Source organism: Phyllostomus hastatus, unplaced genomic scaffold (assembly GCF_019186645.2).
Source record: "Phyllostomus hastatus isolate PE091 unplaced genomic scaffold, TTU_PhHast_1.1 phas_scaffold_501, whole genome shotgun sequence".
Taxonomy (NCBI): domain Eukaryota; kingdom Metazoa; phylum Chordata; class Mammalia; order Chiroptera; family Phyllostomidae; genus Phyllostomus; species Phyllostomus hastatus.
Genome location: NW_025334033.1, coordinates 68,559,678 through 68,698,392, shown reverse-complemented (window position 1 = coordinate 68,698,392; position 138,715 = coordinate 68,559,678). Strand labels below are relative to the sequence as shown.

At 59.0% G+C, this 138,715-nt stretch overlaps 1 protein-coding gene across 7 annotated transcripts; it reads left to right on the top strand.

The window, feature by feature from the left end:
• The first annotated feature begins 25,197 nt into the window (after positions 1-25,197).
• BCL11B (BAF chromatin remodeling complex subunit BCL11B) lies at positions 25,198-121,675 on the top strand. 7 transcript variants are annotated; one of them, XM_045823313.1, is made up of 5 exons: positions 25,198-25,221; positions 27,555-28,127; positions 41,374-41,742; positions 66,575-66,790; positions 114,768-121,675. In XM_045823313.1, exons 2-5 carry the CDS (start codon positions 28,070-28,072, stop codon positions 116,807-116,809), a joined length of 2,685 nt encoding a protein of 894 aa, XP_045679269.1. In that variant the 5' UTR covers positions 25,198-25,221; positions 27,555-28,069; the 3' UTR covers positions 116,810-121,675. The 7 variants fall into 7 exon arrangements, with proteins under 7 accessions (XP_045679269.1, XP_045679270.1, XP_045679274.1 ...); XM_045823314.1 differs by lacking the exon at positions 25,198-25,221 and having other exon boundaries at positions 27,018-28,127; positions 41,377-41,742; XM_045823315.1 differs by lacking the exon at positions 25,198-25,221 and having other exon boundaries at positions 27,019-28,127; positions 66,575-66,772.
• The last annotated feature ends 17,040 nt before the right edge of the window (positions 121,676-138,715 follow it).

The window sequence follows — 138,715 nt, the reverse complement described above, 5'->3', positions numbered from 1 at the left end:
TCCATCCCAACGACATTCCTGTGCACTCCAGAGCGGCCCTAGACAGGGGGCTGCTGGCCTCCTAGGTGCCGTGAGGACCCACCCGCTCAGCGCTCAGCCCTCAGCCGGAGCAGCCCGTGGGTGGGAGGCCGCCCTTGGCCTGACCGCAGACGCAGTGGCAAAGGGCCCGTGGCCCTGGGCGTGGGGGGCCTAGGCCAGTGCAGGCCCCTGAGGCTGCAGGTCTGTGTGGTGGGTTCTCACGGGGACCGGACAGCAAGCTGCACTGGCCTGTTGTGAGGATTGCGGTGGGCAACGACACCCGGCACTTACCGCGCGCCTGCCGGGGGCCGAGGGCTGTGCTGGGGACTGCCACTCACAGCTGTGCGCTCAGCACCTGCCCACGGGCCGTGTCTGTTCTCCTTTCCCGAGTGACCCTTATGGTCCAGTTCATGCTGCAAAGGATGCCCCCTGACAGCCCGCACCGTCCTCGGGCGGTGGAACCCTCCCCCGCCCTGGCCTGGCATGTGTGTGGAGGCTGCCCTGGCCTAGGAGAGATGCCGTGTGTCACCGGAAATCTTGGGGTTCTGAGGTCTGGGGTGGGAGGGGCCACCCGGAGCCTTCCAGCCTGCGGCACGCAGCAGTGAGGAGCCCCCGTCCCCGCCCCCTTTGCCCGATGGCCCGGCTCCCACTGTGACCAGCACAGCTGTCACTTCTGCAGCCAGGGGTGGACTCTGGGAGGTCATTTACAGACCCCGAGGGGGACATACGGTTGTCGTCGGTGCCTGTTTATGTGCCCTTCATGGCTCGTAAAGAGGTGGCACCAGCAAGGGCCACGATCCCCGGCCAACCTCCCCCGCGCGGTCTCCTTCTGCCTCTGTTTTATTGTCCACTCTTATCTCCCTCCCTGCCCACGCCCCGCCCTGCTGCGGCTCCCAAGACCACGACCTCCTCCAAACCGCTGCCGGCTTTTCCTGACCTTCTGCCCCGGGCACGGAAGGCAACTTTATTAGCTGGGCTGGTGAGGGCTTGGCTGGGGCCCCAGCCCGGGACGGCCTGAGAGGGGGAGCCCGCAGAGGGGGGGAGCTGCCGGCAGAGCAGGGCCTCAGGGCTGCCTGCTTCTCGGGGAGGAGGGACTGAGGGATCCGGCCCGGAATAGAGACGTCCTGTCCGCCTCCAGCCGTTCCCCTCTGCCCACCGCTCCCGCCCCGTGGGGGTGGCCATGGGGGCCGGGTCAGGTGCACTCACCCATGTCTGCCCCCCCCTGCACATGCAGGGACGACCTCTGATCAGACAGTGAGGGGACAGGCACCTCCACATCCCCGGGGACCATCAGCAACCCCCTAGGTCTCTCCATCTTTGCACCTTAACACGGATTCAGGGCTTGGCTCTGCGTCCACCCCTTCTCTCGCTGGGGACAAGGACAGTCGGCCATGGATGTGGGCAGCCCTCATTTTAGGAGGAAATAAGAGGACCTAGGATCGGTGACTCAGCGGGAAACCGCCTCTCACCTGCCCGGGGACTGAGCCTCAGTGTCTTCACCTGCCACACGGAGCCGTGACCCCCCCCCCCCCCCGGCCCCGCAACAGCTGCCCCGAGCGGGATCGGCCGTGTTTGCTGTGGGGTCTCTCCGTGGGCAGGCGAGTGGGAAGCAGACAGCGTGGGAACCGTGCGGACTTGGGGTCAGGTCTCGGTGTGGCCACCGGCCAAGTCCAAGTTCACCCCTGCACTCCAGCTTCCTGTTTGCACAGCGGGGGCGGGGGGGGGGCAGGTGTCAGGAGTTGGGAGAAGCACGGTCCGCCCTCGGTGGTGGCAGATGCTCAGCCCATGGCCGCCGCCGATGCCCTCATTTCCCGGGCGAGGCCCTGAGGCTCCGAGGCCCCGGGAGGACGGTCAGACAAACGGTGGGAGTGAGTCAGCCCGGCCTGCCTGACGCCCAGGAGCCCCGCTGCCCGCTCAGCCCCTTCCCCTCCTTGACTCAGTGGAGCCCACCCGCCCAGCCTCCCCGCCTCCCGCCGTGGGCCAGTGTCTGCCACAGGCTGGGGTGAGCAGCTAGCTGGTGGCATCCGCCCTCTTCCCCCAGACCTACGGCGACAAGCTAACAGCCATCACTCCACCACCAGCAAGGGCGAGACGCCGACGGGCCCCCAGGGACGGGTCTTGGGCACTTGTCCCCCAGCATTCGGACCGGCTCTGTGGGGTGCGGGTGCTGTGAGGGCGCGGCGGGGTGCAGGCGTGAGCTCCCTCCCTCCAGCCCCGGCTCCCTTGAGTCACTGCTCGGTGCCTGGCCCGTGTTTGCTCTGTCTGCCTGGGTTCCAGCCCTTTGGCCAGCGGAGGTTAAAGATTACTGCGGCTGACAATAAAAGTGCCCGCGGGCTGGCCTTTGACCGCCCATGAGGAGGCAGTGGCATCGCGCTCCGAACAACCGTCGCAACGGCGAAAGTGGCGAGGGCGTGGGCGCGGGGCACGCCCTCCCCGTATTAATATTAAGGGACAGTCGCTCCCACCTGGCAATCGGGCCAAGTTTCCCTTTTATCTGAAGCCGGGGCCACAATGGGGCATTGTTTCCCGTCTCAAAGGCCACCGTACGGCCCCAGAGTGGACCCAGACGGACTCCACCTGGCAGAGTAAACAGCCACCCGGACGTGGCCAGGGGCAGCGGGGCCGGGAGCTCGCTCTTTCCTCCTGGGAGAGAGCTCTGTCCTTCAAGGGAGTGTGGGGCCTGCAGACCTCCGGGCCTCGTTCGTCCCCCTTTCTGTGCCTCGGTTTCCTCACCCAGACCGCGGTGGTCCACTCACACGCCACCCTGCCGCCCCCCACGGCTGGGGAGCTGGCAAGGGAAGAACCCCCTTCTCAGAACCACGATATGCCAGCATCAAAAGACTCACGAAGAAATCTGAGGTCTCGAAACACGTGTGCCCCTTCACGGGTGCACTGGATGCGCGCAGCTGGCTGGCCGGCCAGTAGATCTCCCAGCTGCTGTCATTTCAAAGTAGCGACGAGTGGCAGTCACATTACAAGCTGCCGACGACACCCCAGTCTCGGATGCTGCCTGTTCCCCTGAGGCTTGCTTCTGGGGCCTCTCTGTTTTGTTTTGAACTTATTTTATTTTGAAATGATGGTAGACTCACCAGAAAGTGCAAAGGAGAATGGAGAGTCCCACTGACCCACCCCAGCCCCTCCAGCGGTGAGCCCGACGTAATCACCTGCGCTACCCAAACCGGGAAACCGCTGCGCACACGACGACGAACCAGCCCGGGCGTCTGACCTTGGCTTTCACTGGGATTTGCCCACGTGGGACTTTGTGTCCAGTGCTAAGGGGTTTCATCACACGTGTGGGTTCCCGTCACCGCCCACACAGTCGGGACGAAGAGCTCTTCCTCCGTGACACAGGAGCCACTCGTGCTGCCTGGCGACAGTCCTAGCGCCCGCCTTCCCTCGAGGTCCCCCAGCCCACCGATTCCAGCAGCGGCAGCGGACCGGCCCTGGGCACGGACCCGGCACTCCCCCGTGCTCAGGGAGCTTGGGTCACCCGAGGGCACTCAGCAGCAAACGCCACAACGGGTCTCACCTGCATCTGGTCACTGTCAGCTTGTTCTTCATTTCCATGCCTCTGGTTATATTTTGCTCACTTGTTTGTTTTGTTGTTTAGGTTCCACTTATACGTGAGGTCACATGGTATTTGTCTTTCACCCCCTGGCTTATTCCACTTAGCATCATGCTCTCCAGCTCCATCCATGCTGTCCCAAGGGTAGGGGAGCCTTCTTTCTCTCTGCTGCATAGAATTCCATTGTGTAAATGCACCACAGTTTATTGATCCACTAATTTACTGATGGGCACCTAGTCTGCTTCCAGCCCTTGGCTATTGTAAATTGTGCTGCTATGAGCATTGGGGTGCATAGGTTTATTGGATTGGTGTTTCAGGGTTTTTAGGGTACAACCCCAGCAGTGGACTTGCTGGGTCAAAAGGCAGTTCCATTTTCAGTTTTCTGAGGAAGTTCCAAGCAAGTTAACTGAAAAGCGAAACGCAGCACAGCAACAGTGCAGGTCACCAAAAACGAAGAACAGATTTTACGAGCAGGAGAGAAAAGACACATTGTGCACAAAGGAGGGACAGGCTTTCGGCCGACTTCTCAATGGAAACAATAGGATCCAGAAGACAGTGGAATGGTGTCGTCAATGCACTGAGGAACACTAATTGTCATCAGGGAATTCTGTACCCCGTTTAAATACCTTTTAACCATGGGTTTTAAATACAGGTTTTGAAGATGAGAAAAACTGGAACACTTGCCACTCACAGACCCTCACTAAAACAGCCCGAAAAGAAGTGGTTCCAGGTCAAAGGGGTGAGGTGCAGAAAGGAGCGGAGAACAGAGAAGGAGCTAAAATGTGCACAAAACGCCCCCGGCTGGTTCTCGTCACGTGGGTGGCGAGGCTGGTGCCGCCGCCAATGGTGAGCAAACCTGAAGGACGGTCACGTGGAAGGAGGGCGGGGTTAGTGGCAGAAAACTGCAGCTTTTTTTTTTTTAAAGGTTTTATTTATTTTCAGAGAGGGAAGGGAGGGGGAGAGAGAGAGAGAGAGAGAGAGAGAGAGAGAGAGAGAGAGAGAGAGAGAGAGACATCAATGTGCGGTTGCTGGGGGCCGTGGCCTGCAACCCAGGCATGTGCCCTGACTGGGAATCGAACCTGCGACACTTTGGTTCATAGCCCGCACTCAATCCGCTGAGCTATGCCAGCCAGGAGAAAACTGTAGCTTTGATCTTAAAGCTTCCATGTATCAGCTGAACGGGCCTGAGAAAGTTCCTTCAACTCCTTCATTTGGGAATATATGAGCTAGGGATAAAAATAGTGCTCACGGAGCTTTTGTGGGAAGTGAAACTACAAAACGCATATAAAAACTGATCACAGGCCCCTGGCTGGCGTAGCTCAGTGGATTGAGCGCGGGCTGCGAACCAAAGTATCGCAGGTTCAATTCCCAGTCAGGGCACATGCCTGGGTTGCAGGCCATGACCCCCAGCAACTGCACGTTGATATTTCTCTCTCTCTCTCTTTCTCTCTCCCTTCCCTCTCTAAAAATAAATAAATAAAAATCTTAAAAAAAGCAAACAAAAAAACTGATCATAGGGCTTGGTACATAGTTGAAACTTGGATCAAAATTTGAATTTCAACTTCTCAGAGTCTGGAAATAGAGGGGGGAAAGGTCGAGAAAGGTGGGCAGGGGGCCTGCCGCTTACGGGAATTAACCGCAAAAGCCACCACGCTCTGAGTGTCCACCCAGCACTGGGCACCAGGCCACGGCGTTTGTGCGGCTTCCTTGTTGAACCCTCACTGTATCCTTACGAAATGGCAGCATTTCTCGAGTATCTGACATCTGAAGCAGACGAGTTGTAACACTTTTCTTCCCCAGTGTAACAAAATTATTTTAAGTAGCAGTCATACGACAATCAGTAACTTTACTTCCCTGATGATTATTTAATTATAAAACAACAATGGAAAAAGCAACTGCCATGTTAAGTGTATTGGAATTCAGAAACCATTTCATTTACGAATTACGATTTTCACTTGTCAAACAGAAACGCGACGCCTCTCCGTCCGTGAGCTGGCCCAACTCCCAGTTGCGAGGAACTTACTTTCCAGACCAACACGTGTAGCTGAGTCCGTGTGCGTTGGGTGCAAAGCACTTAACTGGGAGTTCCTCGAATTAACTTCCATGTAGGATACAATACTCAATAAAGGGTAAGTAATAAAATGTGCTAATTTGAAACTTGCCTGCATGTTATTAAAACTCAAATGTAATAGCAGCAATTACTTAGAAGTTAGACCAACAAAAGATTTTTTTTTTTCCAGGAGGAGTATTTTATTACTAGCATTATTTAGAATGGCCAGTGCATGGTGTTAATAAACAGCAGATAAACATTTGGCTTTATTATAGTTTTAAGATTATCTAGAGACAACTCGTGCACACGGGGAGGCTGCTCTCGTGCGTGGGCTTGCCCTTGGCGTGCCTCCCCACACCGCGGACTTTGGTGTTCCCTTGGAGATCTTCGTCTCGGGTGGCGAGTTTGAATTTCACACTTACTATATTTTTGTGCTTCATCCAAAATTATCGATGTAATATTTGTCTTTCTACCCATCCATCTAAAATGGGTATGTGGCCCTGGCTGGCATAGCTCAGTGGATTGAGCGTGGGCTGCGAACCAGCTCTTCATTTCTGGGATAAACTCTGCTTGTTTATGACGTAGTATCATCTTTATACATTGCTAGAGTTGATTTTCTGATGTTTATTAGGAATTTTATACAATCTTAGGGATTTTGTACAATTTCTACAATTTTATACAATGAGGGATTTGGCTGATAGTGTCGTTTTCCTGTACCGTCCTTTTCTGATTTCGGCGCCAGGGCCTCAGAAGTAAACGAGGAAGCGTTTCTCCCTTCCCCATCTCTGGAAGAGTCTTGCAGGCTGGCATTATTCATCCCTCAAACGTCTGATAGAAATCACCGGCCGCTTTGGATTTGCCCGGGCATTTTTGTTTTGTGAGAGGGTTTTCAATGTACAAATTCGGGTTCTTTAATAGTCACTGGGCTCCTTGTTTTGTGTTTCTTTTTGCGTTATTTTTGGCAATTCGTGTCTTTCAAAAACTTGTTTCTTTCACCTCGGCTGTCGGATTCACAGCGTTTCGGTCAGGGTGTTTATGTCCGCCCCGTGAGGACCACTGATGCGGAGGCCCACGGGACCCGGCGGAGAACGTGGCTCCCTAACTGCGCACGGAGTGGTGTCCCAGTGGTAGCAGGGGGCAGCCCCGGTGGCAGGTCACACCCGGAGACTGAAGGATCAAGCCTCTCCCGGCCAGAGGCGGCCGAGTGGGCAGCACGCCCCCACGATCTCCTCCACGTCTGCGGCGCCCGTGGCCGTGTGCTCGCTCTCACGTGGGACCTGATCGTTATTTTCCTGATGATTCTAGCCAGAGCTTTATCAATTTTATGGATCATAGCAAGGACCAACTTTCAGTTTCATTTACTTTATTATGTGTTTTTCATGCTGTGGATTGCTGCGCTTTATTAATTCTTTGCTTCTGCTTAGTTTTATTTTGATTTTTTAAGCTTTGTTTTTTGTAGAGTAGCTTAAAGCTCAGATTTTAGGCCTTTTCTTTTTTATGCTGTAGGCATTTAGTGATCTTGCTAACTTCACATATTAATTTTAATAGTGCACCTGTGGATTACTTGAATTTTTACACATGTGGTTGGCTGAGAAAAATGACAGTTGTAGTTCATATATTTCAATTCTTATATCCTTTATTCACTTTCCGTTCCTTGTCGCACTGTCTGGGGTCTTCAGAGCAATGTTAATATAAACGGTGGTGGTAGGATCCTGGTCTTCTTTTCTGTATCAAGGGGAAAGGATAAGGATGATGATAACCATAGACTTTTAGATACGCTTTTCTTAAAATCAGAGGATGAAAGTTCATTTCTAAGAATTTTTTAAAATTAGGAAATGATGTTGAAGTTTGTAAAATGATAATATAATTTGCTGCATTCTGTGAAAATGTAGCGAGGCAAATTGGTCCATTTTCAAGCATTAAACCATCCCTGCATTTCTGAGACAAATTACCTTTGGTCGTGATATGTAAATCACTTGACTCGTTTTGCTTAAATTTTGGTTGGCATATTGGCATCTATCTTCATGAGTGGAAGGGACTTACAATTTTCCATTCTTGTTACGTCTTTAGCCAATTTTGACATCGAGGTTGTATTGGTCTCATAAAATTAGTTAGGAAATATTCCTTCTTTTTTATTTTCTGCGAAAGTTTGTGTAATGTTGGTGTAACTTCTCACTTAAATATTCGGTAGAACTCACCAGGAAAACCGTATGTGCCTGGGCATTGCTTTTTAAGACAATTTTAAGTCACGAAATAATGTTAAACACTTTATAGTCACATCCTTCATTTCTCCTCATGTCGGCTTGGAGAAGTGGCACGTTTCTGGAACGTTGGACATTTCATCTAAACATTCAAGTGCTTTGGAAAGCGGCGCTCAGGCCGAGTCCGTAAGATCCACACCGGTGCCCAGTGTTCGTCTCTAACTTGGCAATTTCTTCTCTGTTTCTGAACGTTCATCCGTCTTAATCGTTTTCTTCGAAGGAACAGGTTTCGTCTTTGCTCACTTTCTCTGTTACGTGTCTGCCGTCTTTCTCGCTCACATCTGCTCTTCCGTCTTCGCTGCATCCTGTGTTTGTCCTCCAAACCTTCGCCTTCAGGAAGGCCGCGCACGTCTCTCCAGCCACAGCTTTAGTTCTGTGTCCTGGTGATAGGTTTCACTTGGCTAGTATGTTATTAACATTTTTCTCATTTTCACTTCGATTTATTCTTGGCCAAGTGGTTATTAGAAGCGTTTTTGCTTCATCTCCGAGCCCTTGGAGATGCTCGGGTTCTCCTTGCGTCACTGATTTCTGGCTCAGCCCCCGTGGTCCCAACGGGGACCACAACGTCTGAGGGAGTTCAGTCTTTCTAAGTGTGGTTGAGGTTCACTTCATGGCCCAGCCTGCGGTCCTGGTGTCTTCAATGAAAAAAAGTTACCTGAGTTTTCTAGGTGTCCCCGCAGGCACGTCGGGCTCCGCGTGGGCTCTCCTGTCCTGACTGAAACCAGAACTCCACTGTAGCATCTGTGAGTCACTGTTTGATTGAACAAGATTAGTTCATGTTCCAGTGCTCTGTGCTATTAAAAAAAAATCCTGCAAAGCACATCCTTGTAACTGCTTTTCGGCTACTTTTGTGATGCTGTCAGAGTCAGGAGATGCTAGCACAGTGGTCGAGGGCGTGGGCTCTGAGGTAGGTGCCTGGGTTCACGTCCTGGTCCTTTATCTTGTTCAAAACACGTGTTTCTGGCCTCCGCCTGCGACCTCGTGAGCCGTGTCCAGTGATCGTCACGGTCCTGGCCAGGCGAGCACTGCTGCTCAGCATGGTGATGGCGCCCTGGCTCGGACTGGGAGAGCAAGGCAGTGATTACGAGTTTCTGAGACGGAGGGAGGAAGAGAGAGAGAGGAACGATGGAGATGAGGTCAACAAGGTCAAGGTCCCGGAGCCCAAACCTAAGACCACCGGGGCCACTGCGGGGTCTGACTTTCCATCGGAGTGACCGAGGGTTTTGAGCAGAACAATGTGATCTGACTTACGTTTCAGAAGGTCAGACTGCTGTTGAGAATAGGGGCAAGGGTGGGCAAAGGAAGGGCAGACGGGAGGCTCCTGGTGCAGGGAGGGGGCAGCGGAGGCGGGGGCAACTGGCCACACCTGGAAAGACGCCTACGTTAGAACCGATAGGCGGTGCTGACAGACTGGATGCGGGCCGTCGGGGGAAGGCAGGCCAGGGCTCTGGCCTGTGAGCCGTGGCCGCGTGCTGGGTTGGGGGAGCACGTGGCAGGGGCAGGCCTGGCGGGGAGAGTTCCGAAATCGGCTCCGGAGAGGTGGTGTTGGTTTAGGTCAGACTCGCAGCGAGGAGGTCGGGCAGGGGGCTGGGTGTCTGGGAGTAGAGTTTGGGGGCTGAGGATGCAAATTTGGGAGTCACTGGCATGTTGGTGGCATTTAAAGCCCCTGGAGAGGTTGATGTCGCCAAAGGGGAGAGAGCAAAATGAGCAGAGGTTCAAGGGGGGACCCTGGTCCCCTGCGTCCAGAGACGGAGGGGTGAGGGGAGGGCAGAGGTGGAGAGGGAGGAGCCAGCGGGACATGTGGCCTCCTCAAAGCCCGCCCAGGAGGAGGGCGGGCTCAGCGGGGGCCGTGGGCCGGGAGCAATGAGCGGTGGCCATGGAGGTCGCTGGGGTCCTTGCCCAGAGCAGCTGGGTGGAACTGGACAGCCAACGCTGAGTGGCTTCCAGGGGGAACGGGAGGACAGCGGTTCCTTGGAGGGTCAAGAGCTGGCCCTTGTCGGAGGAACGGGGTAGCCCCTGGAGGAGATGTGGGAAAAAGCTACGGCATGTTTTAATTCAAGCCGCTACCACGGTGGCTGTTTCGTCCAGGCCTAGGACGTGCCAGTACTTACGGTGGCACCTGGGGAACAGCCGGCAGCAGCGATGGCCCTGCGGAGATCTGTGCCCCGTGAAGGTTGGAGCCCAGGGCTGATGGGAGCCTGGCAGAGGGGCCCCCAGGGCGGTCTCCCCGGAGGAAGCGTGCCAGCTGAGCCTGGGGCAGCGGGGAAGTGACCTCCACCCCTGGGGAGTCCTCCAGGGTCTGCCCAGTCAGGGCCATCCTGCCTCATGGCTCCGCAGCGTCGCCGCGCTCATCTCCCGGGGACTCGCCTCCCTCTGCTTGGCGCTGGTCGCGTGGCTGGTCCTGTGGACGCGCATCACACACCTCCCGTTCCCGGACGCTCAGCCCGGGCCTCCGCCCACGTCCTCCGAGCGGTCCCCGGGGAGGCCGCCCTGACGTGTCACCTGCTCGCGTCTGCACCAAGGCCCGGCCCCTCGCTGGCCTCCTGCCCCCAGTCTCAGCCCCTCCAGCCGCCTCCACAGGCTGACTCCAGACGGTCCTGCTGGGCGGCCCACCTCTGCCTAGACCCCTTCAGGGTCAAGTTCAGTGAAGTCAGCCAGGCTGAGCTCCTTCCAGTCTGTCTTTCGCTCCCTCTCTCTCTCCCTTCTCTCCTTTCTCCTTCCCTCCTCTCTTTCTTCCTGCCCTTGCAATCATCCCCTCCCTCCCTTTCTTCTCTCTTTCTGTTTTTCCTTCCTTTTCCTTTTATTAAAAATACCATGAAACACTGTCTTGGATATACTTCTTTCCCTTAGCGGAGGTCATGCCGCGGGCTCAGTTCTGCATTCTGCTCGGCCAGCCCGGCGAGGAAGCCGGCTGCGAGGTAGCGCCTTCCTATCTGCGGCATCCGGCCGGTCTGCACGGTCGCACGGCCACTGCCCAGTCCTCGGGGCTCACTCCCGCCACCGCCGTCCTCTGACTCCCGGGTCTGAGCACCGACAGGGGAGCTTCCTGCGGGCGGGGGTGGCGGCACACCGGTGAGTGTCCGTGGTGTCCACCTGCATCTCCTCATGGTCCAGGAGAACCCCTCGGAGTGCGGCCTGTGGTGGCGGCCTCTGCAGCAGGGGCCAGACTCAAGGGTCCCAGAGCAGGGGGACAGAGCGGGTGTCACCGGAAGGAAGGGTGACAGAGGCAGACTTCCTGGACCAGGGCACCGAACGAGCAGTCACCGCTGGTCAGCTGCTGCAGCGACCGGGCCGGAGCCCCCGGGCAGAGGGACACGGTGTAAGGATGGAGGCCGTGGTGAGCGGGGCACCTGGTCCTCAGGGATCGCAGCGAGTGGCCATGGTGGCCGGCTGCGGAGGAGGCCGGGCTCTGGAGGCCCCCCCACTGGGCCTCAGCTTCCTCATCTGTGGCCTGACCCTCAGGGCCGCCCACTCCGAGTGTCCCTGCGGAACCGTGTCCACCCTGACCCGTCGCCACACGGGGCCCTGGCAGCCGGGAGTGTTTCTCTTGCCCGTGGTTGGCTGTTGGCTCGGCCTCACGACCCGTGAGAACAGGACAGAGGGGCAGGACAGACATTCCCCTGCTTGGCCTGGGGGCCGCGGGAGGCCCTTAGAGGACGGCCCCTCCCGACTGGGAGCCGGACGCACACCGGGGTGGACCTGGCCAGTACCGTCTACCGCCTGGACGTCCACTTCCCCGAGTCAGTCCCAGTTTCCATAGGACCCGGAGGCCTCCCTGGAGTGGACACCGTGTCCGAGGAGAGGGCCAGCCTCCCTGGCCTCACGCAGGCGTGCGTGGCAATGACACGGTGCAGAAGGAAAGAGCTGCCCCTTTCCTTCCGGGTGGCCTAGGGTTCCCAGCTGGCCCGCCGTCTCCCTGTCCCCCTGTCTCCCTGTCCCCCTGGGTGGCTGGCGGTCAGGAGCCTGTGCTGGGCCCAGTGGAGAGAAAGCCCTATGCTTTCTCAGCAGCTTGCTTGTCTTGTGGTGACTGACAGGCTGCGAAGGGATTTGGGGCTGTTTGGGGCACAGCCATGGGCCTGGGACTCGGGGCACCGAGGACGCCGCCCCCCCAACCCCGGCCCAGGAGCTCCCTTCGGTCAGGCACCTCCTCCCCTGGCCTCAGACCCCACCCCCCGGAGGTAGGGGGACGGCATGATCCCTCGGTCCCTCCCAGCTTCCAGGCTCCCGTCCCCAATCCATCCATCAAACACTATTTTGGGGGTTCTGGAGTGAAGCCTGGGTGTCTCCCATTATCCCGCCCGCCCACCGCACACCTTGCGGGGTTCAAAAGTCTCTTTTGATCGGCGTGTCAAGCGGACACGTTTCCGGACTGGGGGGGGAGCTCCGTGGGCGAGCCCCATCTTCCCAGGAGCTGCCCGGCCGCCCCCGAGCCCTGCAGGTCGGTGTGTTGCCGCCGGCGGTGGACGCGCGGCGAGCACCGGTGTCTCTGGGTTAAACCCGTTCTCCCTCGGTGCGACGGGGGCAGGCACAGGAGAGGCGCTCCGGGAAACTGGGGCGAGCGTGGGGAGCAGAGGGCGGCGGAACCCCGCGGGCGCAGAAGAAGGATGCGGAGCAAGTTATGTAACAGAGCAGGTGTCATCGCTGTCATGGAGCCATCCTCTCGCTGCCCGGGTGGACGGGTGAGGAAGTTTCCAGTGAAGACCCATTTACCCTTGTGGTCAAGACACAGTACCTGGGGGGCACACTGTCTGTGGGTACGGTGGCCGCCAGGCACGGGCACAGCCCTCCGACGGTCCAGGCGTGTGTCCACAGCTCCCAGCCTCCCTTGCAGTGAGGCTGCGTCACAGGACGAGCTCCGGCCAATGGGATGTGAGTGGAAGTGACTTGTGTCGCTGCGGGGCTGAGGCAGTTACGAGCCATGGTGACCCTTGGCCCTCTTTCCCCGCTGTGGCCCTGGAGGCTGTGGGGGGTGGTGAGAGGGTCAGGGGGGCTGCCCCCGAGCGATCGAGGTGCAGGACAGCAGGGAAACTCGTGCAAACCTCTACGGTCGGGTTGGGGACCAGTGGGGGCAGCAGGGCAGCCTGGCCTGTCCCGGCCGACGTGAGGATGGAGGAAAGAGAGGTGCCCACGCCGCCGGGAACCCCGACGTGGGATCTGAACTCTGCCAGGACTGGCTGGGCGGTGCTGGGCAAGCGGCGGGACTCGGTCTTCCCTCCTGTAAAATGGGCGCTAACACCCGAGCGACAGGGTGGGAGTGTGGAGGAGCGGACGCGGGACATCGGCCAGTGCCTGGCACCCAGGAGGGACGGTGGCAGATGGTGTCAGTTCTCGCCTGGCAGCCCAGCCCCATGACACCACTCCCTCTGGAGGGTCACCGGCTAACGGGGGGGACCGACTCCTGCTAGCCAAGTTACGTCACCTTGCCATCCACGAGTGCCTTTGGTCAGAGTGGCCGACGCCTGTGTCTGGGCGAGAAACCCAGCGCTTCTCAGAGTGCGACTTCCCCGTTGGCCCTCCCACGCTCCGGCCCCCAGGCAGCAGAGCCGTCCGGAGCGGGGAGCCCGTCCTGCCCTTTACCTGAGCTTTCTTAAGAGGGCACTTGGGGAACAGGGTAAAGGAGGGGCTTTCTGACCTTCTTTCTGCTGGAGTGGGGCTGGTGTGTCGCCTGAAGGGTTGCTGCACAGGTGTGTGTGTGTGGGGGGGCGTGCGCCTGTTCCACGCAAAATGCTTTCAGGACAGACCCAAGAGACCTGCCTTGTACCCAATCCCATTTTCTTTACCGCTGTCGCTGGCCACCACCGCTGCAGGCCAAGTAGTCAGGTGCTTGTTGCCTCTTGCATTTTACTCTGTTTATAAAACCCCAAAGTGAAAACGAAACCCGACCACAAACCGAGCTCACACCTCCAGCTCCGAGGAGCAGCGGCGTCCGCGGGGTGCTGGCGCGGCAGAGTCAATCTCACACCGGGGCTGAGCCTGTGCTTGCTCGGGGGGTGGGGGGCGCTCTGAGGGCCCCTCGAAGGCCCTGCAGCCCCCGGGTGGTTCCTCCGCCGAAGCGTGGCCTTCCCCAAGGCTGCGGTCGCCATTGGAGTTTGAAGGTTGGGTGAAGCCCAGCACCCGGTGGAGAGGTTGGCCTGGGTGTGTGGTGGGGGGGTGGCGGGGGCGGGGGGCGGGGTTCGGGATGGAAGCACGGACCTGTCATTGTCTTGGCCGTACGGCGTTCTAGCCCAGTTATCACTGCTCTTTGTGGGGGTGACAAGGAGGGCCGACAGTCCTCGTCCACGTCCTCTTTGCAGATAGGATGCTGGATTGTGGGGAGGGCCTGTCGCCCCCGAGCCCCCCAGCTCTGCTGCCCCGGGCCTCCCTCGCCACCGGGCACCCAGCAGGAGCACGTGGGAGTGTCCTAGGGCTGCCGTGGCGATGTCCCACCCACTGGGTGGCTTAACGCAAGACCTTCACTGCCTCTGGTCTCCTGGTTCCGGAGGCAGCAGCTCTGAGGTCAAGGTGTTGGCAGGGCCACACCCCTCTGCGGGCTCCTGGGGAGGGTCCTTCCCGGCCCCTCCCAGCGTCCGGGGCTGCTGGGCATTCTCGGTGTCCCTTGTCTCTGCGGACTGATGACCTTTCCCCCACGCGTCTCTCTCCTTTTCTTTTTTATTTGATTTTTAGAGAGAGGGGAAGGGAGGGAGAAAGAGAGGGAGAGAAACACCAATGTGCGGTTGCCTCTCACGTGGCCCCCACTGGGGACCTGACCAGAAACCCAGGCATGTGCCCTGACTGGGAATCGAACCAGCGACCCTTTGGTTCGCAGGCCAGTGATCCATCCACTGAGCCTCACCAGCCAGGGTGTGTCCTCTCCTTTTCTTGGAAGGACTCAAGTCCCATTGGATTAAGTCTACTCCTTCATCCGGTGTAACCTCACCTTAACTAATCACACCTGCCAGTACCCTGTTGGCAACTAGGTCACATCCACGGGGACAGGGGTCAGGACTCCAGCATGTTTTGGGGACACAATTCAACCCACAACAGAGCACAGTCTGTATTTACCGAGCGAACAATCAGCTGTTTGGGGAGCGGAGAGGCCGCTGGAGGTGAAGAGGGAGATGGGCAGATGTCGCGGGGCCGGGTGCTGCATGTCCCCAGCTCCTGCCGGCGTCTCCCCTCTGAGGGCCCCTCCACCCAGGTGGCACCCCGGGCTGGGCTCTGATGAGCCGGGGAAGTGAGAGACACGGTCCTCCCCCCCCAGGAGCACCGGGCCACGCAGGGAGCAAGGCCGTGACAACGAGCACGGTGATTCCTCGGGCTGGTAGGCGTCGATTTGGAACTCCAGGAGGAACCTGGGGAAGATGAGCAGAGCGAGATGAAAAAGAAAACTTTCTTTCTTTCTTTCTTTCTTTTTCTTTCTTTCTTTCTTTCTTTCTTTCTTTCTTTCTTTCTTTCTTTCTTTCTTTCTTTCTCTTTCTTTTTCTCTCTCTCCCTTCCTTCCCTCCCTCCCTCCCTCCATCCTTTCTTTCCTTCATTCTTTTTCCTTTCCTTTCCTTTCCTTTCCTTTCCTTTCCTTTCCCTTCCTTTTCTTTTCTTTCTTTTCTTTCTTTTTCTTTCATTTTATCCAAGGAGGCTCCCTGGACTAAGGAGTACTTCCCCTCTCGGCGCCCTCAGTGGGGTCAGGGTTTTCCCTGCAGGTGGCGGGGTGCGGGTGCCTGTGCGAGGTGCGCATCCCCGTGATGGCCCAGGGCGGGGAGCAGGCGCGGCTCCATCCTGGAGGCGGCGGCTCCAGGGGAGAGCGTCCTTCACAGGAAGAAGAGGAGCGGTCCCGGGAGCCGCCCGTGTCACCGAAGGCTCCCTGGTGAATACATAATTAGGCCTCTGTAATTACCAGTTTGGATCTGCCTAGGACACTAGGCCTCCCACCCCCTAATTTACCTTATAAATTTATTCTGCTAAAAAAGTCGAAAATGTCAGTCTTCTGTGAAAGCTGCATAAATGAATTATCTCCCCGCTGACAGAAGGTGGGAAGGAGGGGGGAGCTGCAAGGGGACATCCTCCACTGTGAGTGTCTAGAAGCACCCCCACTCAGTGAGCACCCAGCACACAGGTCGGGGCCCGCTTCCCGGGGCCAGTGCGGCGGGGAGGCCCGGGCTCTGCCGGGGCCGAGAGTCCCACTCGGGGTCCCCGGCAGGTGGGGAGAGGCGGCACTGAAGACCAGCCCCTTAGGGGGCTAGAAAGTCTTGCCTGGGGAATGTGCAGTTTGGGGTGGGGGAGGCCCCCAAACAGAAGGCAGGGAGGGAGAAAACAAGGCAGCTTCCTGTGAAATCAAGGGTCCCGTCCAACCTCATCCTGCGGTCCCCGGCACCCAGCACATGCCCTGCCTGGGCAGTGCCCTCCTGCGGCAGCATCTCCAGGCCAGACCCTGCCCCCCCCACCCCATCCCACCCCACCCCACCCCGCCCCGCCCCACCGCTGTTCTGCACAGCCCTGTGACTGCTCCCATGATTCTTTTTTTTTTAATATATGCATTTTTAATCCTCATCCAAGGATATGTCTATTAATTTTTTTTTGAGAGAGAGAGAGGGAAACATCAATCAGTTGCCACTCGCATGTACCTTCGCACCCTCACGGGGGATCGAACCTGCAGCCTGGGCCTGTGCCCTGACCAGGAAGGGAACCCGCCACCTGTTGGTGTCTCGGTACGACGCGCCAACCAACAGGGCCACCCTGCCAGGGCTCCCTCGATTCTCTGACAGAAGTATACAAACGTTGGGCAAGTCTTTTTTTTAAAAAAATATTTTATTTATTTATTTTTAGAGAGGGAAGGAAGAAAGAGAGAGAGAGAGAAACATCAATGTGCGGTTGCTGGGGACCATGGCCTGCAACCCAGGCATGTGCCCTGACTGGGAATCGAACCTGCAACACTTTGGTTCGCAGCCCGTGCTCAATCCACTGAGCTTCGCCAGCCAGGGCTCGGCAAGTCTTAAAAACACATTAGGAGGTTTGGGGAAGCAAGTTCTTCAAAAAGCCTCTGGGATCGCCGAACGCTGACACTCCATGGCCCTCATTTTGGCCTCTCCTCCCAGCCTTTTCTTCACGGGTGGTCTGTGGACGTGTGATGACCCTCCTGTCCCTGGCCCTCAGGGGACACCCGCCGAGTCACCGAGAGGCCCCCTCCCAGCCTTGTTCTGTGGGCTCGGCGTGTCCCGTGCCCCGTGCCGGCATGCAGACGCGGTGGGCCTGGGATTCGGGTCCCGCTGGCTCTTCCGTTGGTAACTAGTACGCGCCGCCCAGGGCAGCGGGGAGAAGGCAGGCTGTCGGCCGTCGGCCGTGAGCAGCTCGGGGCCCGGTGCTGCGCTGGAGCCTGCCGGCAGGTGGAGACCATGATGTCTTCCTGCGGGCATTCCCAGAGGTTAGGCTGGGCCCTGGCACATCGCTGGTGCTTCATCAAGATTAGTTAAACACGCCCTGGCTGGGGTGACTCAGTGGATTGAGCGCCAGCCTGTGAACCAAAGGGTCGCAGGTTCGATTCCCAGTGGGGGCACAGGCCTCGGTTGTGGGCCAGGCCCCCCACTAGGGGGTGCCCAAGAGACAACCACCCATTGAAGTTTCTTTCCCTCTCTTTCTCCCTCCCGTCCCCTGCCTCTAAAAATAAATAAATAAAATCTTTAAGAAAAGATCCGTTGAATACGGTCACAAATGAAACTGGGGGACAGGTACGCTGTTCAGACCTGAAAGGGAAGGGCTACTGTGTGCGCCTCGGATGGGAGTGGGGGTGAGTCTCCTCAGCCCCAGCCTAAGGCTTCCGGAATAACAGAAATAATGCCAGTGGTTTATTAAATGCCTGCTGTGTGCCAGGCCCGCGGCGGGGCTTTCTGACAATCAGATGTCATCCTCACGACGACCCGGGTGTGATGCAGGGGGACCTGGGACTCCAAGAAGGGGAGCCGCTCGCTCGAGGTCTCCTGGCTCCCGGCTCCCAGCGGCACCCACGGGGGTGTGTGCGTGTGCCCTGCCCTGCCACCCTCACAAGGGCACTGGAAGGACACACCCAAGTCAGGAAACAGACGGGCTTTGTACTCCGTAAGGGAGCGCACTGATTTCAGCTCTTTGTCTGTCCCCACCTGGAACCCGCAGACCTTCCGCCTCCTGCCTGCTGCCTCCTGCTGCACCGCATGCCGAGGCCTCTGCCCCGCCCGCTCCGGGAGGCACGGTCCCCAGGTCTCTCCGCCTTTTCTCCGTCCACCCGTGTCTCTGCGCCTCCGTTACTTGGTTTCAGAGTCCCGGCCGCATTCCCTGGATTTTGCTGTCCCGAACGGAAAAAAACCTCTTTGGTTAACTCTGCTTTAGACTTGGTTTCTCCTTCGGTTTTCTCCTCCCTCCTCTGTGTCGCGGTCTGGCACCAGCTTGGCCTCTGCTGCTCTAGCTGCATGTCCAGAGGGTCTCCAGCTGCCTGCTGCGGCCTCGGGGGGTGGAGGACGCTGAGTCTGGGGGAGACAGGGTGGTGGCTGTCCCCAGGCAGTTTTCAGCCCTGCCTCTCACCTCCTGGCCTTGGGCTTCTGGGCAGGAAGACCTTTCTCTTTCCGGGATTAGATAAGGTCAACCAGGTAATGACATCAGTCCATCTGTCTTTGACCTCGCAGGCCTTGAATGTCTTGGAGGAATTCTGCGGGCTGTGACGAGGACCTCTGCCCCACTCCTGTGTCCCTCATAGCCCTTGGGACAGGGCCAGGGGCCCACGGGTGGGCGGATTGTAACTGCTGAGGGCCTAGCACTGTGTCACGGACTTCTGGTCTACCTTGCACATTCCTCGGAGCGGGGACGGTGTGGCAAATTCAGGTTTGTCTGAACGAGGAACCTGGGTGCCAACCACCACACATGCCGCCATCTCTGGGCCCCAGGACCCCATGCCGTGCTCGGCACAGAGCGGGCGCCCCGTCCCTGTGCGCTGTTGAAAGAAGGAGACACGGCGATGCCAATGAAGTGACCGCTGCCTGCCGGGGACCGGGCCGGACGCCACGGCCCCTTCCCACGGCTGAGACGGTCAGCCCGCAGGTGATGTGAGCCCTGCCGGACAAGGGAGATGGAAGAGCCCCAGAAGTGAGCGCCCTCTTCCCCCCTCCCGGACCCCCCAGCCTGAGACGCCAGCTCTGAGCCCCTGGCTGCGCGAAGTGGCAGGATTTTGCTGCAGGGCAGGCAGAGAACTCCTGGCTGGTGGTGGCGGGGGGCGGGGGGGGGGGGAGCTGGGGTTGGCCTGGCTGTCGCTCCTGGCAGGCAGGGTTCAGGGGGTGGACGTCCCATCCAGACCAGCCTCCATTTTTCATTCAGAGATGACCCTTGATGGGTGCTGTGGTGGCAGCGGGGGCTGATGGCACGGCCTGGGAGCAAAGGCAGCCGCTGTGGTCCTTGTCACCTCCAGCCACTCGGTGGGAGCCCCACCGGCTCGAGAGGGGCGTTCAGGGGCCGTGCACGTCCGTGGCAGGTGTCGCCGTCAGAGGTCGGGCAGGGTGCCGGTGCAGCTGGGAACACGGCAGCTCGCGGCGGCGTTAATTAAAGGAGGACCCACGTGACCACGGCCCCGCTGGGTCGGCCATGTTCAAGCTCAGCGAGAGCTGCCCTTCAGGACCGCGGCGGGGAGCAGCCGCGTGGAACGACCCAGCGGATCGCGGGAGGAGCCGGCCTTTGCTGAGGGCTCCTGGGGGGGAAATCGCCACTCGGCATGAATATGCCAGCTTTGAGGGTCTCCCCGCACCCCTGCCCTGGGAGGCCGGGGCTGGCCTGCCTTTGCCCCTGACGTGGGAACCGTACCCCGTGGAGATCAAGGGGAGCATGGGAATAAGACAATTCAATCAACTCACAATAAAACATCCACAGCCTTTCATACTTTTTCGCTTTCTTTAACTCAATTTATTTTTCATTTTGTGGACAGAGATTTAGTCCGGGTATTAGTTTATGATTTTTTTGCTGAAGGAATTACTCAACACACACACATATAAAAAGGAAATATTATTTTTATCATTTATTTTGTGCCATGTATACCATAGGAGAAAAAAAACGGAGTGAAATCACTTCAGTACCGCTGTGTTTTTCATTACAAAGTTATTACATATAGAAATTACTCCAAATTATCTGAAATGAATGGAAATTATGAGGTTTAAATTCCCCAGGTTACTGCAGGCACAGCTCTGGAAATTTATTTTGTCATCTTGCTGAACATAATTGCTACAACAAAATTTCTTCCATTTTACAACTGCAGCATAACTTATTTATACCGGTATAGCCGTAATTTTACATCAATAAGTTGCATGGGAAGGAATACACAGGTGGTAATTGAAAACAATAATTTGTACCGAGGTCCAGGTGGAATGGTTGGCGGAGGAAAAGACTCCAGTTACCGTCGGCAACGGCTCTGTGTCGCTGTGGCCTGTTCCCATCCGGTTAGCCGACACCCTGCAAACCATCCAAACGCCTTCCATCACATCCCCAAGGCGGCCGGGGCAAGAGCCAGGGCTCGTCCGACTTCCCACCGCGGCCTGGGCATCCTGGTCCAGAAACCGAGGCCCTGGGCCCTGGGGTGGGGGTCGCGGGGGCCCGTGCACCTCTTTGCAGCCCCTGCGCTTCTGCTCTGGTGCCTTCCAGGTTGCCTCTGGGTCCGGGCGCGTTTGGGTGCCCAGAGCTAATTAAGGTGTTTGATAGATTTCAACTGGAGTATGAGTTCGTGCCAGAAACATCAACAATCCGATTCCCCGAACACAACGCCGCGTGTTGAATCCACTAATGCTGTACACATCACTGTGTTCCTTCCCAGCTGGAATGTGTGGTCTGGGTGCAATACCGAAACGGTCCCCGAACAGGCGTCCTCACTCTTCAGCTCTCTAATTGTTCCTGTTAAGCAGATACAAATAATGAAACTGCAGATGCCTGTGCTAAATCCCCACAGCTGATGAATCTACCCGTTGGAGTCCGGGATCCAAACTCAGACGGGAGAAAACACGGGCCGTAAATCTGCCCTGTTTAGGTCGCAGACCGTCCGTGGGAGGCAGGTCAGAGGTGGGCGTCTTTGCCCCTGGCCCGTGCTCCCTTTCAGGACGCACGTGGGAGGAAGAGCGGCAGGTAGCGAGAGAGGGGGAGAGACAGGCAAAGTAGCTCTGTTGCAAGTTCAACGGCAAGTGTTATTGCCACATCCATATTTTAGGAGCCATTGTTGTTTCAAAGGTCCCAAAGGCTTCAAATCACAGTGAAATCATTCTTTTTTTTTTTAAAAAGGGCCAGGTTCAACGAATCCACTGTGCCAGAATGCACAGCAAGCCAGCACCTCGGGTTTCCCTGGGTGGTATTAATTATCTTTTGTTGTAGCAAATTGTCTGCCTTGTAAATTGAGCCGAAAAGCGTGTCTTCAAGCGGAGGCAACGTTTTAATGCGTGCATCGTGGCACAACTTCTGTAACTTCCCCGGTCCTACAGATCCGCCGTGCCGTCTCCAGCACGCGCCCGCCGCTCAGACCGTGTGTGGCCACGGCGTGTCTGTCATCTTGCAGCCTTAGCCCCTGTCTGTTCGACAGAGGGCCCACCGCCGAAGTGTTTTCTGGGGGTACCAACTGCCTTCGTTGCGTTCACCCGAGAGCACACACGGCTGTTGCTAGAACTTCCGAACAACAGATGCGACCTCCCGGAACCCGTCCCTTTCCCAGCTCCGGAAGGCCTGGCCGGAGCAAGGTGCTGGCTGGTTTGTGTTTGTACTTTCCAGCGAGTGGCCCCTGGCAGCGTTCCCTGCAGCCACGCCTGTCGCAGCCTGCCGCCCTCCGGCCTCTCTCTCCTCTGTTCTTCCCTAAGCCAGTCTCCTCCGCCCCTGCCCGCCCCCGCAACTCCTCTCCACCGTTTCCTGGGTCGTTTTCAGAACCTGGGTTTGGAGGGGCGGGGGGGGGGGGCAGAGCTTGCAACTGAGTCAGATTCGTCTACAACTCCAGCGTAGCATTTACTGAAACTTTCTCCTTCTCAAACTGCTTAAGGATACAAACTAATTAATCCTCACAGTCTCATAAAACCCTTGTTAGAAGGTAGTCATTATTGCCTCCACCCCAACCTCTCCTCATTTCCTATCACCAGACACCTCCCGGCTGCTGCTGCGGCGGCTCTGACAGCCCGAGTCAGAACTGAAAATTCCCTCCTGGGTCTCAGCTCTTTCCCCAGACGAACGGTTGTCACTCCATCTCCCCTGCTTGCCTGGGCTTCCGGTAGGGGAGATGGATGGTCCCTGGACCCCCGAATTCAAACTGGGGTGTGTGTGTGTGTGTGTGTGTGTGTGTGTGTGTGTGTGTCTTGCACATTCAGTCTTGCAGTCCGGAGACTCGGTGACAAGAGGGAAAACAGCAGAGAAACCCTTTCTGTACATCTTGCCCCCGCGGCCGCCCCCGCGGCCGCCCCCACGCGCGCCCCCACGCGCACCCTGCAGCTGCTCCCGTGTCCCTGCGCGCCGAGGGTGGCACTTGCCGCAGTCACACCGTCCTCGCGAACGGTCTTTCTCCCAGGCCGACCAACTGCGTGATGCCAGTCCCTACCAAATTTGAATTGATGACTCAACTAAAGAATTAAAATTAGCAAGGCAAGAAAATTCCAAATGAGGTGAGAAAGCTGTGGAAATAGTCCCAGATCCCCTAGTACCGAGCCATTCAATATCATTTCTGATGACAGGACAGAGCTAGGAACATTCCATGTGGGTGTGAGTCTTTTTCATACGCGGAGAGCTGAGTTAAGTTTTCAAAAAAAATTTTTTTAAAAGAAAATAATACATGAATCAGGAGCAGTGTCTTGGGTTTTAACCCCTTGCGGGCTGCAGCTGTGAAGACAGCAGGCCATGGGTCCTCTTAGGTTTCCTAGGGCTTGTCCGTGCTCCACGCAGGTGACCAAGAGGCAGACGGACTAACCTGTCAAGCGCAAGTGTCACTGACAGACACACATAAGGTACCGATGGTGTCATGTGTGAATGAAGGCAGTGGTCGCTACGTTCAGTACCTGCAGAGAACCAGCCAAACAATTGTTCACAGGCAAGCGTTGTGGGCCCGCCTCTGCTCTAAGGTGGCGGAGCAACCCCCTGCCGCACCCCCCTCCCAATCCAGCAGGCAAGGCCTTCACGGACTGTCTCTGGCGCTCAGAAATTTGCAGTGATGTTCAGAAGCGACATGGAATAGTTCCAGGAGATATGCCAGGAAGCCCAAAAGACCTCTTCCGTCTTGTTATGCTTCTGGATGGGACGGCTCCTGGAGCTTCCAGAACTGGAGCAACGGCTCTCGGGACCCTCTTGGGGGCCTTATTCATGTGCACATAAATAGGGCTTGCTTAGTATCTCCACTGCGGTTTCCTCGAGAGTTACAACAAGTCAATCCACCAATCGGATCGATGCATTGTATTTATCTTCATCGTCTCGGTCAATGGCGTGTGTGGATCCCGAGGACCGGGCATCGTCCGCTCCTGCACTGGCCCTGCACCTGTGCACACGGAGGGCCTCGCCTCCTCGTCGCGCAGATTTTCTGCAGAAACGTCGGGAGCTCCCACGTCTTCTGACACACATCATCTTGCCTCTTTCCACATTTCTGTAAACACATAAAATGTAACAGCTCAGAAGGCAAAGAACACTGTAGAATCTCCTGAAGACTCCACCTCAGCGGAGAGTGAAGGATGAGAATTCTTCAAAGATTTTGAAATGAGAAGCGCAGTGGGGTGGGGGGGGTGGGTCCTGGGCCTGTGTCGTGGGCCCCCACCGCACGGCGTGTCCCAGGCAGCACACAGGGAATCAGCATCCACACGGGATTAATAAAAGCGCACCCTGATTTGATGAAAGGGCTTCTGATCCCTGAACTGCTCCTCTAAAAGAAATTTAAAGTGTCTGGGAATACGGGGCATCATCTGCTGGAATGCCTTGTGAAGCTGGAAAAAGGGGAGCAGGAAAATATTTGTCAGTTCAAAAGCTTTTTGATGTCTGCTGCCCGCCGCCCCCCCCCACCATCCCCGCAAAAATAGTGCAGAAAAAGTGCCCTTTCTTTCCCTGATTCCAGTCCGCACAGAGGCCCCTGCTGGGGGGCCAGCACACAGTAGGCCCGCTGCAGGGACGTGCTAGAGAAATGAGTGTGAAGTTGTGTCACACTGCGGACCACGGAGCACCTGCACTTTTTCCTTTATATTTTCACATGTGAAGCACCTGTGTCCCCTGGCTGCCTTACTGGGCATGGAGGGAATTTTATTCTACGCAAAGGCTCCGGAGACCAAGGGATGGGGTGTATGTGCACACACACGCGTGTGGCGACCTTCTCAGAAGGGTCCTGGATCCCCCGCCTGCCTGGGGTCCTGAGGAAGGCGCGTAGATCAGGCTGTGGCCGCAGCCCCCCCCCCCACCCTCTTCTCGCCCAGCCCGCCTGTTGTCTGGGCACCAAGAGAGTCGAGAAACATTAGTGTGTGGACCAGCTGCCTAAGCGGGGCGGGGTCTAGGGAGAGGTCAAGGTCGGCGGAGAGGCGGCTATTGATCCGGCTTGGAACGCGAGACAGGGAGAGCAGCAAGACTAAAGGGGGAGCTGTGAGACCAGACATTAACAGCTTTCTGCGCTAATGGTGCCCGTGCCAGACGGGCAGAGGGAAAAAAAGGAGACTGGAGCGGCAGCTGGGATTGCTTGCTGCCTGCGCCTGGCTGCCTCTCCGGAGAGAAAGAGGAGGAGGAGGAGGAGGAGGAGGAGGAGGGCGAAGGGGCCAGCCCTGGGCTGGGCAGGGCCAGGGCCGCCTCTCCCCGGCCGCCGCGAGGTGGAGCGCGCCGGCGGGCGGTGGCGTGTCCGGCCCTGCGCCGGCCGGCCCGCCCGCGCGTCCCTCTTCCCGCCGTCGGGGCAGCGCGGGGCCAATGAGGAAGCGCTCCTCTGTCTGTCGCGGCCCGTGCCGCCCCCTGCCCGCTACTTCCTGCCGGGGTGGGGCGGAGGGTGCCCCCTCCCCAGCCCTGGCTGCCCCGGCGCGCCGGAGGTGGCAGCTGCTGCCGGAGGCCCCCGAGCACCCCGCGCAGTCCGCGAAGGGGCCTCTTTCTTGAAGGGGGCTGCCGCGTTCCCTGCCCAAACTCACCCCCCTTCCTTGTTATCGACCCCCGGAGGGTGAGGGTCGGTGGTCGGGATTTCGGGCGGCGGGGCGCAGGCAGGCCCAGACGATTTGAGTCCAGACCCGCCCCCACGCGCTGTGTGACCTTGGGCAAAACGCTAACCCTCCCTGGACTTCACAACGCCAATTCTCAGAAAGAGAGCTAACTGCTTTCTCAAATTTAATAATTGGGCGAGTTGGGATGGCCGGTTTATGGTTTTCTTAAGAAGTTTATTGAAGGTGCGTGTGGGCATTTTTTCTTATTTAGGCCACTTTTCTGGAAAGATTTTCGTTGTGGGGCGGCATGCGAGGAGAAGGCGGTGCTTCCAGACTTTGGACCACGTGGAGGTGGGGTGTGGGTTGGGGGTGGTGAGCAGCTGCGTGTAGTCCCGGGGGAAGAGGTGGGGAATGCCGACTCGCCCTACCCCACCCCCCTCCACCCGCTGTGCGGGCGACCCTGCAGTCTATCTGAAATGCTACATGCTAGGGCACATTTTATTGTTATTATTGGGGGGGGCGGAGTCATTTGGGCAGGGAGCTCTTTCTGTCCTCGCTAATGGGCGCTGCGCGCTGTTAAGCTGTTAGTGTCGTCGCCCCACCTAAGACCTTGGGGGCGAACCCAAACCCGGTGTGCCCCCGAAGGAAGAGGCCCTGAGGGCGGCGGCGCGCCCGGAGGCGTCACAGCCCACCCCCTCGTTCGGTGAAGCCGCCCAGGCCGGGCCTGGGGGTGGGGTGGAGTGGGTGCAGCGAGGCTAGCCTGCCAAGCCCAGCCCGCAGCCAGGCCCCGACCCGCCCCGGCCTCCTCCCAGCCGGGACCAGAGGAACCCTGAGAAGGGAGAGCGCTCTAGCCGCGTGGTGGCCCAGCCCCGGGGATCAGGTCATCAAATAGACAGAACTGGCCGCGGCCTGGGCCGGGAAGGGGCCCGTCCACGCAGACCATGGCCTGACCTCGTCCCTGGGCCACGGTCAGGCCCCCGCCACTCATCCTGTCCTCACCGGCTGGAGACCGAACGGGTGACCAGGCAGTTGTGTCCTTCCCTCTCTGACCGGCGATTTCAAGTCTTGCCCTGGGCGGAGGAACTTGGGGGGAGGGGTCGTTTTTCCAGGTCGCAGTAATTGTCAGGGTGGGAGGGGATTGGGGGACCGGAGGATCTTCGGAGATCTGGCCGCTCCTACTTTTGGGTCAGCGTGTATAGGTTCCTCTCCCACGTGGAGCACCTCTACTCCGGTACCCCTACGCTTCCCACAGACCCTAAGAGGGTGGGGAAGTGTCTGACCCCGAGGAGTTACGGGGGGTGAGGGGGTGGGAGCGCACAGATCCCGGCGAACACGCCTTCCGGAATGGGACTCAGACAAGGTCTCACGTTCCTCCTCCCCCCAGCGTGCTCTTAATCCTCTTCCCTTGGTGTCTTTCATTTTGTCCACTGGGCTCTCCCAGCGTTTGTAGTATCGGGATTTGCAGGGAGACACTTTTTGGAAGTTTAACCCCATCCCCCAGTAAAACAAAAAGTAAAAACAACCAAGCTACTTTCCGCGGAGATAAAGCAGTTGACCATCTCCCCCAGTCGCGGTGCCCACCCCAACCCTCTCCCACAGCAACCCCTCCCTCGCCCCCCGCGGTCCCCCGCAAGTCCGAAAGACCTTTCGGTGGGCGGGTGGGGACTGGCGTAGATTCAACTTCCACACGCACCGCACTCCGCCCCCCTCCTCAGGGGGTCCTGTTCCCTGGAGGGGAGGAGGGACAAGAGGATTTTCTTTTATTTAAAAATGTCCTGCCCAGCGTCCTCCTCCCCCTTCAGCGCTGCCCGTGCACGCGGAGGAGAGTAGTGCACAAAACGCCGTTTGCACGTGTGGCCGGCCTGGACTGCGGGTGTGCGCACGGGCGAGTGTGTGTGTGGGTGTGTGTGCGCGCGCGCGCTCGGGAGAGTGTGTCTCTGTATGTGTGTGTGTGCTTTCTTGTTCTCTTACAGGGTACAATGTTAAAAAGCCACCGCTAGTCGCCCCCAGTGCTCCGACTCTCTGGGTCTTTTTGTCTCTCTAGTGCAGATTAAACGTCACGTCCGCACTTGAACTTGAATTTTATCCCATTGTACAGAGGCAGCCCCAGCCATAGAGAGACCGAGAGCTCCCAGAGAACCCGGACTCCGCCATCTTCACGTTGCAATCTATAGCTCCCAGTCCGCGCCCGCACCGACCCAGGCGCACTGGGCGAGCCGCCCCTCGGCCCAGCTCCCCCCGGGCCCGCGGCGCCAGGGGAGCGCTGGGGAGCGCTCGCGGGGACCCGGCAGCCTCTCCGGCCGGCGCCAGCCTGCCAGGTGAACTGGGAAGGAGCCGATCCTGGAGTCCCCCCAGAGCCTCGGAAGGGTCAGTCTCCGAGAAAAAAGCAGGCAGCCCGCAGAAAAACCAGAAACAAGCAAACCCGGGCAGTTTTACATTGCTTCGGTTTTTTTTGAGGGGGCGGGGTGAGGGGGTACGAGACAAGTCCCCAAGTTTTCTTTGCTTTCTTTTCTTTTCTTTTTCTTCTTTTATTTTTTATTTGTTTGCATTTTTTCCCTTTCCCCCTCTCCTGGTAGAAGTGCGCTTTCCACCTACCAGACCCTGAAAGAAACTGTCAGGAGCCGGTGCAAAATCCGGTTTAGTTCAAGAAGACATTTGGAAGTCCAGGAGGCCAAGCAGTTTGAAGAAGTGCAAAGGATTTTTTTTTTTTCATTCTAAAGAACATATTTTTAAAGAAACTGGCCAGTCTGCGGCAAGCAAGCAACAGCGGATTTTTTTTTTTTTTTGCCTCTTTCTCATATTTTAGATCGAGGGTTTTCTTTCCTTTTTATTATCTTTTTCTTTTTGCAAACAAAACAAAAAACAGCATAGAAGAAAGAGCAAAATAAAGAAGAAGAGGAGGAAGAGAGGGCAAGAGAGGAAGGGGGGAAAAAAAAGCCAAAACACCAACCCGGGCAGAGGAGGAGGCGCGGCGGCGGCGGCAGCGGCGGCGGCAGCGGCGGCGGCGGCGGCGGCAGCAGCTCGGACCCCCTCCGCCGGCTCCCCTCATCAGAGCAGCTCTCCGGGCGATGCCAGAATAGATGCCGGGGCAATGTCCCGCCGCAAACAGGGCAACCCGCAGCACTTGTCCCAGAGGGAGCTCATCACCCGTAAGTGTCTGCGGCGTGCGCGCGAGGGGCCGGAGGATGGGGCTCCGGACGCCCGGGGCTGGGGACACCGAGCCCGGCGCAGCCAGGCTGGGCGCCCCGGCGGCCCGCGAGCTCGCGGAAGCAGCGGCGTCGGCCCAGAGCCTGGTGGGGGACCCGGGGGGCCATAGGAAAGTTTCTTTGCAGCCCGGGGAGTCGGGGCGCTGCGCAGTCAGACGCGCCCCAGGCTCAGGGGCCTGCGGAGCGGGTGCTGGGCCGGGGAGGGGAGGCGCAGGCTGGAGGAGGTGTGTAGGTGCGCGCGGAGCCCGGCTGGACCCTAGCCCCTCCGAGCTGCGTGTGTGGCGGCGGCGGCGCTGGTGGCGGGGTTTGCAGAGGAGGGGGAGGGGGCTGGCGGAGAGGAGGGGGAGGGGGAGCCGGGAAGTGGGGAAAAGTTGGCGAGCGCGTGGGTCCGCGCGGACGGCGCGGGCGGAGGAGCGCGGGGTGCGCTCAGGGCTGGGGGAGACGCTGGTCGCTCGGCAGCCGTGGTCCCCGAGGCTCCCGGCCGCTGCACCAGGCCGGGCAGGGCTCCGGCCGCGCGGGTCCTGGGATTCCGCAGCCGCTTTTCTCGCCCCTCCTCTTGCTATTTGCGAAAGAATCCAGCTGCGCGGCTGTTTGCCGGGCTCTGGCAGAACCCCCCACCCCCCATCTCCCCACCTCCGCGGTCTCCTGGGATGATCTCTTCTTTCCCCCCACTCCAAAAAAAAAGGTGGGATTGGGGGCTGATGAAAAATCCTCGCCATGGCGGGGTGGGGGGGGAGGTTGTCAGCTAGGAGTGGGAAAAGAGGGATGTGCTTGTAAAATAGTAGTAAAAAAAAAAGAAGAAGAAGAAAAAAAAGGAGAGAGACCTATCCATTTCTTTCCCACCCTTCTTTCTCAGTATCTTTCATCTTCTGTATCTAAATAAACAAGGCAGGTCGCAGTGGAAATCCATGGGCTGAAACCGTGTGGGTTTCAAGCCGATGGCGGGGCGGGCGAAGTCAGGCAGAGGGGCAGAGAGTTGGGCTGACCCAGCGAAGGGAGAAAGCGGGCGCGGGCGCGGGCGCGGGCGGGCCAGGATCGGGGTTTGCCGCGGAGCTCGCCCCGGGTGCCTGCTCGGCTGCAGCCCCGGGAAGGTCGGCTCGCGGCGCCACCCGCTCGCCCGGCCCGCCGGCCGGCCGGTGCTTCGTGGCGCGCGAACATTTCCCCGCGGTCCTGGCTCCCGCGGCGCCTCGGTCGCTGTTGCTATTTTTTAAAGAAATTTTTATTGCGGTAGAAATAAAACATCCTCTGGGTGCCATCGAGACCGCGGGCAGGTTGTGTTGCTGCAGTCCTCCGGGCACCCCGGGCTGGGGCCGGGCTGGCCGAGCGGAGCTGGAGGGGACTGCGCGCCCAGCCGCCGCCGAGGACTGGCTGTGGGGCGGCCGAGAGCCGAATATTTATGTTATATTTTAAAAAAAATTTAAATAAATAAATAAATAAATATAGATATATATATATAAAGGGGTTCTCCCCTCCCCTGAAAACCCAGCATAGGAGCCATCTGCTCTGAGCAGTTGCTGCTGCCACCACTCCTTTGTTACAGCAGAGACCTTAGTAAGAATTTGTGGATTTATTATTTTTTGGGGGGGGAGGGGAATAGATATTAAAGTGGGGTTCGCCTTGGGAGAGGGATGCCTTTGGAGGGAGGGGTGAGGACTGCCTTTTTATTTTTCACCATGCCATCGTGAAAGGAGACCCGCTGGTTGAATTGAAAACGGAATGTTTTGCAACCAGCTCTGAGCCTGGTTTGACCCAGTCTTCTTTTTGGCCAGTTGACATTTGGTCCTTGACCAACAATCAATCGCTTATCCCCCTGACCCCCGCCCCCCCAGCCTTTAGATGGTGGCGTGGTTGTCAGAAGGTCTGTACTTGCAGATGCCTAATTTCTCCAGGAGGCAGTTTGCCCCACGTAGCTTCTGTATAATTGCAAGAGTTGTTTTTGAGGAGGGGGACGTTGGGGGCGGGGGGCGTCGGGGAAGGGGGAGTCGTCAGGGGTGCACTGCTAAGCTAGCAGCTTCGGAAAAGCAGCCAGGCGTGTTTGCAGTTGTGTGTCAGGGGGAAGAAGCAGGTAGGTTCCCTTGGCTTTTGCTCTCTCCTCTTCTGGCATTCCTGGGACCTCAGGAGAAAGCCCCGACCAGGAGAACTGGTGGCAGCTGGGTGTGTGTGGGGGGGCGAGGGGTGCCTGGTGCGCCATCCTTTCCAGTTTCATCTGTTCTGAGTCTTTCTCATCCTTGCTCCGGGTGCTGCTGGGGAAAGCCAGCGCCGAAGCAGTGGCAGGGGGAAGAGAGGCAAAGGGGAAGGGAGGTGGGGACAGGGAGGCAAGAGGGCAAAGGGTATCCCGCCTGCCTCTCAGGGCACAAGGAGCCCAGTGCACGTGCAGGGGTTGCAGCGGGGAGAGTGGTCCAACCAGTTTCCAGACAAGGCTATTTATTATCAAAAAGCAGCTGGCTTCTCTGTCTGTCCTGTGTCACCCGGGTGGTGGGAGGGCAGGCAGGGGAAAGGCAAGAACTGGGTGCCGGTTAGGCTGCGCGGCCTGCGGATGCACTCCTCCACGACGAGGTTGAAGGTGCTCTGGGGTCCTGGCCGGCGCCATGGGTGCCGTCAGAGCCCTCACCTGGGGCTCACATTTTAGATTTTAAATGTGGAAGAAACCACCTACAACTCCGTGCAGCTTCAGCTGGGCGGCAGCCCGCCGGCCTGGGGAGCAGCAGCCTCGGGTTCTTGGGGATGATGCAACCTTAGATAACTGATGGTCTGGGGAACACCAGGAGCACACACACGGCCTCGGCGATCTTGGGGTGGGGGAGTGGAAGGCCTCCTTGATGAGCAGGTTAAATGTACAGACAGGGCCAGGGAAGAGAGGAGGGAGGGATGGAAGAGTGTGGGAGACAGCTGGGGAGGAAAACCTGGGCTTCTGGTTTGTTTCAAATGTTTGACCCAGATGGATATGGCTTTTCAAATCGAAGGACAGACACAGCTATTAATAAAAACAAACAACAACACAGTGACACTGGTGAAGAGGGGAGGAAGGGGGACAGCGATGACCAGGCGGAGGGAAGGGCCGCAGGCCGGCTGTGCTGGGGCGCGTGGACAGGGGTGCGAACACCCGTTCCCGAGGGTGCTGAGGCTTTCGTAAGAGAGTGTGTCGGTGGTGAATAACACCACCCCGGCGAAGGTGATTTTTCGACAACCCACCAACAGGTTTCTTGGGAAGATGAGCAATTTTCCGTCTGAATTCACGGTTTTGCAAAACAACTAGAGACCTAAAATTTGACTCAGAAGTTAGGCTGTGTTAAGTCCATGGGCACCTTTAAATTAGATTTTGCCGTAGCTGGTAGCTGTATGTTTGGAAGACGGCAGGCTTGGCTCGCAAGGATCCCCACTCCCAGGGGAAGGTAGTATACCTCCAGTTGCCCACAGATCTTTCAAAATCGGGCCTCCAATAAATTTCATCAGATACAGGCCCCCTTTTTCTGGTAGTTGGCAGGGCTGGGGGTGAAGTTCGTCTCCCTTCTGCACAGAAGGAAACCCCATATCATTAGAAGTGTGATGTAAGTCAGCTGCTCCGATTCCACGGGAGAATAAAACACGCTCATCAGAGGTGTTATGCCAGGCTGGTTTTATTCATTTGTAATTCACACCTGAGAGAAGACAGCCGGGAGCACATTTTAACAACCCCCTAATATTTTTAAAGGGTATTCTTTGCCTCCCTGAAGATTACGTACTGTTGCAAATTTTCTTTTTATTTTATTTGTTTCTTTTTTGAGGGGGAGAGTTGGCTCTCTGCCTGTGCTCTGGCCCTGGTGATCTTTGGTCTTCAAAATACTTCCTCACAGGAGAGGAGTGGTTTCTCCAGGCTGGAGTGAACGCGGTGGCTTTGGGGAGCCTCCCCTTAGGCAACAGGGAGGCAGGCCAGGTCAGAGGGGGGGTGGGGCGCAGTGCTTTGCTGACCACCGTGCAGGACCCAATGGGTCCTCCTGACGGGAGCAACGGCCAACTCTGAGCGCATCTGACGGTGATCAGCGTTCTGTCTCCGTGAAGGTGGAGCAGGCAAAGCAGCCCCTTTGCAGACACCAGCTGCTGATGGCGGAGTGCATCGGTTCCCAGCGCCTTATCAGGATACAGCTCTTGGCGCTGGTTTTTCCCTTAGAACGCGGCATGCACCAGCCTTCCTTTTTTTTTTTTTCTTTTCATCTCCCTTCTCCATCGCTTTGCAATCGCTGTTGCTTGTTGTGATAAAAGACTTTCCAAAATAAACTTTCAGTTGCATTGGCTTCTGGTGGATGGCAAGCAAGCCTGACGAGCTGCGCTGCGCCGCGCCTGGCGCCACTTGGCAGCTAGGGGGCGCTCGGCGCCCGTGTCATGGCTCGGCGCCTCGGCTCCGAGAGGGGCTGGGACCGGCCTTCTGTCGGCAGCCCGGGCCCTTTGCGAGGCTGCAAAATGTCTTAAGTGCGAAGTTGTAATATTGATTTTCCTGCAGGGGTTTGAGCGGGGAGAAAATCAGAATATAAGCTTTCGAATCTGGTTTCAAGCTATCAGTATCGATGTATCAGATAGGCCCGTCCGCGGCAGATGGGGGCTTTTTTTCTTTCTCCTAAAGAAAAAATAAACAATTAAAACGGTTAGTTTTGAATGGCGTGTCGTGCTGCGCCCCCGCCCCTGATTAACCTGTGGCATTGACTTCCTGAAAATCCCTTCAGGTTGCCGAGGCATTCCTGACCCCGAGAGGGGGGCCTGGGAAGAGGTGCGTTACTCTGTCCCTTCCTGGGCTGCCGGTCACACAGTCAGGGGACAGCCGAGGGGATCGGAGCTTTGGGGAATCGTGTCCCTAAAACAGCTCGATGAATGGAAATCCTTTTAGCCCAGATTTTATGACCCTTGGGTTCCCAATTCCATGTATTAGGTAATGTTCCCACTGCACTAAGGGAAGCAGCCCCGTTTCCCCCAAAGATAGAAAATGCCAACTCTAATAACGTGTGAAACTTTGTTTGGGTGGAGGGTGTGCTTGCTAGCCCCGGCATTGCTGATACCTTTCACCCCGAACGGGGCTCCTGATGGATGGCTTTTAAAGAGGCTGTTTCTCCCCTGAACGTGCAGCCCGGGGCTGGGGGGAATACTACGTGTGCTCCTGAGCACAGGATTTCTGCATCGTTATTATGCCTTCTTCAAGTTCAAGGGATCTGGAGACAGCCCAGTTGACCCCGAGCCTTGGACTTGAGTTCAGTGGATGGGCAGGAGAAGTTCCTCTCCGACAGGGAAGCGTGCTCTCTCCGAACCTGAAAGGGAAATAAATTAGGTCAGACAAAAGCCGAGTGCGGTCCTCCGCCGCAGGAGCCTTCCCTCTCCAGCACAGAGGGCCGGCGTGCTATCTGATGGTTTCTCTCCTTCATTTAGCGTCTGAACCGAGCCCGTTGCCAGCGTGTCGCGGCAGCAGGCTCCTCTGACAGCTCTGAGATGAAGCAGCCCTGTCACCTGGCCGCCTCGGGCTGGGCAGTGGCCTCTGGCCTGCAGAGAACCTGTTAAACACATTTGCTGAAGAAATCCCCGATCCTGGGCTTTGGAACTTGGGGGAGTTTCACGAGCTGTAACTAAACACAGACCACAGATATGACAGAGCTTGAAAAAAAAATATGTGTCCATTGGGGGAGGGTAAAGATGAGGTTCTCGACCCTGGGGGGCTGTCTCCTGAGTCTCCTGTGGCTCAGGGAGGGACTCTCTGGTCCCGCCTTTAGCTGCAACTCTCCGAGGACGCTGGCTTCTAGGTTGAATGCTGTGTCACATTGGGGAGGACAAGGGAAAATAACTGCTCTTTGGGGACGGTGCCCTGCTCTGCACGGTCGAGTTCTTGATGCCGGCTGAGCCCCCTGCTCTGAGGGTGGTGGTAGCTGCAGGGACACCGGCATATTTTAGTGGGGAGAGGGCGCAGGAGAACACTGGGGATGAATGAGTGTCTGTCCTCCAGCTGCTCGGGGCATGGCATTGTCACTTGAGGCGTTCTTTATTTACTGGCGGTGGGGCCGGGAGTCCTGTGCGTTATGCGGCCGCCCCCCCCGACCCTGTAACCCCCCCAACTACTCCCCACTCCCACAAATCTCTCTTTCCCAGGGAGACAGACGTCACCGAAATCTGCTCCCCTCCTTCCCCTCCCCAGGACGAGCCGAGTGTTGACTGCCTCCTCTGAGCCGGAGTTCTCCCAAGGCGTGGATGGGAAGCGCCGAGACCAGGCTGTCTGGAGCCCCGGGAGAGCCGAGCCAGGGAGGGGGGCGAGGGGAACGGCGTCGTTTTTTACCGGCAGAAGTGACACCAGGTCGGAGGTTTGATTAACGGTGCCACCTTCACGGGGACTTTTCGGCCGGCCGGCATCTTGACATGTGCAAGTCTTTTGTGTAGTTGGTGAAATTCAAGAAAATCATTCGTTTTTTTTTTCCCCCTCCTTTTCTTTTCTTTTTCTGAGGCAGCCGGTAATCTGCTTGGGTGTTGCATTAGGCAGGCTGAGCTATTTCACTGTAATGAGAGCCCCGACCACACAAAATCAAGCAACTTCAAAGTTAAAACAAAAAAAAAATCCTCTGTTGTACATAACTTTTTCGTGACCCTCTTCCACTGAACTGCCGAAATACCAATCCGTTTGTTCGAGTTCTCAAGTGAGCTCTCGACTGAAGCGCTACGCAGAGAAAGCGGCTGCAGAAAGTCGAGGGCCGGGGCTGCCGTGATTTACGTGGGCTCCCGACACGGAGGTGCTGCCAAGGAGAAAGCAGTGGGGCCGCGTGTGAGCGTCGACCTTGGACGTGAGCTGGGAGGGGCAGCCCCAGCCCCGGGGTCTCCGCGTCTCCCTCAGAGGGTCCCCCTCTGCGGCGAGCTCGCAGCCCGGACCGAGGGGGCCCGTCTTTTCTCCTGCCCAGCACCTTCGAGAAAGCACAGCATTCGAGAAAACAAACCTCTTCGTTTGGCCGCCAAAATGTTTTTCTGTCGTCTCCTTAGGAGCCCCGCGGTGCCTCAGGAGACGGAAGGCGTGTGCGGGTTCACGGGGTCCTCTGACTGTGTTTGGGGGGATCTCTGTGCACCGTGACCGACCCTTTTAAAAAAACATGAAATGGACTCTCCTGTATCACACGTAGGCCGCTGCATTTATTGGCGTCATGGACGTGGCTTCTCTTTTTAGTAACCTTTTCGTGACTGGCGGGCGGGGTCTGTGGAGACACCTGGATGCCGTGTTCCTTGTTCTTTTGGTCCTTTTTCTGCTTTTGAGTGTGTGAGACCCGGCCTCCGGAGCCCAGCTTTGGGGGTTCTGGAGAGGCGTGTGTGGTGGGCGCAGCGGGGAGGTTGGACTCGGCCTGCGCAGCGAGGGGAGGTGTCTTCCAGGGGGCTGGTTTGGACCCGCTGGGGTGTCCTGGCACCAGGTGGTGGGGTGCAGGACCCTGTGTGTGTGTCTGGGGCTCGGCTTTGCATCTTGCCCTCGCCCACCTGGGCCCGCCCCTGGGCCGTGTGGCCAGGGCTCTTCCTGCACCCCAAACCTCTTGTCGGATCAGCAGTGCTGACTTGTGGAATGCAGGCCAGGTCCAGGCCTCCCCCACCGCGGCCCCCACCCCCAGGCCTGGCCAGCCAGACCCCTGGTCATTCTCCTGGGGCGGGAAACCCACGGGGCAGATAAGGTTGTGTACCGGAAGCCTCTCCGTCTTCTGCCTGGACCTCAGAGTCTTGAAAATTTCGTTTGGAGACTGATGCTGCGTGAGAGGGTGGTCCCTGCGTGCGCCGGTCTGGTCCCTCCAGTAATTTGAGGGCGGTAGGGAGGTGGTCTTTGGAGGGTCTGAGGGCGGCCTGGGGCCTGGAGCACTATCCCTGGGACACCTGGAAAAGGTGGACACCTCAGATCTCCTTGCAAGAGGGCAGGTGGCCAGGGGAGAGAGTCCATCTGTGCGACCTGTCCTGCTTCGGACCCGGCCCGGCTGTGCCCTCCCAGGGTCCAGTAACAGCCCTACGCCTTGCCGGCTGCAGGAATTTGGGGGGCAAGTGGGCTGAGGCCCGGACTGCAGCCCCCGCTCTGGGATGGGTCTGCACCCTCTGCGGCCCTGGGAGGACCCTCCGACCGTCGGCCTGGCTGGGCCCAGGGTCCCTCTACTCCGCCGGGCACTTCCTCACTCCCTGTGTCGGGAGAAGGCCCTCGGGCCCCTCGGGCCTCCCGGCGCCCACGGGTCCTGCCTGGATCAGCGTCTCCCCTGGGCTTCCATTCCTCCCCTCTCCCATCCCCCTCTCCCCACGGTGGCTGTTTTCTCTTGGATCCAGTAAATTAAAAATTGATGGCAGCGGAGCAAGTGTTGCGCTCTGGCGAGTGCGTGTGCCGGGTGTGTGCCGGCCCCCCCCCCGAGCCTTCCCCGGGAGGGGACGCGGCGGCCGTCCCCGCGCAGACCTCGGCGAGCGTGGCGTGGCCAGGACTCGTGTTCGCAGGAAGCAGGTGGCAGGTCCTCCATCGATGCAGGGCTCGGTGCGGGCATTCTCACGGCCGGCTCTTGTAAACACGCGTGCACACCACGACCGTGTCTGTGACGTTGGTGGCATACGATTTGAAGACCCTGGCACCCCTCCCCCACGTCCTTCCCTACTCCCAACCCCCCCCCCGCCCCCCAGCCACTGAAACAACAGCTCCGTGTATGTTTCTCCCGGACCCCATGGAAGGCGGAGATGGGGGTGGGAGTCACTGCAGGGTGCGGGGGCACGGGCTGTGTGCTCTGTGTGCAGCAGTGCTCTGGGGACAGCAGGTGGGGCCTCTTGGCTGGAATTCCCCGAGGGGCAGGTGCAGGGGCAGTTGTCAGAGATGGACCAGAGTGGGCGGGGCCCGGGGGGCCCTGCGTGCTAGGGGATCGCTGGCCAGGTAAGGCCCTGCTAAGCCTGCGCAACTGCCGGGGGCCCGGAGGCCGCCTGGCCGGGCCCGTGCTGACCATGCCTCCCCGTCTCTGGCCTCTGCCCACGCGCCTTCACAGGCCAGCGGAGGCCCGGGCGAGCGCGGCTTCGGGTGCAGCGCGTCCACGTGCACTTAACGGCAGCGTCCATTATTCCCCGAGAATCCTGATTTCATTGCTTCTAAAGGCACTCACCGGCTGGGAGGAGGCCCGGCGCTGCACATAAAATGTGGTTTTGTTGTAAAAAGAAAATGAACGTGTGTGCAAACACGGAATTGTCCGTGTCCTTCAGGGTGTAACATCTCAGGCTCGGGGACAAGGGGCCTGCACGCCCATTCCTGTTTCCTGTTCACGGGCCAAACATTGTAGCAATCTCTCCACCCCAGCAGCAGTATTTTCTAGGGCCACCTGGTGCAGGGGTGGGGGGGCGCTTGCGTCTGTCCTCTCTGGGAAAACCTCCCTCTTGCCTTCTTTTTGTGAGGCCCGAGTTCCCCGGACACAGCAGGGGGCGGGCGGGGGGGGCGGTGCAGGGCCCGGGGACTCGGAAGGCTGATTCTGTTTGCACGTAGCCTGTCTCTCTCCTGGGGCTGGCTCGTCTGTGGGTGGCAGTTGGGACCGCTCTGCCGGGCACGCGGAGCCTGGCTCTCTCTGAGGCTGTGCGAGGCTGTGCGGCTTGGTGCCCAGAGGGCAGAGGTGGGAGGCTTCTAGGAGGCCAGACGTGGCCTCGCCTTGCCCTTCCCTGAGCTTAGCCGAGTGGCTCTTCCCCCTTTTATTTCTCCCGTCAGCGATACGGTTCTCAGAAGGGACACACACACGCACACACACCCAGCTTGGTATCCGCCTGCCAGCGGAAATGAAACCACAGCCGACTTGGGGGGTGTCTCCCCGCGCCTGGGGTGTGAGCTTTGAAGGCTCAGCAAGCTGTCTTGGGCCCTCTGCTCTGACCCAAACGCTTGACAGTTTTGGAGGTTCAGGGTGCCTCTGCTGCCTGAACATGTCAGGGGTGCTGTTGCCGCCGTCCCGGGGAAGTGTCTCTTGCAGCAGGCCCCACACCCCGGGGTGGGGGAGGGAGAGGAAGCCCCATTCTTGGAGCTGGGCGAATGCCTTCTTCATCAGGAGTTTTACTTGCAACACTGAAAGTGGGGCCTGTGGGGAGAGTTTCTGGTGCGTGTTTCTTTCATGCCTCCTGGCTCCCTTTGGAGGCCGTGAGCTGGATCCGCGGGGGTCAGGGGGTGGAGACCCGAGTTCAGAGTGGCGCGGGCACACCGGCCCGCCCCTCCACCCAGGTGGGTTGGCCTTGAGGGCGCCGGAGGCGGAACCTGACCCACGGGCAGCACGGTGAACAGCGGTGTGAGATACTTTCAGACTCGGCTGCTGGGGCTTACTGGGCTGGTGGGCGAGCAAGGAAAGTGTGAAGGCAGGGGCTGTCCAGTCAAGGGAAGCCGACCAACTGTTACACACACACACACACACACACACAGATAAAAAATAAAAAAAACAGGGCGAGGAAGACAGAGCTGTGCAGAGTCCTCAGCAAAAGATGGAAGGGAGGGGAGGCCTGCTTGCAGACAGGCGCGTGGGACCTTGCTAATTTTCACCTTAGTCCGTGCCTCTTTGGAATTACCAAGTGAATTTGAAATTATGTAGCTTTACGGCCCCCAGCAGAGAGGAGCTCTGGGCCCTTCTAGAACTCCTGCACAGGAGGAGAGCCCAGGCTGAGGCCGGGAAAGTTCATGGAAAGCAAAGCAGCGCACAGGCAGCCACCGGAACCGAAGGTGAAATTAAACAACGGGAGACACCTCCCCGCCCGCCTGCCCTGCCCAGGGAAGGACGATGGGTCGGGGGCAGGGACCGCCCGCTGTCACCCTCGTTTCTTTGTATCCAGCGGCCTTATGGACCGGGGCAGCGTGCCCGGCCCGCCCAGGCTGCCCCCGGCTCTCAGCCCAGGGGTCTCGTCCACCCTCCCCGCCACCCAACTCGCCTGCTTCTTTCTTTCTTTTTTTTTTTCTTTTTTCTTCTTTTCAGAGCATTTCCTTTGTGCCTCTCTCTCTCTCTCTTTTTTAACAAAACAATATTTTGACACCCTCCTCCCATTTAGCAGAGTTCCTCCTCTAGAAATGACGCACAGTACGTCCTTGTATTTCTAAAGAATTGTTTTCACAGCCCTCCCCTCTGGCTCTGGAATTATGTATATGTAATTGGTAATTAAAGGTGTGAGCTTTTCAATATCAACAGTATTGCTCAATGTTAGATCGTTACAGGGAGGAGAGGCTCCGAAGAATCACCTTCCCCCCTGACCAACGGTTCACGGGAACCCGGTCCCCCCCAGAGCCGCCGTTTGGTGGGAGGGCTGCGGTCACATCCTAGCCAGAGCCAAGTGTCTCTGCGTAAAATAAATCGGCAGATTAATTAGGATGCGTTGTCTTCCGAGTCCTTTGCACGTGAACTCCGGTTTCCTCCCCGAGGGTGGCCAGCTCGGTGAGCACTGTGTCCGGAGCCTTCCGGGTCCTTCTGGCCGGAGGGAAGCTGACCGCGGGGCGTTTTTTAGTCTTCGTACGGCCACGTGGCGAACGTGCGTCTGCGTGTCACGCGTTGGAGGCTCTGCCTGCTCCTCTCCAGCCCCGAGCGGGGTCTCCGATGCTCACCCCTCTCCGCAGCGGCCCCTGCCCGTGGGCCCACACGCTCCCGGTTCCCGCGTGTGCTGTGTCGCGCGCCGGCCCGCCGCGGATCGGCCCCGCACTCGGACTCCCAGGCCCCGAGGAAGCCTGTGTCCGGAAAACTCAGAGCAGTGATTTATGTGTAGGATGAAAGATGCCACAGAATTTTTTCCTGAAATTATCTGTTCTTTGGCTCCGGCCCGCCAATAACTTCACTGCCACGGAATGTGTTTTTCTCCCTTCCCTGCCTTCCCCCAGTTCTTCTGTGGTTTCCACCACCCTCCCCGAAACACCAGGCCACTCAGGGTTTACCTGCCCCCTCGGGTCTCCGGCCTGCGCAGACCCCGACACACCGGCCGGCCGGCCGCCCCCCCCGCCGACATCTGCCCTCCGAGACCTCCTCCCCGGATTTGCCCGGACCCCGAGGGCAGAGGCGGCCTGCTCGTCCACCACCCCCCTGATTTATGACGCCCTCGCTGTTGCCCAGCCTTCCAGCTTCCCCCGAGGGGATCGCTGCTTTTCCAGGCATTTATGAGCTTCACAATACTTGGGTCCTCTGCCCCTTACACTGACAAGGAAGCGTATCGGGTGCCCAACAAATAGGAAAACGCACAACCCATTGAAACGGTGGTTTGTCCCCTGCCAAGAAATGCTCTGGAGTCCGAAGAATTTGTTTCCCTTTTCTTTTGAAGGGAGTGAGCGGGGAACAGGGCGGAGCGATGGAGGAGAGCTGGGAACCCTACGGAGCACGGGCGGGGGGGGGGGATGGGGGGGGTCTGACGGGGGGGGTGCAGGGTGGGACACGGGACAGCCAGCTGCCCCCTCAGCCTGCCCGCCCTTCCCCGAGCCGATTTTCCTCTCCCTGTTTCCTTTGGAGCCGTCCCTCACTTGTTGCTTTCTGAGCCTGTGGGTTCTTCCCGGAGGCCTGGCCCTCCGACGCCGCCCGGGTTTCCGTGTTCTCGTCTGGTGTGCAGCCAGGCCTCAGGTGGAGGAATGCACGCCGGCCACACGTGAACGGAGACGCCATGAATGAAAGGGGGAGCGCGGGGGTGGGGGGGCCCGGCGGGGCCAGACGCCTCTGGCTCCAGGTGCTTGGCCTTGACGGCCCATTGGCACCACCCAGGAGGCCGAAGCAAGGACCCGATCGAGGCCTGGATCCCAGGGCCGTTCGCTGGCCTGGGCACGGAATGTCTTCCTGGCTTCCAGGTGATTCTGAGGAGCTGCAGAGTGTGAGAGACGCACCTCCGGCTGCCAGCGCCGCGGCTGGGGTGGCCGCGGGGCCTGGGAAACCGGGGTGTGCGGTGTGCACGTGGCCTCACGTGTGTCCCTGTGCTCTGTGGGGGGAGGGGCGTTGGGAGAGAATGAACTAGGAAGCAGTAAGCCAGCACCGATGAAGCCCCGGCCTCGGGGGGCCGTGATGTTGCTCTTGGGGCCCCAGTGTGCCCACCTGTCGCCCGCCCGCGGGATGGTGAACCCCCTGCCTCCGGGGGTGCCGGGAGGACCCGGTGCACCCTGGCCCCCCGAGGCCGAGGGGGACCGCCTCGAGGTGGGGAAGGGTGGGAACGCACGATGGGTGCTTGCGACTGCCTAAGCCTGTCTCTGTCTTCTCTGCCCTCCCCTTGTCCTTTCTCTCTGCAGCAGAGGCTGACCATGTGGAAGCGGCCATCCTTGAGGAAGACGAGGGTCTGGACATAGAGGAGCCCAGCGGCCTGGGGCTGCTGGTGGGTGGCCCCGACCCTGACCTGCTCACCTGTGGACAGTGTCAGATGAACTTCCCTCTAGGGGACATCCTGGTTTTTATAGAGCACAAGAAGAAGCAGTGTGGCGGCAGCCTGGGTGCCTGCTATGACAAAGGCCTGGACAAGGGCAGCCCGCCGCCCTCCTCACGCTCCGAGCTCAGGAAAGTGTCCGAGCCGGTGGAGATCGGGATCCAGGTCACCCCCGACGAAGACGACCACCTGCTCTCACCCACGAAAGGCATTTGCCCCAAGCAGGAGAACCTTGCAGGTATGGAGCGCCGCCCTCGCCTGGCCGTGCCGGCGCCGTCTCCCGGGTTCCGTGCCTGCCTTCACCCCTCGCCGTGTCGGGGGGTCGTCCTCTGACTGGGGGTGTCGGTGTTGGGACAGCTCGGGAGCTGCCGGGGGGGGGCCTCTGGGCCACCCCTGGGCTCGCCCTTCCCGAGGCCCACCGTCCAGGGGACCTTCAGGAGGAGACAGGCCTGGGGTTCAGGGCGGCCTGACTGGCTGACGGTTGCTTTGCTTCTGGTTGTGGGGCTCTCGCTGCACAGGTGTGGCCTCGGGCACAGGTGGCCAGGAGTCAGTCAGCAAGGGGATCTGGAAGCGTGGTTGGCCCTCCGTCTGCTGGGCCTTGTGGCCTCGTCTGTGGCCTGGCTTTGGAACCAGATCGTCTTGGGTTGGAATCTGTTCTTTACACCTTGGCCTAGTCGGTTCCACCATCTGGGAGGTGACACCAGCGAGCCCTCTTCCGTGAGGGTTGTCGTGAGCTCGTGTCGGGACTGCGTGGGTGGTCCTGGCAAGGCACTTGTGAATGGTGCTCACCCCCTCCCTCTCCTCCCTCTGGTCTCGGTTTCCCATCTGTGCAAAGAGGCCCCTTCTGACACTGTCTTGTCCCTACGGGTAGGTCTGGGGAAGGGCTGCTGGGTGCTTACTGGACACTGTGCCCCTTCGGGAGGTTGGATGTTGCCCTTGGCACACCCACGTGGCTGGCCACCTGGACCACTGGCTCTTACTGCCTGCAGACTAGGTGCGGGGCCTGCGTCCTCCAGCCACTCTGCCCCCACAGCGGGTTTGCACTGGTCTCTGTCTCCAGGCCGTGGCCACGGCTGGCCAGACCCTCCGCCACGGAGCCCAGGCTCTCTGCACCCCAGGGTGCTTGCTTCTGGTTCGCCACACTGAGCCCAGGAGACCTGGTGGGCCCAGGAGGGTTCTGTTGGCCTGCATCCCCTGGAGCGACAGTCTGCCCTACAGCGAGACAGCAGTAGAGCACGTGCAGAGGAGGTTCGAATCCCAATGGCTGATTTCGGACGCGTGGCTGCTGGGCCCCTGCCTCAGTTTCCCCACCTGTTGGAGGGGAGCGGTCACGCTGGCAAGCCTGTGTGCGCATTACCGGAGCAGTGGCTTGGCGAACGCTTTGCCAGCGGAGCTTTTCTTGCGGGAGGCCCCCTCCGTGCCGCAGTGGGCAGACGGGCAGAGGCGGCCGGCGGCGGAGATGTGCGGATCTGTCTCCATTGTGTTTTAGACGCGGCGGCCAGCGGGGATGCTGGAGGGACTGAGGTTTCGTGCTCTCTGGAGGGTGACGCTGGCCAGCTGGGGTCCCCCACAGCCACGGGTGAGACGGACGGGTGTGTGCAGACACCCCCGGCGCCAGGAGGCAGTGGGCAGGGTGACCCCGCAAGCCCGGCTTCTCGGTAGCAGCCACACAGCAGCCCTGCGATTGTGGGCCTCGCTTTGCCCATCTGTGCAATGGGACCGACCAAAGCTGTCCTGTGGAGAGACCCGGGTGGTGGTTAACGGGGCCATTGGCCTCCTGGTGTGTGTCCCAGCGTGAGCGCTCGCACACTCCGCAGGTGCCAGGGGCGTTGGGAGAGGGGTCCCAGGCCGCAGGCGCGCACACCCTGGTTCCGAGGTGTGTGCAGGCCCGCCCGGCCCCTCCTCCTCGAAGGCTGCAGCCCTGGACGAGAAGGACGCTGCGTGCTTGGGGTCCCCGCCCTCCGATTCCTTCACTGGGCGCTCGAGGACTGTTCTCACCAGCGGGGTCAATGCCAGGGACCGCTCAGGGGTGGCTCTGCCCGAGAGGCGTGGGCCCCGACCCATGTCTTAGTGGGAAGGCTTTCTGCTGTCCCTTCCGGGGTCCCCATCTCCCAGGAGCAGCCCCCCGCCAGAGGCCGCAGCCCCCCGCCAGAGGCCGCAGCCCCCCAGGGGTGGGCTCGCTTAAGAAAGCCGGGGAACGTGGTCCCACCAAAGGCAAAGGTCGTCTCCACGGCGCCTTGCCCTCCCCCACCCCCACTCCCGTGGGTGGGGACGCCATAGCAGCTCCATCCAGGATTTCTGTTTCCTGTGCGGCCACAGGTACCCCAGCCCTTCTCTGTTCAGCAACAGGATGAACGGGTTTCTTCATTCTTGAAGAAATGTGTAAAAAGAGCCCCTTGAAGTCCAAAGAGATGCGTTTGTTCAAAGCGTCTTCGATGTTATTTCAATCAAAGGCACAAAACAGACCCCGCGCCGCGTCCGCGGAAGGTGACCGTCCCCTTCGCCGGCCGGCCGTGCCCTTCGCTCCCGGTCCCTGCCTTCCCCCCGTTCTCTCCCTCCTTCCGCACCAACTTTTTTTCTTTATTTAATACAAAGGAAAGATTAAAGAATAAAACTTCAGGGGCTCCAATGTATAAAGTCATTTAATAGGGTAGGAGCATTAATTATTTTAGCTTAATTGAATTCCGAGGGCTGCAGCGGCTGCATTTTTGCCGACGAGCCCTGTTTATTATTTCTCTGTGTAGATTAACAGTAAAGGAAACACAGATAACTTTCCGTTATTTATTGTAAAATAAATGTGTCAATTCATGTGTAAAGCAAGCTGCTCAAAGATAATGGAGTCTTTATATTTTAAGAGAGGGACGAGGAGTCGCAGGCGCTGTTCCGCAGGGGCTTCCGGAACCCCACGCAGCTGCGGGCGCTGCGGGCTCCGTGGACCGCGCCCCGGCCTCTGTGGGGCCCGCTGCCCGGCCGGCTCTGGCTGGCGGGGGATGCCCCAGCCCTTCCCTGCACCCCTGTCCCCGGGCCCGGCGGCTATTAATTCTTGGGACTCCATCTCTGGCTTGGCCCTCCGAGCTGAGGTGCCCACTGTGGCCGGGGGGGCCGTGCTTTTCCCAGAAGGCACTCTGCATGCTGTCCCCTCGCCGCCGGGTGTTTCTGCGCGCCAGGCTCCAGGAATGGGTGGGCCGGGCTGGCCTGCACACAGTTGGGGTCCCTTCCGCCCTTAGGGGCGTCCCCAGGGTGAGAACTGAGTTGGGATTCTGTCAGGGTTGGACCCCGTGTCGACCCCTTCCCCTGGGGCAGGATTCTGGAGATGGGATGAAGGGAGCAGTTACTGTTCCTTTTTTTTTTTTTTAATGATAGAGAAATAGGAGAAGAGAAGGAGGACGTTTCTGAAGCTTTGTCTCCTGAAGGGATTCATTCATTCGTTCTTTCGTTCATTCAGCACCGGCGCACCTGCGGCACCCCCACCCGGCCCTCGAGGGGTGACGGGCTGGGGGCATGTGGAAAGGTGGCCACCAGGGCTGCTGTTCTGTCCCTCATGCAGAACTTGACCATGGGGTGGGCAGGTGGTGCCCCTGCCCTTGGGGGGTGTAGCTACGGGCCCTGGCCCCGCCCCCCGAGCGTCCGTTGTGGGTGAGGAGGCGCCATGGAGACTGTGTCCCATCTGGGGACAGCGGGGCGGAGGGGTCAGAGGCGAGGGCCTCGGCCTAGAGGTCCGAGTCAGGCGCCCGCATCTGGTTCCGGTATGTGTTCACCGATGGGAGAGTTTCTCTGTGTCTTCAGATCCCTTCCTGTGGCCCCTCCCTGCCTCTGTGGGTTTTCCGATGGCCCTCAGGGTCTGTCCTTGGAGGGAGATGGCAGACCCTGGGGGGGGGCGCACCAGGGGCCTTCTGGGCTTTGCACTGAGCAGGAGTCTCTGAGCCGTCCTCTGGGATGGGCGTTCTCTGAGGAGGGGCGGGGAGACCGGGGCGCAGGGGTGTGGGGTTCGTGGCCTGCTGCGTGCAGGACCCAGCCCAGGGCTGCGCCCCCCTGCTGCCGGCCGGCCTCGGGTGGCGAGGCTCGACCTGTGGACCTGCAGTCCCTGCATCTGGGGACGAACCCAACAGCGGTGACTGTGACGTCACGTGGCGTGTGCTACAGGTGTGATCGCCCTCCCCTCCCCCCCAGCTCCGTCACTTCCTGAGGCTAGGGTGGGTCTCCCTGGACCTCGTCCCCGCCCTGTCAGCCCCCCATGTTTGGTCCCATTACTGTCCTATGGTGAAGCTCTCAAGGTGTGTCGCCTTGGGGAGGGGTCTCGGGGGTCAGAGCAGCGAGGGCTCGGGCCTTGGCCGGCCAGGGTGGACTTCCAGTGCCCACCCAGGCAAGGCACATCACTTTCCTGGGCCTCAGTTTCCATGTCTGCACCTCCTCCTCTGCGTTACGCCGGGTGGGAGCCCGGGGTCCAGTGGGAGGTAGACGGCAGAAGAGGGGCAGCTTCTAAAGAGCCAAGCGCAGGGCGGCCTGGACCCCCCCCTTGGTGGCACGAGGTGCTGGCTGTCCTTGGCGGGAACTGTGAAAATCTCCCTCGGTTCTCTTGCTCAGCCATCGTCTCCTGGAGCCTCCTTGGAACCCCCATTCTCTGGCCGCTGGAGGGGGGGGCTCTGGATCGCAGGTAATCCGTCCTTGGGTTCTCGCGTGTCGCCACCCCTTCCGTCACCAGGTAAAGCTATAACGGGAGGCATGAGCCATCAGCTGTCACTCAGAAGTTTGCCTCTTGCCTTTTCTTCCTCCTCCCCCCCAACCCCAAATGTCAGATTTCTGGAGAAGCGCAGGAGACAGGCAGCGGGTGATAGGAGGTGGCAGGTCCCCCTGGGGCTGGAGGTGGTAGGCAGCTCCCAGCTGCGACGGCCCCGCCCGCCTGGAAGTCTGCATCTGAGCCCCAAAGGTCGAGGGGTGTGCCTGGGGCGGCGGGCGGGTCCCACGACCCGCAGGGCACCACCGATGGCGCACTTGGTGTGGGGTGCCGGTGACCCGTGGCTGGACCAAAGGTTGGAGAAAGAAGGACTTCTCATCAGCTGAAGGACTCAGGCGCTGCTCTGAGAATGTTCATTTCAGACTTAAAAAATAAATACAGTAAATGTGAAATAAAAAAGAATATTAGCTCGGCCAGCGGCAGAAACGAAATAATTTGCTTGTGCTGGAAACGGGAGATAAACTCATTCGAAGGTTGTCTGGGAAAACTTGCATTTGATACATTTGGAGTTGTTATTTTCCCTCCAAATGAAGACTGGTTAAATCCGTGTGTGTCGTGGCACGGATTAGCTTTTTCTATTATTAACTTGTGACAGCTAATTATTAGCTCTGTCTACACCAAGGAGAGGTGGCGTGTTCCGAGGGAGGTGGCCCTGGGCTCAGGCTGGGGGGTGCCGGGGACTGCAGGGCTGACCCAGGAGCCTGGGCAGGGCTGATGGGTGGAGGGGAAGACGGGACCTGTCTGGGAACCCCCACTATGCTAGGGTTATCTGACTTTGAAATAGACAGCAACTTTGAAACAATACCTCTCTGACTCCACTTTGAAATAGACATTTCTAACCTTGCTTTAAACCGGGGTTCAGAGAGGTTAAGGGACTCGCCCAAGGTCACAGAGCAAAGTGGCATCAGACCCGGGTCTGCCTGGCTTTTGTGGGTCACCCTGGGTGTGGAGGCTTTTAGGGAGAGGCCAGCAGAGCTACTGGAGGCAGGCACTACCTCCGTACCCCTTCCAAGGGGGTCCTTGAAGCTGGTCCCAGGTGCGACCCCTGCCCGGGGGGCCAGGAGCCCTCAGGCTGTCTGCACTCTCCCTGGTGAAGGTGCGGGGTTGGGAGGGGCGGGAAGGAGAGCTCTAGAATGTGAACTCAGATGGACCTGGCTGGGATTTTGGTTTCGACAGTGACTTCCCTGACCTCCAGCTCTCCAAGTCTCCGTTTCCTATAAAGTGGAGACAACCTTCCTCCTCTTCCAGGCTTGTTTCTGAGGTTTGACGGAGACAGTGTGGGAGAGAACCAGGTCCCTGTGTGCTGTCGGCTGTTGTGGATGTAACAGAGAGGCGCCCGTGGGGTGCAAAGCGGGGTTCCAGCCTCCTGGCCTGGACGGGAAGGCTCTCGTGGCCAACCCTCCCGTCCTCCCCCGAGAACGGACTTGTCTGAGCCTGTGTCTCTGGTGCTGGCAGGCAGGGCTGAGCCCAGACCCAGCGCTGTTGCGTCAGGACAGGTGACCTTTGGCCACACCGGGCTGCCCAGCCCTGTGGCTGGGGACAAAGCATTTCCCCCTGCAGAGTTCCGGAGTCCTCACCTGTGAACGGGGCAGAAATGCCCGTCCTGCCTGCCGGCCTCCCAGGGGGGCGGTAGCCTGAAGCCGCGTGTGACCCGCGCAAACTCGGTCAGCTGCTCCGGAAGGGGGCTGTAATAGCACCGAGTGGCAGGGGAAAGTTTCGTTGAATGAAGACGAAGGCGAAAGGCACTGGCCAGCTAACGGGTCATCTTCGCCGTGGTCTTGCAGGTCGGGGCTGTCGGCCCTATGATTCGTGCAGGTGGTTCCTCGCTCCGGTGCAGGACGGAGAGGAAGGGAAGGAATCGAGCGAGAGAAAGGCACCTGGAACCTCACCAACGTCAGCCTGGTTCCCGTTATTATTATTAGGGATTTTATTTGACAGTAAATAGTTAGCAGTTGACTTAAGTTTTTTATTAGGCGTTTGACAGCTTTTTTTTTTTTTTTTTGCTTTGCTAATTTTCATGCCTGACTAACGCGTACCCACCAGCCCCGGAGTCTGCTGGGCACGTGCTCCCATCCCATCGGGAAGCCCGGCCGTCGCCCTTGTGCCCTTGGGTTCGTCTTTTCCCGGAGCAGACAGAGAGGTTGAGTTTTTCGTATTAGGGTTGTTGATCGAAACCATCCTCTTGGAGCTTCCTATGCGCCAGCCACTGTGTGGAGGGCTTTACAAACCCTAACGAGTTTAATCCTGCTAAGGTAACAACCCATGTGTCAACCCACTTTACAGAGCGGGAACCAGGGCAGAGACAGACATTAGGTTCCCTGCCCAAGGTCACACTGCCGGCGACTCGGGGTCCGGGGGTGCACTCCGCAGTCACACTCTTCTCTGCGGTGCGGCGGTGGCGACCCCTTCGTGTTTCATCGCAGGGTCCCACCCCCGGTCTCCGCCCCGCAAAGGAGGTAAACCAGACATTCCGCTTGTTTTATGGACAAGGAGACGGAGTCACAGGGGGGTTTAGGCACCTTGTCCCATCCCGCTGGGAGTGAGCCGCACGGCCGTGCCCGGAAACCAGGCTCCAGACATCCGGCCGGTGACCTCCAGAGAGTGGTGCTGGGTCTTCACGGGGTTCTTCCCTGGGTCACCTCCACGGGGCGTCGTGACCTTTTCGCTGTCACCACCACAGGCTCCCTCTCTGCTCACAGCCAGGCAGCGAGTGATTTCCTGTCTGAGGGTGCAACTCCGTGAGGGAAGCTGGGGACTAGCGGGCGGACAAAGAATCAGGACAGCGGACCTCCCCCTGCCCTCCCCGTACCCGTGGATGTCGTGCCGACTGCCGTCTGTGCCAGGCCTGCCTTGTTAGGAGCTGACTCCTGCTCAGTGCAGTCGGATTGGCAACAGGCACGTGGGCGTCGTGGGTGCATGGTGGGGGGCGGGTGATGTGGATTCGTGGACTCAGGCCCCAGACTCGGGAAGGCGGCCTCGCTCTGTGGCTGACACGCTGTGTGTGACCTTGAGCAGACACCCCCCCCCCGCCCCAGCTTCCTGAGCCGAAGAGGGAGAAGGGGGAACCCCTGCCAGGGGTTTCCGACAGCTGCAAGGGCCTAGCCGGGGGTGGGGGCTTCGGTTCCAGCTTCCCACCTGGACCCCCTTCCCGCCCAGCAGCCCCCACCCAGACCCGCCGGCGTCCCTCGTTTGTGGCACAGTGGGCGAGTGTTTTCTTGGGAGAAATCGGTGGCTGGAGATGAAAGCCATTATACTAGAGGGTAGACAGGGTCTCTCCCTGCTCCAACCCGTGCGGACTCCTCTGGGGGGGTGTCCGGGCACTGACTGAGGCCGAGTTCAGGCCCCGGGGCCCCGCGTGTGCCCGGGGCCTTCCCAGGCGCTGCCCCTAATGCTGGAGGTGGGCTTCGGTGTTTGACTTGTCAGGAGGGCCCCCCAGCTTGTGCAAGCCTCAGGCCCCACAGAATCTGGACCCAGCCTGGCGCCAGCGCTGCTAGGTGGCGGCCAGGGAGCTCAGGGGCAGGATGTCCGGCCTCCCTTATGGAGCCCGGGGAGCAGCTCTGCATGGCGGCCTGCTGTGGGTGTGGGGCTCAGGGCGCAGGGCCCAGGGTGGCGAGGCCTCTAGGCCTTGTATTCTCTCAGTGAGTTTCCTTGGGTCCCTCCGGGCTGGCCTGCTTTTGATGTGGAAGGAAGGAGGGGCTGTGCCGGCAGGGAGTAGGGGTGAGGGGAGGAGGGGGGTGAGAGGGGGCAGCCTGGGCGGGAGAGGGGAGACCCTTGCTGAGAGGCAGGTCTGGGAAAGCCGCTGCCCGCTGCCGCTCAGACAGCGCGGAGACGGGGGCTCTGGGGGGCTCTGGGCTGCTCTGGGCGGGAAAGAGCAGCCACACGGCCCCTCCTGGTGGGCAGAGGGCTGCAGCCGTGCGGGTGGGCCACAGAGGCAGTGGGAGCCGCCTGGCCCGGGGCCGCAGTGTGTGCTTGGGGCTGTTGACCCCCGGGGCCGAGTCCTGGGCCGGCTTCCGGAGCCTTTGGGCTGCAGGTGTGGACACAGCAGCCTTGGACAGGCAGATGGATGGAGACTCCAAGGTGCAAACAGGTGGGTGGGGCAGCGCCCACCCGAGATGAACCCACAATGCGGAGTCCTCGGCCTGCACCCCTAGGGCTGGACTGCCGTGGTGCTCGAGCGAGGGCAGCTGTCGGACCCCTCTGTGTCCAGAAAACACGGTGCCGCGTTCCTGACCTTGGGGGGCCAAGGGATCCCTGAACGCAGGGCAGAAAGCCCTGGCTTTGTCTCAAAGGCTTTTGGGGGCAGAGTATGGCATCTGGAGAGCCTACCACCCCCTAAACGGGATCCTAGGGGGGTCCTCCCTTGGGGCTGGGGGCCTGTCCAGTGCTCAGTGGGTTGTCTGAGTCTTCCTCTCCTTTAAGGAGAGACAGGACAGACCTTCGATGACCCCTTCCCGCCCCAGCAGCTGGCTGAATCGGCTGAGGTTGGTAGACCCCACAAAACCGAGTTCTTCAAGGAAGCCAAGTAGATTCTTTCCCTCTCCCACCGAGAGTTCAAAGCCCGCCAATTAAGCAACCTAAACAGTGTGGTCTTCTCCCTGCATCACTGACATCACTGGCTTGTAAAACTTTCCCTGAGAAGGAGAAGAAGTCTGTAATTTTCCTGACCTGGCCTTTGCTTTGGAGAGAAGGGGAAAGAGAGAACCATTTCCAGAAACAAGCGGGCAAACAAGGGGCATCCAGTGTCGCGGCCCCGCGGTCCCCAGCGCCGCGGTCCAGGACACGAAAAGCCACGTGCTGTGGAGACTCCAGACGGAGAGGCTGCCGCCGGCCTTGGGGCCTGGGTTGGCTCCTTCTAGGACTAGCAGGCTGGGGGGAGGGGCGGTGGACACCAACCTCCCTCCAGCTCGCAGCCTGACCCTGTCCTCCCGCTCCCACGAAACCACCTGCCTCACCGCTGCTGCAATTTCCCCGAGGGCTCCGGCGGTTGCAGCTTGCAAGACTCGTTTTGCCCCCGTCCGGATCTCCAGCGACCCCTCCCCCCGCCTGGCCCCCTCTACCTCCCTCGACCTTGCCCACCTCCTGCAAATTATCCCTTCCCCCCGCGGGAGGGGGCGGGGACAGAGCTCCTCCTGCCTTGCGGGCGGGAGACTTCAGGCTCCGCCCCCTGGGGGGTGCTCTAAGGTTGGGGTCCATTAGTCTCCCTTCACTAAGTAAGTCCAAGTCCAGGCGCACGATGGCCTTTTCTGAGGCGGGTGGAGCCGAGCTCCGGCGGGGGCTCAGGGTCGGCCCGCACGCAGCTCGCGGACCCTGCACGGGGAAGCGGCAGCCACTCTGGCAACGTAATGGTTGCGCCGGTCCGTGCTGCTGCCCGCCGGGTACCACCCGGGCCTTTGGGCGCGCCTGCCCGGCGCGGGGCAGCCGGCCTCGCCCGCCTGTGCCCCGGCCGCGAGGCTTTACGACCAGCAGCCACCTCCTTCCGGCTCCCCCGGCCCGGCCCGCCGCGCACGTTGATTGTGCCTTCCTGGGGCGGGAGGGCCGAGGGGGCTCCAGGTCCATGCATAATTCGGGGGCTTAATGGGCCAGCTGCCGGAGCGGGGCGGTGAGGGGCGGGCGGGGGCGCAGCTGACCCTGGCCGCGTCTGGCCTCTCCGGGAAGGCGCGCTCCTTTCTTCCTCCGGTGACAGCTCCCCTCCCCCTCTCGGCCGGGGTCCGAGGAAGGCGGGGGGCTGGCGAGTCGTAGGGTAAGCCTAGGGGAGGGGGCGTCCGTCGTGCTTCCGTGCAACTTTTGCTTTGAGGGGCAGGAGGCGTGCAGTGAATCGGACCCGCCCCAGGACCCAGCTCCCGAAGAAGCCGGGTGGGGAGCTGGAATGCAGGTTTCCTGGGAGCGCTCTGCTGCCCCTGAGTCTTTTTTTCCCTGAGTCCGGTCCCCTGGCGGCCCCCGCCCCGCTGCGGCCCGCGAGCTCGCCCCTGGCCCCGGGCCAGCCCCCTTCCCTGGCAGCGGGCGGAGATGGATGGAGGCGGAGACCCAAGGTCAAGGGCGGGGAGCCCGCCGTCCTGGGGCCCCTTTGTGCGCGCGGGGCCGCCCCTCCTCCACCCGCCGCCCTCTCCTCGGCTCGTGGGCGCGCACCCGGGCTAATGACGGCCTCAGGCCTGGGGAATGGCATCTCAGTGTCCTGAAAACCTGCCAGTGGCCCGCTCCCCGAAACTGCCGCGCGGGAGAGGGGCGGGGCTCCTTGCTGGGGTAGAGTTTCTGAGTCCTGGGGGCCCTGGGATCCCCCTTTCTCTTGCTGCCAAAGCACGGAAGGGTCCTCCCAGCTCACGTTGGCCCGACAGAGCCCGGCAGGTCTCAGGATCCAGGCGAGGCCCGGTTGGAACGAGCCTCAGAGATTTCCTTGTGCATCTAGTGTCCCTTGGGGCAACAGTCCAGTCCAGTCCAGAACGGGCTGTTTTGGAGTTCTCTCCACACTCCCTGCCTGTGGGAGAGGGAGCCCACTTTTCTAGAGGGAATTCCTGGGGCTGGGATTTTAAAACACTCAAGAACAAAAGTGTTTTCCCAATCGTGTGGGAATGGAACCCTCCACTTGAGTGGGATACAAAGCCTCGTGGAATTACAGGAAATTAATGTGGTCCTGCCTCCAGGCCCCCCTTCTTTTACAATGCTCTCCCTCCAGGAGAATTTGTATGCTAATGGTCATGTCGCTAAGAGTCTCTATTTTTGCCTCTTAAAAATTGGCCTCCAATTGTTTAAAGCACTGCAGCCCTTTACAGACCCACAAAAGCAGGGGCTGGACGCCCAGTGGATTTACCACAAAGCTCTGAAGGAAATGTTCAAACATTTCCCCAAAGCTGTTACTCTGGAAATAAAACTGTGTGCTGTTCGGCTGGAGGAGATTAAAGTTTACCTTCAGTGTGACAGCTCTTCTGGGCTGGAATTGGGACCATGTCTCTCGTTTTCATTATTCAGAAATTGGCTGCAACAAGAGTCAAGGTAATTTAAAAAAAAATATGCATGTACATATCTATCTGTGATTTGGGCCGACCAGATCATCACAGGGTGCTGCACCTTCTGTGTTCTCAGAAATGCAGTATTTTGTAATGGATGCCTTCGTGGCATTTCAAGTAAGAGTTGATCTTTAAAAAAAAAAACCAACAACAACAAAAAAACAACTCCCATTGAGTGAACCCGAACCTCGAGCAGCCTGCTTTTCTGTTGGAGGACTCTGAAGGTATTTGTCAATTTACTTTTCTGAAAGGCCCTGCGGAAAAGGTAACACATTCAGCACTTGGAAACTCGAAAAGCTGCTGGCACTCCCGGGCAGGAAGGTTTTCATATCTGCCTGAACTTGCTGGTGGGTGCCTCAGCCGTCCGTTCCCAGCAGCTCCAACAAGACAGAATCTGCCTTTGAGTGTCTGTGAGGACGGGCAGAGATCACAATCCAGCCGTCAGCACGGCCCGAGACTGAAAAGGCAGATGCTCGTGTGTGATTAATATTTACGTTACCGGATCCCTTTGGAGAAAGGGAGAGAAAACACTGGTCGTGTGAGTGTGCGAGGTGCCCTGTCCTAGGTCCCCGAAGTTCCCTGCTGTGGAAGGATGTCCGTTTTAGGGTTTTGGGAAACAAGGTGTGTTGGTGGGGTAATTGTTTATGTTTGGCCTGGAAGACAGGTAACCTGTGGTTGGCTGACTTAACGGCTATTACACAGGGGAGGAGGAGGAGGAGGCCTGAGACTTAGCTGTTTTCTTTCTCTTGATGATTCATCCGTGATAAAAATTACTGGTGATTTCTCTCTCTAGTTTTAGGTTAAGGCTGGGGGCAGAGTGGTGGGGGCCCCCTCCCCGCTTTTCTTGCTCCTGGAGAGGCACACCCCTTTGTGTCCCTGGGGGCAGGGTGGGCTGCCCTGGGGTGTGCTGTCCTGTGCTGTGACAAGTCCGCAGGGTACAGGTGACTTGCCTGGCTTTTGTTCGGGAGCCGTGTGCAGGAGATTTGCTTGGGAGTGGGGGATGTTGTCAGCTGGATTGTGTTGAAATAAATACCAGCGGCGTTGGTCGTCAGAGGGATCCCAGCCAGGAGGGCCTCCTCTGGAGGTGTGGGTAAGCATCCTCAGTGTTGTTGCCTTCAGAAATCTAGATGTCTTTATGGGATTCTCTAGAAGTGTGGCCTCTCAGAGCCCCGGGGACACCTTCGATCAGAATTTGTTGTTGCTGGGCCACGAGGGAGGGGCCCCCTCAGGGCTGAAGCACCGATTCCACATGTGGGCACGCACCGCCAGTCTCAAAGATGTCTGCTCCCGCACGGCCCAGGGCAGACCGGCTCGTAGATTCCTCGTCTGCCCAATGGGGATGTCCAGTCCGGGACACCCCTGCCGCCATCCAGGCGTGAGAACACGCCTTTCCCTAGGAGTGGAGTGACTGCTGATTCCAAAGACACAGAGTGGACTGTCATTGTTCAGTCCCCAGGGCGGGGTGACTGGTTTGTGAAGGACCAGGAATCACATGCTACATGTGTAGCGTGTCATGGTCAAGGTAAGGGGAAAAATTAGGGGATGGGGGGCGTGTAAGGGGGAGTCCTTGAATTTTCAATTTAGTGACCTAACACCAATAGGAAACCTGACTGTCCCATTCCCATTCACTTCAGGGGACTGCACCCCGGCGTCTTGCGTGGGGACCCCCATGGGATTCAGAAAGCTAACACAGCCTGGGTTTGCTGTTGCCCTGGAGCTGACTACACCAGAAAAGGTGTCTTTCCTGACATTTGGTGTCCGGCTCCAGAAAGACAGGACTTGGGCTGCGGGCACGCAGCAGACTTGGGTTAGGGAGGAATGCATACAGCAGGCAGCCTTTAAGTGCAGAGTCTTGCTTGTTGCAGGTGAGGAAGCAGCTTGGTACAGACCAGTGAGAAACCCCTTTGCTGCCACCTCTCGAAGCGAGCGGAAATGGGCATTTGTGCCCACAGAGCAAGCGCACAGCTGGCTGCTCTGAACCGGCCCCTTCGCTGGGAGAGTGAGAGGCCCCCAGTGCCCTGCTGGGGCCCCCCCGTCTTACTTGTGGTGGTTGTTTTCCTTTCGAAGAGGCTTGGGTTCTGTTTTCCCAGCAAATGCTGAGTGACCCGAATTGGAGTTTCAACAGGAATCCCGCTGGCAGGGCCCCCGAACCTGTGGTTTAGGCTCGCCACTTAGGACACACACATGCCTGCTCTGTGCATTTGGTTGGCTCACCCACCACAAGGCCAAGACCTCGGGCTTGAGTTTTGGGGTGGCAGTGGGGGAGTGTGGCCCTCTGCCTTTCCCCCAGGTGACCTGTGGGAGCCCTTGTTCCCCAGGATCAGAGCTGGAGTTGAGGGAGGGGTTGGCGAGACAGACCCCCATGGCCTTTGCTGGTGCAGGCTCGGAGCCAGAGGCTGGCTGGTGTTCCGTAATTGGATACAGATCTCAGTCAGTTCCGTGTGGGCATGCCGGGGTGGGCAGGGAGGGCAGACAGAGTCCTTCCTCTCCCCCAGGTCCAGTCTCAGAAGCTTGGCCCACCCCCCACAACCCCCGCCCCACCTGAGGGGCCCTGTGCCTGTCCCGGCCCCCGGCCCACACGGTTTGCAAAAAAGGGAAGGGAGGTGGGCGACAGGATCGCGCAGCGCCCATGTAAACACTGTTTGTATGAACTGGGTCTTCTCTCTTTTGTTAGTGGCAGCTCGTTAATTAACCAGCAGATTAGCGCTGCCTTCTTTGACACAGGCACACATTCGGGGGCAGAAGACTCTTGTTCTCCTAAAACTCCGGATGGAGCTGCTGCTCGGGAAGTCCTGGCCGTCCCTCCGCCTCTTCTCCAGGTGCCCGTGGTCCTCCCCGCTGCCCCTTCCCCTCCCCCCGCTCCCCAGCCGTCCCCTTCACCCGAGTGGGCGCCTCGTTGCGTGGAGGACAGACGCGCTCAGCACAGCTAAATAAATCATGTTTATGCTTGGCGTTCCTGGTAGTGAAGAATCTGTTGGCTGTTTTTACTTCCTTATTTCTCAGCATTTGCTTCCTACCTGTTTTTGAGCTCATGCCCAGAAATAGTAGTTTTGTCAAATGAGGGTATAATGCCAGCCAGCCTCTCTTGCTGCCAAGGAAGCTGCTGGATTTTGCAAAACAGAGTGACGTTTCTTCAGTGACACTGATGTTCCCCCCACCCCACCCCACCTCAAAGAAATTAGGATGTAGAATAAGGTTATGAAAATGCACACAGGGAAGAAAAAAAAATATCCCCGCCTCCCAGTCACCCCCAAGGCACAGGGACCGGTGGCGGGGGAGCGGGTCTGGAGACAGGTCTCACTTCTGTCTGCTGGCGGCAGCTCCAGGGCAGGGGGCGGCCGGCAGATCAGATCTGGAGATGGGGCTGCCTCTGCCTCGGCCGAGAGCTGACTCAGGCAGGGTCCTTCCTCTCAGGCCCAGGCCTCCTTTTCTCTGCCGCTTTGGCTGATGTGGTGCCAAGATTCGCCCCCCCCCCTTATTTCTGGTCAGTTTTGTGTCTGTTTAATTTCCGAGGAGGCCTCCTGAAACCGTGCGTGCGTGCCGGGTTCTTGCTCTGAGGTTACAGTCGGAGTGGAGCGTGGTCCCCGCCGGGGCTTGGAGCGCGCCGGGATCCGGCTCCGCGCGCATTGTTTGTGTAAAGAAAGCCGGGGAGGCGTCCCCACTGCTGCCTCTTTCTCCACCACGTCGTTTTGGGGTGCCTGAAAAGTCCCTGTCACGATGGGGTGCCGGGCAGAGAGTTGCAGCCCGAGAGAGCCTGCAGGCTAAGATTTATTTTTGGTAGGGAAGAAGTATTTATTTATTCCTTTACCTTCATTGTTTACGCTATTAACAGACGTCCCCATTTTCCTCCCCTTTGCCCACCTTGCCCCCCACCCCTTCCCTCGCCACCCCCTCCCTTCCCTCTGGCCGTCACCACCCTGTTGCCTGTGTCTATGGGTTATGCATATATGTTCCTTGGCTAATCCCTTCATAAAAATTTTTTTAATGGTTTCAAAAGCAAATAAATGCCAGGAGGCGAGGCTTATCTGGAGTCTTTGCAAAGGCTTCTGGAGTGAATTCAGTCTGAGGTCCGGCACATCTGTTTCAGAGACAGCCAAGGGGAAAAAAAAAATGACAGCCAACTCAAAGTCAGCGTGCTGTGATCCCCCCAGTTTCTAAGGGGACTGTTCTGCAGCAGAAATGCCGTTTCCACAGAGGACCCCGCTCCCGGTTTCTGTAATCACATTAAATAGCGGTATGAACCTCAGCTGCACGTAAACCTCCGTGGCGGCGGCGGCGGCGGCGGGAGCGTGGCTAGGCGGGATCGTGAGGAGCAGCGGTACTCCAGTTCACGTGCTAACCATCTTTATTAGATTAATCCCTCGAAGTGTTAATTTTTACAAATTTTGTGGCGCACGCGCTGGACGCCACCGTCGGTGCGTTAGGAGATGGAAATGGGTTTCACACCAGAAAATAAAGCAGGAAGGGACCTGTCAGGCTGCTCCCTGAGAGGAAGGTTTGTGATGTCAGGCGTCAAATGCTACCTGTGCTGAAAGGCAGGCTGACAATGTGTACGTTAAATGCCATCTGCATACAGAAAACTCGGTTGAGGGAACGACTTTGTTGGAAGTAATTACAGGCCTGTCCCGTGCTTTCGTGACATTTCAGGCTTGGCTTGGACACGTAAAGAGGCCGTAGAAAAAATTTTGTTCTTATGGGATGCAAAGCATTGAACTTCGGTAGTCTATGTGTCTGTTAGTAAAAGGTAAAAAGAAATGAAAAGGAAAAAATAAAGAATGAACAACAAAACCCAGGAGAGAGTTGGACTTTTACAAAAAAATTTATTATAGTAGGGGAGACCAATTGCCTGTAACTCTCGTAACTACGACTAAAAACCAAAACTGCATTTAAACTACAGCAGGGTCCTCTCTCCTGCCACTGATGTCTTTTTCTTCCTTTTTCTGGAACCCGCCTTCTTCCACTAACCACGTGGACCTTTTATTCCACCTACAAAAGGGAGGGCCCTAGGGGTTGCCGGTTCCCTTCCTGCCCAGGTACAACTTGACGGTCTGATGCTAAAAAAAGGGGGTGATGCCGACAGCCCTGACATCCCTCACTCCCCCTGCACCTGGGATTGCACCCCTTTTTCCTGGCTGCTCCCAGCCTGCGTCATCACAGTTACCTCCTTGCTGGGCACCCCATTCCTTGGAGTGGTTTTTCTTGGCCGGGCTGCGCTATTTTCATTCGGAGCGCTCCCGGATTCCCCGAGTTCAGACTTCCTCCTCCCGTGCGCCAGGTGGCTGAGCCAGAGCAGCGGCGGGGTCTGTGGGGACCACCGCTTCCTGAGCCCGCCCGCGTGTCAGCGTGATGTCTGAGGGGCCCCGATTTTCCACCAGTGTCTGTAGTCAGCGCGTGCAGGTGGTCGGTTGGTCGGTCCTCGGGTGTCAGGCACCGTGGGTGCTGCTGGGGAGGAAAAACGTGCGGTTGGATGCAGCGATCTCCTGTTGTATTTTGCTCATGTGACATGTGACTTCAGTCTTGACTAGGCCCCCCCTCAGCATGCACGTGTACACACACACACACACACACACACACAACACACACACAGAGCCACACACACAGAGCTACGGGGACATGGGACCGTGTCTGAGGGACGCCTGGCCGAGCTGGTCAGGGGAGTCTGGCCGTGACATGCCATCGGAAAGGGGCCACCGGTTCCTGACCCCAGGCCCCCAGCTCTTCACGCCTGGAACCCGAGTGGCTCATCTGGCTTCTTGTTCCAGCTGATGGGCTGCGCCGAGGGTCCAGGGGCGTGTCGTGAGCGTTCGAGGGGGGCGGCGTTGGTGGGTCCTGACGCACCCTGGGAGAAAACTGCCGGAGGAGCTCGGACGACGTGTTTTAGGGCGGGAGCTGCTGCAGGTGGAGGCAGGCCAGAAGGCCTGACTCAGGGAGAAGGGGCAGTTCCTCTGCTAGGTGTCGGCCTGCCGTTTTTGCTGGTGCCACGTAGAGACTCTGTCACCTCCAGCGTGTCCTCGGCCCCTGTCGACTCCTGGGGATGCGAGCAGACACTGCACGTCCACTTTGCTGATAGATGTGTGTGTGTCTGTGTGCACCTGCATATGCGTGATCTCTGTGTAGTAGGTGTGTAGGCCCACAGTTTCCTAACTAACGCGACACATGGTTTCACCTTCTGTTGTCCCCCCGGCCGGCCGGTTCTCGGATCAGGGACCCCAGTGCCTCGGGCCCTGCCTGCTGAGAGCGCCCCAGGGGACTCACGTCTGTTTCCTGCGTGGGTCCCGAAGCTGGGGCGCGCAGGCCTCAGCTCCCGGCTGGGGCCCGAGGCTTCTGCCGTGTGTTCCGGCAGCTCAGAGCGCTGCAGGGATTTCCCCGGGTGCCCAGCACCGGAGCGGCGTGGAAGCTTCCTGTTTTCCCCGTGGGTGCCCGCTGCGGGGGTCGGACTGGGCGGCTCCCTGCGTCGTGCGCAGAGGACGGTTGGGACACACCCTCCGTCCGCGGCGGGGCCTGCAGTGCCCTCTGCTACCCCCCTCACCCCGGGAAGGACCACCACCGGAGGGCTGGGCATTTGTGACGTAAGCTCACCGGTCCCTGGCTCGGGGCGCAGTAAGGGCACCTGCTGCCCCAGAGTAGCCCAGCGGCCCCCAGCGGCTTGCTTCTTGAGGAAGCTGGGGTTGGCAGCCTCTTGGACCTGGGGAAGGGCTTAACCAAGCTTGCTTCTAGTCGCCAGACGCAGCTGCTGGGGACGACGTTCCCTTCCCGGCCCTGGCGGAGGGGAAAACAGGTTTTGGTGGTGGTGTTGGGGGCACGGTCGTTGTGGGGCCTCGCCTCTCCCTTTCCCGGGGTGCATTACATGTGCCGTGTGCCGGGGAGCAGAAACAGTTGAGGCGGTGATTCACCAGCGCTGACAGATCTCCGCGTGCAGGAGGGAGGGGCCCGGAGGAGGGCAGGCAGGCCTGGGCTGCTGCGAGGGCTGTGCCTTTGGCTTCCTCTCGGTGGCCAGGCCTTCTGGAGGAGGCTGGCCCTGGGCGATGCCCCGTGGTCCACACAGGGCTGTGGGCGGCCCGTGGGGCCTCCGGACGGTCAGTGTGGAAGCCCAGAGATGTTCTTGGGGGCCCCTGGCAAGCCCACCTCTCCCTGCCCCTCCCTCCGTGCCCCCACCTGGAGTGGCCCTGTGGAAGCCCAGCCAGACCCAGCCGGTGAGCATGCGCACCAGCTCCCTCGCCTGCCTCAGAAGCCCGGCTCCCGGCCACCAGGAAGGGCTGTGTTGTCAGCAGGCAGTCTCGGCAAAGGCTGTGGATTCGAACTGCGTTTCCACGTCTCCTCTGTCTTCAGACACAGCTGTGCAAGCTCTGTGGGGCCCCACGGCTCCTTCCTGTTGATCCTCTTCTAAAGGACACTGACTCATGCACCCCCAAACCCCAGCCCATGGCAGCCAGGGCCCCAGAGACGGGTGATGGGCACCCGACTTAGAAAAGAGAATTTGGGGGTGGGGAGTGGAACTTGGGGAGCCCCACCTCCCCACAGAGGACTTCTGGGTCCCCCAAGCACGCTGGTGCTGCCAGCTGTGCCGTGGGCACGGCACTTACCCTCTGGGCTCGCAGGTTACACGTGACTTTCCGTGTTCACCAAGATGCTTGCTTGCATTCCCTTTCTGCTTTACTGTTCTGTATATTTTTTATAGTGAAATAAAAACAAGTTCCCGTTTTTGCTGGCTCCCAGACCTTGGTAGTTAAACACTAAGAAAAAGCCCTGAAATAATACCTGTGGATTGAAGGAATTTATTTTTTGAGTACCCCCCCCACACACACACATAGGACCCCTGTAGCTCTGAAATTGAGTAACAAAGAAGGTGCTTTAGAATCCTCTGTTCCCGCTGTCTTAGCCACACCCCTCTCTACCTGCCCCCGCCCCTCCCCCCCCAGCCCCCCCCCCCAAATGTTGGGTCAGGGCTGGGACCTGTCTGGTGAGTACCTAGGCTGTCTCATTTAAGGTGGCACTCCACTTCTTTCGAATAGGAAATTGCCAAAATGGATGTCACCGGCTGCTAATTAGACGCATTTTAACTGCGGGGTCGTTTTACCAGTTCAGACCGGGGCTGTGCGCCTCCGCGGGGAGCGTGCTGGAGCTGTTAAAACAGGAGCCTTCGGCCCTCGCAGACAGCGAGTGGAGCCGGCGGCTGGCGGAGATGCTTTCCCTGGGTGGCAGCTGGTCCCCACGTGGCCGGCCCTGCGAGGGCCAGGCCGGACCCCACACGGACGTCTGAGACCTTTCAGCGTCTCGGTGTGTTTTGACCGGGGCTCTAGTCCAGAGGAGGCACCGAGCCCTCCAGATTGGGGTCCCCCAAATCACACCCCTCCCCACGAAGGGGTCACCGTCCGTCACCCCTGCACCCCCCAGAAGCAACAAACGACAGGCCGGCCCTGAGTTTTTAAGCCGGAGCGGGCTCCCTTCCCTCTTCTCTCTCCAGCAAACCGGAAAAAGAGCCCCGATTTCCCGTTAGGTGGGGGGAGGTGGGCTGGAATCAGGATAATGGTCCTTAAATGCGAGCGATGCCTTTGACTTCCTGTGATCTCTCTCTCTCCCCCTCTCTCCCCGCCCCTAGCCCCTTAACACTGAGCATTTTCATCATCCTTAAGACCAAGTAGCTGGCAAAATATTTAAGCGATCTGAAAGAAATGTTTTTATTTGCCCACGTGCGAATTGGGTTATCTGCCTATCCTGTTTATGAAATTTGGGGCTGCCTTTGCTGCAGTCTGTTCGCCTCTCGAATCTTTCCCGGCCCCCATTTCCATATTTCTGCGTGCATGTTCTTTGTTAATCACTTGGCAAGCGCTTATTTGAATATTAAAAATTTCTTTAATCATCAAAGGCAGGAGCACAGCCTCATGAATATTCATATTTTCCCCCTCCTCATTACCCTGCAGTAAAAGCCAAACAGCCATCAATCGCCCTCATTACAGGCTCTGGCGTTTTGATTGGCTGCTGGCTGCCCAGAGCTTTTTATTTTTTTTATTTTTCCCCTTCTCCTATGAGCTGTCTTGTACCTGCCAACAACCAAAAAAAAAAAAAAATCAACAATGCAAGAATAAATTTCTCCGGTTGAAAAACAACTTTGCAAACTTGTCAAACAGTCCTGGTGGCTTGCCGCTGCCAGAGTGGCCACCAGCCCAACCTGCACCCCTAAAAAAAAATAAAGATGCAGGGAAAAGTGGGGGGGGCAGAAAAATTAAATAAATAAATAAAGAGGGAGAAACTTGAGCCTCGGCGATGAATATTTGTCAAGAGAGTTGACGTAAGTTTCATTTGCATAATGACTTTGTACTTCTGCATTAATAAAATTTGCATATGAAGCCATGTTAATTACTCCTGATCATGCTTTTTGCATTCATGCATAGTAATTTTCTCCGACTTGTGAGAATTAATGTCTTGGCGTGGGGGGAGGGGGGCTCGGGGATTGTCAGGTTTTCTTGCCAGTGGCCTCGCTCACAGGCGCTGGCTCCCTGTCTGTCTGTCGCCCTCCTGGATCTATGACTCATTTTTGCACTATCAGTAGGAGTTCTTGGCTTTAAAAAAATGTATCAATTGAAAGGCACCGGTAGGGAGAAAAATATACATCTGCACGGAGTATTCCAGCGCCGCTTTCCTGGCTGGGAGACTGTAACCCTCCCACGTGGGAGGGGACGCCCGAGGAGTCTGCGCTGGGAAAGAATCCCATCCCTCTGAAACCCAGGCTGGGGCTGTGCCAGGCGAGTTTTTGTGTCTGCCCGCCGGGGGGTGTGGGCGTGTTCGCTGGGGAAGTGCGCATGTGTGAGGAGTGGAGCCGGACCATCTGCAGGGCCCTCTGGAAGGGAACCGGGGTACAGACCCCCTCGGAAGGGATGCAGCGAAAATAGGACCTTACACCCTCACTGGGAGCTCAGGAAACATTCCGGGGGAGGTCTGGTGCTTGGGCTTTTTTGTACCTCGCTGTACGGGGGTGCTCAGGGGGAGATTCTGACCCTATGAGCAGCGTGGTGCTGGACATCCAGCCTCAGTTTCCTTACTTGTGAGGCGGGGGTGGGGGTCGTATCACCGACCTCCTAGGAAGGCTGCTGGGCTTAAACCAGGCGATACATGTATTCATTGTCTGTTTCTTTTTCCCTGACGAAAGTGAACTTCCATGGTAAGGAATCCAGCCAGCCAGGGGTTTACTCTTAAGCCACCTGGATCCCGGTAAAGCTGGAATGGCGTCTTGCGGTCCCCCGGCCGCATACCGCCACGCTCGTGCGTCTGTTCCCGTTTCAGAGGGAACCCGCCCAGAGAAAGTGTTTTCTGCAGGAATGCCCCGCAGGGTATGCATGCTTCATAGGGTGCCTTTCCGTGGGGGGGGAGGTAGGGAAAGTTCTAGAATGGAGAACACATGAGTGATGTGGTGAGTGTTGACTAGAAGCCTGGCTCTGGCCAGGCGTGTCCTGACCTCCCTTTGAAGCCAAGGCTCTGAGAAGGCGACGGTACCCTGGGTCACGGGGCCAGGAAGCGGCAGAGGAGAAATTCACACCCAGGCCTCTGACTCCGGGGGGAGCGGGGGGGGGGGGCCCCCCGCATCTGAGCTCCCAGCTTCCTCTGCGCCTGTCAGGCTCTCCCCACGGGGCCGCAGGCGCCCTGCCGAGTGTTCTGGGTTCCCTGGCTGCACTTTGCAAGGCCGACACCCCTCCCCTGAGGGGGAGCAGGGGCTGGGAGGCGGCCTGGGACAGGTGCTGAGGCCAGGGGCAGTCCTCACCTTGACCTTTAAAAAAACATCTCGATAAGGTTCACCGAACATATGATTCACCACTTCAGCTGTTTCAAGGTGTCCAGGCAGTGGTTCTGGGCACATTCACGGTGCTGGGCCGCCACCACCACTCTCCAATGCCAGAGCCTTGTCACCGCAGAAGAAACCCGCCCCCCCCACCCCCCGCCCCCCGGCCCAGGAGCCTTCTCAGTGCCCGCCCCTCCCTGCCCCTGCTCCGGCTCCGTCTGTCTCTGTGCACGGGCCTGCTCCGGACTCTTCCTACACATGCAGTCCTGCAGTAGGTGGCTTCTTGTAAATTCAGCACCTTGGACTTGGGTACTGGCTTCAGAAGAGGATTTCTGGAGTTCCAGAAGGTTCTGAAGCTGTTCCAGCCCAGAACCCCCCTCTGGACACCCCCGAGGGCCCCCTACGGGCAGTTTAGGAGTGGAAGCCCCTCAATCTTGCGGGCCCCTCCCCTGCCTCCACGGAGCCGGCCCCTGGAGCAGTGTCCTGGTGGGCTTCCGCAAGGTGAGAATTCCTAACGAGGTGTGGAAGCCCCTCCAGGGGTGCCCAGCCCCACCCCTCCCTGAACTGGAGGTGACTCTGCCTCCACAGATTCTGGCTTGAGCCCAGCCTCTCCAGAGGAGGGGGTGCTGCTGGACCTGCCCTGTGGCTCCTCCGACCTCGGAGACACAGGTTCTGCTCGATTCTGGCGTGGCCAGTGTCACCAGGCCCGGGGAGGGGCGCCTTTTGGTTTTCTCAGCCCTGGTACCTGTTGGTGGCTGGGTTGTGGCCTTACCCAGAATCTGGGAGTCCACCTGGACTTGCTCTGCTGCCACCTCTGATGGCTCCACTGAGCCCACAGACCCCCAGGCCCCCCTTGGTCACCCAGGGCCCTCCCTCTCAGGTTCCTGGGGTGCTCTGGTCACTCCACCCGGCTGCAGCTTCAGGTGGGAAGCAAGGCACATGCAGGCTTTGGAGACACAACTGGGTTCAAGTTCCACACCTCCCTGAGCCTCAGCCTCCCCACTGTGGAAAGGGGATGATCCGCCGTGCTGAGCGGGCCAGCTGCAATAGGCATTCTGCACAGTCACGGAAGATCCAGAGCCTTCCGTGGTCTGTAAGCAAGGCCTCCGTAGTGGACAGGGTCAAATGTGCAGTGTCCAGGGGGTTTCAGGTGGGGACTGGCCAGGGCAAACTTCCGGGAGGAGACAGGTGACGCTGGCCTCAAGTGCTGACCTTTCTCGGGGGCCTGCCTTCCATCTGGGGCACTGCTTTCTGCTCAGCTTCTGTGGCTGGACCTGCTCATGGGGTCCTTGGCCACATCCTTCCTGGGCCTTCGGTTCAGAAACATCTCAGGTCCTGGGCTTCGCCTAGTAGGAGGTCGCCCCAATGCCCCTAGTCCTGGGTCACCGAGGAAGAACCCCGGTTCTGAAGCCAGGCAGCCAGGGTTTGGGGGGCTGGCTGCGGGTGCACTGGTGCGCTGGTGCACTGGTGTGCGCAGCTTCCTGCCGCCGCGTCGTCAGTTTCCTGGCCTGGGCAATGGGTATGGGAAGCCCCACCCCGTGGCACAGTGGGTGGGGCTCACCCAAGGCGGACATGTGACTCCTGGCCCACAGTGGGTTCGCAGTGGCTCCTCTGGACGGGGGACCCCACGTGGGGCCGTGGGTCGGGCGGGCGCCCCACCCCCTTCAGGCCCGCGTGGGGCGCTGAGCGGCGTCGGGCGGCCTCCCTGGCAGCGCCGGCCCAGGGCCCAGCTGCCCGTGCTCTTGTTGATGTTTTCTTTTTGTCTCTCTGATGCTTCCCTGCTCAATTATTTACCCAGGGAATTTGGGCTTCTTCACTTGTGGTTTTGGCAAGGGCTTCACACAAATGTTTTGCCCTGGTGGTCTCTTAGCCGTTTAAGATAAACGGTCAAATCAAATGCAGGCTGTGCCGGGGAGCCGAGGCCAGGCAGGCCCCCAGCCCCGCGCCGCGGCCGTCAGACTGGGGGGAGGCATGAGGAGGGGTGCCGGGCAGTGCCTGAGGTTTTAGGGGGGGCGCCCGAAACCTTCCGACAGGCCTGGGGCCTGGGCTGCCGAGGAGGACCGCGGGCAGGAGAGAGGCACCGGCTGGCCCTTCGCCAGGCTGGAGGGTAACCAGGGCCCCGGTGCTCCGAAGCCGGCCGGAGGTGTCCCAGGCCTGTGCAAATAGCCCATCCGCACAGAGCAAACAGTGGTGTCCAAGAGTGTCCTGGAGGGGGGTGGCCTCCAGATTTTTGGGGACAGATGCCCGAGTGGAGCCTGCTCCACAACCCTTCAGAAGCCCCCCCCAGGGGGGCCCCTACCTGGGAGTGGGCCCCCTGACCGCTCCCTGCATCAGGCCCCCCGGGATGGGAGTCCGGCCCCAAGACAGCCCAACCTGGCAGCTGTGGAAGTGGCATCCCTCAGGCCCCTGCCTGTGCCCCGGTGGTCTTCCCTGTGGGGCCTGGCACCCCAGAGGGGCGGCCTGCAGCCCTCTGCCCCGGGCCCCTGTGCCGCACGCACCCTGAGCCCCGAGTTCCGTGCAGGGCCCGACTGACCAGACTTTTCTATTGTTTTTTCTCCAGGGCCGTGCAGGCCTGCCCAGCTGCCAGCGACGGCCCCCATAGCTGCCTCCTCCTCCCACCCTCACACATCCGTGATCACCTCACCTCTGCGCGCCCTGGGCGCTCTGCCGCCCTGCTTCCCCCTGCCCTGCTGCAGCGCGCGCCCGGTCTCGGGTGACGGGACTCAGGGTGAGGGGCACACGGAGGCTCCTTTTGGATGTCAGTGTCAGTTGTCAGGTAACAGACGCCGCGGTGGGCGGGGCGGGCTCCCGGGGGTGGCGGGGCAAGGTGGGGACTCAGGGGGCCGTGCAGCCCCTGCCCCGGAAGGCACTTCTCGGGGGGGGGCGCCAGGGGAAGCGGTGAAGGGTGCCAACGGAACTGCGCACCAGTGTCCTGGTCCCCACGGGTCGGGAGGTCCCCCCACGCCTCCACCCATTCTGAGCGTCTCCCAGAAGGAGCACCCCCCGCCCCCATCCTCCAAATTCCATCTCTTTGGGCTGTTTAGCTCAAGCTTAATTGGATAACGCTGAACATCTGAGGTTTTCTTCTGCCACCCGCCCCCCCACCAGACACGCCAGAAGATCCCGTGGTTGTCTGTGTGCATTGCTGAGCCGTCCCGTGCGCGGAGTTTCTTCTTTGTGACAATGTGTTGCCCATTAACTCTGAGGAAACAAAGTCACTCGGAAGGGCCTTTCGGGGGGCGGGCGTGAGACCTCGTGGGGTGTGCTGGGGGCTCGGGGCAGGGCCACGTGTTTCCCGAGGGGCTGATCACCCACCGTGTGCCTGGACGCCGGCTGGCGTGGCTGCCCATTTTACAGATGGGCACCCGGGGGTAGTGAGGCGACTCAACCTGTCCACCATCAATTACGTCCTCCCCCCACTCTGTCCCCAAATAGAACCCAAACCCCTGCTCCGGCCGGGAGCCCGTGGGACTCGTGGGCAGGGACCTCCCCTTCCGGCCTCTCCCGCCCAGGTTCTCAGCGTGGCCCGCTTGGTGCGGAGCGCATCCAGGCCCCCGCGAGGCCCGGGTGCTGACACGCCCTGGGCGGTGGTGAGCACCTGTGGCCTGGTGGCCGGGCAGGGGCCGCGTGAGGAGAGGGTGGGTACAGAGTGACGGCCCCCTGCAGGACGTCTTTTGACTTGGGCGGTGAAAGGAAAATGCTTTTTGATGATGGCACAGGGTCTGGGTGTAGCTGCAGCTCCTCCGGGGGAGGGTCCCTGTGGAGCCACAGCTCTGCCGAGGGCCGCGGGCAGTCCCGGCTCCGGGGTCCAGCGCTCGCAGGGCCTTGCTGCTCCTGGGGCAGCCTGCAGCCTTCAGCACGCTCCTGCGACCGAAGGCGACGTCACAGGTCCTGGGCTCACGCTTTGCGTGCACGAAGCAAAGATGACATCACATGGAGGGGTGTTGCAGAGCAGCAGGCCGGCCTGGCGTCCAGGGGGCCGAGGGCGCCTGCCCAGGCTCCGCGGGTCCGTGCGGTGATCCCTGCGTGCGGGGCGCCAGGGGCTGCCCGGTCTGGGCGGCTGCCCCGCTCTCCGGCTTCCTGTAATTAGTGCTGCAGCCCCACGTGGAGGGGTGCGCTCTCCTAGATCTGCCCAAGTGTTTATGGCTGGGCTCGGTCAAGTTCTGCGGCACAGAAACACGATCCCCCTGGCGCTCGGGGAGTGGCTTAACCCTCTGCTGGCGCTGGCTCTGCCTGGAAGCCGCTGCGCCGTGCAGGGGCTGTCCCTCCCCCATGTTGCGGATGGGGAGGTCAAGGCGCGGGCGGGGCGAGTGGCTGGACTGAGGTTGGGGACCCGGAATTTCTCATCAGGACGCCTCCTGACAAGGCCGCCCCTCCCACTGGGGCACGCGCCTCGGCCTCTGTCCAGGGGACGTTCCTCACACACCCGTGCCCAGCCACAGTGCCACCCACTTCCCTAGAGGGAGTGTGTATTGAGGGCCTACTGTGTGCTGCCTGTGCTTGGCGTTTTGTGTACCTCCTTGAGTTTAATCCTCACGGCCGTCTTAGGAGGGAGTTCACTCCCTACTTCACAGAGGAGAGAATGAGGCCCAGAGACTTTGAGGTCTCAGAACTCCATTCATTCATGCATTCATTCATTCATTCATTCATTCACTCATTCCTTCCCTCACTCATTCCCTCACTCATTCATTCACTCATTCACTCATTCATCACTCACTAATTCATTCATTCATTCATTCACTTATTCCTTCCCTCCCTCACTCACTCATTCACTCACTCACTCATTCACTCACTCATTCACTCATTCATTCACTCATTCATTCACTCACTCACTCACTCATTCACTCACTCACTCATTCACTCACTCACTCATTCACTCACTCACTCACTCACTCACTCATTCACTCACTCACTCACTCACTCACTCACCCATTCCTCCAGGACAAGCTGCTTCCTGGGCACCGAATTTGCAGACACTGCAACGGAGGCAGAGTTGGGCACACGGGCCCCTGCCCCGCTGCAGCCTGGTGGTGGCGGGAGGATCGGGGAGGGGGATGTGCACACCGTGAGGAGGACCCTTCGAGGGGTCAGAGGCGGGATTTGGTCCTGGGCTGCTCACCCAGCACCTGTTTCCTCTCTGACGTTGGCTCCTCTGGCTCGGAGGAGGCCTTTCTGGGCGCCCCGACTCGGCTCTGCAGCGCTCACGGCCCGAGAGCGGACCCCGAACCTGTTGGCAGGGTGGGGGTGTCTGCGCCTGGGGCCCCTGGAACCGCTCGTTCCGACCCAGCGCTCGGCCTCTGGCGCGCCCCACCGGTCCCCAGCACCGTCCCCTCGTCACGGGGTCCCCATTCCCCAGCCTGCATCAGGTCGTGCCCCCGTATCTTCCGATCGGTTTTAGTTCCGGAAACGCCCTGTTCCAGTGGTTTCGGTCCCTTGGTGGCTTCTGTCCCTGGCCCTGGACTCTCTCTGCTTAAGCGCGCTCAGTGCCTGTTTAATCAGTGGCCGGAGCGGGGTCCTCGCGTCCCCAGGAACCGGCGAGGAGGAAGCAGGCTTGGGTCCGGCTGGGAACTGCTGCTCCTGCTGTGTCTTGCTCCTCTCCGGGTCAGGACGCACCGGACCTGTCCCTTCAGATTAACACGGAAAACCCCGCGTCGCGGCGTCTGGGTCACGTTAACTGCATGCCGGGAACGCGCTCGTGGTGGTTCATAGGAGGATGTGACTTCGGCGGGGGAGGAGACCACACAGGTGTGTGTGCTGTGCGCCTCTCGGGCCGGCGGCACCCCAAACGGCCCCGCCTCCCGGGGCCCCGACCCCGACCTCCTGCCCACGGTCACGGCGGGAGAGGGCACTTCTCCGAGCCCTGCGCACCTGTTGCCCTTTGGGTCTGCTGAGATAACGGGCGGCCGAGCCCAGGCGCTCCTGGCCAAGGACGTTTCTTCCTGAGAAACTCCACGCAGGCGCTTCCCCAGGCCGCCTGCGGCCTCGAGGGGTTCGGGCTGTGGTCCTGGCCCTTCCTCTGCCTGGCTGGTGACCTTGAACAAGTCCTCTCCGCCTCTCTGGGCCTCGGTTTCCCCGTCTGTGAGAATATACGCATGTAACATACACACACACACGTACACATCTAGGTCTGTGATATGTATGTACACTTGAAAACGAGCCTCCTTGTATCGATCCCGAAGGGAAGCACAGCGGCCTGTTTCGAGGGCGGAGTTCCCGCGGCAGGGTGGGCGCGGGGCTTGGCTCGAGTCCCCAGGGCAGGGTTGGGGTGTGCAGAGGAGAGTTCGAAAACCCCTGGGCTTGGGCCCGAACCTGTCTCGGTTCTGAGGCTTCTGCGACCCAGAGCTGACATCCGCGCGCACCGGCCTCTGAGATAAAGTCTGCGGTGCCCTGTACAGAGCCGTGTGGCCTTGGGCAAGTCATTTCCCTCCCTCTGCCTCAGTGACCCCACCTGTAACCTAGAGGTCGCGCTCGTTGATGCTTCTGGGGATGGCGTGGAGGATCGAACGCGGTCCCGTGCCCAGTGCCGGGAACAGCGCCCCACGCTGAGCCCTGTAGACATCGCGACTCGTGCGGGACTGGCCCGGGGCTCACAGCTTCTCAGGGTCCGTGCGGGCTCTTACTTCAAGCTGGAGGAGGCCGGGTTTCCGTTCTGAAAGGCGTCGACCCTCTTGTCCGGCTCTGAGCCTGCTCCAGCATCGGGAGGGAGAAGAGGACTCAGGAGGCATGCCTGCGTGCCGAAAAGCTGCGAACAGTCATCAGCCCCGTTGATTCATACGCGAGCTCGGTGAAGTTCAGGGTCTCACGCAGGCACACACAGGACCTGCCTGCCTGAGCTGGGGGAAGGGGACGAGTTCGGGTTTAATAGGAGGAGTCGGTTGCCGTCGTGAGTACCCGCTGCAACCACAGGGCCGCCCTGTAAAGTTAAATTCCATTTACTTTTCTACTGGAAGTGTGCTTGCTGTGTTATTTAACCAGGCTGGGGTTTCTTGGCTTGGGCTAAGGGGACAATAAAGATAAAAGAATACCTGTAAGTAAATAGTAGGGTTCGACCGTAGAATCTATCGTTTTCTCCTCCTTCAATTATATCCCAGTGTTCGTCTTGTGTCGGTTTTTATAACCGGGGCCGTCCAGTGGGACGCCGTGGAGCAGACCACCCCGGCTGTGGAAGCTTGGTGCAATTAATACAGTCTGTCTGGAAAGTGGCCTTATTTCTGGAAGTTTTATGTTAATGATATGGTCTGTGCTTTGCACATTTCATACCAGCACAAGAAGCAAGCTGCAGTTTCGTTCTGGACTGGGTTTGATTAGCGCCGGAGGATCGGGGGGGCGGGGGGGGGAGCCGAGGGGCGCTGCGGGCCGGGCCGGGCCGGGCCGGGCTAGCAGCGCCCGCCACGCCCCCGCCGGTGCAGGGGCTCGGTGCTGCCCAGGGGTGCAGAGGCGCCCCGGTGGGGCGTGAGCGCCTCGTGGAGACTCTGGAGGAAGGGGTGAGTACGGGGCGAAGAGGACGAGAAGCGAGTGCGGGGGAGCGCACGTGGACTGTGGCAGCGCCCGGCGGGGGCGGGTGGGAGACACGCTCGTGCGCCTCCCCGCGTGAAGGCGTGTCTGTGGTTGGGTTGTGCCGGGCCCACTGGGGCCCAGGTCCACGGGGATTGGCCCACTGGAGAGAAAGGCTCTCGGGGGAGTTATTAAAAATTTAGAGTCATCTGCATGCCTTGGGAGGTCTGCATCACCAAAGGGGCCGGGGCCCCAGCAGATGCCACCCAGTGGGAGTTCTGCGCACCAGCCCCTGGGTTCTGCTCCCGTGTCTGACGGCTTCTGGGACCACGCCACCCTGCACCACCTGCCTTTAGGACCCGTAGCCCGAGAGAGCGCCGGGGGTCGCCGTGCAGAGCCGCCAGGCCCCGGGGTGCAGGGAGCCATTTCTCCAGGCTGGCGGAGGTGGCCCGGGGCTTCAGGGTGCGGGGGAACTCCAGAGAAGTCTCCCATCCTACCGAGCCTGGAAGCCACATCTCCGGCAGCAGCCACCCGCGGGGGCTGAAGTGGCTGGGCGGGAGAGGGGGTGGTGGGGGAGGAGTCGACGCCGCGCAGCGGGGAGGGGGCAGGGGCACCTACCCGCGTGACTGTCCTTCCATAAAAAGGGTCCCAGCAAGCCCAGACGAGACCCGCAGCCAAGCCAGACCCCACCCCACTCTGCGAGCCGCTCTGGAGGCAGAGCGAAATCAAAGAATTCTGTTCAAATTCATACAAGATGTTGCTGTTTTTTCTGCTCTGACAGGAGAGGCATTTGGAAGTGCAGTTTCTTTCTTTTTTTTTTTTCCTTTTTTTTTTTTATAGCTGTCTTAAAAAGGAGTTTGGCTGTTTAGCACAGCTGGCGCTCATTACATTATGCACTGGCAATAAAATAGCATGTGTAATTAATTTTTAATGCAGCCTGGGTGCAGCACTTTAAGGCAGTGAGTGGATGGGAATAACCAGCACTGGCCACCGGCACCAGAGGTCTCGGCGTGAGGCCGCCACGTCCTGCCACTCTGAAGGCCATGGGCACGCGGCGGGGGCAGCCGGTGCCCTGCGTGTGCAGCCGCGTGGCCCGGGGCCGGCTGCACCTCGGAGGCCTGAAGGCTCGAGTAAGCTTTAATGAGCCTGGGACCTGGGGTCCCCGAGGGATCATCTCACCCAGCCCCTTCATTATCTAGATGGGGAAACTGAGGCATAGAGCGGGGATGAGGCCGCGAGACCTGTGGCCAAACTGACCGGGAGCGCGTGCTCAGGCTCTGCCCGCGCGACCGCACTGCCCCACTGGAGTTCGCATGGAAGCCTGGACGAGGAAACTCGTCGTCTCGCTGGGGCCACGTGAAATGTGCACAGGGACCGGGCAGCAGTCCCCACGGTTAGCCTCTGGGACCCCCCGTTTCGCCGTCTGCAGTGGGAACGCACCTCCCAGCATCCTCGGCGTGAGCCGTGCTGCGGTCGCGCTGCCGCCCCATCTCTCCTCGGGGCTCTGCTGCCCGGGCCCCCGTCTGAACCGAGATGTCACTGTGGGCACGTCAGCGGGAGAGCCGCAGGCACAGCGGGGCACTCCAGAGATGGGGCCGTGCTTGGCTCCCGTTCTCAGGGGCCCGGGGTGTGACTGTGACCTTGGCCAGCCTCTTCCTGTCTTCAGGCCCCAGTGTCCTCACCTGTGACATGAGGACGCTGGCACTCCCTGCTGAGCACCCCGGCACCGGAGGGTCCGCGGATGGTTCCCCCAGCTGGGGGTGGCAGCAGCTGGTCCCTGCACGCACGCACCCACGCACGTGGGGTGGCAGAGGCAAAGGGCAGTGTGAGGGCAGCAGCGGAGAGGGAGCTGCTGCTGAAGAGCCTTGAGCATGGCGGCCTTGGCCGCCATCTCTGTGAAGGTCTCTTGCCAGGAGGTTTCCCTAGCATGAGCGGAAGGGGAGGAAGGCCCGGTGCCGTCACCGCTGCCGTGACTCGCTGCCGTGTTCTAAAGGGCCTGCTCTGTGCCAGCAGCATCCTAGGCCCCTCACGCACCTTGTCAGGCACCTCATATCCTCATAACACCCCTAAGCAGAGGTAGCCCCCCCCCCCCCGCCTTTTGCTCACAAGGATACTGGGCTCAGAGACGTCGACAATGTACCCGGCGTCACACAGCACCAAGTAGCGGAACTGAGGTTGGGACTCAGGCCTGGCTGGCCCTGGAGTCACGGTGGCAGCTCCCTCCTCCAGCTCCCCACTGGGCCGCACGGGGCTCTGATGCAGGCGACAGGAACGCCACCTGCGCTGGGGACCCAGGCCGTGTTGGGACCTGGGCTGGGGTTGGTCCCCGAGCTCTTCCTTCATTCGCTGGCCGTGCTGAGGCCCGATCATGCGCCAGACGCAGGGGCGCAGAAATGGGCTCCGTGGGTCCCTGACCTGGAGGAGCTCATGGTGGTGCCGGCTGCACAGCGAACGTGGGATGCACACCCGTGATGCTGCTCTCGGCTGAAGACACGTCGTAGGAAGGGCTGGGCTGATGGGAACCGGGGGGACCCGGGACGCGGAGGGGTTTCCCGCCGGGGAAGGCGAGGCTGGAGGTGGGGACAGACTTCGTCCAGTGCGGGGGTCAGTGACAGATGCGGGTGTCTCCTCAGAGGGGTCCTGCTGACCCGTCCAGCTTCCTCCGGCCCTGGGTGGCCCCCGAGGGGTCCCAGTTGTTAGTGACTGAAGGGGACACGGAGTAAATGGACCCTCAGGCCCCCCAGAGGGAAGTTGTGACGCTGAAGAAGAGGCCTGGGGCGTGGGGAAAGGTTTTCTCATCAGTCGCCCTCCAGTTGGGTTTCTGGGGTCTGGCCGGGAGGCGGGGCCTGGGCAGCTGGCCCCACTCCGGGCTCCAGCGGGTCCACACGTGTCCCTGCCGTGGTCACCGCAGCGCCGGGGCTGCCACGGCCCCGTAGGTGCCCCGGAGATGCCGGTGGGCAGCGGAGACCCAGAAGAGGTCGTGCTCACGTCTGGGAGCAGAAGGGACTCACAAAACGCCGCCCGAGCCTCTTCCTTTTTGAGCGCCCTCCCCGGGGAACCACGTCTCTCTGCTCGAGAGGGGCCCGCCGTCGCCGTCCTCACAAGGTCGGGGGGGCGGGGCTCGCTGTCGCTCCTGTGGCGGGGGAACAGCACGCACCTGTCTTTTCACACCTGCGGGCCGGGCCGGGCCGGGCGGGGCGGAGGGGCTGCACACTGTGTGTGCTTCACAATCAAACCCAAACAGTCCAAACCGTGAAATGCCGTTTATCCAAACGCAGTAGAGGCTGGCCGGCTTCATCCGAAGAGCAGGGGGAGAAAGCTCTGGCGGGCAGGGGGCCCGCGGGGCGGGGTTCCACGGGCAGCCGGCCTTCGCCCCTGAGGGGACCCGCCCACCCCTTCAGCCCCCTCCTGGGGTCAGCTGATAGTAAGCAAGGGTGGGGGGCTGGCGTGTGTGCTCAGTGGGGGTGGAAGCACGAACCACGATTTCGTGGTTCCTTCTTACACTTCTTTCTTACACTCGGCAATGGAGCCACCAGGTCCCGGTCAGGTTAGCATTTCTGTGGCCCCACTGTGCGTCAGACCCCTCTGCAGGGGCCTTTTCAGACGTGTAAGCTCCCCAGCAGCTTCTGCCTGAGGAAGGTGACCTTCTGTAGTTCACAGGTGAGGAGACTGAGACCAGAGAGGGGACTTGACTTGCCCGAAGTCACACAGCTTGTGGACGGCAGAGGCGGGCTTCGAACTCAGGTCTCCTTGGGACTGGGGGCCACAGCCTGCTCCTCCTCTCCTGTCCTCCTGGCGCCTGGCGGCCCTCCGGCTGGCCTACTGGACAAGCATGAGTGGCCACAGCCGGGAGAGCGGGGGCGGGGGAGGAGCTGACGGGGCTCCCAGACCTGGCCGACTGGCCGAGCCCAGCCCGGGGAAACGAGAAGGCCTGCCTTTGATGATTTCCGCAAAAGGGGTCCGAGGCCTGGGGCTTCTCCGAGGAGGCTGATGCAAACACGGGGTCCCTACCTGCAGAGGCGGGGGCAGGTGGATTCTCTTCATGAATCTGGATGCTTTTAAGTCATTGCCTTCGTTAATGAGAGGTGAGGGCCAGCCGGCGGGAGGAGGCCCTCTGGGCCGCGGGCGCGTTTGGCCAGTTCTTTCCCCGCGGGCTCGCTTTTCTCCCAGGTCCTGGCGCTTCATTAACGAACATCTGGTTTTGTCCTTGCTGTCGTGGTAGAAGCAGCCATTACTTGCGGGCCCACTGTGCGCCGAGGCCGCTGCGTACAGTGTCACCGCCACTGGTGCTCACGGCGGCCCGAGGGCATGCCCCCGGCACGGTTTCCTGGCTGTGGAAACTGGACGCACACTGAACCGACCGTGGTGACTGTTTTTAGGTGCGCCGTTCGGTGGCGTTGGGTGCGTTTGCCGTGTTCTGGTGCCGGCACCACCGTCCGCCGCCCCCAGAACTATTTGTCGTCACGAACTGAAACTCGGGCCCCAGTGACCGTTCACTCCGCCTGCCCACAACCCCCATTCTTCTCTCTGTCCCTATGAGTTCGGTCCCCACCCACAGGACCTCCCGGAGGCGGAGCCACACAGTGTTTGTCCTTCGTGTCTGGCTTATTCCCGTGCTCAGGGTCCACCCACCCTGCGGCAGGCGGGGGACTCCCTTCCTTTTCAAGGCCGCATCGTATTCCACCGGGTGGGTGGACCCCGTGTGGTCTGTGGGTTCGTCCCGTGATGGGTGCTGGGCCGCTTCCACCTTCTGGCCGTTGCAAATGACATTGCCATGACCACGGTGCCACGGTGCCACGGTGGACACACCGTGGTCCGAGGTCCTGCTTTCGGCTCTTTTGGGGGCACACCCAGAAGAGAAATGGCCGGGTTCTCGGCACTGCCATGGGCAGCTCCCCGGGGAGACGCCCACCCGCCCTCCGCAGCGGCCGCACCCTTTTCCATCCTCACCAGCCGCCCACCAGGGGCCCCGTTGGTCCACGCCCTCACCTGACCCTGGAGTTTGCCCTTGAGGATGCTGAGTCTCGGGGACGTGGACCACGATGGGCCCAAGCCCAGCGGTTGGTACACCTGGGGGCCTGGGACGGGGCGGCTCCTGGGGACTCCAGGCTGGGTGCCTGCAGCCGAGGTCCTGGGTGCCTCCTTTATTCGGTGCCTCTGTCTGAGGGTCCCTTCCCCGCGGTGGCCCTGTCTCCCAGGACGGCTGGTTTTCAGCCGTCAGCTCTCAACCTTTCGCTAGCGTGAGTGTTTGGCGGAGAAAATTCTGCAAGTGGACAAGTTTCACCTTCTTTTCTGCTGTGTCCCCAGGGCGTTGGTTGGTGTGGGTTTGGTTTAGCAGAAAGAGCCTCGTAGGTAGGGCGGGGAGGTAGGTAGGGTGGGGACGCCTGGGAACCAGGTGGAGCTGGCTGGTCTGGCGGCACGGCCCTGCCCCCCTCAGAGCCCCTGGGGGGGTTCCCCTTGTCGCCTGGGGCCCAGCATGCCGGCCTGCCTTCTCTGGCTGGACTGCGGGGGATGGGGGTGCCCTCTGTGTGTGCGGCTCTGATGGGGCACCGCGGGCTCCTCGTGGAGGGGGGACAGTGGCCTCGGGGCTCTGCTGAGGACGGTCTGGGGCTGGGATGGCTCTCTGCTGCCCTGCATCTGTCCCCTGGGGCTGCCCTAGCAAACGACCGCAGGGTGAGTAGCTTCAGACAACAGAAGTTTATCGTCTCAAGTCCCAGCTGAAGGTGCGGGCGGGGCTGCCCTTTTCCTGGGGTCCCTGTCCCCGCCTCTTCCAGCTTCCAGTGGCCCCAGGTAGTCCGGGGCTTGCGGCTGCTCTTCTCCAGTCTCTGCTTCGGAGTCCCTCTTCTCCTCTCCTGGACAATTAAAATCAAAGGACAGTTGTCGTGGGGGTTAGCAGCCCACCCAGATAATAATCCAGGCGGACCTCATCCCAGATTCTGAACTTAATCACACCTGCTGTGGCGCTTTTTCCGAAGAAGGTCACGGTCACAGGTTCTAGGCATTTGGTTACGGACGTTTGGTTTCGGGGGCCACCCTTCAGCCCATGCCGTGCCCCTTGCTGGATTGCCGGCCCCCGCAGGGCAGGGACCCCAGTTTGGTGCCCTCTGTGAACTCCCGAGGCCTGGGACCAGCGCCGGCATCTGTGGGCATGCCCCAGGTGTGTGCTGGGTCGAGCCTGGAGGTGGTCTGTCTCTGCGTGCCCCCCACCCCCAGGAATTCTGGGATGCTCAGATGCTGCCCCCTCTGGGGAACGCCCAGACCCCCACGGTCAGTGCGCCGTTATTCACAGAGAGTGGGGTGGCTTTGAACAGAAGTCTGCAATGGCGATCGTGAAGCAAAATTAGCAGAGTTGAGTAGGAGCTAAAAATAGCTGGACACATACTTGCCTATAATATAGTTTTTTTTTTTAAAGAAAATGTAATTATTTTTATGAACCGACTCTGAGAAGCCAGGAGTGTTTTTAGTTTGCATCTTCCGAGGTGTCGTGTCTCTTTTCGTGAAGAGAGCATGGGGCGCCGTGTCCCCGAGTCCGGCAGCCGAGCGAGGCCCGCGGAGCGGGGTCAGAGGGCAGGAGCCTGGTGCTGGGCTCCACCCTCGGAGCGTGGATCCGACGGGAGGACCGTCCACCAGCAGCCCGGCCACCCCGGTCAGGCGGCTGGCAGCATGGGGAGGACCGCGGCCGCTGCGGCTCAGGAGCCAGGAGGGTGGGGGTTCCCTCGGCGGAAGGTGGCCTGACCCGCTGCCCTGCTGCCCTGCTGCCCCGGCATCGGGCGGGTGGGGCCGGAGCAGACCTGTGCGGAGTGACCACCCGGATCTGAGGGGACACTCTCCAGGGCTTATTCGCTGGGAGCCCAGCGTCGCCTCCTATGGTTTTCTCCCCGGGGTTTCCCGTCGCCTCTGCCAGGGTCCTCGGGCGGCCACAGACCCCGTTGTTTGCGGAGGGCCTGTGTGTATGTGCATGTGTGGCGAGCACATGTGTTTGTGCATCTCTGCATGCATGTGCACTCGAACACATGTGCACACACGTGTAGGTGTGTGTACACATGGTGGGTGTGTATCCACATGGGTGCGCACACGTGAGCACACAACGGGTGCATAGATGAGTGTGCATGTGTGTACATGTGTGTGCATGCAGGTGTGCCTATGTGCGTGCAAACACATGTGTGTGCTGACGTGGGGGCGCCTTCAGCGCAGAGCGCCCCTGCCCTGCCTCCGTGTGTCCAAGGCAGGGGCGCTGTGACGGCTCTGCGCCCTGCTCTTGCTGCAGCACATGCTCGCAGCCGCGTTTCAGCGCCCGGGCCCCCTGGGGCCTTTGCGGGCGCTTCTCTCTCTGGGGACGGACTTGCCTTCCCAGTGCTTTCTAGGGGAGACCGTGTCCCCCCGCCCCACCCCTGCCTCATGGGCCTGTCCCGTGTGTCACCCCTGCCCCCAACCCCACTGGAATGTGCTGGCGAAGCCCCAGCTCCGGAAGCAGGCAGCTGGGTTCCAATCCCGGCTCTGATGTTGTTCATGAGCTCGTTGACCTTGGCAAGCGGCCTTGAGGCTGTGCGAGCCTCAGTTTCCCCGTCTGTGAATGAGGATGGCAGCACTGGAGCGGGACAGGCAGTGGGGCGCTTGGTGAAATGTGGGCTCCCTTCTGAACACGTCTCACCCCGACTCTGCGGGGGGAGGGCCCCGAGGCCCTCACGGGGCAGGTGCGGAACCCGCGGCCGTCTGGACTCAGAGCCCTGGGCTGCTTCATGGTGTGGGGGGACCTCCCCTGCCCACTGGGCTGCCCTCAGCAGCAGCTGGCGTGCGAGACGCGGCGAGGGGCGGCAGGTACCGCCGTCTCTGTGGCGGCGATGATGATGATTATTATTATTACTATTATTATTATTATTATTATTATCACCGCCATCATCACTGCCGTGTCCCTGGGCGCAGGTGTCCCAGCGTCTGTGTGGCTTTGCCTGTGGTGGCCAGGGGCTGCCCCGAGACACCTTGCTCTGCGGGCCCTTCTGGCCCTTGCGAGGATGGGGCGGGCACGGCGTTCTTACCTGGCACCCCCCCCGCCCATCCCTCCCTGCCTCGTCTTCCCTTCCCCGCTTGGGTTGGTGCCTGTTGGGGGCCTCCCAGAGTCCTTCCTTCTCGTGGAGATAATGAACACAGTATTTCCAGAACCGCCGCACTAACAGTCAAGTGCAAAGTGATGGTTTTCATTTGTTGTCCCCTCTCTCTCTCTCTCTCTCTCTCTCTCTCTCTCTCTCTTAATATGCATCTCTTTACGGAGGGATCGGCTGAAAGCAAACAGCTAATAACCTATGGATTTATGGAGCCAGCGCGAGCCGGCTTAATAAGCTTTTCTACCTGGAACCGGCGTCCTGCCCCTTTAAGCCGAAGTGCCGACTCGCTCGGTATTTTACAGTGCCTGGTTTCGTTTATGCTGGAGCCAGACTCACTATGTGAGAGCCGTCCACATGCTGGAATTAGTCTTAAGCTTGCTTCTGTGGCGTTGCCAAATTCCATGTTTGTGTTTTATTTAGAATTCTTTTCACGGCCAGCCGATTCTGTTCCGGCACACACAGGCGCTGTTGCGCCCCATGGAGAAAATAAGCAAGCTTGCGTTTTCTTTGGCAGGGGCCGCGGCCACAATAGACTGCGGTCTCCGAAACATTTTTTAAAAGCTATTTTAACCCATAACAGATGCATAAAGTCGGCCCAGGCATGCCAGTTTTCTTAGTTTTAATTAAAAAATAATTACGGTTTAATGGGATGTTAGTGACACATTGGGATGAATGGCGAGTGACATTATCTGCCACTTATAAATGAGCGCCTCTCCCTTGGCCGGAGCAGGGGTGGGGAGAGAGCTGGGGGAGGTGGACTGCATGTCTGTTCTCCCTTGCAGGGTGGGGGGGGGGCGAGGGTGCCAGGCGCCGGCCTGGGCACGGTGGGGTCCTGCGGAGGCCTGGGGGACACTGTGCAGCGCTCAGGGGGGGCATCTCGCAGTGGCCAGCCAGGTCACAGCTGCCGGAATGGGGCTGCGGTGTCCCGGAGCATCCTCCACGCCTCAGTGCACCATGGGAAACTCTCACCCACGGGGCTCCTGGGTGGCACGATGGCGGGATGACCCTGCCTGGATGCTGTGGCCTCAGGCCAGCACCTGCGCCTTGGCCCCCAGGACTCCCCCTCCCCTCCAGGAGCCGCCCATCAGCCAGACGCCCCAGGGACCGGAGGGGGACCGTGTTAGTAAAAGAGGGCACCGCCAAGAAAGCGGAAGGGGCAGAAAAGCGGTACCTGGCCAGGTCCTGCTGCTGGCGAGGAGTCTGCACCCGACACGCTCACCCTGGGCCCGTTTTCTGTGTAAAGCTTGACCCTCGCTGGGATTTGGAGTGGGGTGGGCTGGACCGGGGACTCAGGGCAGGGGTGTGGACCTGGCTCGCTGGCTGTGCCAGGAGGGAGGGGCCTAGTTTGGAAGGGGTGGGCCTGGAGCCTCTGCCATGTGTCACCATGGAGGTAAGGGGGTGGCAGCGACGGCTTGTCGTGACCCCTGAGCCCTGGTTCTGCCAGCCCCTCTGGGGTGAGGACTGGGCCTTGGGCAGAGTGGAGGAGCCCAGTGTCCTGGGGCTCAGCCCCCAGCCTCCTGCTGGGAGCCAGTTCTGCTCAGAGGCAGATGCTGTAGGGTTGGGGTGCTGAGGCCGTCCCTCCGGGAGGGGTGCTGGGCGCTACGTCACGCAGAGCCTTCGGGGGTCCGGAGGGCGGTGCCGGGCCCAGCTGCGCCCTTGGGCCCGTCATGTGGGTGGACGGCCTCACGTCCGGCCCGCACAGCACCCCTGCCCTGGGCCCTGCGCTGCCAGGTGGGCACGGCCCCCCCAAGCAGGGCCCCGGAGACCGGAGGGACTGGCCCCGGGCCACCCACTGAGTTAGGACCTGCCCTGCTGGCCTCAGACCCCACGCTTTGCCCCACCCCCCGACCACGCGCTCTGCCCAGGCCCGTGGACACCCCATCCTGGGGACCAGGGGCGGCGCGGGGGACCTCCGTCTTTCCCTCCGGGCTGGTGGTCCTCGCTGCTGTCGGGGCAGGAAGATGCGTGTTCCTTAGACAAGGTCTCCCTGAGCCCAGATTCCTCAGAAGTGAAAATTAGGCTCCTCTATTAAAACCATGAGTCACACCGGCCCAGATGAGAGCCGCCTTGGCGTTCCTCGAATTTTTGGAAGGGAAACATGGCATTCATGCTAATCCTCTCAATTATACCTTATTGCTGCGTAATCCACCGGGCGCTCCGCACGGCGGCCCTCTGCAGTCGGGCTCCTCTGGGGGCGCTCCGCAGGCGGGCGGCCTGGGAGGAGTGCACTCAGCGCTGCGCTCGCCTTTCCGAGGGCGCGCCTGGTCGGCCGAGCCCAGCTGGGCAGCGCCTCGGGGCCCCCTTCCTTCCCGGGGCTCCTCGGGCGCCCCACACCTGGCCTCGGGGGTCGAGTGGCGGCAGATGATTCATGTCCAGTAGAAAAGGTGCCGACTCTGTCTTCTCGTGTGAATGGGGAGCAGATGGGAGTGGGGTGGGGTGGGCTCCCACTCCGTGCCTGGCCTGGGCACAGAACCCCGGGTGCCCTCTTCCTTGGGGGGTTCCCCCTGCTTAGGCGAGGTCGCAGGCTGGCGAGGTGCTGTTCCCTCGGAGATCTGCTGTTACTGTAGCTGCCCCGGAAGCCTCCCGTGAGCCAGGCGGGGGCCATTCGGGGGGGTGTCATTGGAGGGAGGGGCGGACCCAGAGACTTCTGTTGGGAGACCCTGTGTCCTGCGTTGGGGGAAGGAAGCTGGGCAGGAGGGGGAGGCAGGGCAGCGTGGTGAGGCAGGTGAGGCAGGTGAGGCAGGGCCAGCCGCTTGGCTGTGGTGTGGGCACCTCACTTGGGGCCCACCGGCCTGGGCTGCGGGGGAGCTGACCTTTGGCCCCAGCGGCAGCTTGCAGAGGGCAGCGGGGGAGGGGCGCCCTCTGGGAAGCGAGTGTCTGCTCCGACCAGAGGAGACTGCGGGTCTGCGTCTTTAAGACACGTGAGGCTGGAGGCCCTGCCAGTCGCGGCTGCCTGACCAGCCTGGAGCCGGGGTGGGGCTCTCCTGCTTCGGATACGCCCCTGGGTTTGTGGGCGTGTCGCCTTTTGGGGGATCCCACTGTTCTTTCGTTCCTTATTCGGCAGGACGCTCCGGCCCGCCCAGCACTCAGGCGAACCCTTGGTTGGGGTGGGAGGGGCGGTGCCTGGGGACGGGGCCTGTGGGGGTGGGGGCGTGGGTGGGGGTCGCTCCGGGGACGTCTGCTCCCGGGACGGCGTGGGCCCTGGGTTCGGATCGCGTGCAGAGCGTGGTTTCCGATTCGGAACTGTCCGGTGGTTTTCGGGATGTGTGTGGAGGAGTGGGGGTGAGCAGGGGTTCAAGTTCATTCCCTTCTATGAAGTTGAAGTTTCCTCTTTTTACTCGGAGGAAAAAGCCCATGTGGGTGATGAGGCGTGCCGGCGGGACAGGCTGGGTTCCTCTGGTCCTTAAATCCCCTGGGGAGTAAAGGAGGGGTTAGCACGGAAGGACCCGCAGTGGGGGGCTCCGGAGGGCGGGCGGGGCTTGACGGCACCCCCCACCTGCTCGTGCCCTTCTGTCCGGGAGGACAGGTGTGGCCTTGGGGAGTGGGGGAGGCGGACCCGACTGTTGGGAAGGAGGTTGGGAAGGTGTGTGTGTGCATGAGTGTGCCCTGTGTGTGCACACACCTGCACACACGTTTGCACGTGTCCGTGGACACATCCACATGTGTGTGTGCCTGTGCACGACCAGTGTTCCCGCCCTCCGTTCCGAGGCCCAGGCTCCGTGGCCTGCTGCCCCGGGCTGCTTTGCGAGGAGCCAGGTCGCAGGCGCCCGGGACAGGGAGGGGGCGAGGCCCCCAAACGGCTCGGAATGCGTGAGCACAGGCTCGCTCGAGGACCCGGCCCTCACGTGCCCTGCACCCAGGGGCCGCCCCGATGCTACGTCAGAGGCAGAGCTGGGTGGGCAGGGGGCCCGCCGGGAGCCGCCAGGCCTGAGCCGGCCCGGCTCCGCCCCATCCTAACTGGGTGGCCGTGGCCCGTCACTCCATCTCAGAGCCCGGGTTCCTCGCTCCCTGGAAGAGGAGAACGGTGTGCCCCAGGTTCCAGCGTGTGCCGGGTGGCGAGTGCAGGGCCTGGCCCCCGGAAGGTCCCAGCAAAGGGATCAGCCAGTGCTGGTCTTGTTGACTGTCGTGGCTATCGTTGTCGGTGGGGGGGAGGGTGGGGGGGAGGCGTCCTCTGCACGGTGGCCCCAGGGTAGACCGTGGGAGTGGCTCTGTGTGCTGCTGCGTTCACCTGGGCCCAGCTCCTGGAGACGCCCTTGTCCCCGGGGGAAGCCCTGGCTCGGTCTCTCTGCAGGGCCACCTGGAGCCCCTGCCCTGCATGGCCTCCTGCCGTGGCCGGGCTCCCTCTCTCCCCCTCGAGTGGCCCTTCGGACCTCGCCAGAGACCCAGACCTCAGGACGATGGCGTCCTGAGGTCCTCGGGCGTGCGGTGCTCGGGCTCCTCCGGGAGCCGGTTTCCGCCGCAGAGCGGAGGGGCTGGAGCCCGCGCGGGGGCTGGGTGAGGAGAGATCTCTTCTCGGTTATGTCCCCCTGGAGAAAACCTTCCAGTAAACACACCTCGTAGTCAGGACGGACCGGAAAACTCGTGGCCTGGACTGCGGCTGATAAAGCCTAGAGCAGAGTGGAAATTCTGGGCCGATCTTCTTCCTCCCCTCCCTGGGTTGGAACGTTCTTGTGGACCGGTTATCCCAGCTTTCTTATTTCCTGCAATTCTTGCTCCACCTCTCTTGGCCTGTCTCTCCCCAAAGGAACGGGGAGCCGTTGTTCAGATGTGGGGTGGGCAGGCACCGGTGTAGCACGGGCACCTCTGCTGCTCCTTCCTGCGCCCGTGGCAGACAGCACTAGTCGATCCCAGTCCCTCTGCGCTCTATGCTCTGCGCCCAGGCCTGAGCGTCTCAGGTAGAGGCGCTCCCTGCTGACTGGTTGCACAGGCCCAGGAGCTGGAGTGTCGTCTCTACCCCGGCATGAGGTTCTCGCGAGGAAAGGGTGGCAGGGAGGGCACCACCTCGCGCTGTTCCCCTAGCCATCAAGGTGGGTGCCTGGGGGCTCGGGGATGGCTGGCCTGGTCCTTCAGCCCCGAGGCTCTCGCCTCCCCTGACCATCGCTCTGCAGGTCATGAGCTGCCCCGGCCTCACCCCGTGGCGTTACCCTGGCTTGGCTGCCTGCCGTGTGGGCCTGGTCACCCCAAGGCCGAGTTCTCCTGCTCGGCCGGGCCCCCAGGGACCGGAGTTCCTGGTGCCTGGTTGAGATCGCTGTGAGCGTCAAGGGTGGTGTGAGGTCTCGGCCGCCTGCTTCTCCTCTCTGCCGTCCGGGTGCCGCGGCAGCTCTGGGCTGGCGGCCCTCGCGCTGACCTTGTCCTGGCCCCGAGCTGGCCCGGGCTCGGCTTGTTCCGTCACGTGGCCTCCACGGTCTCCGTGGGTTTCCACCCCAGGGCCGCGGTCTGCTCGCCGGTCACCTGGGAATTCCCACTGATGTCCGTGGAGGCCGTGTGTTTTGATCAACAAGCAGGGGAGCTTGGGTCCAGCAGGACCGTGAGCTCCTCGGGGGGGGGGCGGGGGCGGGAGCTCGCCCCCTCCTGCGTCCTGCGTCCTCGTCCGGGCTCCTGGGGGCGGGATGGCCACTCCCACCTCACAGACGGGGAACCCGAGGCTCAGGAAGGTCAAGGTTCTCCTACGGAACCACACGGCCTGGAATTGGCAGAGGGAAGGCCGTGCCAGGTCCCCGAGGCCCCTGGCCCCGCTTTTCCTGTCTCCGGGCGTGGAGTGAAGCCCAGTGCCTCCGCCCTGGGCAGTGCGCAGAGCCCCGGCTGCGGCCCCTGTGTGCTGCCCGCCCCCCTGCAGCACGCCTGCCTCCCTCCCAAGCACCCTCTGTCCCCACATCCGTGCAGGCCATGAGCTGGCGGCGGCATGTGTGTCCATCTGCGTGTCCCCCGCTCCAGCCTGGACCTTGGCTGAGGCAGGGACCGAGTGTGGAGACCTCTGTTTCCCTGATGGGAGCGTCCTGCCTACCCCCGAGAAGGGGCCCCGTGGAGTCTGGCCGATGGGTGGGTGGGCACCGAGGTGACTCTCCCAGTGACTGTCCCGTCGCGCCAACCCTCTTGTGCCTCCGGACAGATGGCCCCCCACAGAGGCCCAGATGAATTCTGGGACAGAACGGGGGCAGCCAGAACTGGGAGGTTACGAGCCAAAGAGCACCGGGCCTCACTCCTCTCGTTGAGGGCGGCCATGCACTTGACTTTGCTTTCTCCGGTCTCCAGCGGAGGGGCAGCGGGATGGAGCTGCCCCTTTGTGACGGCAGTGTTCGGGAGGCCCAGGGGAAGCCAGGTGTCGGCATCGGCGCCTGCCCTCGGTCTGCGGGGCAACTGCCTGAGTAAATAACGCGGCGACGAGCAGGGCGGCAGCCTCGGTGGGGGCAGGTCCCTTGTGCACACCTGGAATGGGGACTCAGTGGAGCCCCCGGGCCCGTGTGTGGCCTGGCTGACACCTGGGCTTTTCTGTTCGGGGAGGGGATGGCCCACTCAAGTATGCTCAAGGTCAGACTGCAGGACGGAATGGCGAGGGCCTAGACCCTCTGGGTCCCAGGTGCCCCCCAGCCCCTGGGAAAGCCACTCCCCGCTGCTGCACACACGGCCCCGGGGGCCTCCACACGCAGCTCCCCGAGCTGCCTGGTGCGCCCCAGCACCCAGCCAGGCCGCCGTCTTCGCTTCCACTGACAACGTGCCCTTCGGAGCCGGGCCTGCGGTCTCACGTCCTCTGAGAGGCTGCTGCTGGGCCGTGCGTGTGAGGAGGCGGAGACTCGGGGCGTCCCTGTGACTCGCCCGGGGTCGCCCGGCCCATACGTGGCTCATTTGCAGGTGGAGCAGTGGGTGGGACACGGCTTGGCCAGGACCCCCGTGGCGGAGGGCTGGTCGTTACTGATCTCAGTTTCATGGGCTTGCTCCCGGGTACCTCTGCCCTTCGAAGCCCGGCTGGGCTCTGCCCAGAAAGTCCCTGGGCCTCTCTCTGGGCATCGGGGATCCTGTTTAGACCCAGCTCTCTGCCGCATCTCCAGGAAAAACTCCCTCGGGCGGCACTCGGCGAGCACCTGGGCCGAGCTGATCACGTGGTACCTGCTTGGGCGGAGCGGGAGGGCCCCCGGGGCACCGGTTGGACTTCGAGTGTGTCTCTGGGTCTTAGCACCCAGCGCAGGCCTCGGGGCCCAGGAGGGTCTGGGTGAGTGAGAGCTGTCTTTCCTGCCCACCAGCAGCAGGTGGGACGCTGGAAGTGACCAGAGTGAGTGTCCGAAGCCCACCCAGCTTCATGCTGGCATTCCCAGCCTACAGGACTCAGCTGGGGGGAGTTCTGATTGGACAGGAAGGAAGGGGGGGTGTGGTGGGAGGTGGGTCCTTGCTCCAGGGATGTTCTGAGAGTGGGGCCTGCAAGGGCTCATCAGATGTGTGCGGAGAGACCCCTGAGCTGCAGCGCCGCCCTGTCCCCAAGTTGTTCCTCTTCCTCCTTTATACCGTAACCGCTTCTGTAATAAAGGAGTCTGAAGCCTCTTACTTTAAGTAAACTGGTAACAGAAGCATTAAAATGACGGTGAAAGAATGGGAGCCATACAATGAAGGGATGGGAAAGGTTGTTCCAGGAACCTACACTGCAGTGGAGTGCAGAAGTTGGCGCTGAGCTTCCTGGTAGCCTTGGCAAAAAGGGAAATAGGGTGAATTCTGATTTGCTTATAAAAGAAAGAGTAATGGTTGAGCATAGATTTCTGCAAAAACCCCAAGCATGGGAGATTGCCTCTCATGGTTTTTTACATAAGACAGTGCCTTTATCTGAGGTGAAGGCCCAGACAGTCAATATTTCAGGCTCTGTGAGCTGAATGATTTCTTTGGCAACTACTTAGCTCTGCTGTTGCCAGATGAGAGCACACACGGGCAACGCACACCAAATGGGGGTGGCTGTTGTTTCCATAAAACCGAGTTTACAAGAGCAGGCATCCTGTCCATGCGCCCGCCATTGGCCGAGTTTTGAGATAAGGAATTGTGAATGTCACCCTGATGGGCCATCACGATATTAGCTCACAAAGCCACAGACGTCTTCTGTCGACCTTGGTGGCAGGTGAGGGTGGAGGGTCTGGTCCTTTCGTGCTGCACCCCGAGACCTCACTGTGCCTGTTTGTCCCTGGAGAGAGACGGGGAGTCTGGTCCAGGGGGCCACTGCCTTGGGTGTGGCCTCCCCACAGCTTCAGCCTTCAGGTGGGAAGACAGCGCCGGCCCCGCAGGCTCCCTTCCTGCCAGACATCCCCACTCGGGGCCGTCGTGCCTTGGGGGTTGACCTTCCTCCATCACCTTGTTCCTGCCAAGGGAGGGTGTTGGGAGCAAGGCCTCTGCGGCTCCGAGCAGGGTAAGAACCGACCTGCTCTTGGGAACTGATACATGTGTGCTGGCATTCCCTTTTAATTGTTGGAGGCAAAATAGGGGGATGAGAAATTGCGTGAAGTTTGCTCATCTTTTATTTTTTAATCTTTTTCTTTACTGACTCCTGACTCATTCCACAAGGACCGTGGAAGGGTGAGCCCGCAAAGGTGTGGGCCTGAGCTGCTTTCTCCTCCTCCTGATGCACGGGAGGCGGGCCTGGCAGGGGTGCAGGGCGCCCGTCTCCTTGCCTTAGCTGCCGGTGTCGCCACCGCCTTGCCCTGGGGCTGCAGAGAACGCACAGATGTCAGAAGTAGGGGCGTGCAGCCTTTGGGAGAACCCCCAGACTGGCTAAAGCCTGGGTCGGGGCACCACCGGAGTGGATGGGTTCTTTTGGGGTGTGCCTGGGTGCTTATGTCTAGGGTCTGGGGCACCTCCGGCCACACCACCATGAAGAAATGGACAAAAGCACCATCTCTGCCAACCCCAGAATTTTCTTGGCTGCCCAGGGCAGCCTTCCTGGTCCTCCGAGGACCTGATTTGTTTTCCTCCCCCTCCCCATCACTGTGGAAGGTCCTGTGGAAGGCCACCAGGTAACGGTCAAGTCGCTTTCCCTTTAAAAGGAATTTAACTGCAGGTGCACGTTCTGAACACCTGCCCATAGGTGACCTGGAGCCTGGCCCGCCTGTCCTGTCTCAGGTACCCCTGGAGGAGGCGGCGGCAGGTGCGGGGTCGCCGCACCAAGGGGGCTTCAGTGAAGGCCCCAGCCAAGCAGCTGTGTCTTCCTTCACCCATGTGGCCTCATTGTGGATGACGTCACTAATTTCTTTAGGCTTTTAACATGTTTGGGCAAGAAATGCACTGGTCCCGACAGTAAGGACACATTGAGCAAATGGGGTGAGCTGCTGTGGGGTCGCTGCTGGGCTCTGGCGGGACGTCTGTGGGCCAGTACCTGGGGGGCGGGGGTGCTGTGCCCCCTGCCCAGCACAGAGCAGGCCCAGGACCGCTGGGCAGCAGACCCGTTCGTGAAATCAAAGAACAAATAATATGTGGACGAATGAATGGGTGAATTGAATGATTTCCTCTAAGGCAGGGGCCCTTGTTTGGCAGGATCCCCACGGCGCCGGGCACATAGTAGGTGCTTAGGAAATGCTGCGTAACCAGTGAGCGCACAGAGCCCATTTTGGACCCACCTCTGGGAAATTAAAGCCATGGCGCAGCCTCTGTGTTCCGTCTGCCAGGGACATGCCGGTCAGTGTCCCTGCTGCCGAAAGGGTGTCTGCGGTTCTGCGTGTCACAGAGGTGCCCCGTGTCCCGAGGGTGCATGCGCCGTTCTGCCCGCAGAGGTGGGATTCCCAGGCAGGGGCCCGAGCCAGTTGGGGACCCTCGGGCTGGTGCAGCTCGCGTAGCCCGTTCTGCCCTTCAGGGCGCTGGGGGGGGGGGGAGAACGGGCCTGCTGGGCGGTGCCGCGGCCGCCGCCTTCCGCTCTGGGGCCGCAGAAGCGCGCTCTCGACTCTGAGCCTGCAGAGGTGGGAGCTGATAGAGACCCCATGGGCCACGGCCCGGCCTGGTGCCTGGACGGCTGGGCGCTCGGAAAAGCAGCTGCCGTTGGTCTTGTCCAGCCGGGCTGTGGCTGTTGGGCCGCTGAGGACAGGGCCACAGGGACCCCTCTCCAGTCTCCACGGACCTGGCTTCTCGGTGGTCGCCCCTGCCGCAGAGCGCCTGGGCTGGGAGGCCCCGGATTCTCGGTGGAGGGTGGGGGGCTTTCTGGCCGGACTCCCTCCCAGAACAGAGGCCCAGGCCCAGAGAAGGGAAGGGTCTTGTTGGGATCACTCCGCGGGGGTGGAGCTGAGTTAGACCCTGGGCCTGTGCCTCCCAGCTGCCTTGCTGTCCGCATATCATGAGCCGGCCTCCGAGGTGCTGTGGTCTAAACGGCCCCCCCCCCCCCAAATTTAGATGTTCAATCCTAACCCCCAAGGGGATGGCATTAAGAGGCGGGTCTTTGGGAAGGGATTAGGTTGTGCGGCTTAGTGCCCTCATAAAAGAGGCGCCGCAAAGCCCCCCGTGCTCCTCCGCCGTGTGAGGACGCAGTAAGAAGTCCGCGTCCGTGGGCGGGGAAGCGGGTCCTCCCCGGACACTGAACCTGCGGGCGGCTGCCTCTCGGACTCCCGGCCTCTGGACCTGGGAGGACGGGTCGTCGGTGAGACCCCAGTCTGCGGTGCTGTAAGAGCAGCCCGGACGGCCTGGGCTGGGGCTTCACGGGGAAGCTGCCGGGCCGTCCTCTGTTGCCCCAGATTACCGCCCGGTCCCTCCCGTGCTCAAAATGCCGCTGACTCAGTGAGCCAAGAAGTGGGGGGCCTTCCCTCTCCTGAAGTGGATCGGAAGAGAGCCCCCTTTTGCCCCCACCAGCGCCGGTGGTGCTTTTAGAAAAGCACAGTGTGTCCGACAGATGCTGGCGGCGCACACCTGTCGGTGCTTGGGACCCCCCTGGAGCCCTGCCCTGTTCTCGGCCCCTGGCCACAGAGGCACCGTCAGTCCTTGAAGGTCACCGGGGACCGTCAGGGGAGGCCAGGAGCTCCGGAAGGGGTTCTGAGCCCGGACGTGATGCAGACAAAGACATCCCCTGGTGTACAGAGGCTGGAGGGCCCGTAATGTTGGGGTGCCTAGGGGAGGGTGCAGAGAGGGTGGGGGGACCACGGGCAGCAGATGAGGTGAGCGCAGGCCTCAGGCTGCAGAGAAAGGGCCTGAGGTTTCCCAGGGGCAGCGTCGTCACGGGAGGCTGAGGGCTCCCCGCTGTGTGGCCTGGGTAAATCATGTCACCTCTCTGAGCCTCAGGTAGTCGTCCACGAACCAGAGGGAGCACCCCAGGGGGGTGACGGTGGTGGCGCTGTCTCGTCAGGTGGTCGCCAGGCTTAGCTCAGGGTCCGGATGGGAGCATGCCTAGTGCAGGGGAGGGTGTCCCTGCCCCCGTTTGCGCCCCCTCACCCCAAAAGTTGTCTCCAGCGTTTGATGCATTAACTGTATGTGACGCGGTAGCTACTGATGAGTTTTGGGCGGTGGGTGGTCAGCCTGTTGCCTTTATGACGTCTTGCTTTGGCTTCCTGGGACGGGCATCCCGGGCCAGAGGTGCTGTTCCTCCGTGGGGATATCTGCACAGGCTACTGGCCACTTCTCTCGGGAAACCGGGGGCCCTGTGGTGTAGATCCTGCCCTTAGGAAAAGGCGGGGGGCCCGGAAAGTTGGGGTGACGTATGTTCACTCTCCAGCCTGCCCTGATGCCCCCCCCACCCCGGGCCAGGCTGTGCCCACTCCCCGTGACCGCTAAGGCCGGCCTGGGAGGAAGAAGGCCGGAGTGCTGCCCGAGGCCCCCGCTGTGGCTGCTGGGCTCCGGCAGGCTGCTTTACCTTCCCTTTGTCTCACCTGACGGAGACTGGGGGCTGCTCTGTGCCGGGCCTGGGGGAGGGCCCCGGCCCCCCATGTGAGCCACACACAGGCCCTGCGGTCGGGGGGTGGCTCCCAGTCTGGGCCTCCCTGCTTCTGATTCCGTTCTGGGTTTGCCCAGCAGTGGCTGTGCCAGCCTCCTGCTCTGTGCCAGGGGCATACGGCCCTGGCGAGTGTGGCCTGGCCCCGGCGCCGGCATTTACAGGGGAGATCAGAGCCCTGGCTGGAGGGGGGCCATGTGAACACAGATGCCCCTCGCCCCAGGGTCATGGGCGAGGTGGCTTCCCTGGGCCTGGGCGGGGAATCCTTCTTTTGGGGGAGCAGACAAAGCGCCAAGGCCCCCAGAGAAGGTCGTGGTTGGAGGGCTTCCGGATGTGGGGCTCCCAGAACAGTGCCTCGAGTGGCCCGCTTGCCCCGGTGGCTGCTGTGGCCGGACCTCAGTCAGCACCCATGTTCCTGGCTCCGGCTGTGGTACCACCGGCCCTCCCGGGCTGGGCATCCTTCGCTGTGGGCTTTCTGAGCACGGACGACAAAGCTCCAAATAGGATTCCAGCCGGCCCCCCTCCCCTGCCCACCGGGCCCAGGCGTCAGGACCAGGGAAGTGGGTGGGCTCCGTTCCCCGGGACCTGCACCCCGGTAGCACCCCGGATTCCTCAAGCCCTCGAGGGCGGGCCTCGTGGAGCCTGGCTGCTTCCCGGTGCTGCGTGTTGATACGATCGTGAGCGGAGAAAAGGACCAGCCTCTCCATCGTGGTGGAGCCTGGCGCTGCAGAAGCGGAGGGACGGGGAAGTCAGGGGGAGCTCTTTCACAAGAAATCGACTCTCCTGTCTTGGGATTTGGGGGAAGAGAACAGGCGAGGGTTTTTTTTTTCCCTTCCCAGGCACTGTGTATTATTAAGACACTCTGTCTTATAAGGGATGTTGGATAATTAATCCTGTAGTGAGGCAATAGCAACAAGCCTTCGAATATATTTAAATAATGAGGAAACGCTCCTACATGGACCCGGGAAACCGTTGGGGGCGGTGGCATGGTGGAGGGAGCACCCGGATTTATTGCGATGTACTCCCCCCCCTCCAAGGATGGGCCTTTTGTGGGTGCCCCCCCACACGTGTGCTCACGCACACACGCACGCACACACACACAGAGCATTTAGCCAGAACCCCGCTAGGTCTTTTCCCTTTTCAGTGGAAAAGAATCAATTATGCCTCGTGGTCGCTTTCCAAAAACCACTTTTGACGGTGTGATTTTGTTTCAGTCGAGAGTGCTCCAGCCAGCCCCTCAGAAACAAGCCCAGGTTGGGGGGGGGCCCTCGTACCAAATATCCGGGCGCCTCGCAGGTCCTCGGCCATCGAGAATATTGACAGCAATCGCAGTTCCGCGGCTGCGGAAACTTCGCCTCTAATTGAACTGGGAAAGGTAAACCCAGATTCAGGGCTCTGCACGCTGTAATTGCAATAATTTAATTTAGCTATTTAACCTGTAATTCAGTGGTATTTATTAAGAAGCATGGGAGAAAATGAGGCCATTAGGAGCCAGAGATGAATACATTGAAGTGAAAATGAACACTTCTAACTGCCAGTTGACCTCCGGTTTGTAACCGTTTTTATTAGGCTGGTCACGGTAATTACCGGGACGTGAATCAGGGAGGAAAGCGAATAATTCCGTAATGAACATTTTTATTCATTATCTCGCGTTTTCAGGAAGCGGAAAAGCATCGCGCAGACGTATTGGCGACGTGCTCTTTCTGTTTGTTTTTTTTTTTTTTTTAATGATTATTGTTTGTGGACAATAGCCCCATGCAAAGCGTCGTGCCGTGGGGAGGGAGTTGGCGTCCAGGGCGCTGGGGAGAGGCCCAGGTGTGTGTCGTGGGCGCCGGGCGTGCTTCCGGGGTGCGCCCGCTGGACAGCTGTCCTGGATGCAGGCGGCCGTTGTCCCCTCGGCAGGGAGTGGCCAGGAGAGCCCCAGGCAGGCCGGCCGGCTCACCGCGGAGAGGTTTTCCCCAAATCATCCATTAGATGGGAAGCTTTCCCGTTGTGGGCTGACCGAGGGCGGGGTGAACCGCCCTACCAGGCGGGGGGTCGTCAGGGTGAGCGGTGAAGTGTTGCGGCGCTGGAGGGCGGGGCCACCGCACACACCCGGGGATTCTGCCGCCAGGGGTCCATCCCCAGGCCAACCACGGATCCGCGGAGGAACCCGTGCGCTCGTGCGCACGCCCACACCGTCCTCAGCCTCACGATGGCGGGAAGTGTGGGGGGCAAGCGGATTCCAGCAGGAGGAGCGCGGCTCAGCGGACAGGGTCCCGGTGTAGGATGGACTGTCGCAGAGCGATTAACAGGAAGATTCCGCGGCCTTCCTAGGGACGTGGGAAAATGCCCCCAGTCAGTACCCAGGGAGAAGGGCCAAACCAAAACTGTAGTAGACAGCAGGCGCTCCACGGGTAGGTGTCTGTGTGTGCGTCCACAGCAGGGGGCTGGCAGAAATCACCCCCACTCCAGTGCTAGTGACCTGGACGGTTTCTGTTTTCTTCATATCCTGGTGTGTGTCTGTAAAGTTTTCTGCAAGATACAAGTGTTCCTTTAAACATCAGAAGCCGCAGGAGTATTGATTTCAAAAGTTGTGACTCCTGCTGATTGGACGGAGAAGTCGCTAGCCAGGCCCCCTCCGGCGGGCTGTGCCAAGCCTGCGGTTTCCTCGGCCCCTCCTTAGCTTCCCAGAAAGGCCTTCAGCCCCGAGGTGGGCCAGGGGACCCGCGCCCAGAACGCCCCTGTCAGCCCCGCCGTGATGGATGGCCTCCCCACGCAGAAGGCCGGCCTCCTGGGCGTTCTGAGGCATTCTCTTTTTATTGGCTTTATTTCCACTCTCGGCTCGTTGGTCCAAACGGAGTCGGGGCTGGCACGGGGCCCTGATCCTCCTCCTCTGGGGCTGGGGGTCCGTGGTCCAGAAGGGTGGACACTTGTGGAGTCGATGGCCCAGCTTCTGCATCTGCCCCACCCCAGCCGTCCACCCCGTCTGTAGCTGTAGGACGGATTTCTGTTCGTGCAGCTAGAAGGAACAAGGGGTGTGTGTGTGTGTGTGTGTGTGTGTGTTGGTGTTGCCAGAAGAGCCTTATTAGCTACTCAGATGATATCCCCTCACCCACCACAGGGTCTCCCTCCCCGGGGGGCCCCTCCCTCACCTTCGGTGCCCACAGGGGCATCCTGGAGGCTTGCCTCCTGGAGAAAAAAAAAATCTTCTCTTTCCAGTTCTTCATTTTCCAACTTCACTCATTCTCTTTATTGAGTGCGCTGTGGTCCTTGGAGGGAAAGAGGCAAGGTGGCAGCCTGGCCCTGAACCCCGAGTGTCTGCACCCCGCTCTGCATACCGGCTGTGGCGGGCCGGCTCGGGGGGTGGGGGGCTCCCGAGGCCCCCGGTAAGGCCTGGCATGCTCCGGGCCCCCCTCTCCCTGTCCGCTCTCTGCTTGCGACCCACGGCCACCGTCTGCAGCCCTACACAGTGCCCCCCAACAAGATGACTGCTGGCAAAGGGCTCTGGTAGTTAGCCCAGGGAGGGTGTGGGCCAGGGGACCAGAGAGACTTCCCTTGACACCCCTCGGGTCAGCATCTGGGGCCCAGGTGTGCATCTGGATGGGGGAATAAAGTCCTCGAGGTCATGTATGGGAAACCTTTGGCCAGGGTCCTCACACGTAGTGGGCTCTTGGTCAAGGGTGTTTCTGCCGCCTCCAGCCCCAAGCCCCAAGCCCGGAGCCCGGATCACAGCTCAGTGAGGTGATCAGACCGCCCGCCCAGCCCCTGCCACTCAGCCCGGTCTCAGCTGTGAAAGCGCCTGGCGGGTGCCAAGTGCCCTGTGCGAGGGGCCTGCTCTCCAGGAGGCTGATGTGGCCTCGGGAGCGTCTTGAGTTTTCAGCACGGAACAGCGCGCGTGCCCTCGGCACCCAGAGCTTCCGCTTCCTTGAACCCGAGACCCTCTCGGCCCAGGTGCGTTTCCCAAGGGGCGGCGGCCCCCGCCGCACTTCTGCGGCTTTGGTCCCCTGGCCTCCTGGGAGCGCTGGTCCACACAGCTGCGGATGGCCAGTGGTCACGGGGGGTGGGCTGGTGCGGAGTCCGGGCCTTCCTGGAGGGGCTGTGGTCTGGGGCCTTCGGCTGCAGACCCGAGGGTGGCGGCGGGGGTGGTTGTGTGGACAGCGAGCCCCGGCCCTGCCATGCTGGCCGGCCGGTGTGGCCAGGGCAGAGAAGGGAGAACGCCGTGACGCTGAACGTCGTCACGGCGGGTGAGCAGCTAGGGTACCCCCCACCCCTTGTTTTTTTGATGGTCTAGAAGAGGGTGTCACAGCACCACTGCCGCTCAGTAGCCCCCAGGAGCGGGACGCGGCCGAGCGAGCTCCTGTGCAGGAACTCTGGAACCTTTCCTCAGCCTGGTTGCCTGGTTACAGGATCATCTGTCAACAGCTCCCGAGGAGGGGGCTTGGCTGGGAGGCGCGGGAGGGGGCGGTGGGAGATAGTGTCTGCTGTGGGGCACGCAGTGAGTACATTTGATCATATCTAATTCCCGTCTCTGCGAGGCCGGACAGCCCCACTGCCCAGCTGCCCTCTCGGAGCCCTGGACCGCTGGCGTTTTTCTGATGCATGAATGAAGACTGGGAAGTGGGCCAGCGCTTGGCTCATGGGCTTCTTCATCATTTATTAGCTTCTCGTTTTAATTGTTTCCCGACTTCTTTCCAGATATTTATCTAGGAAGAATTGTCAGTTCTCGCTGCGCCGTGCAGACGCGCGGGGCAGGCGCCTGATGCAGAATTGTAACGGCTCTTCTGGGTGGCCGGCGGGGGGGGCACTTCAGTGCCATCCAGCGGGTGCTGGTGGAGCGCCTACTGTGTGTTGGGTGGTGCGGTGGGGTGAAGGGCTGTGGGGGCAGGTGGGACAAGGCTCCCGCTCTGGGGAGAGGCCTGTCACCCCGGGGGTGAGGAGGGGGCGTGGGGCAGGCTGCCATCACATGGAAACTTACTTACATTCGCTTTGAGCCCAGACCCATCGGGGCTGTGGGCCCTGGATGGCTCTGGGCTGGGTGGCCTCAGGCAGGTTGCTTTGCCTCTCTGAGCCACGGATTCTCCCCCTGGAATCTGAGGTGAGGGGCCGAGCAGTGGCTAGCGAAGGCACGCTGAGGCCGTCAGCACGTGCTTGGCGAGGGCAGGCCGTTATCTCTCAGGGGCTGTGTTCCGGGGAAGTGTCCCGGGTGTCAGGGTGAGGGATGGTGGCGTGGGGGGAGAGAGGACAGGACACTGGGCTGGGAGCTGTAGGCTGTGGCGTGTCTTTTGCCTTCTGTGTACCGGTCTCATCAGTGACACGGGCGTACTGGGGGGATGTCTCTCTCCCTCTCCTTCCCTTCCAGAAGGAACACCGGGTCGCGGTGGGCCAGCTGCGTCGGTGCCTGTGGTGTGTTTGGTGGCAGGTGGCGGGGTGGGGAGAGGTGGCTCAGAAGGCTGGGTCAGGAACCACCAGGGCTTGGCTTTCTCAACATGTGCGTGACCCTGGGAAGACCTTTCTTCCTGCTGGCACCCTCGGTTTCCCCATCTGGTTCTGCGGGGGAGCTGGCGACCTTGCCTGTTGCCGGCCCTTTGCTTCACAGGTTGGGTGGCCTTAGGCAGAGGTGAGACCCCCAGCCGCAGGCTCCGCTCTGAACTGCGGGGACTGCTGGAGGGCGAAGCCGGCCCCACCGCTGGGAGCTGGCACGGCCCGTGGGCTTCCCCTGCGTTGTGGCTGTTGAGGGCGGTCGTCGTGGTTAAGACGTCAGGCTCCTGAGCAACATCAGCCGGGCCGGGGTCCCTGCTCCCTCACCTCACCCAGGCCCTTGGTTGGCCACACAAGTCCTTCCAAGCTCCCTTTCCTCCCCGAAAGGCTCAGAGACGTGAGCTTCCTGTCGGCGTCACCGGGCCGCCAGGGAACGTCACACTGAAGGACAGACTGGGAGAAGTGGAGCGCCTTGTGCCCAGGGCCCCGGCTGAGCAACACAAGTCAGTGCTCACTCATTGGGAGTGGACACTGGCGTGTCCGGCCCCTTGATTGGCGCAGGGAGCCGCGCGGCACGGTGTCCTGGGTGGCCCAGAGGACAGAAGGCCGGGGCGCCGGCCCTGCTCACCGGCCTCGGGCTGTCCCCGCTGGGCGGTGACTCCCGGAAGCCCAGCTCCTTGGCAGGCCCGTCCCACCAGAGCTGGGCAAGGGTTCGGAACCCGTGCGGCTCTGTGGGGTTCGGCCATTCTCGGTCACCTCTGCTGCAGGGGGGGGCAGCCTGCGGCCGGAGCACTTGCTTTGTGCTCAGGCCTGAAGGTCGGAGGGCAGCTGCGGAGGGTGGCCGCCCTGCCGCCGGCCCCGCGCTTCCCCGCTTGTGCTGCCTCTCCGTCCCGTTCGGGACAATTGTGGTGACGACCAGTGGCTTCGTGTAGGGGACATACACGTGTCGCGCAGATTTCCCTTTTTGGGGGGAGCTTGTTGAATTTACAATTTGTGGGGACACAGGGATCGGCAGAAACCGTCACAGACCACGGCCCCTCATTCCTGTCGACAGGCACCGGGGCCCCTAAAACAGCCGGATCTGCCCGGCGCACGGGATGGGTCGGAGGCGGCTGCCGGGAGAGGGGAGTAAAAAAGCGCTTATGTTTGTCCGTCTGCTCCCGAACACGAGGTTCAAACACCCATTTTAGACTTAGGGTTTTTAAAGACAGACCGGACCAATCCCTTCTGAAATTTGGCCGAAATGACTCCAAGCACCCTAAGCCCAGACCTGATTAAAAGGTGGTGCTATCAGCTTCTCCTGGTCCGCACCGGGGCTTCTGTGAACGGCGGGGTTTGGAAATGGGTGTGTCTGACTATTGTTTCTTCGCTCAGGGGCACTTCTGTTAGATTTGGGCTCCGTCATTGGTTTTATTTGTTTTTGTTGAAGGGAAACATTTTTACAGGAGAGAGCGGTGAGCGGATTGGGGGGGCGGGTAGCCCCGCAGCCGCCGGACCCTGAGTGCCCCCGAGTGCTGTGCCGAGTGGATGGTTATTATTCCCCCAGAAAACAATGTCCCGTTCTTTTTTTTTTTTTTTTTAAACTTGCTTTTACCACCCTGCCCTTGGCATCTGCGCCGGCATTGTGGACGAGCGGCCCGTGCTCTGACAGCGGGTTAAAGCGAGCACTCATTGAGAAGCATTCTCTCCTTAATTACATTTCCTTCTTCTGGAAGCTATTTTAATTTTTTTTTTATAATCACATGTTAATTGTGTATTAGCGGGGCCTTTCTGATTAGTTGAAAACATAATGAAACCTTTGTAAACAGCATGGAGAGAGGGAAGGAGGGATGTGTGAGGCAGGGCAGGGAGGACGAACTGTTCTGGGAGAGGCCGGAATAGCTGCATTTGTCCGTGCCGGGGCGGGGCGGACATCCTACCTGGAAGTCCCCACTTCTTTTTTTTTTGAGTGACAGCTTCCCTAATGGGGAGGGCGGGGCCACAGCTACTGATCAGTGAAGGAGAGAGGGGGGCTCGTGAGTGGTCCCTCTCCTTCGCCTCCCTCCTAGCTCCACCCTGCTGTCATTCATTCACTCGTTTACTTGTTCATTCAGCACCCACTCATTCACTCACTCACTCACTCACTCACTCATTCACTCACTCACTCACTCACTCACTCATTCTTTCATTCACTCACTCATTCACTCACTCATTCATTCACTCACTCACTCATTCACTCACTCACTCATTCACTCACTCACTCACTCTTTCATTCACTCACTCATTCTTTCACTCACTCACTCATTCATTCACTCACTCATTCTTTCACTCACTCACTCATTCATTCACTCATTCATTCATTCACTCACTCATTCTTTCACTCATTCATTCATTCATTCACTCACTCACTCACTCTTTCATTCACTCACTCATTCACTCACTCACTCACTCACTCATTCTTTCACTCACTCACTCATTCACTCACTCATTCACTCACTCATTCACTCACTCATTCTTTCACTCACTCACTCATTCATTCACTCACTCACTTATTCTTTCACTCACTCATTCACTCACTCATTCTTTCACTCACTCACTCACTCACTCACTCATCCTCCTTCTGACCAATCAGCGGCTTCCTGCATTGAGCCCTGCGGGAAGGAAGGTTCCTTACACACAGGCTGTAGCCCCTCGGAACAGGTGTTCACCCCATCTCTCAGAGCAGCTGAGCTCTCCCGTTCCTGCCCGGCCAAGGCTGGGAGTAGGAGAGTCGGATCTGTCAGCCCTGGGACCCAGCCCTGGGGTGGCTCTGCAGTCCTCCTGTCCTTCCCCCTGCAGACTTCAGCAGGTTCGGGCAGAAGGAGGGGAGGAGGGGCCCTTGGGGCCGGGCCTGCGAGTGTGTTGTGTGTGTGTGTGTGTGTGTGGGGGGGGGGTGGGTGTCAGGCAGGCAGGCGAGGTGAAAGCCCGCTGCTCTCCCCAGAATGTGCTGGCATTGTGTTATTTTTCGCCTTTCAAACAGCTTTCCTGAAAGCAGCACCCCCCCCCTCGTTTATGACCCCTGTTGAGGTGAGTGGGCACCCCGAAAGCCCTGCTCTGCTCAGCCCACCCCCGTGTACAGGGCTGGCCTGACCAGGACCTGCAGTTTCCAGGCTGTTGGGAGGGAAGCGTGGCCGGGGTGCTTGAAACGAAAGTGCTACCGTGTGCAGAGCGCCAGGTCCTCTGTGCGTGCTCCAGGGGCACGCCGCCAAGCCAAACATGCGCACCGGCCCGGCGGAGCCAGCCCGCTCCTGCAGATAGGGGAAAAACTGACTTTCTGATTTGGAGTGCTTCTACAGCTCGGAAGAGTCGCTCCAGCGATTGTTCTAAAAATATTCTGGAGAAGGCACGTTCTCAAAGGCCTCGGGATTCGGAGAGGTCCTTAATTGTGCTTTTTTATGTCATCTCCCCGGACCGTGTTCAAAAAAATGTTTACGCAGGCTTGCACGGTCATCCTCCCCGCCCCCTCCCCCCCCCCGCCTCCCCCCACGTAAGCGCTGCAGCAGCATTAAGGGTGGCTGGCGTACGCAGCAGAAATTGTGTTTTTATCTCTTCGGCTTCAGGAAGTATATTTGGGTTTTCGTCTCCTGCAGCCGTTGCTGCACGAGGTACACGTCTGAGCAGCCGAATGCAGGGCGGCTCCTGCCCTGCCTGCATGGGCGGCCGAGCCCAGGTCTGCAGGGAAGGCATCCTTCGGGGACTTGTTTTTGGGGTGGTGGGCTGGGGGAGGGGGCACGGCCCTGGCGAATGCTCCGCCTTGCTTGCCTGTTCAGGCTGGCACCCCTTGCATAAGGCACAGCTCCCTGGAGCTCCCCCAGCCCACAGCTCCAGGCAACACCGCAATGCAAACGATTTCTATAAGGAAGAAACGGACTGGGATTCCACAATTCGGTGATGGCCAAAAGTGGATGACGTATCTCGGTCCCGCTCCTCCCCGTATCTCGGTCCCGCTCCACCCCAGGTGTCCCTCTGCCTCCTCCCATTCTTGCTCTCTGCCTGACCCCCAGCTCCGAATTCCTCTCTTGCAGTCTGTCCTGCAGGTTCTAGTGGGGGTGCCCACCAGGGAGCCCAGCCTGGGGCAGCCCCAGCACCCCGTGACATTGGGGCTGCGTGGTTCTTTGTTGTGTGCCGACAGGAGTAGCTCTGCCTCTACCCACCAGATGCCAGCAGCAGCCCCTCCCAGCTGTGGCAGTCAGAGATGTTTTAGGATACAGCCCGAAGTCCCGGGGGGGGAGCAGGACAGCCCTCGGCTGAGAACCACGGGTGTGGCCCTCCCCCCCCAAGAACTTACCACCAGGAAAAGGCGTGGAGAATATGAACATTAGCCTCTATGTTTAGGTTGACGAATAACCAAAAAAACAAACAAACCCCAAACAACCCCCCCCCCAAAAAAAACCCAACAACCAAACAACAACAGAGTGGAATCAAAGGCCTTGGACATTGAGAATGAGTCTCCAGGGTTGAATTTTGCCCCCAAAGTGTGTTTTAAAAAGAAGTCGCGGGACCATCCGGGTCTGAGGGCTGACCAGGCGTGGCCCATGGAGGGTGGTGACCTGTCTCTCACAGTCGCGTCTGCCATGAGTCTGGATGGTCAGAGGGGGCTGTGGCCAGAATGGCACCTTCCACTAATTAAGTACTTTTCTCGAAAACATTTCCCGTGCTGAGCTTGCTTGTAAGATTTGCTAGAATGAGGTGACTGATGCTTTTGTTGATGAATGGACACTTTGGGGGCGTTTGCCAGTGTTTTTGGCCACGTGGACTGGGGCTTTCTCGGTTTTGTTGTCCCTCCCCCCTCCCTCCCACCCTCCGTCCCCCCCTCCCTTCCTTTCTTTTCCTTTTTCCTCCCTCTCTTTCTCTTCTCCTCCCTTAGAGATATTTTTATCCCCTTTTTGTTTTGTCCCTAGCCTGTCACCTGCAAGCGCCTCCTCTGGGTGACATGCCCTGTGACCACGTACTCGATTTACATTCTGTGGCTTTAAATGTTGCCTCGTTACTGGGGCACCAGCAGGGTCAGGTGACAAACCCATCTTCAAGAAATCTAGAACTGGGCGGTCAGTGGGTTTCGTGCTGGGCTTCCTGGGAACGCCGTGTGGCCCAGCGCGCGGGTGACAGCGTGAGAGTGATTTCCTGGTTTCTGCTAGCTCTCCTCCGCCCGCGGGCCAGCCGAGCCAGCCTGGAGGTGCTGCAGCCATTTGGAACCCCCAGCATTCGGCCTCCCCTGGGGCCGGGGCTTCTCGGCGGCGTCGGGTTCTCCGGCGCAAACCCCGCAGCGCCGTCCCGGGCGCCTCCCTGGTCCAGATCCCACGGTCCGTCTGGGCTGCAGCTCCCCAGCCCCCACTCTTCCTAGGGCTGTCCCCACCTCCTTTGTCACCAGCCCAGCCTCCCGCCACTCAGAGTCACAGCCCTCTGTTGCCCAGTGGGCAGTACCTTGAGACCCAGGTGGCGCAGTCTCTGGGGGCCATGGTCAGGAGCCACTGGGCCACCCAGCCACCACATTGGGCCCACCGGTGTTTGGAGAGGGGCCATGTTGGGAGCCCGGGTGTGATGCTCTCCCCACCACCTGGGTGTGTGTGTGTGTGTGCGCGTGTGCTGGCACATGCATGTACCCGTGCATGTGCACACGCTCCTTCACCCCTGCATTTTCGTGTGAACCTGGGCGGGGGTGCAGGGTGCTGGGTTTCTGTTTCCTGGAAGCTCCCGTGGCGGCTGGTACCTCTCTGAACGTTCTGATTTCCCAGTCGCGGGGCAGCCCGGCCGCGCGCCGGGCCCGGAAGCCCGGAGACGATGAGCCAGGCCTGGCGAGGGTGACCGTCTCCCGCCGCTGGCGGGCTGGAGGGAGCTGGCACGGCGGCGGAGGCTCGGCGCTGGTGCCGCAGGTTTTTCATATGGAAATGTGAAATAATGGGGTGATTAAATAGAGCTGTATATTAAAGTACATCTGACATTAGAATTACCATAATGTGCTGTAGCCCTAGGCTGAGTACTTTATTTGCCATCTGCGTAGGCCCCAAATCCCCCGGGGAAGCGCTAAAATATTCTGAATAAACTCAGCTCGAGTTCTTATTGAGAGTAAAATACCATTTGTGGCACGCTGTATTGATTCGTCTTAATTGTGGTGCAGAAAAGAACATTCCCTCGCTGATGACTTTTGTGCTCGGTGACAAGCTGGCTGGAGTCACTCTCGCGCTGCAGTTGGTTAACCTGGGCGGGCCGGGCGGGCGGGCACCTCCGCGCCGGGCAGGGGCTGTGCACCACTGCAGGCGGCACCGCTGGGCCCCCGCTGCCAGCCCCCTGCTCTCCTCCAGGGGGCGCCTTCGGGAGGACTGAGGGAATTCACGCTGTGTCCGCAGGCCCCTGCCCGCCTCTGGGCCTCCCGCCCTCCCCCCTCCGCTGACCTGCTGGGGTCGCCCTGGAGGGACCGTGGCCTCCGTCTCAGCCCTTCTTGGAGAGGTGTGCAATGGAATTTGAAGAAAACAAAACTGAAAAATGAAAAGGAAAAGGAAAAAAATCCCACCCGCCCCGGCAACCCCAAGCTGGGCTGGTTCCTGGTTAGTGGCGGTGGGAGCTGGGGGCGGTCCCCGCGGCCCTGGTGTGTGTGTGCTGGGTGGGGGGGGGGGGCAGTGCTGGTGCTGGTGCATTAAAGATAAATGAGTCATCGGTGGGAAAACACGCGGCGAACCAGACTGCGCTCCCCCCTTCGTGAGGTCCAGTTTTTACCCTGTAATTGCCTATCATTATACACAATTTAAATATTCAAACATGCTCCACAAAGCTTGGGCTAGCATGTTTTTATTACGAATTCAGAACAAGGGAATAACCTTTAACTTCAGAGACAAATGAGACAAATTTACAAGTGCACGTCTGCTGTTTTCTTGTGTTTTATCAATCCCCGCGGACCGGAACACTTTGGCTGCAATGCCGCTCAGAACAATATACATATATTACTACTTGTTTGTGGTGCGTCGGTAACGAGGCCCCTCTGCATTAGCAAACCTATATCACTCGGGCGGAGGCTCTCCATAACGTCAATTATCTCCTCGGAGCTAAACGCACACTCCATTAAAGCGAGATTTACCGCCCCTCCAGTGCGTCTTGGGGTGGAAGGTGGAGGTTCGCGTGGATTTCAGGGGAGGCGGGGGCGGGGGGGCAGGGTGGGGGGAGGCCTACCCGGGCGAGGGCCGCGGGAGGCGGACTTCCTGTGTCGGCGGAAGGCGCGGCCCGCGGCCTGCGGGAGGCGTGCACACGCATGCACACACATGCACACGCATGCACACACATGCACACGCGCAGGCCTCTCCCGGCTTGTCTCGCCTGTTCGTTTCTCCGTTCACTCTGTTTTCCCACCAAGGGTGAGGGCGGCTTGCTCTGTGCTTCCCTTTCAGGGTCTCTGCTCAATTCCTGTCCCCAGCGTCCTAGGAGCCTCTCAGAACCCCTCCCCCCGTCTGTGGCGGGGCTGAGGTGAGAGGAACCTCCAAAACAGCTCCCCGGCTCGCCCGCTAAAACCCCCCCGGGAAAGGGAGGCCCTGTTCAGGGAACATGGACATACAGCAGCTTCGGGGGGGGCTCCGACGGCGCGTGTGTCTGTTCCTGGGAGGACGGACCATTTCCAGCCAGCTGGGTGTCTTCTGCGAAGGGGGGCTCTGTCAAGATGGTCTGGAGATGTGGGCCTTGTTTTCCGAGAATGTCGCGTGTGTGCCGCCACACTTAAAGCCGCTCCGTGTGCCCTGCCCCTGGCTCCGGCGCCTCCGTGGCAAGCGCCGCCGTTCTCACCCTGCCCCCGGAGGCACCCCGCGGTCACCAGCGTCGCTGGGGTTCAGGGCTGGGGGCCTGTTTCCTGAGCCTGAACTGCACACCTGGTCTGACCACAGACGCGAGCGGTTGACGTCGAGACCGGGGAAACCTGGGGTGCATGGTGCCTGCAGCTGTACTTCAGTTTTACTGTGTCCCTGCTTCCTTAAGAACCTGGACCGCCCCGTTCCTGAAGGTGGCTTCCTAGGCGTTAGGATGAGAGGCTGGATGGAAATATTGCACTGCCGGTGTTTTGGAAGCTGCCTAGCAGGGTGGTGGTCCTCCTGGACGGGGTTTTCAGTTCCCTCCACGTGTTTTCTGGACCCTGGTTTCATTTCTTCAAGCCTCATGGGTCTGAAACCCTCTCCAAGGGTTCAGCTACATCCTCCTGTCGCACTGAGATTTTGTCTCACTGAACAGTGGGCTGCTCAAGTAGTCTTGCGTGTGGGCTTGAAAATGTTCATTGAAAAAGTCTCTTTTTTGGGTGCTAATTGGAATTCGATCTGTACACAGCTGAGTCTCTGCACATTTGCAGAGCCTCCTCTGACGAATCCCAACCCCCCTTGTCAACCCCACCTCCAGTTCCCTGTCCCCTCTGTGACTCCGGGACCCCACCTCCATGCCTCGGTTGCTGCAGGTTCCCCTGCCAGGCACGACCTCTCTCTGTGCGACAGACTCGTTCCTCCTGACCTCAGTTCCAGGGGCTCCTCCTGGAGAAATATTCCTGAGCCTCCCCGACAGTCGGTCTGTCCTTCCTCTGCGTCCTACACCACGAGGCACACCCTTGACTAGTGACCCAGTGGCCCGAGCCCTTGCTCGATGTCTGTGGGCGAATTAGCCTCTTGCCCTAGACCCTAGGCTCTGCGAGCGCAGACGCTCATTGCTGCGTCCCTGCGGACACCCCATGCACCTGTGTGGTCAAGGACGGAAGGGAGGAAGGAGCAAGTGGGGTCGAGAAGGTCCTTTCGCCTTTTGCAACGAGGGAGCAGGAGCTTCTGGCACGCCGGTGTCATGTGACCTTGGCTGCCGCCCTGGTTCACTTCCTGGAGTTCTTGGGAGGAGCATAAGCGCCCCGAGAGCGGGATGGGTTCTTCCCATTGGGACCCCTGGGAATGGGTGGGGGTGTACGTCTCATTGAAGTCTTGTAGGTGTGCACCTCTCTGTCTGTGTCCCCTATCCCCTCACTGGCCATGACCATCAGCAACCAGAACTTTCTCTTCTGTGCAGCTCAGAGGTCCTGGCACCTAAGGCTGGACCTCCCCCCCACCCCCCCACATTTCCTCCTCGATCTGGGCCGGGGCTGTCTTCTCCCCCGTGTCCGACGTGAACTCACCTCCACCTGCAGTGTCTCCTGCCTGCCTCCTGCCCAGGCACCCTGGTCACTCAGCAGATTCTGCTCTGCCTTAGAATCCTTTGTTTCTGCAGCTTAACACCGCCCCCCCCCAGCTCCTGACCCCCACCTGTGGCCCCTGGGGAGAGGGGACCCCAGCTGGCTGTCCCTCTGCTGCAGCTCGAGCACCTGGTCCTCGGTGACTGGGTGGGTGCGTGAGAGAGAGAGAGAACGAGAAAGGCCTGTTCCCGGAGCCCGTGGGACAGGAGTAGCTCTGCTTGGGTTCACTCCCTGCCAGAAAGGCCTTTTCTGCTGGAAGCAGGATTCCCGGGTGTTCTTGGACACCCCTGGCGGCCTGGGGGGTGTCTGGGTGCAAGGTCAGGGCTTTGACGAAGGCGAAAGGTCTCCCAGCCCGAGGTGGCTGCAGGCACCTAAAGCGCCAGCGAAGTTCACCAGTCACACGGACTGGGGCGGACGGACTGGGGCGGACGGACACCGGGGGGCCGCGCGAGGTTGCTCCACTGTGTGAGGCCCCTGTATCCTCGGCCCGGGGGCACAGGGCCAGGCTTGCAGCTGCCCTCCCTGGCCGGCTCGCTGGTGCTCCCAGTGCAACTGGAATAACTTGCCGCAGCTGGTTCAGGTCCCTCCCCAGGGCCCGCGGCGGCGGCGGCATTCGTGTCCCAGTGCAGGGGGAGGTCAGGCGTGTGTCTGGACTCAGCCGGGCCCTGGGCTCAGACCAGGCTGTGTGACCTTGGGCCCCTCGCTCGACTGTGATGAGGCTTAGTTTCCTTTTTTTTTTTTTTTACAAAATCTGGACGAACACCCATTTCCCAAAGTTGCTGTGAGTATCCACCTGAGAGGCCAACACTGGCACGAGCAGGTTGGACGTGAGTTGAACACACCAAAGTCAAGGGCAAAATAGACAGTCTGTGTAGTGATCCGTGTCCAGCAGCGTCCCCAGAATGCAGCGGGAGGAGAGGGGGTCCTACCCTGTCTGGGTCTAAGGAGGTGTGTCGCAGGTAGAGAAGGGAAGGCAGGTGCGCCAGGTTGGGCGGGCGATGGACGTGCGGAAGGGCCAGACCCGAGGAGACGACCAGGAAGGGAGTGGCCGCTGCGGAGGCGGGCAGCGAGGCGGGCTGGGTCCTGCGGGCTGAGTGCTAGGGGCCCGGCCGCTGCCGTCTGCCCTGTGATTGGGGAAGATCACTGGCGTGCTCGCCCCTCTCCCGAGGTGGCTTACAGGTGGGCAGGGGCAGCGGCGAAGTGTCTCGGTCTGTCCGGAGTCACCTGGATGCCGGCGGAGGTGGTCGGCACGCAGCCGTCGAGGGCTTGGTGTGCCGGGTGGGGCCTGTGCCGGGCGCGCCCGGGGAGCGGGGCTGCCTGCTGAGAGTGCCCGGCCGGAGCCAGCTGCGCCGGAGGGTGGACCGTGGAGCTGTGGGGGTTCACCCAGACCCGGGCAGACGTCCTGGTCCCGAGGGAGATGGCTCTTGTGGTGCGGGCCACGGGCCCAGACAGAACGCACTGTTCACGCAGGCCGCTGACACTTCCGCGGGCCGCGGGCCGGTGGCCCAAGTCACGGCGGCGGTGGACGAGGCTGGCTGGATCCCTGTCCTCCGGGAGCTTGGAATCCAGCCCGGACAATAAATTTTCACATAAATAACCCACGGCCCGTAATGTGGCCTCGAGCAACTCGCTCATGGTTTCCGAGCGTGCTTTATTGCTCCCGTGAACGGTCACGGTGTGTGGAGTCATCGTGCGGGTTCAAGAGGGTAATGCACGCGAGAGGCTGGCCTCAGGCGGGTCTGGACCCCCGAGTCCTGCCGACCCCCTGCGTTCCTCCTCCCAGCACCTTGAACTTCTCCCTGGCGGCACGCCTGCTTCTCGCTGACAGATGAGAGGGTCGTCACCAGGCGTCCCGTGCTCCCTGCTGGCATCCCCAGCTGCCAGCAGAGGACCCGGCGGGTCAAAGGTCCCCGGCCCCGGTGTGTTCCGTGAGTGGGGGAGGGGCAGGTGTGGTCCTTGCTCTGGGCGGGATGCAGGCTGCCACCTGGTTTATCCAGGCTGTGTGCCCTGGTCCCCCGTGTGCCCTGGGATCCGGGGCCGGCGAAGAGGCAGAGGCACACCCTACGTGGCGATGGCTATCTGGGGAGCAGGGCTGAAGAGGACTCTGAGTCTGGAGGGAGTGTGCGGGGATGGATTGGTAATGTCTGCCACCGGCACCGGTGGAGGGGCGTGGGCCCTGTCAGTCCAGGCCGGCTGGGCACTTCATCACCCGGGGACTGTTGTCACCAGTCGTGAGAGTGCTGCCCAGCCCCACCACCACCGGCACCGACACCCAGCGCAGGGCATCTGTTACTTGTCCACGAGACAGATGATCAGCACCATTTCTCCGCGTGATCGCCACCCTAGCCGACAGCAGCAGGTCGCCACAATTCAGGTAGCACGGGGGCCAGCAGCAAAGGTTAAACGCCAGGGCGCGCTCAGCTGCCCCCCGCCGCCCCCCCCCCCCCACCCCTGCCGCAGCCCTGCACGCCTTTCTCTCGGTCAGGCTTTCACGAGTCCAGCGTAACATTCAGGAGCTGAGCCGGCTGTGCAGCCTCCGGGAAATGATTGTCTCCTCCGCTCCTCGCCTTGCTCATCTGCGAAATGGTGCTGACGACAGCTCTGGCCCCAGGGGTTGTTGGGAGACTCCTGTGAGGTCAGGTGTGCCCAGCTGCGGGCTGGCTGGTGCTGGGGATTGAATAAGGGTTCCTTGTCCTGCTGCCGCTGGGATTCCCCGGTGCCGCCCGCCTCTCTCTGCGAGGCCGAGCTGTGGCGGACTGCACCCAGAGCCAGCAGCAGTGGTCAAAGATCTCCTGGACCTGTGTGTTCAAGAGTAACACAGACACCAACCTTCAAAGGCCCCCCCGGGGGGCCAGTTGACATGTTCTCTCTGGGATCCTGAAAGAGGGGACAGTTTCTTTAAACTTTCTAAGCAGGGGCCTAGACAACTAAGGGAGAATAGTGATAACACTTGTTCTCATTTTGGAAACGTGGAGACCAGCGATGTCAGCGGTCATCGATTCTGAGGAAGGCTGGTTGGGGGTGGTCAGAGAACCTGGCTCTTTCTTGGGACACTGGGCACCCTGAGGTGGGGGGAGGAGAAGGGGCCTGCCGCAGGGGACCCCGGGACCCTGCTTCCTGCTCCGGACCTGGCTGCCGGCTGTCTCGTGGCCCCTCCCCCAGGTGCTGAGTGGCGTGCTGCCACCTGCAGGACCGCTTGCTCCGTGGAAGGTCTCCCCTCCAGGAGCCGGGCCTGCGGGGGACCGGGTCAGGTCCCACCAGAGGACAGTGGGTGGATGCCCTTCTGTGGGACGATACACCAAGGGTGGCAGGAAAACCTCTCTCTCTCTCTGTCTCTCTCTGCCTCTCTCTGCCTCTGTCTCTCTCGGCTGTTTTCATTGTGAAACAGGCCCCGACAAGTGTGGAGGGAGTGACCCGTCCCTGGGTGGGGCTGCGTGCCGGTGGGTGGCCAGTGGAGCCCGGGGCCAGGAGCCCGACGAGGGGCGAGGCCCTTCCCGTGCTGGCTGGGGGACTCTGCGCTTGGTCGCCGGCCAGCGGGAGTGCAGTCCTTGCCCGGCCTCCCCCGGAGGCCCCGGGAGCAGCTGGCAACGGCCAGTGCACGAGGCGGCGCCAAAGCCACTGCGAAGCGCTGTGCACCCTGCGAGGCCAAAGCCTAGTGTCTATGGCCCAGAGTGGGGGGTCCTCGCTTCCACCTTCGGAGGGCAGGGGCTCCGTGCTCCCTTTTGGGCGGAGAGGAGCTGCCGTCCCGGCAGTGGGATGCCCGCCCACCAGTGCCCCCCACCCCCCGGCCTCTGGAGGAGCCCCGTTAATCTCGTGCTGTCGGTGACGGCTTTCAGACGGGGTAACGACACCTCCGCGGAGGGTGTGCTTTTTATCGGACATCCCTGGTGCCTTTATTGGCTCTAGGAGCGTTACCGGCATAATGAGGAGGGAATTGTTTAAATGCTCATGAAAGGAAAAAGCCAGTGTCCCAGCAGAGGCAGGGCGGCACCTCACTGGAGGGCTCCAGGGGTGCGTCCGCTCCCACGCGGCACAGTAAAAAGTGGCGTTGCCTTGGCGTTTGCGCGTGTCCGCTTCCCTGGGGCCTCCGATGCGTTAGGGGGGCTGCATTCGGGCTCCTCCAGGGTTTGCTCGCTGCCGGGGCCACGCAGGAAGCCAGCCCCAAAGCACCCCTATGCTCGGCGTGAGCCGGGCTGTGGAAAAGGAATCCCGCAGAGCCCAGACGGTAACGTCTGCGTGGCGACGTGCACCTTCACGGGGTGTGCCCACACCCGGGGTCGCACCTGGTCCCTCAGGTCTGTTGTACCCGTCCTACCAGTGAGGAGATCGCGGCTCAGAGAGCGTGGGGGCTCGTGGACTTCACTCCGCTGGGCATGGGGGGGTGGGCACCCACTCTGCCATCTCGCCCCTGGAGACTGCAGAGAGGGTTTTGAACTTGACAGAAACAACAAGGCCCCCCCCCCCCGCCCCCGTAGAGCCTGCAGGGCAGGGGTGTCCATCCTGTGGCCTGAGGGCGGCGCTCAGCCCAGGGTGGCCGTGCGTGTGGACCAACGCAAACTCGTGAGTTTACTTAAAGCACGGTGAGATGTTTCGGTGATGACGTGTCGCAATGTACTTGACGTGGGGCCCGAGACAGCTCCTCTTCTTTTGGTGTGGCCCAGAGGCAGCAGAAGGGTGACACCCCCGCAGCAAAGCAGACCTAGTAGGGGCTTCTGCCAGCTGCCATGGACAATGTCTGGGGAAGGGGGGGGGGAGGGAGGGAGGAAGGGAGGAGGGAGGGAGGGAGGGGCGGGTTCTGGCTCCGAGCCACCGGATCTGAGCCTGACCTAGTGCTCAACTGCAGCCGACATTTTCAGGTCTGGCGGCCGCGCTTCACGTTGCCAGGAAAGTTGCTTCACGACAACAGACCCGTCAGGCTGCAGCGTTAGCATCCTGTCCGGGGCCACCAGTGATGCCCTCCCCTCGTGGAGACCCCGTGTCCCCTGGGCGGGTGGCCCTGAGCTGCAGCACAGGGTGAGGCCAGGAGGCCTCTCGTCCCAGGCAGGGGCGGGGGCCCGCCCTCGGACCCTCGGACCCTCGGACCCTCGGAGGACCCAGGGTCTTCGGCTGCATGTACAAGTGGGCCGCCCGTGACGGTGCGTGCCATGAGTCTGAAACAGGGAGCGAGGGTTCGGGTGGAAATACGTTCCCAGGGGCTCTCTGAGACTTTCTGACGCTGCTCAGTTCTTGAAAGGGGGCAGCCCTGGTGCTCAAGGCTGCTTCTGGGCGACAGAGAACCATGACGACGCCGTGACACGGGAACGAGCCTTGCGTTAAAAAAAAAGAAGGGAGGCAGGGGGGAGAGGGAGTTGCTTGGAGAGGGCCTTCGAGGGCCTGGGAGGGCTTGTAAAAACCGGAAGCTGTCCGGTCCTGGGAGGGCCGGCACCCGCAGAGATGGTCGCCAGCACGAGGAGGGGAGCCCGGGAGCCTGGGCCGTTTCGGGGTACAGCAAAAGAAAGGGCTCCCCCTGGTACGGCGAGGGGCCCTGAGATCCGATGCGATGGAGAATCACGGGCAGGTGGCGTCCTCCCCAGGCCGCTCCCGGGTGCAGCGTTCCGAGTGTCTTCCCGTCTTTTTTTAAAACAAGAAGTGCAAACATCTGAGCTGCCGGGAGCATGTCGCTACAGGTTTCCCCGCGGCTGCCATTGTGAGTTTATTTTTAAAAAATGTTTTCATCGGCCGTTTTGGCGGCAGAGCAGCCTTCATCCCTGGCCTGCCTGTGAGTTCTGGATTTTCTTCTGCTCACCACATTCCTCACAGGCAGGAGAACTTTCTAGAAAACGTGTGGCCAGCAGGACAAGAAACAGGGAGCGCTCTGCAGACACCCAAGGAGATGGAGAGGGTGAAAGGAGAGACTGGGGTGGGGGGAGAGGGGGTCCCACGGAGAGGCAGGGAGCCCCAGAGCAGCTGGGTGCTGTGACTCGGCGCGCGAGGCCGAGATGAAGGGCGGAGAGGCACTCTTCGACCTATGACCTTGTGGGCAGCCCTTCATTTGCATTATTGGCTTCTGTGTCAGAAAGGGACTTGTATTTAAGTGCTTCTTATTTATCACTTATTTATCTCTCCTCGCTCGGGTTTGAGGGTGACTCGAACTGTGGCTGCTGGCCAGCTGTCCCACGTGCGAGACTGTCAGAGACGCAGGGCCCCGGTCCCCACGCACGGCTACCAACAAGCTGAGGACAGGAGACGGTGTGCACTTCCTCTGCTGGCTGAGGGATTTGCAGAGAGGGCTGCCGGCCGGCCTGGGCTGCTGGGGAAACGCAGGCTGCCCACAGACTTGGGAAGACAGCCCTCTGCCCTCCTGCCCTGCCCTAGTGCTTCCCCGGTGGGGCCAGTTCTCCTTGGGCCCCAGGTTAGAAACTGAATTACCCAGACACACTGGGGGAGGGACATTACCCAGGCGCCCTGGAGAAAGAAAATGGTGTCACTCAGAAGTTCTCCTTGAGCTGTTTTTTTTTTAACTATTCTTTTTTTTAGGATTTTTTGTTTATTTATTTTTAGAGAGGGGAAGGAGATAGAGAGAGAGAGAGAAACATCAGTGTGCGGTTGTTGGGGGTCGTGGCCTGCAACCCAGGCATGTGCCCTGACTGGGAATCGAACCTGCGACACTTTGGTTCGCAGCCCGCACTCAATCCACTGAGCTACGCCAGCCAGGGCTTCCTTGAGCTGTTTTTAAAAAGGTGGGGGGGCAGGCTGAACTTCAGAGTTCTTTTTCCCTTTCTGTCCTCCCTGCCCAGTGGTCTCCTCACCGCCAGACACACAGACGCAGCAGAGGAGACAGCGGTGAGATGACCCCGCGGGACAGCAGACCCGTGAGGCCTGCCCTCGGTGTCTGGAGGGGGTGGGCCGGCCCCGGTGGTTGTGTGGTCCGGGAGCATCGACACCCTGCCCCCCCGGACGCACGCTGCTTCCCTGGGACCTTGCTCGCGTCCCATGGTCCCCTGGCGGGGGAGGCCCTGGCCCCTTGGGAGTCACAGGCCTAACCGACCGGTGTGGAATTCACGTGCTCCCTGAGCCACCTGGTTTTCCTGCTGAGGGTGCAGCCCCCCCAAAATACAGTTCATGGGTGGAAAGCAAAATATAAGCCTCTGCACGGCGTTTCAGAAGTCCTTCAACGCCTGGGGAGAGGCGAGAGGAGGGGCTGTGCTCTGGGCTCAGCCCCCCGGAGCCCCCCCCCCCGCCCAGGAACTAGCACTGGTCGCGGTCACCAGGGAGTCTGTGGCTGCCACGCGCCGTCTGTGTTGGAACCTCCCCAGTGCAGGGGGGCTGGACGAAACCAGGGGGTTCTTCAAGGCTGCGGCTGCGATGTCTTGTTCCCTGTTCCTTCGTGGCCCGCGAGCAAATCCGAAGGCGGCGGGCAGGGCCTCCCGCGCCCGTCCTGTGTGTGGGAAGCGCCAGGAGAGGTTCGGGTGGGCGGGGCAGCCAGCTTCACCCGCAGGTCGAGGCGGGCAGCCGCGAGACGGGTTCTGGAGGACAATGACGGACAGGACCTTGGCGTTTGGCTCCGAGCCACCCGTGTCCGTGGTGGCTGGCCCCGGTGCCACCGGAGCCAGTATGTAACAAATCCGTACTCGCCACCATTCATCCTGACTGCCCCGTCAGACTGGACATTCTTTCATTCCGTTAACATCCTGGCAAGGGACTTCATGTAGGCCGGGGGGCCCCCCCTCGCCCCCCCTCCCTGGGGGTCTGAGGAGGCTGGATCCCCGACAGTGGTTAGGGTGCACGTGAGGCCGTGGCAGGGCAGCTGTCACACAGCAGCGACCTTCATAACAGGCCAAGTCCCCGCGGTCCCCGCACACCCGTGTTCAACTTGGACAGCGCTCTCTGCACCGATGCTGGTGCTTGCACCTCCGGCACTCCCTGGAGCTAACATCCCAGACGGTGCGGGGGTGTCGGTCGTTCCCCTTTGAAAGGTGTTTGGGAGGCGGTTCGGTTTGACCTGTGTCCTTAGAACGTCCTGGGATTGGATGTTACCGTCGGGGGTGCACGGATGCGGGGGGTGGGTCTGGGCCTGCCCGCAGGGGACATTGGGTACTGCCTGCAGAGATTTTTGGTCTTAGTGACTGGGGGTAGGGGTTGCTACTGGCTCCTGGGGGGCAGAGGCCAGGGATGCTGTGGGACACCCTACACAGGGCAGCTCCATGACAATGAATTACTGGGGTCTAACTGTCAGTCATGCTTGGTGGACACCCCAGCCCCAGCATTGCCGGGTGTGGCCTGGACTCTCCCCGACACAGTCCAAACTCGATGTCACTCCTGTTACCGGAACCAGGCATTCTCCCAAACACCTCTCATCTGGCTTCGGAGCTACTGGGAATAAGGACACCTTTTCTTCGAGGGGGACAAACCAAGGTCTACGGCATTAAAGTGCTGAGCTGAGGTCCCGTGGCAGGTCTGGGCTTTGCCCACATAACCCATGGAAGCCTGCAGGCAGCCGGAGCACGCACAGCGTGGCCGGAGGGTCTGCCACTCGGCACACAGGCCTGGGCCTTGCAGATCTGTGCTTTTGGGTCGGGGGTCCCGCAGTGCACATGCCCCGGGCTGCTTCTCACGCTCTCTTCTCTGCCTTTCTGTCCACGTGTCTCCCCAGGTAAAGATGAGCCTTCCAGCTACATTTGCACAACATGCAAGCAGCCCTTCAACAGCGCGTGGTTCCTGCTGCAGCACGCGCAGAACACGCACGGCTTCCGCATCTACCTGGAGCCCGGGCCGGCCAGCAGCTCCCTCACGCCGCGGCTCACCATCCCGCCGCCGCTGGGGCCCGAGGCCGTGGCCCAGTCCCCCCTCATGAATTTCCTGGGCGACAGCAACCCCTTCAACCTGCTGCGCATGACGGGCCCCATCCTGCGGGACCACCCGGGCTTTGGGGAGGGCCGCCTGCCCGGCACGCCGCCCCTCTTCAGCCCGCCGCCGCGCCACCACCTGGACCCGCACCGCCTCAGTGCCGAGGAGATGGGGCTTGTCGCCCAGCACCCCAGTGCCTTTGACCGAGTCATGCGCCTGAACCCCATGGCCATCGACTCGCCCGCCATGGACTTCTCAAGGCGGCTCCGCGAGCTGGCGGGCAACAGCTCCACGCCGCCGCCCGTGTCGCCAGGCCGAAGTAACCCTATGCACCGGCTCCTGAACCCCTTCCAGCCCAGCCCCAAGTCCCCCTTCCTGAGCACGCCCCCACTGCCGCCCATGCCCCCCGGCAGCACGCCGCCGCCCCAGCCGCCCGCCAAAAGCAAGTCGTGCGAGTTCTGCGGCAAGACCTTCAAGTTCCAGAGCAATCTCATCGTGCACCGGCGCAGCCACACCGGCGAGAAGCCCTACAAGTGCCAGCTGTGCGACCACGCGTGCTCGCAGGCGAGCAAGCTCAAGCGCCACATGAAGACGCACATGCACAAGGCCGGCTCGCTGACCGGCCGCTCCGACGACGGCCTCTCGGCCGCCAGCTCCCCGGAGCCGGGCACCAGCGAGCTGGCCGGCGAGGGGCTCAAGGCCGGCGGCGACTTCCGCCACCATGAGAGCGACCCGTCGTTGGGCCACGAGCCAGAGGAGGAGGACGAGGAGGAGGAGGAAGAGGAGGAGGAGCTGCTGCTGGAGAACGAGAGCCGGCCCGAGTCGAGCTTTAGCATGGACTCGGAGCTGAGCCGCAACCGCGAGAACGGCGGCGCGGGGGTGCCTGGGGTTCCAGGCGCGGCTGGAGTGGGCGCCGCGGCCAAGGCGCTGGCCGATGAGAAGGCACTGGTGCTGGGCAAGGTCATGGAGAACGTGGGCCTGGGCGCGCTGCCTCAGTACAGCGACCTGCTGGCCGACAAGCAGAAGCGCGGCGCCTTCCTGAAGCGTGCGGCAGGTGACACGGGTGACGACGATGATGCGGGTGGCTGCGGTGACGCGGGGCCGGGCGGCGCGGTCAACGGGCGTGGCGGAGGCTTTGCGCCAGGCGCCGAGCCCTTCCCGGGCCTCTTCCCGCGCAAGCCCGCGCCGCTGCCCAGCCCCGGGCTCAACAGCGCGGCCAAACGCATCAAAGTGGAGAAGGACCTGGAGCTGCCGCCCGCCGCGCTCATCCCGTCGGAGAACGTGTACTCACAGTGGCTGGTGGGCTACGCGGCGTCGCGGCACTTCATGAAGGACCCCTTCCTGGGCTTCACGGATGCGCGCCAGTCGCCCTTCGCCACGTCGTCCGAGCACTCGTCCGAGAACGGCAGCCTGCGCTTCTCCACGCCGCCCGGGGACCTGCTGGACGGCGGCCTTTCGGGCCGCAGTGGCACGGCCAGCGGCGGCAGCACGCCGCACCTGGGCGGCCCCGGCCCCGGGCGGCCGAGCTCCAAGGAGGGCCGCCGCAGCGACACGTGCGAGTACTGCGGCAAGGTGTTCAAGAACTGCAGCAACCTGACGGTGCACCGGCGGAGCCACACCGGCGAGCGGCCTTACAAGTGCGAGCTGTGCAACTACGCGTGCGCGCAGAGCAGCAAGCTCACGCGCCACATGAAGACGCACGGGCAGATCGGCAAGGAGGTGTACCGCTGCGACATCTGCCAGATGCCCTTCAGCGTCTACAGCACCCTGGAGAAACACATGAAAAAGTGGCACGGCGAGCACTTGCTGACTAACGACGTCAAGATCGAGCAGGCCGAAAGGAGCTAAGCGCGTGCGCGGGTGGGCGCCCCGCCCCTGTACAGTGGACCCGTTGCCAAGCGACAGAATGCTGACCTGACACTTGCCTCCGTGTCACCACCACCACTGAGCACCCCGCGTGTCCCCGGGGCTCAGGGGGAGGCGGCCCTCCAACCTAACCTGTGTCTGCGAAGTCCTATGGAAACCCGAGGGTTGTTAAGGCAGTCAGAATTGTGGAGCCTTTTAACTGTGCAATAATTTCTGTATTTATTGGGTTTTGTAATTTTTTTGGCATGTGCAGGTACTTTTTATTATTATTCTTTCTGTTGAAATTCCTTTAAAAGATTCTGTTGGGTATCCATCCCTTCTTCATTTTTTTTTTAAAACCCAGTAGTAGCCTGAGCAATGACTCGCAAGCAATGTAGAGGGAAGCATATCTTTTAAATTATAATTTTTTTGGGGGGGGCGCTGCTTTTTTGAAATTTAAGCTAAGCATGTGTAATTTCTTGTGAAGAAGCCAACACTTAAATGACTTTTAAAGTTGTTTACTTTTTTTAATTCCTCTTTTTTTGGTCCTGAAATGAAAAGTGGCATGCATTTTTTGGGGGGGTGGGGGGCGATGTACAGCGGATAACAATCTTTAAAGTTGTAGCACTTTGTTTCAGAATTGGAGTGGAGATGTAGCACTGATGATGTCCTGAGCGACAGAGGCCTTTTCTGTGTTGATTTCGACCTTTCCATGAGTGGACGGAGGGGAGCTTGGGGTGGTGGGGGAGGGGCCCGAAAACTCCGCACTGCCAGAAAAATAAGAGTTTTTGAGGGCTCCTCTTGAAAACGGCCCAGAAGATTCTAGGATTGTGCATTCCCAGCACACACGCTCCCCTTCTTGAAATGCGGGTTGGCCCCGGGACGCCATCTCGGCTGCTTTGCTGTGGAACAGGCTAAATACAATGGGCTGAGGGTACTTTTTTGGGGGGTAGATGGTGGTGGCCTGCAGTGACACAGAAAGGAAGAAACCAGAGGTGTTCTTTCAGGCTTCTTCTGGCTTGACAGCTTCTCTCTCTCTCTCTCCCCCTCTCCCCGCCCTCTCGCCTTCTCCCCCCTCCCTCTCCCTCCCTCTCCCTCCACCATGAACATCCCACGACTTTCGTTGCTACACATGATAATTGGCTGATCATTTCTCAAGCAGACAAGTGCCCTGATGGTGAACTGAGGGAGGCGAGTGCTCTCCTTTCACGCACACCGATGACATGGTAGGGACAGGGGGCGGGGAAAATCTTGCGAACTTCCACTCCCGTTTACCGGAAGAGCAGGGAAAGTTCCATCCGAAGGTGCCCAGCGCTACTTCCCGATTTTTTTTTTTTTCTTCTACCCCATTAGGTTGGAAGGTACTAAACATTGGACTGTTGAGATTAGACATTTGAATTCTGTTGACCCGCACTTTAAAGCTTTTGTTTGCGTTTAAATTAAATGGCTTCTAAACAAGAAATTGCAGCATATCCTTCTCTTCGGCCCAGAGGTGGGTTAAACTGTAAGGGACGGCTGAGATTGAGTGTCAGTGTTGCTAAGCGCGGCATTCCCAATACTGGCACTATAAAGAACCAGATGAAATAGTAACTTATTGGACAGTTTTTCTACTGCCGATCGATCTGATGTGAGTGCCTTGAAAACTGATCTTCCTATTTCAGTCTCTTGAGACAAATGCAAAACTCTTTTTTTTTTTTTTTGGAAATGAAAAGACTTTTTTTAAAAAGTAACACAAGAAAAAGTACATTCTCTAGACACAAACAAAGCCACATTTACTTTAAGTAAATTTTAGAATTCCTGGTTGAAGATAGAGGACATGAAAATGCCATAAGACCCAATCAAATGAAGAAACAGACCCAGCACAACCCTGGACATCCATTACTAGCTGAACGGCCCTCAGCCCCCTTCTGTTCGTGGGACTGCGCTGCTTAGAGGTGGAGTGGAGGTGATTTACTGCTGAATTAAAACTCAAGTGACACAAGTTACAAGTTGATATCGTTGAGTGAAAAACAAAACGACAAAAAAAAATTCAGGAACAATGGCTCATTTTTTTTTTCCTAAAGTTAAATTTAGTGCACTCTGTCTTAAAAATACGTTTACAGTATTGGATACATACAAGGGTAAAAAAAAATTGTGTGTATGTGTGTTGGAGAGATCTTTTTTTTTTTCAAAGTTTGCTTAATAGGTTATTACAAAATGCCACCGTGGCTGCGTGTATATTGTTTTCTTTTGGTGACGGGGTTTTAGTATATATTATATATATTAAAATTTCTTGATTACTGTAAAAGTGGACCAGTATTTGTAATAATCGAGAATGCCTGGGCATTTTACAAAACAAGAAAAAAAAACCTTTTCCTTTTCCTTGAAAATGTTGCAGTAAAATTTAAATGGTGGGTCTATAAATTTGTTCTTGTCACAGTAACTGTAAAGTCGGAGTTTTAGTAAATTTTTTTCTGCCTTGGGTGTTGAATTTTTATTTCAAAAAATGTATAGAAACTTGTATTTGGGGATTAAAAGGGGATTGCTACACCATGTAGAAAAAGTATGTAGAAAAAAGTGCTTAATATTGTTATTGCTTTGCAGAAAAAAAAAATCACATTTCTGACCTGTACTTATTTTTCTCTCCCCACCGCCCTCTGGAATGGATATATTGGTTGGTTCATATGATGTAGGCACTTGCTGTATTTTTACTGGAGCTTGTAATTTTTTAACTGTAAGCTTGTCCTTTTAAAGGGATTTAATGTACCTTTTTGTTAGTGAATTTGGAAATAAAAAGAAAAAAAAACAAAAACAAACAGGCTGCCATAATATATTTTTTTAATTTGGCAGGATAAAATATTGCAAAAAAAATTTGTATGTTAAGTCCTATTGTACAGGAGGAAAAGGGTTGTTTGACAACCTTTAAGGGAAAGAAACAGAAGGAAGCAGTGAAAAGCTTTGGTTCACCAGTCGTTTGAGTTGTACATATTTTTGACGGGATTGGCCTGTGCACAGGAATGTGGGGGCCGGGCCTCCCTCCGCACGCAGCCGGACCTTGCACCGGGGCTCCCCGGGGTGGCCACGGCAGACCGCATGGGAGCGCCCTGATTTGGGATGAGTGGAAATGTCAGTTTCCGTACAGGTGTCGGTGACGTCTCACAGAGCCCCGCTTGCTCTCACGGGCTGTCTGTGAGATGTCAGCCGCAGAGAGGGCCAGGGAGCCTCTTCCTTCTCCACTGTCCCTGCGGTGGCGGTCACTGCCACCGCCACCGCCACCGCCACCACTGCCACCTCTCCCGCCCTTAAGAGCAGAAAGAAATGCAAACTGAGCTTTCTTGAGCCCTTGACAAAACATTAAACAAACAAAGAATGTAACAAAAGGAGCTGGCCTATCACCTAGGCACAGGTGACCCCATCTGCTGCTGAGAGCAGCGCACATTGGATTGTGGGAGGGAGTCCCCTCGCCACCTGGACCTTTCACTCCACGGAGAGCGCTGGCCTGCGGTCTTTCTTACCTGCTCTGCTGCTTGCCTTCCCGAAACCCACGCTCCGTCCGTTTCCGAACGCCTAGGCCCCGGGGTGGATGCCGTGCCTTGCCGTCTCTCTCCTTCCTCATGTTTCCTCTCCATCCTCCAGCCTCTGTCGGTCCTGTATCTGTCCCTTTTCATTTAATTTATTTCCTGTCTCCCCTCCCTGTCCCTTCCCTATTTTTTTTTTTTTTTTGTAAAGCCAAGTAGCTTTAAGATGATAAAGTGGTAGTTTTTTTGGATGAGGGAATAATACATTAAAAAAATACCTATATCAGGAAGCCATTTTTTATTTCAGGAACTGTAAGGAATCATTATTTCAGGTTATGGAAGTCTAACCAAGCATCCTTTTGGGCAATTCTTGACCAAATGCAGAAACCTTTCTTCTGGGGGCTTCTCTGTTTCATAGGCTCTTTCCTCCTTGCCACTAACCTTTGCTCAGTGAGAAGAAGGGGGAGGGGGTGGGAGATAAAGCTAAGATGTCAGTTTCCTGCCCGCTTGACCCCAAGACCCATGGGCCACCCTGGTAAGGCACCCCGAGAGCCTCCAAGGGGACCCTCCTGTCGTTGTCAACACAGCCAGCTCCCACCTGCTCACACCACGTCCCCCGAATGCCAGGACTAAGCCATCCTAAAGCACAAAGATTGTGTCTCCGTCCACCGACGGCAGAGGGAAGAGCATTTTGCTTCTCTTTCTTGTGTCAAAAGCCAGCCCTCCAGCGGACGACCCGCGGGGGGAGGCCCCCAGCCTGGTGTCCACACTGCCACAGCTCTGTTCCGAGTTGCCCCCAGTGGGAACCTGCCACTTGCCAGGAGAGGGTCTTTCACGGGGAGAGGCGGAGGCTGAGCCGTAAGGAAAATGTGAAAAGGCGAGGAACTCAGCCCCCCCTCCTGGCCCCGAGGGACAGCCGGGCGAGGTCGCGTGGGACTCGGGCAGCCCCGGGCCTCCGGTGCTCTCCGGATCTCAGCGCCGCGCGGCCGAGTTCCGCTGCTTTCAGCTGTACTGGCGAGGCAAACTATTTTTATTACCTTTTCTATTCCTCATTGTATGAGCTTTTGTTGTTTACTTGGAGGTTCTGTCTTTTACTACAAGTTTGGAACTATTTATTATTGCTTGGTACTCGTGCTCTGTGGAAGAAACGGGCACTTTTTTAAAAAAAAATTGTGGATAAAACGTTGAGATGACGGGAGGTCATTTCAATATGGCTTAGTAAAATATTTATTGTTCTTTTATTCTCTGTACCAGATTTTGGGCCTCTTTTTCCCCTTAATGTCACGATGTTGAGTTCAGCATGTGTCTGCCATTTCATTTGTACGCTTGTTCAAAACCAAGTTTGTTCTGGTTTCAAGTTATAAAAAATAAATTGGACATTTAACTTGATCTCCGAACCTTGTCCTTTTCTGTGTCTTTCAAGGGTGGGGGAGGGACGGCTTATTTCCGAGGGTGAATTGGAGGTCTTTCTCCATTTTCCTCCTGACCCAAGCCCCCCTGCCCGCATCTGGGCAGATGGGAAAGAAAGGCGTGGGAGTGTGACAGGTTTCTTTATTTACTCCCGCCAACCAGCGTGAGTTAGAGCAGCGGTCCTCGGGCCTGGCTGGACCCTGGCATCACCTGGGAGCGTTGAAGAGCCTCAGCGCCCAGGCCTCACCCCAGCCCATTTTCTATCAGGACCTCTGGAGCTGGGATCCAGGCATCAGAGTTTTTGAAAGTGGTCCAGGTGGTTCCCACGCACAGCCGGGCTTGCGAACAAGTGGTTCAGAAGAAACCGCCGAGACTGACAGGTCTCGGGCTCACGTTGCGGGGACACCCAGTGAGCGCGCTGCACGAGGCATCCAGGGGTAGGCAGAGCCACGTGGCTCTGCGCCCTGAATCAGGGCCCCTCGGGTCTCCGGGGGTCTCGGAGCGAGGGTGCGGGGCCAGACAGCACCTCCGAGCACCGTGAGAGGTCCCAGATCACGCAGGAAGACTGCCTTCCCGCCCCGTGTGCCGGATCAGCGGTTTCCAGCCTTTATCACCGCGTGGCACACACAAACTGCAGTGATTACTAAAATTGGGTGGCTCGCCAAAAATATGTTTTTGCTGATCTGACCAAAAAACAGATATCATTTTGATTCACTCACACCTAGGACGGCTATTGTTGTGTTGGCTGTTGCCTTTTTTTTTCATTGGACCGTCTCAGGGAAAAGAGGTCCGTGCCCCTCACTAAACCATCGGGTGCGCATGTTTTAAAATGTCTTGCAGCACACCGGTTGAAAAGCGCTGTCGTGGCTGTTAATAGACGTAAGGAAATGTTCTTTAGGGGTAACCTCAGGGATCCAGAGGAGGAAGGAAGGTGTGGCGGAAGGAAATGGCCTCCCAGTGGGTGGTTCCCAGTTCCCGGGCTGGAGCCGCAGCCTGGCTGGAGGGGGAGGAAGGCGGCGCTCGGGGGGCGTCGGCCACGCAGGCGCACAGGTGCCTCGGGTTTCCTCCTCGGGGGCGAGCGAGCCCGCCGCTGAGTGCGGAGCGATCCAAGACCCCCGGGGTCCTGACGGCTCTTCTTGTGTTTCCCGCTCGGAAAGCACAGAGCGCCTTCCCCTCGAGTCGCCTGCCGCACGTTCACGGGGCGCCATCCAGCCATCAGTGAAGCGCCCCCAACTGGGCAGCCCGAGGGTCTCGGCCAGGAGACTGCACGCAAGACGCAAACCCCACACCCTGCTTGCAAGGCGTCTCGTGGGTTCTGCCAACAGAGATGATGGGTGAGACCATGTGGCATGTGCCCCCCTCTGTCCGGTCTTCACCCCGCTCTCCCGAGACCACGCCCGCCCACTGGAGGGAAGGTAGTGGGGTTTGAACTCCAGCTCCCGAAATGGAGTTGGTGCGGTTCAGGAGAGACCTGCCCCGTCCCAGGGGCTCACGGAGCAGGACTCCCCAGCGAGGAATTCTCTCCTTCTCCTCCGTAGGTCCTGGCCTCCAAGTCTCTCCCTGGGGGGCTTTAGAATGAGGTGTCTGTGTCTTTCCCCGCCCAGGAAACGGTGCAGACAGCAGAACCGAAAGGCCCCGTTGTCCTCTCCCCTCCGAGTACGAACCAGACCCGACCCTGCTTTGCTTCCGAGACCGGACGAGACCGGACGAGACCGGACGAGACCGGGTGCGGCAGGGCGCGGCGTCCAGGGTGGTGTGGCCGTGGCCGGCCCGTGGTGCTCTGGTCCGAATACGCAGAGACGCGCTCGTTTGGGGAACACCCTGCATCTTCGCGTTGGTGAGCAAACACCCAGACTGAGGGTCCCAGATTGCTGGGGCGAGTGTGGAAACACCAGGGAGTGCCTGTCATTCACACTTAGAGCCTGCCCCGTGACTTCAGGCCAGTCCTTCCCCGTGCTGGGCCTCCGTTTCCCCGTTTGTGTCACGGACAGGGGAGGTGATCGGGAAGGACTCCATCTGCCTTCTGGTAGTTGGGCCGCGGTGAGAGGGTCTGTCGCACGGGAGCAGATGACGAACTTCGGTGGGAGTGTTAACGTCAGAAATGTCCCCGTCCGGATTACAAACGTCAAGGGGAGGACGGGCCCTCGAACACACAGCCCCTATTGTTGCTGGGCGTCCCTCGGAGTCTGCAGCCGCCGCTCGCGTCACGTTCCCCGCCGCCTCCAGACGCCCGCAGCCCTGCGGGGGCAGCAGAGGCAGCCGCTGCCCTCCCCGCTCCTGAGCTGGAAGTTCAGCAATTAAAGCCAGAAAAACACCCCCTTCTGCTGCGGAGATAAAACCAGATGAATAGAACTTTTTAAATGTTAATGTGATGAAATGTGTAATGAAACTCATGTAACTTTCAAACCGGGGAGGATGGAAATTCTCGCGTGCAGGTGAAGTCTTGAGTCGTTAATTGCCCGCCCGGCATAACCTTCAAAACAATTTTACAGGATTCTCGCCGCAGACCATTTAGGGTGCTCTGAAGGTGTCAAAACAGGCTGAGCTCAGGGGCTTGCTTAATTCCCAAAGGGAAGGCTGAGCCGGGTGTCAGGCCCGGGCACACGGGCGCGTCTCGGGCCTGGCCTTGGCCCTCACAGAGCTCCTGGCTCAGCGAGAGCCGCGCACGGCAGGGAATGGACTGCGGGGGCGGGGGTGCGGGCAGTGAGAGGGCCCCGGGGTGTGGAGCAGCTCCGCAGCCGGGGAGAGGGATGATGGTCCGGGCAGTGCTGCTGCTCCCTGAGAGGGGAGTCGAGGTCCACTCGGGGGATGAGGGCAGGAGAGGGAGAGGCGGCCTCTCTCGCAGAGCGTGTGACGCGGGAAGGTGCGTGGACGTGGGACAAGCACAGTGAAGGTCATGGGGAAGCAGAATCCTGGAGTTGGGGGGACTCTTAAAAATCATCAAGTGCCGTTCCACCCAATTTAGGGTCCTCTCCTAAACCCTAATGCATAACATTTCCATCCATCCATCCATCCATCCATGTATCCATCCATCCATGTACCCATCCATGTATCCATCCATCCATCCATCCATCCATCCATGTACTCATCCATTCATTCATCCATCCATTCACCTATCTATCCATTCACACGTTGTTCGTTTAATAAGCATTTAGCAAAGGCCCATGCTCTGTCACAGACTCTGCTGACAGGTTACAGATCAATAAGACTCACCCCGCCTTGCAGGGGGTTGCCTCTCAGTGGGCAGTGAGGGACACGCATCCACATATTCAGTTCTTTGTCCCATTAACTACCCCGGAGTTCCTGCTGAGGGCCCCCCCCCCCCCCGACTCCTCGGCCTTGGAGCTTGTGCCCTGGGGTGACTCCCGAGGAGCTAGCTGGGGAGGCCGTCGGGGACCAGACGGCAGGGCTCTGTCCTTCCGATGGGAGCCAGGATCCAGCAGGAGGCGGGAGGAGACACTCACGTCCTTCCTCACAGGTTAGGAGGCCCAGTCCTCGCCCCATTGTGTCTGCCACTGTCCAAACTGTCTCTGTCCCTGTGGCTTAATCCTCACAGGCTGTAACAAAGATGTACTTGTGTTCCTGTGATCTTTTATAATTAAAAATGTAGAGCAAGGACTTGTCCAGTTTAGGGCACACCTCAGGGCGTGAACCCAGGGGTCCTGGTGAGAGGAAGCCAGTGGTCACTTCCCATGTCCCAACTCTGAAATATGGTGATGATGCCGGTGTGTCACTCATGGGGCAGGACACATGGAACTTTTTGGGGGGGCGGGGGTCAGGATGCACGGCAGGATGAAGTTTCCAAAGGGTGGGCCAGCCTTCCAGCAAAGCAAAGAGCTCCTCGCCCTCCTCCCCCACTTCCACGGACAAGCAGGCTCTAAGCACCGCCTCCTTGTCCTGTGTGCAGTGTGGAAGCCACTGTGAAGACCCAGGGAGTGAGGAAGAGAAAGGAAGACATGAAGAGGCAAACCCAGGGGACACTCCCAGATCCCAGCCACCGTCAGCACTCAGCATGGACCCAGCCCTTCCGCTTGTGTTTGGAGGTTCATCCTGACACTAGATTGTGTTATCACCCTCCATCAGCGGTCATTTCTGGGGCTGGCCACGACGAGAGCCGTCGTCACCTTGTCATTCTCTCAAACGGAAGAGCTGGTGAAGGCCTTTTCCGTTGTGTCGTCCGACACGCCCTGGGTGTCAGTTTCACGGGCTTCGTCCCATCAGTCCAAGTTCTCGCGTGTTTCGAGGGCTGTCACGGATCTGACTCTTCGGTGGTTTGTGATTTCAGATCGCGAGCTCACCCTTGTGGGTTCCCCCTCTGGGCGAGGCCGCTGAGTTCTGGTGATAAAAATGCCCTTCAGCCGTGGCTGGTGTGGCTCAGTGGCTTGAGCACTGGCCTGAGAACCAACGGGTCACTGGTCTGATTCCCAGTTGGGGCACATGCCTGCGTTGCGGGCCAGGTCCCCAGTGGGGGGCAAACAAGAGGCAACCAGAGGCAACCACACATGGATGTTTCTCTGCCCCTTTCTCCTTCCCTTCCCCTCTCTCTAAAAATAAATAATAAAATAAAATCTTAAAAAATAAATGCCCTTCAGAGCATGTTCATGGCTGCTTCTGTGGACCCAAGGGCTTCCGTTGTTCTAGAAAGGGAGTGTAGACCTGGACCGCACACGTGCTTGGCTCCAGGCAGGCCACGCTTCTGCAGCCCCTCAAAGTGCAGACTCTGTGCGTGGGGGCCCATTGCAGGCGCCCAGCCTCACATGCACGGATGTCGGACGCTAGTTCCCAGTGTCCCGCTCCGTCTGCGGGTCGGAAGCCGGGGGGCCGCGGAGGCTGTGTTCAGTACTCTGGCTTCCGTTTGTCTTGCTGTCGGGGGTTCCTTTGCTTTTGAGTTTAGACACACACACGCAGTATACACAACTATACGTTGACTTGGCCAAAAAGTTTGTTTGTTTTTTTCTGAACAATGGCTCTAGCAGTGCTTGGTTGTCTTTAACGTCATTAGAAACAATTGTGTTAGATTGTATTGTGACAGCTGTCATGTCGGTGTGCATTTAAAAAACTTATCAAAACTGGTGAATTTTTGTAGAGCCATTTTAACATTGAATGGAAGAAAATGTGCAAAATTTTCAGTGTATTGTGCTTTATTATTTCAAGAAAGGTAAAAATGCAACTGAAAAGCAAAAAAAGCTTTGCGCAGCGTACGGAGAAGGTGCTGTGACCGACCCCACGTGACAAAAGTGGTTTGTGAAGTTTTGTGCTGGAGATTTTTGCTGGACAATGCTCCACGGGGGGCAGACCAGCTGAAATCGATAGCAATCAAATCGAAACATCAATTGAGAGCAATCAACATTTTACTACCTGGATGATAAACAACATACTCAAAATATCCAAATCAATGAAATTATTGCTGAAAGTGAAAAATGTGTCTTTTATTTTATAGGAAAAACTAAAGAGACTTTTTAGCCAACCCAGTACCATGACTATACATATTACATAAATATGTACTATATATACTATAGAAATATATAAATGTATAGTATATAGTATACAAATTATACCACATAAATATATAACTATATGCAACTATATATTACTAGTTATACAGTTCTATATGTATACAACTATGTTGTTATATACACATATTTTTTATATATAGTTATATATGTGTGTGTGTATAGCAGTATAACAAGATAACAAGTGTTTGACATTTTATTTATCCGGAAATCTTATCCATGATTTCTGGGACTTAGCATTGGAAAATAAACGTCTCTCTTGATAAGTTAGTGTGCTTCGTCTTGTCGTTGAACCATGTAATCATGTAACTTGTTGCATTTCCCTTTTTGCCACAACTGCCAGGAAGCTCACTGTTAAATTTAATGTTCCATCATAGTATCCCCATTAGTTTGAGATTTTAAAAGAGGATTTCTCCTCTCTACTATTTTTGATTTTCTGTTTTGACAGCCTTATTGCATATGTGATCTTACTGTGAGCGCCCCAGTACTCTTTAGAAATGGCAGGGTAGAGAATTAGGTAGAGAGATGACTCCCTCCGCCCATGAAGCCATCCCTGGACACCCCGCCCACACCGCTCGGCTCTCTCCCGACTCCGCCGTGTCCGCCTCCGTGTCTAGGAGCAGTCGTGGCTGCCTTGCCGCGGCTCTGCTGTTGCCACATTGCACTGCCGAGAAAAGCTGTGCGATGTTCTTTACCTTCCTATAAACTTGGGAACTTGAGTGCAGTGAAGGCAATACGGCATTTAGAATTGGATGCACTTGAGGCTGAGCGGGAACCTCCGCTCCGCCTCTTCCCAGCTAAAGGCCCGACTCTGCAATCGCCACCCCCGGTTTGCGGGCCTGCAGCTCGGAGGGGTCTGCGCGCCGCAGAGCTGCTTCCGCCATCAAACCGGAAGATGCGGCAGACGAAGCCCCTGGGACGCGGAGGGTGCCCACCAGAGTTCCAGGTGAGATGTTAACGTTTCCTTTCCCACTGCGCTCCCAAGTTCCTGGGGAGCCCCTACCCCCGCCTGCTCGCCTCCTCGCTCCCTGCCTCCTGCCCCCGCCCGCCGCACACGGCGGCGCAGGGGACCCCGCAGCCTCTCACTTGCCTCCCCACGCTCGGTTGGACTTGGTTGGACTCGGTTGGACTCGGCGAGGCTCACTCCGCCCCCCCCACCCCCCCGCCGTGTGTGCGCCCCGGGGAGCCTCGCCTGGCACAGCCCGGAGACACCCACTTGGCACGGCCCTAAGCGCCTGGCAGCTGGGCAGGGGGTGGCTGGCATGTGTGGGGGGGGGCAGCTCTGGAGGTGGGGTGCTGATCCGGCCTGGTCTGCCCCTCACTCGAGGGTGGGGGGAGGTTTGGAAGGCCTGGCAGATGAGAGCGACTCAGGTCACATGGTCCCCTTCTGTCTTCGGATCTCTTTCTCTGGCTCCACCCTCTCTCTCCCTCCACTTTCGCTGTCCGTCTGTCTGTCTGTCTGAGTCTCCCTGGCCTCCCTCTCCACTCACTTTCCCCCTCTCTCCTTGCGTGCTTGTGTGGCCTTCACTGCCCCTGCCCCCCCTCCCCGACCCCGCTGCAGGCTTACGCCCAGCGCTGCCGCGAGCACCTCTCTGGGCAAAGACGCTGCTTCTCCCTGCCCAGCACCCACCCTGGGCCATTCTGGGGGCTTTAGGGGGCCGTGACCCCGCCCAGAGGCCTGCTGCCTGCGGGAGCGAGGCCCCCAGGACCCCTGAGGATGGGGAGCCCGGAGGCCTGCTTAGTCTGCGAGGTCCCGCACTCGCACTAGTACAAGGCCTGTCCACCCGCTTCCTACCTGCACATTCCCGGTCTCGCGGCTCGGAGGTTCCCAGGCGCTAGGTCTGGGGCGGGGCCTGGAATACGCTTTTCAGACACAAGTTCAGAGAAAGTCCGAGGCAGGGGTTTCCCGGGCCACACGCAGGATGCCTCATGCGGGTGGAAGGGTGCTCCCGTCCACGGCCCGCCTGTCCCCTGCTGCGTCTCTGTCACCTCCAGCCTCCGGCTCCTTGTCCACTCTCTTTCCCTGCGAGCTCGGGTGGACGGGCCTGCTCGGGTGGACGGGCCTGCCCCGGTGCATGACTCGGGGCGGGGAGGTATTCATGAGTGACGTGGGGGGTGTTCGTGAGGGACGCGGGGGGAGAGGTTCCGAAGAGCTAGTGACAGCTGTGTTCGGTAAAGCGCCAAGGGAATGATGGTGGCCCCCGGCCCACCTTATCTTCCCCCAGTGTCCCTCAGAGGACGTCCCCTGCCCCTGGGGACAACGCAAGCCCTTGCCCAAGCTGTCCCCTCCCCTGGGAATACCTGTCCCCTCTCGCCCAAACCACAGGGACCTGTTGTTCAGGGCCATCTCCTGCCCCACCTCCTGGACTTCCCGCACTCCAGACTGTGCGGGCGTTCTCACCCGTGGGCACGTTTGCCCTGACCCCATCCCTGTGGGTTTTGACAGGATGGTGGGGCCTCTGAGTGGGAGAGGGGGGGTGTCCCCGCTGTGCTCGGTGAGGGGACACAACTCTGGGGAGTCCGCAGCTCCCCCCGCACGGGCACTGTCAGGGCCGCATGGCAGGAAGGAGTTCCGTGCCAGAAACAAGAGCACCAGCTGCCTCGCACCTCTGTTGCCATGAAGCCTACCTTCTCCGAGCCCCCTTAGATTGTAGAACTTTGGGGGGCTCATCTCTTTAGCTACCACCTTCATTGCGGGTGTCTTGGCTTCAGCCCCAGAGGGGCTCTGAGGGCGGAGTCAGTCCCCTGGGTGGAATCCCGCTCATTCGCTTTATGCATGTGTGACCAGTCTGTGCCCCCACCCCCTCATCTGTGAACCCCACTCCGCACTTGCACTTGGCCTGCAGCGTCTGATTTAATCACCCCAGCCATGGAAGGGCAGCTGAATTGCGCAGAACCTCCCAGCATGTCCCCGGGGCTTCAGGAGCCTTGCCGGTCAGCACGCCAACTTTTCAGATGACGGGTCACCTCAGTTGTTCCAGCGACGGGCCTGCCTTGCTCATGCTTCCCCCTCTTTCTTTTTGGGTCCTGAGCTGCTGGGCCCTTCCCCAGCCACTGCGCCCGCCTAGCAGCCCGCCCCTTCCCCATCCTCCTTGGCTAGGCCTCAGCATTCCATGCACTTTTTCATCTTTTCCTTCCTCTCATGAGAGCAAAGTGCTTTAATTATTTGTTTATTTGTTTGTTTATATAGTCAGAGGTGCCAAGCATTTAGCAGTTACCAATGATCAATGGAACGTTTTGTAAACAGGTAATACATTTTGACTTCCAGTCAAGATGGCGGTGTAGGCAGACATGGCTTGTCTCTTTGCACGACCACATCAAAGTTACAACAAAAACATAGAACCGCCGTCACTCAGAACTGGCAGAAATCAAGTTGAGTGGAAGTCTGACAACTATGGAATTAAAGAAACCACATCCACCCAGACTGGTAGGAGGGGCGCAGATGTGGAACGGGCTGGTCCCACACCCACGTGTGGTGGATAAAAATTTGGGAGGGATAGCTCAGGAGCAAGGAGTCCCAGCCCCACACCAGGCCCCTCAGCCCAGGGTCCCAGTGCCAGGAAGGTAAGTCCCCACAACTTCTGGCTGCAAAAACCAGTAGAGACTGAGTCAGTGGAAGAAATTTCTGGAGCTCCAAGCAGTTCCTCTTAAAGAACTCACGCACAGACTCACCTACTCAGACTGATTCCCTCTGAGCTCCAGCACTGGGGTGGCAGCTTGAAAGGCACCAATGGCACACTGGTAGGAACTGACGTGTCTGGCATCAAGGTGAGCAGAGGCCATTGTCACTTTCCTAAACCCTCCCCCAACAGAGCCCGGGAGCCAGCAACCTGGTGCCATCTCTGAGACTCCGTCAACCTGGCCACCACTGTTTGACCCGCCTTGGAGATCCTCAGAGACTCTGCTCCAACCAGCCCACCCGAGCTGCTTTTCCATATGAACGGCTGGTCTTGGCTCATGCTGCACAACTTCCTAAATCCTCTCAGACAAGCAGCAGCTGGCCTCAGTGAGCCCCAGGCCCGGCACTAGCAGCAGCCAGCCTAGAATCACAGCTTGGTTTTGTCTGGGAATCTCCAAGCCCAGCACAAGTAGCAGCCACCTCAGATTGCCTTATAGCTCAGGCAGGATGGCCCTGGGCAAAACACAAGTGGGAGCTGACCTTGGCCTGCATTACCTGGGAAACCCCGGGGCAAGTGCATCTAGTGGACAGCTACAGACCACACTGGGGCACCACCGCCCCACTGCACAGCTGATCCTCCACAGAGGGCAGAGGGTGGTGCTTAGGGGCCACAGCCAGTCCTTGCAGCTGACTGGCCTGGGTAAATCCCTCCCATTGATCTGCCAACAGCAACCAAGGCTCAACTACAAAAGGAGGGTGTACTCAGCCCATACACAGGGTGCGTCTCAAGTACCCAGCTTGGGTGATAGGGGAGGCTGTGCCACTGGACCCTACAGGACATCTACTACATTAGGCCACGCTACCAAGGCATGGAGTCAAAGCAGCTCAACTAATACATAGAAACAAACACAGGGAGGCTGCCAAAATGAGGAGACAAAGGTGCATGGCCCAAGTGAAAGAAGAGATCAAAACTCCAGAAAAAGAGCTAAACAAAATGGGGATAGCCAACCTATCAGAGGCCGAGTTCAAATCACTGGTTATAAGGATGCTCAAGGAACTTAGGACCTCAGCAGCATAAAAAAGATCCAGTTAGAAATGAAGGATACATGAACTGAAATAAAGAACAATTTACAGGGAAACAACAGGAGAATAGATGAAGCTGAGAATCAAATCAATGATTTGGAACATGAGGAAGACAAAAACAACAACCAATCAGGAGAAGAAGTAAAAAGAACCCCCCAAATGAGGACAGTGTGAGTAGCCTCTGGGACAGCTTCAAGAAGTCCAATGTTCACATCACAGGGGTGCCAGAAGGAGAAGAGAAAGAGCAAGAAACTGGAAATCTATGTGAAAAAATAATGAAAGAAAACTTCCCTCATTTGATGGAGGAAATAGACACGCAAGTCCAGGAAGTACAGAGAGTTCCAAACAAGATGGATGCAAAGAGGCCCACTCCACGACACATCATAACTTAAATGCCAAAGGTTAACGATAAAGAAAGAATCTTAAAAGCAGCAAGAGAAAAAGAAGTTAGTTGCCTACAGGGAAGTCCCCGTAAGACTGTCAGATGATTTCTTAAAAGAAACTTTGCAGGCTAGCAAGGACTGGCAAGAAATATTCAAAGTCATGAAAAACAAGGACCTACAGCCAAGACTGCTCCACCCAGCGAAGCTATCATGTAGAATAGAAGGGCAGATAAAGAGCTTCCCAGTCAAGAAAAATCTGAAAGAGTTTGTCATCACAAAGCCATTATTATACGAAATGTTAGAGAGACTTATTTAAGAAAAAGAAGATCAAAACTATGAACAATAAAATGGCAAAAAGTATGTATCTATCAACGATTGAGTCTAAAAAATAAACTACACAAACCAGAAGAGCAGAGACAGAATCACAGATACAGAGAGCTTTTGGATGGTTGCCAAAGGGGGGGGAGTGGGGGGATGGGTGAACAGGTGAGGGGATCAGGAAGTACAAATAGTTGCAGAGCAGCCACGGGGATGTGAAGTACAGTGTGGGGAACGGGGCAGCCAAAGAACTTACACGCACGACCCATGGACATGAACAACGGTGGGGGGATTGCCTGAGGGAGTGGGGGGTGCTGGGTGGAGGGGGGTGAAGTGGGAAACACTGGGACAACTGTAACAGCATAATCAATGAAATATATTTAAACATAAATTTCAGCAGCAATTTGCCTATGAATTATAACCTTTCGATGATGTATTTGATTCCCCCCAGAAGCCGAACTTCTTTGTCACCCAACTTTGATTCATATTTTAATTTTTTTAAAAGCAAGTGGCCTGGATAACACGTTGCCATGTCGAGCTGATTGCAAATGCTGTTTGGGCTGCAGCCAGTGGTTTTAATTTATGCCGTCGGAGATGCCCGGGGAGCCCCCGCCGCCCGCTTGGCTCACAGCTGCAGTCCACACCTCTCTGCCCCTGACGTTTTATTCTCCATAGTTTTCTTAACGTTAGATGGATTTTTTGTTCAAGGAATCGTACATCATGTATGCCAGCGCCTTCTAATGATGCACCTTCACCCGAAGACAAAGCCAGTCGGTGGTGCTCCCTTCGGGCCTGGGGGTTGCAGCGGGTCCTCTTCCTGTGGAGAAGGTTCTGGACCCTGAGACCCGCCCCCCCCTGCCGCCCCCAGCCCCGCGCCCCCCATATGCACACTGGGGCATTCCTTGTGTTAATCACCTCAGGACAGGACGGTGGCTCAGAAGCAATCATCTTTGTTTGTTAACACACCCTAGCGGTGCCGCGGCGCCCCATAAATAAAACATCACTGACATTACAATGTCATGTTCGCCGGGACTCCAGCCCCTCGGAGGGGCTCCAGGAGAAGGGGGAGATGTCCCTCGGCAGTGGGTTCTACTGCGGCGCGGGCCCGCGGTCAGGATCCCTTCTCGTTGGCAGTCCCCTCACGCCCGCCAGGCCTGGCGGCGTCCGCAGTCCCTGGTGGTCCGAGGCTGGGAAGGCCGGCACGAGGCTGGCTGTTCCCCTTCTAGGTTAAAAGAGGCTTGTTGGTACATGGTCGTATTTTCAGCTGCTGGGAAGGGGCCCGAGTGGACGCACAGGGTGCCAGGCTACGATCAGGAATTTAGCAGGCGTGACTGCGGGAGTATCAGAAGTGACCCTCAGATAGTCGTGCGTTTCTTTACTCCTGCCAGTGCTTGGTTCTGCACACACACACACACACACGCACGCACACACACACAAATAAGAAAAAAAAAGATGGCTGATAAGAAATACATTTACTAAATGAGAACAATATAAATAATAAGATTAGGACCAATGTTGATGTGAACAGAAGAACGAAAACATCCAAGGCACAAGGTTCTAATGACTGATTTGCAAATTTGGCTCTGAGCTTCCTGGCAGTCAAAGAGAAAAGGGAAACAATGAGTGTCATCATCAGGGTGGAAAGAACCACAGTGTTGCTTCAGGGCAAGCGGGGCGTTTCTGACGTTGAGTCTGGAAGCAGTTTCTGCAGTGCACCCTCCTATGGAGTTGTGTTCCTCAGTGGGTGGCCCCTGTGGGGGGTCAGAGGCTCCTGCAGACTTGCAGACTGAGCGAGAACGCACATTCCAAGTCCAGCTCCTAGTAGTGCGTGACGCACAATCTTACTTATTTTTCTTTTGTATGACTGATGTCTATTTCATATTGAATACTCATCGAGTTATTCAAAATTACCAAGCATACCTCCCATCAGTGACATCTGATGCTTTCCTGGAGTTAACTAAGGACTTCATTTCAACATTCTGCCAGGAAGTCTGTCTTCCCGACCAGACTGCAAACTTCCTGCAGATCGGAGGTGTAGGTGAAGGGTTGGGACTTCCTGAACATCAGGTAAGGACACTCTGCTGTCAGTGCATGATGCATATGGTCTTGAATTAATGTGAGTCTCAGAGGTTCCTAGCTTCCTAGTGGTAAGTGTATTGGTAGAATAGCTTTTAGGTTTTAATCTTGTTAACCTTTTATTTTCTTGGTAATTGCTTGGAAAATGGGAGGGGTCAGGTAAGGAACTGCAAACTCTTTGGCTCCACCTGTGTGGGCCGCAGACAATAGGGTGGGATTCCCGGATGGGAGGGACCACTGAGATAGCCCTCGATGGCATTCCCACGGCACCGGAACTCAGGAGGTGGGTAGGATAATCCCAGTGCCCAAGCTTCTAATAACATCACTTTAAACTCCATGTAGCAAAGCTAATAGAAATAAACAGAGAACCAGACAAACCCACGATAGCAGTCGGGGAGCACAACAGTCCCGCCTTGCCACTTGGTCGAGCAAACAGACAGAAAATGAGAAGAAGACGCGGGAGACTCCGCGTCCCCCCGCACTGTCAGCTCCCGCGGCCCGAGTGGCGTTTGCAGAGCACCCCCAGCGGCACAAGCAAAACGCACACCCTTCCTAAGGGCAGGGGAACCTTCGCCACGACAGACCATATTTTGGCCTGTGAAAACAAGTCTTAATAAATCAGTGGTTGGAAAATCACAAAAACATGTTCTCTGACCACAGCCGAATGAAGCCAGAAATCAATAACAAAAGAGATCTGGGAACTTCCCAAAAATAGTTGGAAAGTCAACATCACACTTTTTAATGATTCATGCATCAAAGAAGTCATCACAAGGAGAACTGAAAAAAACATTTTGAAATGAACGGGCGATGTAAACAAGATACTGAAAGTTTGTGGGGGAGAACTGAAGCTGTGCTCCAGGAGAGATTTGCAGAGCTAAACCGGTACGTAGACAAGACCTCAAAATCAGGATACACGATCTTTTGCTTAAGGAAATTAGAAAAAACAGAGCAAAGTGAACCCAAAATAATAATGAAAAGAATAATAAAGACAGAGTAGCAAGCATCAAAATAGAAAAACGGGAAAACAATAGAGAATTAGTAATAAAGCCAAAGTCCAGTGTTTTGAAAGATGAATAAAACTGGCAAGTTTCTGGCTGAACCGATGGAGAAAAAAAGAGAGAAAACTGAAATTACTGGTATCAAGGGTGAAAGGCAGGCCATCACCACAAGGCTGACCAACATGAAGATGATACTAAGGCAATGCTGCTGACACCTTTATGCCAAGAAATGCCGCAGTTTACATGAAATGGACACGTTCCTCGAAATAAACTGCCAAAGCTCACTCAAGAAAAAAAATGGACTGCCTGTATAGCTCTATGTCTACGAAAGAAATTGCATTTTAAAAATAGTTAAAAGCTTCCCCACAAAAATCAAACAAATGAAAAACTCTCCAGGCCCAGCGGGCTTCTCTGGAGAATTCTAGCAACTATTTAAGAAAGAAATGTATTATTGGTATACTAACTCTTTCTGCGAATAGGAGGAAGGAATAGTGTAACTTATGAGGCCATCATGACCCTGATATCTGAACCACACAAAATATATTCTCTTTTTTTTGTGGTAGGAGGTAAGGGTTGGAGGTTTTTCTTTTTTTGTTTGTTTGCTTTTTGCATTTGGATATATAGTTGTTGTTACAAGAAAAGAACACTACAGATTAATATTCCTCTCAGATGTAAACCCTTAACAAAATTTTAGCCAATGAATTCAATAACATATAAAATAATAATACATTATGATCAAGTGAGTTCCAGTCTAGAAATTGAAAAAAATCAATTGATGTAATTGATCACATTAGCAGACTAAAAAGAGAAATTAGAGGATCACCTCAGTAGAGGCAGGAAATGTATCTGACAAAAATTCAATACCCAGTAATGATAAAAATCCTAGCAAATTAGTTACAAAAAGAGACTTCCTAAATTCACAAAAGCGTACAGCGGATGTCACACTTAAATGGTGGAAACCTGAGAGCTTTCCCCTTAGATCAGCACCCGGGCAATGATGCCCGCATTTTCCACACCTGCCCGTTGGTATATGTGCGGTCCTGGACGATGCCATAAGGCAGGAAAAGGAAATGAAAGGGATAACAATCAGAAAGGAAGCAGTGAAATTCTCCAGACATTATCTTCTATACAGAAAACTCTGAAGAACTGGCAAAAGAGCTAGGAGATCCGATACTTAGTTTAGTGAGGCTGCAGGATACAGGGTCCGTATGCAACAATGAACTACATAACAGCTGCATAATATCTATGTAGATATTATCTATGTATGACATTATCATACTATCTATGTTGATATTTCTACATAATGTCAATGAATAACTCATTTAAATGTTGAAAAGCAATATTATTTACAATTACCAAAGAAAGATTTAAAGGATAAATTGAGTAAAATATGTGTGCGTGTGTACCAGACACTATGAAACATTGCCGAGAGAAATTAAGGAAAATTCAAATAAATGAAGAGGTGCACTTCATCCTATTTTTCAGGTCACCAGACTCAATATTAAGCCTCCCTGCATTAATCGATGTTTTCAAAGACGTCTTCACTGAAACCCCAGCAGGATTTCTAAAAATGAAAACTGATAAGCCGATTACCCTTCAGTCCCTTTCAAAGTCCTCTCCATGCGACGCACCACACCCACCGAGAGACTTTGTTCCACTCTTACAATGGTTTTTGAGCTCGTCAATTTGGGTGCCTTTTAGTGCTTCTGCTGTTTGTTTTTATCTTTGTTTGTTTGTTTCATCTTTTCCACGGTGGCAAAACATTTCCCTTTGAGGACTTTTTTCATCCAGGGAAACAAAAAAGTCACTCAAGGAGAGATCGGGTGACTAGGGACAGTGGGGCCGGGGAGTCACACTGTTTTTGGTCGAAAACCACTGAACACTCAGGTGGTGTACACGGGCAGGTGTGCTCTGTCAACCACCCATCGTGAAATGGGCAGATATGTTGAAAGAGTCTTAAAAATTCCCTGAAGCCAAACCCAGCCTCTCACAACAACACCAGCTGGTGCACTGATACAGATGGGCCCCTGGAACACTCACCTGGTGGGAGAAGCCTGTCCTACAAGGGGCCCACCCTCCAGAAGATAATCCCAGGTTTTTTGGGCTACGCCCTGTACATCCCTCCTAGCATACAGAGGGCGGGGCACTGAGGGCACTGCTGAGGCCAGGACGTGGGAGGTAGGAACATTCAAGTGAGTCAGGCTGAACTGTAAGATCACGGGGCCAAGGACACAGCCAGAAGCTCATTAGAAATGCAAATTCTCGGGCTCCACCTGGACCTACAGAACCCGAGTCTGGGGTGGAGCCCAGGAATCTGCATTTGGTGACCCCCCAGGTGATCTGACACATGCTAAACGGGGAGGTTCCGGTGTAGAACGTTAGGGAGGAAGTGACCGCGCCCGCTGAAGACAGGTCCTGAAGCAGCGCCTTGAATGGGTCTCAGTGCTGGGGCCTCAGTCAGACCTAAGTTCCGGGAAGCTGGCGATGGCCGGGCCAGCCAGACCTGAGCCCAGGGTGGCTCGGGCCCCTGGGAAGAGGCATAGGAGGGGGGTGATTGTGTAGGTCCCAGCGCAGGGACCTGGACCTGGAGACTGGCAGCCTGTCCCCGCGGGAGTTGGGGGAACCAGGTTCCGGCTCCCTGGGAGATGGGCAGGGAGCTGCGGAGCCGTCCCCCCGAGTCCACGTGCCAGCAAGCATTTCTCAGGACTGATAACCAGCATTCACACCCATGTGTGCGTGCGGACTTGTCTCTGACGTGTGCAGGTACTGCTGGTACGGGAAAAACAGGAACTCGGGACAGAGGTTCCGGAGTCCTCTGTGTGCTGCTCCAGCCAGCGCAAGCGCGCGGAGAAAGCAGGCGTTACTGGTGGGGCTCTGTGACATGTTCCTGGGTCTGGGGGACCAGGGCCCCTGGAGGTCCCCGTGCCGCAGCGACGTGGGGCCCTCCCTGGCCCAGCTCTCAGGCTCCGGGCCGCTCCCGCATCTCTGTGACGCTGTCGGTCAGGGTCAGGT

What these genes read in the sequence shown, in the direction of transcription:
- BCL11B (XM_045823313.1), top strand. Translation starts at nt 28,070, where the DNA reads ATGTCCCGCCGCAAACAGGGCAACCCGCAGCACTTGTCCCAGAGGGAG. An exon ending in CCAGAGGGAGCTCATCACCC is followed by an intron (nt 28,128 to 41,373) that starts GTAAGTGTCTGC and finishes TTCTCTCTGCAG; the next exon opens with CAGAGGCTGACCATGTGGAA. An exon ending in ATGTCAGTGTCAGTTGTCAG is followed by an intron (nt 66,791 to 114,767) that starts GTAACAGACGCC and finishes GTGTCTCCCCAG; the next exon opens with GTAAAGATGAGCCTTCCAGC.